Raw genomic sequence first — 108,772 nt, 5'->3', positions numbered from 1 at the left:
CTCACACACACTTTTTTTTTTTTCACTATGGCTCATGAACTCGACTGCATAGTGTTAAAATAAAAAAATCTGTATCTCCATCTTCCTAGCTATGTTTCTCAATTGCCGGGCCCTGACATCATTCATAATGGACCCGAGAGTGTGATTGCTGTTTCCTTTTCCATTGGTCATGTGTAATAAGTCACAAGTTGTAATTTTGGCATTCGTAAAAGGTGAATACGCGCGAGCTGGTCTTCCATTTGAAAAAGTCTCTCTGCAGTTTGAGCAGGAAAACCAACACAATATACACCATAAAAATTCAAACATATCTTCAAAACATGGAAGGCAGCATAACATGAACGCATTACGGCTACTCATACACTCCCATAGAACCAATTCATTAGAAATTCTATACAATGAAAATGTACGAGCATAGGTGTACGCAGAATTTTCTTGAGAGGGGTTCTCAGATTTTTTCCTTCTGAAAAGGGGAGGGGGTTCCTTTTTCTCTTGCAAAATACCACTATAATGTTGGCTCAAGGGGGAAGAGTAAAATCCCTTTGGGTACGCCAATGTGTGAGAGATACATGTGGTTTAATAGTATGTGCAACAGGAAATTCAATACCAAATTGATTTTATGATTTTAGAACTATATTGCCTAAAACTTAATAATCCGCACACACATTTTCAAAGCAAATTTTAAATTTCATTTTATTTTATATTTTCCAAAGGAAAATTCATAATACACAAGAAATTCTTTTTATACCGGAAAATTATTAAAATGGGAAAAAAATGTCATTCTCTCAACAGTGTAAATGCAGTATACGATGACAGTAAATTCTTTCAATGTTTATAAATGAAAATTTATGTACTAATGGAATGTTTAAATTGGAAGAACTATATTATTTAAAAAAACACATACACGTCACTTGCATTTTTTTTCCCAGCATACTCTTGAGCAAAATTCGCAATTCTTTACAGCTTTTGAGCAGGACAAACACATTAATGTGCTCATTAGCTTTCAAGCTCTTTGTACTGATAGCAAATATAAAAAATAAATGCTTATACATAACTTACACATATACATAAAATAACACTAAAAGGAATCGCCAGATCTTGGGTATTGAAATCAAATTCTAAAATATTTTATCACCGTTACGTTTGAGATAATTCAATTTTTCAAATTAAGCAGACTTTAATAGCCCAATAATTACTTAAAGCATTCTACGAATGCTATATATATAAAAATCGATTTCATGTTTAGAATCTTGAAATATTCTCCATATTTTGAATGCAGGACTTGACAAATTTCAGGCCCTAGATCGCTTTGGCAACTAAGATTTTACTATGGTAGAAAACAAAATTTTTAGAATTTATTTTAGCATATCTGCAAATATACAAAAGAGGTCGACAAGTCTGGGAAAAGTAGAAAATTTTGGACCTTTTTCCTGGTTTGGGGAGAATAGTTTGGCTTCCAACAAATTAGGCTAGTGCCAACATTTTTCTTCGATTTATCAAGCCCCTATTCTAATACCTATATTAACTTCATGGATTCTTACAATAAACATTTTTTATATCCTATATTATCTAGATGGAAACATATCCAAGCATGAAGGATGTTTTCAAGTGTCCAAATCTACATTGTTCAATTTCAACTGAATAAAAATATACTTGAGGAAAAACGAAGAAAATGTGATGAATCTTCCTTAATTTAAGAATTGAAACATCAATTTATAAATCATTGGATGAAGACAATGGTTTGTGTTCCATCAAAAACTGCTCACAAAATAAGTTCATAATTTTCGAAATTTCTCTTTGCTGTCGATTATTTTAATCATATTGCGCAGCAATAAAATCTTTCAGCAAAAATTTTCGATTTTAGAATAGTTTGGATATTTTATTTTGTTGCTGAGCAGCATTGATGTAAATTTCACAGGGATGCTAGTTTCCATGAACATTCTAGCATGATTGTTTCATATAAGGTTTAAAATCATGAAGTAGGCTATACACTCTGCATGACAACTTTCTCGTGTCTTGTCTGTCTCTCTATTGATTGTCATATAAAAGCTTTGTTACAGGTCTTTGATGGAGTTCCACCTTTTACATTAAAGTCATGAGTAATTGTGTGGATGAAATTTAAGTACACACAGAACAAACAAAAAAAACTAAATCTGAATCACAAAAAACGTTTCCAAATATTTACGACATTTGTTATAAACTAATTGCAAAAAAACTCATTTCTTGGAATTTTTTTGTATCAAAATCTTTAATTCCAACAAATGTTCTGTGCCAGACATTTTTTTTTAAGATGACTCCACGATTATTTCTCTGAAATTTCCCTGTACGCAACAAGGTAATCGTGAAAATCCCACTCCATGACTGACGTCCCAAGAATTCACTCCATTCTAAGATGATCCATCTTGACAAATGAATATGACTGATGATTATTTAAAAAAAAAAACTGACATTCCATTGACAAAACGAAAATTCTAATACAAATTTTAAAGAAAATAGCAAAAGTCTCGTCTACAATGCAAAGACAAATTGTGACAAGCACAGAGAACATGATTTTTTAGAAGGGCATTGAATTAGAAATATATGTGTGCAAGGAAAATAAAAAAAAATTCTTTTAATCCTATTTGGACAAAGATGAACACAAGAATAAAGAAAAACCAATTTTCTTCTAACATTACAACACAGAAATAAATATGACAGCTTGCATTCGTGTTTAGGAAATCAAGAAATACATTTTGTGATTTGAGTCTTAATTAGCAAAGGTCTGAAACATATTTATGGTCTTTAGGAGAAAAAAAAATTGCATTGCAGGGAAAGGGAACCTTTTTGCATTTTTTTAAAGGGAGAAATGAGAAATTAACTGGTCATAGAGGTACGCGAACAAACATAACAAAATAAAATCTCATTAACTACACAGCAGGTAATCGAGCATAAACAAATATATTAAAAACATTTACGCTTTGGGGGGAAAGGAAAAAATACTTACAAAAGAAACTAGCTATATGTATAATATAAACAAAAAGACCATCTGTTAAAAAATAATTTTCAAACATATATGTATATATATATAAAAAAAGCTTTACAGAAAAAGACAGAAGAAAAGAACGTGCTACAAGAGGTATATATTTACAAATCAAATTTTACAATAGTTACATAACAAAAGAAATGCTTGTAAAAAAGAGTATGAAAGTTTATTCACTGCGGGAAGAACGAAACTCGTACATTTAAAAACTTTCACAAACCACATTTTTTTTTTTCAAAGTACGACTTGCAAAACATGCACATCTCACAAATTTTGTGCTGAGCTAGGTACTGTTCATAAATTGGAAGTTTGAGTACAAAAAAAATTGGCAGCATCACACTTCATCTGGGAGAAAATGCTTCTCTCCATGACTATTACTTTGTGCCTTGTTGTGGATATTGAGGTTTCCGGTTCTTCCCTCGATCCTTTTCTCCAGCTCCCGAATTCGAGCTTCATGCTTCTGGACAGTATTTTTCAGTTTCTTAATTTCCTCGTACAGTTCTTCAACTTTATGAGTCTAATTGGAATGAAAATTAATTTTTTTCAACAAGCATATTTATTATATGTCCCTCATACATAAATCTTACTTGAAAAATAAAATAGCTAATTATGAAATTGAAATATCGAAACTAGATATTGCTCAAGATAAGCTTTAAATTTTAGGATCTCTTTAAAAATCTGAATGATCATTTACTCCTTAAATTAATAAGCTTATAATCAAATTTAGAGGAAGAAAATTTTCAGATTTGAATCTAGAAAATTACAACCAAATCAGTCCTAGCTAGAGGGGGGGGGGGGGAGCATGATAAAGGTTAGTTACAAAATAAAAAGGACAAACACACAGAAGAATGAATGCGAGCAACAAGTTCAGTGTTATACTTATGTAAAAGCCACATCTTTCACTCGAGGACTGCAAAAATTCACCCCATACATAAGACAACCCCTCACACAAACAGCCATCCTTAAACACCAGTATATAATATGGTATATTAGCTAATATACTTGACATGAAAATATATTAGCTAATAACAACTTAAAATTGAAATAAAAAGAGAATCCAAAACTCTGGCTTCTCATCCTGCCTTAAAAAAATTCAATGTAGGTCAAGGTTCCCATCCCTCTTGCCTGTCTACACTAGAGATAAGACCTTATAGAACATATATATATATATATATATATATATTGTATTGCTCCAAGTGAACTCAAAAAGGACAAGAATCTATTCGCATGATTCATTCTGTTGTAACATCTTTGAGATATCAACTCTTAAATAACAAGGAATTCAAAGAAAATTTCAAATCATAACATTTATCCCATACCAGAATTAGAATTTGCATCTGCAGATAGGAAAATAATCAGCACTGAAATCATTTTGCATATAAGCTCATGAAATACATACTACACTTTCTTTTGTGGAAATTAATAACAAAAACATTTATGGTATGCATTCATAAATACTTCAATGTATAGCAATAACTCACAGTAGGTTGAGGTGTGGTAGCAGTTTTATTGCTCAACTTATCTAATATGTTGGGTTTCCCAGTAACTTTGAACTCTTGCTTCTTTGATGACGGAACGAAACCATCTTTGAGCGACATCTGAAATAGAAGGAATAAACATATTGTAAAATCCACAAATGTTCATCTAATTAATATGTTAAACTAAGGAACACAAGCAATGCCACATCAGTTCATCTAGTCTAAAATACAAAAATTACATAGCTATTAAGACAAAGAAATTCCAATATCAAAATTGTTGATTTATCATTATCAATAAAATCTGCATAAATGATTCTTTCTCCCTCCCTTTGACATGCAAAATTTCATTCAAAACAAATCTAAATTAATTTCTAGATCATTGTTTTCCAAAAAAAAATAACCAGGACAATAACCCCTTTGGGGAAGAAGATAGTGATAATACATAGTTGTAACTCATACTTACAATATAGGTTCCTGTGAGATCACTTAAGAGGGAGATAAAAAGTGTTCTACATCTGGGTTTCCTAAAATGGGCAATAATGATCTCTGGGGGGTTGGAATGGGTTCAGAAAGGCGGAAGATGATATGGATGTGATATCGGATCTATGGATTATCTTAAGTTTGGGGGCAATGAGGAAAAAACTGAAGGGGGGGGGGGGCAGAACTGTTTTTTAAAAAAAGGACAGTTTGGGAAAGTCTGTCCCAGAAATACAGTGAAACCTAGATAGATGCGATATTCTGCGTACCTGAGGAAAATGTTGTTGTAGAGGGGATTATATTGAGAGCAAGCATTTCTTTCAGTTTTTCATAGTGAGTATCATCAAAAATGTACTCATGAGCTATTATTTTGTCCAATATTGATTGATTATTAAAAATTAATTATATGTCAGTTTGCTAAAAAGTTAAATAATTGAAGGCGGAGGGGAACCATTTTTACTACTTTCATTTAAAATTTTGGCTCAAGGGACCCCCATTGCTTCACCAGTGGTGATAATTAAAATTACTTTGAATGGAAAAAGCATTTTATATGACATAGCTGCCAACTTTTGAAAATGAAAATTCTGGAGATTTTTGCGCGAACCCATATTTTATGCTAAAACCACTCCCTAATAAATGCAAAGGGGATTTTTCCAAATAAAATAGGGATTTTACACACATGGAAGTTAAACCCTTGGGAATAAAACCCCTACGCACAAAACAAGTGAAATTAGTGGCCAAAACTTCAAAATGGAGATCTAAAAAAATAAATATTGTGTTCAATCAGAAACGCTGTGAACAAACATTCTGCGCAAACGACCCCAAAATCATCGGAAGATGAAGGGAAAAAAAGCGTAAATTTTTGAAGAACATTGACTTTTTTTGTGACAATCAATGTTTTTTTTTCCATTCACATGGGTGATGTCAGTCTTTCCACCATGGTCGATGTTTATGTCCATAACACAACTTGTACAAAAAGGAAAAGTCTGCCCTTTTCTGGAACGTTTGATGAAAAGAAATTCATCAGGAAATAAGTATCTTTAAAATTGATTAAATATGTTTTTGCTTAACAGTATTCATGTTTTGTTATATCGCACGTACGTAACTTCAACGAAAGAAATTTTGACCACATGCACGTCACCATAATCTTCAATTATTATCCAGGACTATTGGCTGCTAAGCTATTTCCCTGCACGATAAGACAAACTTTCTTATTACCATCAGAGGGTTTGTAAAACTTTCTTAAAAAGGAAATTTACCCATTTACAACGTGTGACGTCATTTCGAAAGGGAAACAAACAGAGGCAAAAGACTTCATGCCCCACAAGAAATTCCTTAGGGATGGTTTTTAAGAGGGATTTTTTTTAATGAAGTAGGGAATTTTTAAGGACAATTAGGGATTTTTTGTGATTTTTGTAAAAATTCAGGAGATTTAAGAACTTTTCGGGAGGTTGAGGGATGAAGCTAAAATTCCGGAGATTCCCGGAAAATTCTGGCAGCTATGATATGACAACAGAAATTCGAGTGATAAAAAAATTAGAGAAAATATATATCGCATCCATATTTATTTTATTTGAAAATTCTGATCGAAAAACATTTTTACTGTTGGTATATGACTTTGATTTACAATTAATCAGTATTTGAACTATTTTGACACATGAAAACATTAAAAAAAGAATTGGTAAAATGTTGAAAGCAAAAACTCTAATGATTTAACTACCTGATTATTTTCTAATGTTCATCTGAAAGGATAATGTTCGTTTGCTTTCACTATAACATTATCATCACTATAGCATAAAAAAAGAAGTTATCATACACAGTTTATTAGTTTCTTAAAATAAAAAAAAATCCTAAAGTCCCAAACTCACCAGAATGGGATCAGCATCTTTTCCTTGAATCCACTCCTCTGCATTTAGAGCTGGGATATCTCCCTGAGTATCAGGATAGAGGTCATCTTGGAAAAGTTCAGACTGAAATTTGAAACAAAACATGTTCAAAGAGTTTGAAAAAGTGATTTTCCTATGACATGGTTTCACTAGTAACTGTTACATGTAGCGTAGAACATAATTTTCCTTTCTCCACTAGCTCTCAGAAAGGGGTAATTTATTACAGATTAAGTTAGTCTAGAAACTGAATTTTTATTCATTGGGTAGAGAATAGTACTCACACAAATTTTCATTTTCGAGAAAGCAACAAGGTAGACAAATGTGATTACTAATTACTACTGTACGTAATAGCTGCCTTTAGCAAGAAAACGGAATATGAAGATACCAGGAAATTAAAAATTTATTCCACACTACTTATAAGCTATATTTTTTCACAAATATATAATTTTTATAGTTTTCTTATTAATCATTATTATTTGTATATTCTCCATTAGTGAGATGACACTAGGCGCAAGTCTTGTACATGGCTGTCTGGGTTGACTGCTTGAAATTTTATTTAAGGATTCTCCTACCTTTGAACATGGTGAAAAACTTTCTTATGTAAAATTATTTTTCCACTGATTTTTTTCAAATTTTTACCACATATTATTTGATTGTGTATGCTATCCTATTGCCAAGATACAAAATTTTACATTCCTCTGACACTTTAAAAAAAACCACATTAAAAGCAGCTTGCATGCATGATAAAGTTACATGAAATCAATTTAATTGAATAAAAAATGATCCAAAATAAAGAAAACTGTTCAGTTTATAAAATGATGGAAAAGATTGAGATTTCCTTGACTCAATCTTATTCAAAACTAAATTTTTAAAAAAAATCAATTTTTGTAACCCAAGTATTTATGAATGGATCTCAAATCTGTCATTTTATGAACTGAACAGTCCTTTATTTTGAATCAGTCTTTATTCAATTTTATTGATAGCATGTTATTTTATCATTCGTGCAAGCTGTTTTTAATGTATTTTTTTTTAAATATGTAAAACATTAAGTATTGCAGATGTATTCAATTTTGTATTGACATCGCGGATAGCATACGCAAATATAAGTAAAAAATTTGGAATAAATGAGTGGATAAATATTTTTGACAACATTTGTACATAAGTTTTATACCATGTTAAAAAAATAGGAGACCCCTTAATCGACCCCAAGGGTTTCAATGCAGCTACAAGAGCTTATTTTTGATAATTAAAAAACTAAGTATTCAAAATGGAAAACAAATTCAGTGCAGATGAAAACAAAAACCACCTTTCTTGGCACAGTGAATGCAATGACTTCACATAAACCTCGGGAATGTAGCTTGTAAAATCTGAAAGGCAAAAATAAGACACTTGAGGGCAGAAGTTTTTATTGAATACAAAACAAAAACAATATTACACAGGAATTTCATTTATATGGCTTTTTCATTCTCAGTGTTTGATGTGTGTGTGTGCGGATTGCATCTGGGTTCATCTCTAGATTTCAATAGTAATTGCGTGATAAATAAATTAAAACATGCAACTTCAGTTATACAGGGTAAACCATAAATTTAAACTAATTTAAAAAAACTGAAAAACAACAATTGATGTTAAAAATAATGAAATTTTAAGTTAAAATTTTCATTGATAGGGAAGTCTATTTAGCCATATTAAAAAATATGTGGAAAACATCCAGCAGAGAGAGTGTTCACTAAATGCATCTTTTCTACCAATGTCAACTTTGTAGTCTAAAAGAATGTAACAAATCTGTAATTTAATTTGCATTCACTATCTGAAAAAAGGTGATTCCCATCTTCTTTTTAATGGTTTAAATTTGCTGCAGGAAACAAGACTCTGCGGCATTATATATAAACAAGAATTTGAATTTTTCTTTCCTACATCAAAAAAATCTGACTCTTCGACAAGAATAAGGGTTTAAACCGCACCAAACCGCCTTACATCAATTTGTTGATTTTTTTTAAAATCTGTCCAAATTTATAGGAAACTGCACATAATTTTCACTTTGACTTCTTAGGGAATGAGAGCTAGCTGGTGGAAAAGAGGCTCATGCCCCAGCAGCAATCTTTAAAGGGAACAAAAGAAACCCCCATGGTTATAAAAAATTATCTATTTTTACAGAGGAAGGGGCAGAAAAATAGTGTCTGCCCCCCCCCCCCAAGGCAAAAATCCTAGTGTCATGACTCTGGTTCTGTGTATCATATGCAATTTACAGTAAGAGATAAGAACCACATAACTAATCTATTTCTTCTAAGAAATAGTAATAATGTTTTCATTAATAATTTGAAAGTTTAGCCTACTTCAAATGTCAAAAATGAAGAACACTTTTTTTTACAAGGAGGAATTTACAATACGAGATCCTGAACCAGTTCTGAATTACAGTAAAACAAAGTTGAGAAAAAAAACACAAAAGAATATATTACCGGCCTATTTCACACTGGCGAACATCACAACCTCGCTTCGGCATCATGCCCATACCACGCTGAGGTTCACTGGATTGAAATGTATTAATATAATGAATATACGGAGATTCATCAGTAATTTCGAAGTAACGGATGTTACTATCACCCTGGAAGGAATTTTTATTTCAATACATTTACCAAATATGAATTTTAACACAGCATACTAAATATAATTTTTGAAGAGAACTCAATACGGGCTCCCCCCATAAAACAATCATAGCCTTATGGAGAAAAAACAAAAATATTTTTATTTTTAAAAAATTTCAATTTTTTTTCATAGCATTATTTCAGTATCATATACCACTGATTCAAGCCAAAGCAAAATGACAGAAATGATTTGGTAATAAAACCAATTTTGGTTTTTCCACTGTTTCATATGATTCAGCATGATTGTTTTTCACAAATGAAGCACCTTCATTTCTAGCTCTTACAGAGCTTTGTAAACATTATTTATGACTCTGCATGTCTTAAAAATACAGAAGACAATTGAATGGCTATTGAGTAGCAGAGTCATAAAACCTAGAAAAGAACAATGTATTCAACTGCTTTATTATGGAAACAGTTGTTTCACCTACACACAAGATGTGCACCATAATTTTGAATGCTAAATTTCAGTTACTGTACAATGAATAGTCCAAGACATGTAATAAATAAAAAAAAAAATTCTATCCAGATAGAAGTTTTTATTGATTATTCAAAACAGTCACAAAATGAGTTTTTGAACCCTTAAGCTAGCAAAATAAACCACATGGACCACATACACATCCCCCCTCAAATAACCTGAAAAACTATATAATTTTTGTTTTTGCAGAATCATTAATTTCAATCTACTACATATGTATTATTTAGAAATATTTTGAGGATTCCCTTTTCATTTAAAAAGAGTTACACGAATTTTGTTGACAAGATTTGATAAAAAAATAGGACAAGTGGGAACTCTGTTAATAGTAACACCAATGTCTTTTCGAAAATTTCATCAAGATAGCAACAATATCAATCTAATTCAAATCATCAGAAAGCAATTGAGCAGGCCACTAAAGCCATCAGAAAGCAATTGAGCAGGCCACTAAAGCCATCAGAAAGCAATTGAGCAGGCCACTAAAGCCATCAGAAAGCAATTGAACAGGCCACTAAAGCCATCTAAAAGCAATGCAGACAGTTTGAGGGTTAGAACCATTGTTTGACAACTTAGTCAAAGCTTCTAGGAATAGCTTTCAGAACTTTTCCAAAACTGTTCATGTTAGCTTGTACTAAAATGGATTTTTGCTTAGTTTTTTAGCTTCAAATTAGACAAATCATTGAAAAAGAGTATTAACAAAGTAATATCTACATTAAATACGATAGGTAATTCAAGGACAATTTTTGAAAAGAAAATCAAACTAACCAAGTTGTTTCTTACACAATATACTGTAAAGGCAGAGTCATTATTTTATCTCAGAGTAGTCAAATTTAATTTGCATAGAAAAGGCAAATTCTGTAAAAAATGCTTGAATTTTATACTCAAGAGTAAAAGCGATACTCAAAGAGTAAAAGGTGACAGGACAGTGTGAGTTTAGTCTCTTTCAATCAATAAATGCTAGGTTGTCACAGTGAATTAGTGAAAGACTGAATAATGCTTGTAAATGCTAGGATTTCTTATATCCAATAAATCATTAATTTTATTGATCAGACATTAGGACAATTCAGTATTTATCTATCATTTACTATTTCGCTGTGATGGTATAATATATTATCAGTCTACTGGCAAAATATATTAAACATTACGGGTTGGCAAGATATAGGCGCAATGACTACCTGCCAAATTCAAACTATTCCACACAAGTTAAAGGGAAAATCTTGATGCGAGTTGTAATAGTAAATGAAGAAAAAAAAACTAGCAAACAGATTTCGCTGAACGAATATGTGAATAACTTACTTTGGCACACAGGTACAATAAATTCACATCGGGATCATAAAATGGATACAGAACACCATTGCTAGTGTCTAATGTTTCTAGTATTATAGGATCGGATAAGGCATTCTGCAAGAAAAGAAATAAAGGAAAAAATGTGTAAAATCTTTATCTAAAAATTTGTTTTACACTGTTTCATACAATGAAAATGTACATGATCAATGTTTAAAAAAAAATTCAATAACAATACACAGAACAATCATGTTTACAATGATCAAGATTCAAGCCCAGGCCAGATTAAATGAAATGAGCTTAAAAGAAACTTTCCACCATCACATAACTATTACTATTAGATATTCTGCAATTGATTTCACAATAAAAAAACTGATTCGTTTATTGATGACATTTTCTTACGAGTTAATTTTCTTTTTCCTGATATTTGATAGCAATATTCAATTCACTTTTACAATGAAAAATATGTAATTTATGGCATTGATACCTCCTTCCTGAGCGCATACTGCCTTTCACTCATGCGAGAAAAACCTACAGTTAATAATGTACCATTTCTTAAATAAATGGCTCTTTGTGGCTTCGCTCCCTCATGACCAGTCGATTCCTATTTCAAGAACAAATGTAAACATGAGTATAAAAATATATTTCATGCACTTGAAATACAGGGTGGGCAAAAAGTAGGTAGAAACTTTAATTCATAAAAACTGGAAAAATAACCGAAATAAAAAAACTGTTTGCAGGGTTACATTCCTAGGTCACAGAAATTTTAAGACTGAAAAAAATAAAAACAGCCAATAGGTGGCGCTGAAATACACAAGGCAAAGAAAAGATGCAAATAACGAACAGAATGCCTCCAAATCGTTTATTACAGCAGTATATGTTCCACATGACCACCACCACAGGGGATAACACATTGCAGGCGAGTCACAAATCCAGCAACGGCAAAGTGTAGCAGGTCCAGATGTATACATGACACCTCTCAGCGGATTGCATCTTTCAGTTCCAACAGATTGGATGGACCAGATCGATACACTCAGGATTTCAAATATCCCCATGACCAGAAATCTGGAGACTGAGGAGGCCATGAGAACCTGCAAAGCCTACTAATGATTGTCTTCCCCAAACATTATCAGGAATGCCTTGACCAGAGTAACAGCATGCGGCAAATGTGCCTTTCTTAAAGATGGTCGTCAGGCTCTTACATGATTCTCCAGCGTTCCAGTTTCCTTAAACCGCTAAACAAGCTTTATGAGGCCTGTCGCTGTTAAAGACCCCTTTTCACAATCCTCACATTCTTCTGAACTCTGAATTTATACAAGGCAATGGGCACCGATTCCTGGTTCATGTGAAACAACTTCACCAACAAAGCTTTATCCTTTGCACTCAGCATCCTTATTGAAATGTAACATTACCATTTAGGCCCCGGTGGAAATAGTCCTTTTCTAGTGATTTTTATTTTTTTATTACATTTACATTGATTCCAGGATCGATCGGTGAGATCATGTGCAGCCGATCGACTGCCATGTTTACGATATTTTGTACTGTCAGATGCCAAATATCATAGTTCTACAAATATTCTAAGTTCATGTATACAAATTTATTTGTCAAAGCGTTCTAGCGCCGCCGAATCTCAATACGGGTTGGTTCCGGTAATAATGTGAGGCAGGGAATTTTCCCTTATATGCCGCTAGTGTGCAGTGAGCAGACACGTTGGTTCTTGGACGTTGATCGTTATATTTCTCTCATTTCACCCCCCTTCGTTCCAGAAGCCATGAGTTGATGATTTAGTTGGGTGCCTCGGCACCGTTCTATCCATTGATCGTGCTCTTCATCTTCTAGTCAAAAGTAATTTGTTGTATCCTTAGAGACTTCCTATGTTGAAGTCTCTAAGATATCGGCTCCCATCTAAGATGGGATATTCGTCGAGTTTGTTGTATCTTTGGATGCATGATGCTGTTCCTATGAAGCTTTCCTTTCACCTGAAGATCGGACGGATCAATCAAGAAGTGACTTGTTTGTTCTTGTGACAGTGACATCCTGAAGGGTGTAATCGACAGACAGATTGGGTGAGAACGTTTTGAATCTGAGATATATTAATGCTAAAACTCTAAAGAAAATTTACCGATGCATGTTGAGCAGGATTAATTAAAATGTTTTGTTGTAAAATCTAAAGATATTAACGCTGTAATAAAAGTCTTAAGTAAATGAAATAGTTATCTCATGGTTGTCATCTGTCTGGCAAAATTATATTTGGGAAAGACAAAAATAGAATCCGGAAAGTTTTCGTTACACACATACACGGTTTACAACAGTGAACTGATTGTGGATTAGGAACACAAGTTCTTATAACCATCTTTTGCATATTTCTACTGAAGTTGCTTGTACCAGCGTCATCTATGTCTTAAAAAAATTCTTGTGCCCTAGCGATGCTAACCCTGCAAACCGTTTTTTATTTCGGTTATTTTTACAATTTTTATAAATTTTTAAAGCTCCAAAAAAGACTTTTTGCCCACCCTGTACAAAACACATTCAACAGATTAATTAAAAAAAACCAGACAAATATTTAATATCAAATTATAATTTTGCAACAGAATGAAAACCATTTGTGATCGACTCCCCCTTATGTTCTGATCAGGAAAAAGTTTAATTTTTTTTAAAATTGTGTTTCTTGGAATAAATGCTATAAAGTTCATATTTTTAAACTATAATTTTCAAGCTTACAGCAATAAAACTGATGCAATACATAGTTTTTGTCTTTAATCACATTTTTGCACATCAATTTTATTCAAGTATTTGGAGCTGATCGTTCGGCAAACTCTAGCAAATATAAGAGAAAAACATGTAGGGGTATTACATTTTGCCATGGCAAACAAAGATGCACATACACTAATGTATCATTCAACCCTTAGACACTTGAGGCTTCCACTATTTGAATGTGAAAGCAAAATGGTTAAAATTATCATTTTTTTTTCACCCTTCACTGTGGCACGAATACTAATGTGGTGCTTATTTTGTGGAAAAATTTTTTTTTTTTGATGAAATTGGCACTTTTAAATCTGATTAGAAGCCTTTTGCCAAAAGCGCTTTTAAAGAACAAATAAGAATGACAAATTTTGCTGATGATCGATCATTATATACAAATATTTTCTAACATGCTCCAACTTAATGTACTATATAAACCTAGAAATTTTTTTCGGCCTAATCACCATATTCTACATTATTTCCTTTGGCTCAAATGAGCCATTGAATGGCTTCAAAAATTTGTTGATTTTTATCAATTAATAGCAATTTTTGAGTGCAGGGCGTTAATTAAACTGACACTATTCAGTCATAGGTAGCTCGATATAACAATTAAAATAATGCCAAATTTGGTAGAGGGGACTAATGATGCAGAATAGAAATGAGGATTCCCCAAAAAAAAAATTGCTCTAAATGTTATGGATAGGGTGAACTTTAGGGAGGCACTGTGCAGTGTAAAAAAAAAATCCCGACAAGTCTGTGTGAGCACATTTGCCATCGTAAGCCCCACCATCACGCATGGCTATGCTGGCAAATGCATCGTAACAAGATGACTGGTTAAAGTCCTATACCAGGGATCAGAAACATGTCTGTTAATGGGGAGGTTTCACAGTATCTTCATGGGTAGAATCATTTGCACTGTTGTGATCTACGTATGCGTGAATTTGCATTTTGAATTGACCTTCGCTTTATACAAATTGTCAGCTATGTAGATACTTAGCACCATATTTCACCCATCAATGACATTTGGAACTATAATTATATTTTTTTTGGTAGGCGGGGGTCCTTCCCATAGTGACATTAGTCCCACTAAAAAAAGTTAGGTGTTATTCCGGTAGTTAGATCAAGCAACAGATTACTGAGTGGTGCCAGTTTAATTACACCTTGTATTTATATGAAAAAAACAAAAGAAAGTTCTTACTGCTTTGAGTTCTCCATTACGAGGATCGAAAATTCGTATCTTTTTATCCTTGCATGTAGTGACAAGGCGACTGCCATTCCAGTTGAAACAGCAATGAAATATCATATCGGGATGGTCCATCTGTGAAATCATCTCACCAGTTCCAACATTCCAAATAAATACTTTGCAGTCTGATCCTAAGTCAAGCACAAATAATGTAATTTATCAGCAAATATCTGGTCAAAAAACTGCTCTGACACAGCAAATAAATAATTTATTCACATTTTATAACAGATTTCTTGAAAAAAATTGTAAATCTTATTCAACCCAAAAAAAAACCACCAGTAGGGAAAAATTGTGAAGACTGCGACAGTAAACTTACCTGCACTAAGTAGTATGTTGTTGGCTGCGGGATGCCATAATACCGTTCCGGCTCTCCTCTGGTGCCCAAACAGCTCAACAGCAGGATCTACAAGAGGCCTAGTAAGCCCACCATCAGGAATGCACCAGACTCTGATCACGCCATCTTCACAGCCACTTGCAATCACAGTGTCATTGAAGGGACACCACGCAATGTCAAGCACAGCTCCTTTGTGACCAGCCACTAATGGGTAGTTCATGTCTAATCGACCAGTCTATAGTAATAGCAGAGGAATATGAAATACAGAAACCCATAACACAGGAGAAAGGAAGAAAAAACATTTTGCTTAAAATTTTATAGCATTGTCCAAAATTTCACACAAAAAAGTTATGAAACAATTCATTGCTTCGCTGTTGATTCAGAAAATGCTAAAAGTGACATTATTACATGAATTAGGTTGTTCTGTTCAAAATGCATTCATTTTTTTGATAAAGAGTTTAACAAAAGCTATTTAGCTGACATTTTTACATTACATGTAGTGATTATGAAAGAAATTCTCGAAATATAAGTCCCCTCCACCAAAGCAGAATATGCCAAAATCTGTGACGCACATCAAAGAACAATCAGTGCTACTGCAGAACAATATGGAAGAATTTTAAGACAATTGTAGAAAATACAATTATGAAAATTTTTACTGCAGAACATTTCCAGTCAGCCAAGGGCTTGTTGCAGAACAATGCAAAACATTCTGCTTTGGGGACAGTTTTTTTTAACCAGATCCTAATCAAGTTAAATGGACAAAATTTTAAGCTCACTTTCTGCAAAGGAACAACGAGAAATGCCCCACCGCCTGCTGCTTCGATTACAATCGCTAAGAACTTGGGGTTGACGGCACAAAAGTTTGAGTCCCATGAACTTTTTGTAATCTTTATATTATCATAACAGCTATCTCTTTTCAAGGCTTGGCCAAACACATGCCGGAATCGGCTGTTCCTCACTATACGGAAGGACATCTATAGAAAGGGGAAAAAAAACTTATATTGAGAAAAACAGACTGAAATATGCATTTAATTACAAAATAATTACATACATAGCAGTTATTCTTAAGAACTACGCAGGTAGTTGAATAGTAGAGGCCTCGAATGCAGATCAATATAATTACAGACACCCATAGGCATTGGCATACGCAAAGGTGGGGGTTTTGGGGTTCTAACCCCTTTCAAGCCGAGATTATAGTGTTATTTTGCCGGAAAAAACGTAAATCCCCTTAAGAAAAAAATTGAACCCCCCCCCCCCCCCCAAAAAAAATTCTGCATAGCCTATGCCCATAGGATCAAATGTTTTGCCCACTAATATGGGATTGATCCATTTTAATACAGTAAAACCCCTCTTTTAAGACCAAATAATTTCTTCGGATGTATTTGAACTATGCATTTCAAACCCCTGCTCAACTGTTACTCAGGGTTGGTAAAAAAGTTTTTTATAAAAAAAACAAACTGGGGTTTTTTTGGTTTAAACTGGTTTTTTTCGATAACATTTACATTAAAAACTAAAATTTCTGAAAAATCATTCAAACTTCTCATAAATAATTAAAATAAAATGTTTATTGATGTAATTAACACAATTCCCATATTAAAATTAATCTATAAATATTTCTTATATTTTTTAAAAAAAAATTTGCAATTTAGTTATTTTATAGCTTAAGGAAATATTTTGTTTGGGAATTCTCTTAATGTTAATATTAACCATATAATATAAAGATGTTTTCCCTAGTTACTCTTTCAATATGCTTAATTAGGACTATTTTGCAAAAACTATGATAACTAAGCAATTACAATGTGTTTAATGAAGCATAATTAAGCAGATTAATTAGCAATGATATATGATATGAAGGACGATTATAACTAAAGTTCTGATTTCGAACCACTGTAAAATAAGAACCACTGGTCAGAATGACTTGAAAATTTGCATGAATGTTCCTGGAGCAATGGAATTTTGTATGGCAAAGGGGAAAAGAATACTTTAAAATGTGAAATAGAACATGCTGTACTCATCCAGCACATGGGAAATTCGTTCACAGAATTGAAACGATAGCCAGTCAGGGCAAAATGATAACTTAATTAACATTGTACGATTTCATAATTCATGGAAACCACCAAATATATATATATATGAAGCTATTTAAACAAATAACTACAACTTACACAAGAAATGTTAAATATGTTGTCCACTGTGTTCTGGCTGTGAGGTGGAAGAACAAGTGCTTGTTCAACAACAGATCAGAGTAGGATCTGTCTTAATGCCATGGTAATAATGTGGATGTGCTTCCAATTCACCAAAGTTTGCAATCACACTGCACATAACATTTTGGGGTATTCCCAAAGCCAAAAACTATACTTGATTCAGCCAACAGAATATCCAGTTGTAACCATAGTGACACTCCCTTCCCCAGGTCCATTGTTTTCTCTGTGATTCCTCTGAGAATATGCATGACTTTTGCTTTTCTGTAGATGTAAACCATTTGCAACCTCATCTCATCACAGATTTAGGACATAGAAGATTCCAGAAACATGACAAGTATATTTGATGTACCAAAATGAGATGGATCCTCTCGAGCATCTGATTCATTAGTTGCCTTGTAGCTCACATCCCATCCACATTACATGGAGCTCAGCAAATTACTCAAGGACAATACATAGCCTAGTATAACACTTCACTCTCAGCTGTGAATACGAGTTGCTTTTAATACTGTCATCAATTTTATTATTCACCTATATCAGCAGATTCATTTAAAAGCAAAAGGTATAACCTACAGTGGAACCTTCACAACAGACAATCCCTGTCAGTGGTCACCTCCTATTAATGGACACTTCTGATGTCTGAAACAAGGCCTTGATGTATTTCCCTAGATGCTAAAGCTTCATTTACATGGGAAATAAAACATCCCAGGAAGTTATCGGTAAGAGGGATTTTTGTTTCAACCCGTTTGCATTGCATTTAGTTTATACCTAAATTTTTTTTGGATTTGTCAAGCACTGCCATATGCAATTTGGTAAGACTTGCTAACTTATACATTTTATAAAACAGCTATATTATAATCCCTAGTTGGCGAATTTGACAACTATTTCCTTTCTAGCCTGTTGGAGTTTTCTTCCTGGTCAGCCATTTTCTTCCATTGGCATTTTATTACTGCTAGCTATTATTTCTTTTTTTGCTATTGGTTGTTGTCTGAAGGTAGCATCACCTCTGAAAGTTTGCAGCAACTATAATCAGCAGAGTGCAGCATTTAAATTCAGTCTGTTAGTATATGCATGCAATTTTATGTTTTTTTATATGTTGTATTGTATATTCCGTTTACGGGATTACATATGGATTGTCTCAGGTTGTACACATTTGATATTTCTATTTTAAATTTTTTGCATACTGGACACTATATACCGCAATCATGTTTTTATTGAACCCAGTTTTTTTTTTTTGCCCTGACCATTAAATTTAAAAGAGTCCAGGTTTATATAAAAAATTTATAAATTATAATTACTTAAAAAGTAATTGAATTAATACTCCACAGAATATTTATATATCAGGAGGGATAGTTGTTTATATGAGACCTAGTTCTTTTTGTTTTTAATCCTGTATCTGGACTATATATAGGATTTAAAATTTTTAATCTCGATTCCCCCCCCCCTATTTAGTCCGAGAATGTTACTGTTTTTGTTATCATTTTTGTGTTTTAACAGCCATACCGTTATTTTTGGCAATTTTTTTCTTTGGCGGGAAAAGCATCTGAAAGCATGACTCCGTTTCACTTTTGGTGACGTCCTGTCAGGATTTCAGACATTTTTCTCACCAAAAGAAAAATCGTCATATAGGATTACACTATAGCTGTTCCGCTGTTTTAAATCATTCTTGGCTGAAATTTCACCGCCACCCAAATTTTTTTTTGGATTTGTCAAGCCCTGTTATATATACAACTTATACATTTTATAATACCATTTTCACATTACTATACCACTCAAACTAGCCATAGACATGAATTTTAAAAACAAATAAAGAACCTGTCCAAATTTTCTTTCACGCACACACAAGTGGCTCCACACAGAGGCACTGACATGATGAAAATATTGGGGGGGGGGGGGGGACTGAAAGTTGCTGGTCGTCCCATATATATATACAGGACTCAAACGCATATGCAGCAGAGATAAGGTACATTGCATTGTTTTTCAGAAATTATTGGGGAGGCTTAACCCCCACTTACAAAATTTATTGGGGGCTCAAAGGGCCTCAGCCACTAGGTTTCGACGCCTATAGCTCCACACAAATTAAAACATCAAATAGAATTTAAACAAGAGGTGCTTATTAATGCATCTTGTGAGACACAAAATTTAAATTGAAATACCTCATTTGACTCATCAATCCATCTTGACACTCCTCATGTTAAAGGGTGTGGTTCAAATTACAAACCTATTAGTTCATGGCTTAGTGATCATACATGTGTGACGATGACTCATAACTTCCCACCAATGTACAGAATATGTAGTAGCAACATATTTTAAAAGAATTTCTAAAAATTAGAGCGCAAACCAATCGAATATTTAGGAAACAAATATGATGTCGCCAACAAGAGGCGTTGCGGCAATCGCTTTAGCACTATCCAATGCACACACACAAAAAAACCACTTGTTAATATTTTTAATTCTTTTTCCATTGATATTAGAGCAATATTATTCCAAGAATTGTAATCTTTATCAATAAGCGAGATAACATTGAATGTCGTGGTATTAAATACAAGCCATTAAATACAACTTGGACGCGCATATGCATAAATATGTACATAAGGAATCGCAAAAATGTATAAAAAAAAATTATACAAGTATTTCCGGTTGGTAGGGAAGGAAAAAAAAAAGAATTGAGAAAAAAATACCTTTTATTCGTAGTGTTGTCTCCAATATTATAATATTGAGAATATGCGTGCGCCCATCAAATTTACAACATTAATGATAAAAAAAATATAATAATTACTATTTTTTTTTTATTGACACTATTAAAACTTAAGGGACCGGCCCAACCACTGACTTCAGCTATCTCACATAGCGTCGAGCGCACTGCGCATGCGCGGAAAATCCCAACATTAATGAATGACACGCCCCCTGGTGGATTTTTACCATTTATGGCGATTCGATCTCACAACACACACATCCCCAATCTTTTTTTTTTTCATTACTTTTCTTTTTACTTTATGATAAATGGAGCGTTTATATAAGGAAAAAATTTTGTATTGATATATATTTATTTTCTCTTTTTCCGGAAAGAAATTTACGATTTGGAACATGTGATTTTACAATCAAGTTGTATCGCCTTAAAAAAAAAGGAAAAACATTTGAACAAAGGGATCTATAAAGGACGGTTTTTCCCCCTTCAAATCAAAATTGCAAATCGCGCACAACGTGTAGAAGTAATGCTACGAAGCTATGCAATGACTGGTTCAGGAAACTGTCAGTTTTTAACAGAGCTGCCCAAAGCTGTATTAAAGACTAAAGAGAGAGAGAAATAAGGCTTTTTATTTAACTTATATTTCTTCTCAATGATTAAAGATCTCGAGCCGCTTTGGAGCATGGGCGGAGATACGGGGGGCATTGCCCCCCAGCATCAAAGGTGAAGTCGACAGATCTAATGCAATCTAAGGGAATTGTTACATTCAGAATTTATGGGGAAAAAAAAAAAAATATATATATATATATATTGCTACGGGGCCCCCTTCCCCCGCCGCAAAATTCGTTGCCCGGTGTGACTGCACCTGTCGCACACCCTCCTAAGGGCAGCTCCAAAGATTAGGCGGAGATAGACTTGGAAGTCTGGGGGGGGGGGGGCAAGATGATGATGATAACCAATTCTGGAATTGTTTCTTTTTTTCAATAAATTTTAGAATTTTCATCTTTTTGGAATTCCAAATTTCCATCAATATTGGAATTCTGAATTTTCATCATTTTCTGGAATTCTGAATTTTCATCATTTTCTGGAATTCCGAATTATTTAAATTATTTCTTTCATTTACCCTGAAATTATTTTTTTACCATTTATACTGAAATTATTATTTTTTCATAAAATTAATTAAATAAATTAAATTTTTTTTATTCCAAAATTACTTTTTTCATTTATCCTGAAATTATTTTTCCCCCATTTATTCTGAATCATTAAAATTATTTCTTTCATTTATCAAATTTTTCCATATTATTAATTTCTCAATTTTCAATCGATTCGGAAATTATTTCTTTCATGAGTTTTCGTGATTTTCATATTCTGAATTTTCGATTCTCCTAGAAGAGACCTCTCCTTGACAATATATAAAATCGGCTATAAGGGTCACCGAAATTATCAAGACACCTCCGGCCCCCTGCTATTATTTTAGCACCGGGTCCTGAGAACAGGTCCACTTTTATAGGTCGCGGGGATTGACGCAAAAAATAAGAGCGAGGCCACAGGTGCGTCTCAACAATTTCGGGGCACTAAAAATGTTTAGGACACCTTTACCCTGATTTATATTTTGTGGGGGGGGGGGGCGAGAAAATTGACATCCATCATTTCAAAATATACTGAGAAATACCTATTCAAAAAAATTTTAAACACACAATCAGATGTAAATTAACACAAAAATTTATGAAAATTCAGCACCAAAAGTAATTTTAAAGAAAAGAGAGAAAAAATTACTGAAACTAATGAAAATTTTAGACTCAAAGAACTGAAAATAATTGAAAAAACAAAGAAATAATTCCTGAACTGAACATGGGCAGAGATACGGGGGCGGGGCATTTGATGTGGGGGCACCCCCGCCCAGCGTCAAAGGTGAAGTTGACTGACTGATCTAATGTATATATGCATATATGAATTGACATCATCATCATCATCGTGCCGCCGCCCCCACCAGACTTCCAAGTCTATCTCCGCCTGTGGAACTGAAGAAAATTCAGAATTTACAGAAGAAAAAAATCACATAATTAATGAAAATTCAGAATTATGGCATTGATAATTCCAGGATTTGATAAAAATACAGAATTAATTTAGAAAAAAAATTCCAGAATAAAAAAAATAATTTCAGGCAAAAGCCTCCAATAAAATTTACCATGAGTGCAGAGCCCCTCAAAACACGCCTCAAATGGTAGCACACCTTCCTACTAGCGGTTCACTGTGGACGTACCCTAGGGTAAGACGCCTTCATATACAAGTATGTTCAGTAAGTGTATCAAGGCGTTCTTAAAATATGTTACCTTGTTTTTTTTCGTGTGCGACAGAGAGAGAGAGAGAGGTCAACACCTCCTATAACTACAGCTATAGATGGCGTTGGTTAGGTGCCGTCGCAAAGGGCCCCGTGCTTTGACGAGGGCTCCCGCACGGTGATAGAAGTAAAAATATATATATCAATTAAATTTATTTTTAGTAGTATGTTATTCTCAATGCTTTCTTAATCTCTTCTCAAATTATTTCTTTTAGTAATTCTAGTTAGGATGAAAATGTATATTTTCATTCAAAAAAAATTCTGGAATTATATCTTCCAAAATTCTAGAATTTATTCCTTTCATCATTTCTGAATTTTTGTTGACTGAAATTATTTCAAATTTTTGATTCATCAATCCTTTATTATTTTTCAGATTATTTCTTTCATTGTAATGGATTTATAAAAGATCTACTAGGATTTATAAATAATAATTTTCATTAGTTTTGGAATTATTGTTTCCATTAGTTTTGGAATTATTGTTTCCATTAGTTTTGGAATTATTGTTTCCATTAGTTTTGGAATTATTGTTTCCATTAGTTTTGGAATTATTGTTTCCATTAGTTTTGGAATTGTTGCTTTCATTAGTTTTGGAATTGTCGCTTTCATTAGTTTTGGAATTGTTGCTTTCATTAGTTTTGGAAATGTTGCTTTCATTAGTTTTGGAATTGTTGCTTTCATTAGTTTTAGAATTGTTGCTTTCATTAGTTTAAACTGTCTTCCGTTGTGAATTTGAAATTCATTAATTTTTTGTGTTAATTTACATTTAAACTGTGCGTTCACGAAAAATTTAGGAATATATTTTTCAACATTCTGATGATGTACGAATTTTTGTATGTTGACTCCCTTCCCCCCCCCCCCCCAGAAACTTACGTCCCTGGCCCCACAATCATTTTCGCAACAGGCCCCGCTACTGATAAGGGTGTGCGCAGAGGCGAATTTAATGGCGGGTTCATAGGCGAAGATTGACTTGGAAGTCTGGGGGGGGGGGCACGATGATGATGATGTCAGCTCATATATACATTAGATCAGTCGACTCCACCTGTGACGCTGGGGGGGGGGGGCTCCCCCCGTATCTCCGCTCATGGGCGGGTTCACTGGGCACTCGCCCGGAGCCCCGACTTCTAAAGGACCCCGAAAAACACAAACTTCACACTCTTTTCTAATTTTGGGGGGGGGGGGGACAATATATATATTTTTTTAATCCGCCACTGGGTGTGCGACTGAGGTTACATCAGACAGGGGCGGCTCTCTCATAACTTTGGGTCCTGAGCAAACACTTTTTGCTCAGGGTCTTTTATCATGTACAGTATATATATATATATACACCACTCGAGTGCACCCTGCTACGTCTCTGCCTGATTGATCATTGAGGCAGAGGCGTAGCAGGAGTAGGGTGGGCATGCCCCCCTCGTATTTTTTATATTCCTTTTAGTTTGCACCTGCTGAAAATCGGAAATAAGCACCCATCATTCATTCATTAAAAAAGTTATGACATTTTGAAGGAGAGTTTAGTGATTTCTAATTGCCACTTGAAGGGTTAAAACACTTCCTCGATTACAACGTTTTTTCTTGACGGTTTTTTGAAAATCGTTATGGGCGGGATCCACTGTATATAATTTATTTCTCCTTTATTCCTATCCCTTTTAAGTCTAGGAGGAGCGCCAAATGCGAGGTGGAAGGGCGAAAAAGAATTTCCATCGACTAGAAAAACATCAGGAAAAATTATCACCGTCCGCTCTAGGAGGGGCACCAATAAATACGAAGTTAAGCTGTATTACACATATGATCATGCCCCCCCCCCCCCCAAGGATGGGGCTGACGAGGCTTCAGCCAACACCTATTAGAGAATTTCAGAGAATGCTATCTAGTAGGTATTGCTCCCGCCATTACCTCTTAGATAATAGCTAGGATCTCTGCTGCAAGAGATGGGGGGGGGGGGTTACGTTACCAAAGAGCTCGGTGGACCACGCGCTGAAGATCCCTGCCTCAGGGCCTCGCGTGCAGCATTGACTGATTCAAATTTATTGATTTTCCCGTGTAGTCGTGCTTTTCCTCCTGTTTTGAGAATCGCTGCATGGTTGAGTCAATGACCTATAGTATTCTTGAATGGCAAAAAAAAAATGTAGATGGCGCCACAATTTCTTATTTAAAAGGCGGTTTTTTTATCACGTGTTTGAATGTAAACAAATGAAATTGATAACCAAAAATCTTTTGTAGATAATAGTGGATAACAAAGTGAGTTTATTAAATTTTTGAGGGAAGTTTCTAGGTAACTTTTTTCTCTTCATGAAATTAATAATTAAAAAAAAAATAGCTATGATTTTGTCTGAACTTTAATTGCTTGATTTACTTCTATTTCAGAGGAGATTTTTTTATACAATGTATTTAAAAGAAGACATTGTGCTTAAACGCCATAAAAAATTATCATTAGACAAAGGTTTGTTTACTCTTCTAAAAAGCACTTATGGCTATCATTTTTAATACCTTTTTATGCAGTAAAAGGTAATGGTGTAAATTATACACCATTGATGAAAAGCCAATTAATAAGAAATTTTTAAATGGTGCAAGTGTGGTTATTGAATAAAAACTTGAAGATTTTGGTTATATGTTTTTATACAAAGGTTTTTAACTGCTGGTTGATGTAAAGATATATTTTTGGAAAGAGTGAAAATTCAACTGACCCTGTGGGGAATCAAACCCACATCCTTTCACTTTCCGGGTGACCGCACTAGACTATAGAGGCAACAAATATTTCAATCTTTCCTTGGAGCTCTAATAGTCTAGTGGTCTCTACTCTGTAGTGGTCTAGGGCGTTCACCCAGAAAGTGAAAAAGTGAAAGGACGTGGGTTCAATTTCCCCCCCCCCCCCCCCAGGAGCAGTTGAATTTTCTCTCTCCAAAAATATATCTTTGCATCAGCCAACTGTTAAAAACCTTTGTATGGATAGCGGAGAGTGACGTCATCCTCATATGTTTTTACTTTTGTGAATATTTTAATTCCACTAAATAAATTAAGGCTTCAATTTCTCCAAATGAAATTGTTGGGCAATATTTCAAACTTTTAAAAGTTGGTGAAATAAAATAAAATACTGTTTTTCAAAAGAGATAAGCGTTTTTGCAAGAATCCTAAGCAACTTTAAACTTTTTCTTTCATTTATCAAGTTTTTCAAAATAACTGAAAGTCTTAGAAGAAGAGCAAGAATTCAAGCTAGTTTTGAAACTCATAGAAAAACAAACGAATTTCATAGATTTTATAACCAAGAATTATTTTTAATGATTCCGCATTTTTTAGTACAATTTTTCTCCTGTGTTTTTATGTTTTGAAAATTTTCTGTACATAGTCTTAAGGTATTCTTGGGAATAGAAACATTTTTTTACAATAATTGTGTTTCGACCCTTTTGAAAATATTTCTACTACTAAACTTTCATTAAAAAAACAAAAAATATATTAAAGTTGGAATACAAAAATCTCTCATTTATGCACCTTACACTTATATGTTTCTCTCAATTACAAGATTTTCTGCACTCCTGATCAAAGATGCAGCATAATAATGGTATTTACTTATACACTTCTCTCACTTATGTGCCTTTTTTTTTTTGGTTCCCTTGCACCAACACTTATATGAGAAGAGATCACTGTATGTTCCATACATACAGTATAGCCTACATTAACTTTTGACAGTAAATTTGCATAAAATTGAACATCCAAGGAATATATTGAATATTTTCTTATAGACATTAATTATCAATGACTAACTTTAGGGTATCAAGTAACCACATAATGCAGATGACATCAACTTATGGACTGTTGATACTGCTATCAGCAAGAGCTATTTCATGCCTTTATCCATATGAAACACCCACTAGAGAAGTTAAAAGACTTGATGGAATATGGAATTTCAGAATTTGTTCCCAAGATGATCAAGAAGTTGGATTCAGGGAAAAATGGTTTGAAAAATCACTCTCAGAGGTAAAATTAACGATTCTGTTTGAGTACACTTTGATTCATTTGTTACATTGTAGGGGACAATTATTTACAATTATTTACAATTATTTTTTATATTTTTGAGAGACTTGTTTGAACCAGCAATTTAGCTTTACTCTGATTTTCATTCTTTGAAACAGCACTGTGTTAATGATAATAATTTTTTTTTTCTATTATTCATAATGGTTAAATGCATATATTATACTTAGGTTTTTTCAAGTCTTTTAGATAACCATACGAATTAATTTATTGGAAATCCTTTTAGGGAATTTTGAAAATAGTCAACTGAATAAAAGTTTAAGCAAGATTTTTCTCAGTTTTATTCATTTAAATTTATGAAAAAAAACTCAAAAAAGTAGAAATGAATGAACCATATATGTATCTGGCAAATTACAGACATTTTTTGATTCCACATTTCTTTATTTTAGGCTGATGACACAATTTTGATGCCAGTACCTGCAAGTTTTAATGACATCACTCAAAATATAACTATACGAGATTATCTTGGTTGGTCATGGTATGATACAACATTTTATATTCCTCGAAGATGGTTCAAAGGCAAAACAAGAGTAATTTTGAGGTTTGGGAGTGCACACTATGTGGCTCAAGTGGTATGTGTCATATATCAATCATGAAATATATGTACTTGTTGATACACATACACACACACATGTATATATACACAAGTAGATTGCTTTAGGTGATGAGCATACATGCATATTGGGTGTCTGTAATTTAGATCACTAAATCCAGACACTCAAATTGCTGTTCTGCAGGGCTGTCTTAACAGTATCATGGGGTCCTTAGGTTTGGTATGGGCACAAGGTAGCAAGATGTCCTGATGTCCTTGGTTGGAAGGATGATCTTTCAATTCACATACTTACTCTCAAATATCATAGTACCGAATATGGTTATCCAGGATGCACCCTGGTGGTATACTGGTGGTATACTTAGGTGGACCCATGCATTAAGAAGGCCCTGCTGAGCTGACATGATTCTGGAAATATTAGCAGTGAATTTTATTTTCAGTTAATCATCTTTAAAAATATATACTTATATATTTAGATATTCACAAAAAGTAATTTTCAGTATGTTAATGGAGCTTCTGTTGTCAATCACACTGGAGGCCATCTGCCATTTGAAGCTGATGTGACTCCTATTCTGAAATTTCCAGGCCTCAACAGACTTACAGTAGCTTTAAATAATACTTTGTCTAAGGATACAGTACCTCAAGGTAGCAAGACATTTAAGCCAAAGTAAGGATTTTCACCAAAATATATATTTAAAGAAGATTTAACAATCTGATGACAAAAATTTTGCTTGAACTGTAGAAATCCAAGCTAAAAATATTACCGATGCTATTTTTTTTATTATTTAAAGATATTGATAGTTTCATCAATTTTGGGAAACAATATTCCATAGTGTGAGGAAGGCTGCAACTAGAAAAATTATTTTCATAAATAATGATAGGGAAGGGGGGGGGGGAGAAAGAATTATCACAATCATGGAAGCACAAATGTAGACATGATAATTGATTTATTTTGAAAAATTTCTATAGTAAAAAAAATTTCTGGAATAAATTTTTCATAACACAAAAAACATGATAATTTTTGATAGATTGCATTTCGAGTTATACTTGTCGATATTGAAGATAAATGAAATTTTGTGAATGATACTTCCTTTTTTCACATCCATTGGAGTGGTTCTCTATTATTGACTAAAAGAGTATAAATAAATAAATAAATTTATTCATTTATACTCTTATATATATCTTTATAATATATCTTATAAATAAAATTTTGAATTCATGCTTTTTGATTATAAAATGTGTATGCAGAAAAAAAAATTTCTCCAATAAACTTTCAAAATATGCAGTTGTGAGATGAACTCTCATCTCAATCTGTTTTTTTATAGGCCATATCCACCTGGATTTTATTCACAAGGATTAAATTTTGATTTCTTCAATTATGCTGGAATTCATCGTTCTGTAGTCCTCTATGCTGTTCCAGAAACTCGTGTAACAGATATCACTTTGGTCACTGATGTGGTAGGCACAACAGGTAAATAATTTTATTAAAGCTATTGTTTTATTTTAAGGTTTGCACTTAATATATTTTGATGTTTCACAATGTAATTATATTTTCACAGAGCAATAACTTTCACATTATTGTGTCTTCTTTGGTCTATCACTATTTTTATTCACATTTTTTAGGACACGTGATGTATGAAGTGACCAGTAACTGCATCACACAGTGCAACTGCACAGTGACAATACTTGACAAAAAAGGAAATGTACAGATTCGCAAAAACGAATGCAAAGGATCATTTGTTATGCTGAATGCTACTTTTTGGTGGCCATTCACAATGCATTCACAGCCAGGATATCAATATACAATTGAAGTAAGTGATTTGAATATATATAGAACCAGTTCTTATTTTTAAATACAGTAATCAAATAAAAATCTTATCATTAAATCTTAAACATTCTGTTTAATTTATGCTCAAAATATTTATTCCTCTGAAAACCAGGTTCCCAACTTCAAGGCGCGAATGCGAGCCGATCTCCCCGTTAAAAAGTCTCGCCACAGAGAGCAACAGTCCTACAACGGTAAATCATTCAACCATAACACTTCACTCATAGTTAGTAAAACTGGGGGCAGATGACAGCACTACACATAACAAGCATTACACAGAAACAAACTTTACGTCAGGTTGCACTACACGTACACGCACATTCCCGCATGTACCGATTCGTTGGGGGGTTCCGCGGGGGGGGGGGGTGCATGTGTGGTGTAGCAGTAGTAGGTAGGGGCTCGGGGATCCATGATGTTCTTAAGTCAGCCACCTCGTTGGGCAATTTGCCTGTTGTGGCGTTGTATTTGTATTTGTATATAAAAGTTGGTTTTCTTGATTCTTCAAGCATTTACCTTTATAGAATAAACTGACATGCAATTAATGTAATCCATGACTCATTAAAATATCATTCTGATTTGTATCATATGCGTTTCAGGCAAAACTTATTACTGGTGGTTCTGTTGTAGATGTCTACTCTCAGAAATTTGGATTACGATCTGTTGTAGTAACAAACAGCAGTTTTCTTGTCAATGGAAAACCTTTTTATTTAATGGGGTTCGGGAAACACGAGGATTCAAATGTGAGAACTTATTTTATAATATCTGTTCAGATTTATTTTTCTAAGATATATAGAGTATGTAACATAAAAATTATACCTTGTAAAGCATAATTTAAGTCTTCATCTTTTACACATAGAATGATTTATTTACACAAAATTTTTTTTTTTAATTTTTACTAAACTAACACAAACTTATAAAAACAATCAGAACTAAAACATAAAATTTGCACGTATATGAATAAGAAAATGCAAATTTATTACTAATGCACTTTGTAAAAATACCTCTAAGGAATTTCTAACAAATTAGTGCATGCCAGAAAGTGAACTTGGCATATTTATGATTTCTGAGGTATGAGTGTTTTGAATTCAAAGTGCTGTCATCTGTCTTCAAATCGGAAGTGAAAGTGGCAGATGCCAGAATTTTCATTATCAGTTTGTTTACTCTCTGCAGAGAGAATCTTTCAGTAGAGGACTAGCTTGTATCAGCATCTCAAATTCTAAAAATCACCACTGCTGCCTGTGATGAGCTTGAGCTCTCACGATGCCTGCACAATCGTTCCCCCTAACTATATAGAAAACCAGAAACCCAAATTACTTTTGCACTATACAAAAGGTTTGTTTCATAATTGTTTTAATCTGATAAATTTAAAACTTTTATTTTAGTTGTTCTTTTGATTTTTCAGTCAAATATACTCATAATGATTGATAATACTCATTATATGCTAAAATAATCATATATTTATCAAAGATTTTTATCTATCACCTATTATATTTCATGCCAATATTTTGATAAGATAAATTTTTTAAGTTTAGATAAGAGGGAAAGGCTTGGATCTCCCACTTATAATCAAAGATTTCAACCTGATTAAATGGACTGGAGCAAATTCATTCAGGACATCACACTATCCATATTCAGAAGAGCTTATGGATCTTGCAGATGATCTTGGAATAGTTGTGATTGACGAATGTCCAGCTGTTGGATTACAGTAAAAACTATTTAATGATTTATTGTAAAAAATACAAAATTTTTAATTAAATACATTAAACCTGCATCTTAATGCAATAAACTCTGTAGTCTTGAAAGCTGTCTAAAGTTATGATGAATTAATCTCAATATCTAACATTTCTTTTATTTTGTATATTTTTCAGGGACTTCACAGACACACTGCTGGCCAAGCATAAACAAGCTCTGACAGAACTCATACACAGAGACAAAAACAGGCCTTCTGTTTTTGCATGGTCTGTTGCAAATGAGCCAAGGTCCACTAAATCCCAGGCAAATAAGTACTTTCAGTATGTATATTCAAAGTTTTTTTTGCCATTTAAAAAATAGTTTGGTGGATATTTTATAATTTATTAATATCAAATCTCTGTTCAATTTTCATTGAATTACAACTCAAAAAATCTAGAATAAAAATTTTCTTACTTTAGTATTACACAGTAATATAACTTTCTCATCAGCTACCACATTGGCATTATAACTTCCCATTAAATCACATTGCTATCAGACAAACATACAACATGATATTATAAACAGATTTATCTACAGGTTGCTATATGAAGGTTTGCTAATATACAGTGGAATTTCTGTACAACGATATTACCCTCTGAGCTTTTAAAATGTTAATATATTCCATCTATAATGATATATTTCTCTGATCCCTTGACTATCAATATATAGGTATTTCACTGTACATGTTTATAAATCACAACTGAGACACTAAAGTATTGTATTTTAACAGGTATAAGGAACCCCCGACTTTTTGGGCTTAAAATTTGGAAAAAAGTCAAAAAGGTATGTCTGCAATTACTATCCAAGAACAAGAAACCCCTCCTATTTTTGGGACCTAATTTTTGGCAAAAAGAGGTTCCTTATACACCTTAAAATACAGTAATTTTCGATTGAAATTACTCCTTCCTGTGTAGGCACTGCATTCAAAATTAATTTTTTTTGCCACAAATTTTTACTTTGAAGTATATTCTCGTCTTTTATTATCACTTTATTACTGAATTTAAACTTGACTTCTCTCTTACAATATGATTACAGAGTTTCATTGTAATACTATAATTTTACAAAAAAAATTTTCTACAATAACTTTTATTTCAGACAGATTGTTGCACACACAAAACAATTAGATACTACACGGCCTATAACAGCTGCTATAAATGCTGATCCAAAAACAGATAAAGCTGTAAGTACTTTTCCGTATCATGAGTAGGCTCGTGTGAACCTTTGATTATTCATTTATTGTGCAAACATCTAATTTTACAGGGCAAGTATCTGGATTATGTAATGATGAATCATTACTATGCCTGGTATGATGAAGCAGGTTCAACTGAGGTTATTGTTCCCTTGTTAGTTGATGCGATTACAAAAGCCCACGAAATCTACAAAAAACCCATTATGATATCAGAATATGGTGCTGGATCGATTGCTGGGCTCCATACAGTAAGTTTTGAATTTTTTTAAAGTTAATTTTTATATTGATCAACATGCATTTTCCAAACAGTATCGGTAGATCATTGTTCTTCTGTGTATGTGAGTGATGTTTAAACAAATTCATTTCACTAAATTTGGTAAGTTATGTATGTTTCAAGTAGCGTTTGTATCTAACGTACAAGAATCATATGCTTTTTCCTCTAGTAATTCCATAGTCAGTCAATCAACCCTTTATAATAATCATTTGAGAGAAATTAAATTATATTTCTGAATATAAAAAGTTCTAATGTTTTGATATTTCAGAATCCTCCATTCACTTTCACGGAAGATTATCAGGCAGAACTTGTATTACAACACCACAAAGCTTTTGATATACTGCGTAAGAAAGGTTTTTTTATTGGAGAACATATATGGAATTTTGCTGACTTTTTGACACTTCAAGGTAAGAGTAGTTTTAAATGTATATATTGAGCAGTTTTCATATTCTTCAGAATTGTTAATTAATTAATCTAAAATCCAGCTAAGAAACCACTAACACATAGATATTTCATGAATAAATTTACTGAAACAAGTTATTTTTATATAATTTTTATTGCTTAACAGGAGTCAACAGGGTTGTTGGCAATAAAAAAGGAATATTCACAAGAGAGCGTCAACCAAAGGTAGCAGCAAGAATCATCAGGTGGCGATACCACTCTCTGGTCAATCAGACTACTGAAAACAACTACTGTTCATTCTTATGAGAGTGATTGCTCCATAACTCAGGCAAATGATTAATAATAGTATTTAATTGTACATTAAGAAAAGGGAGGATGAATTCTAATGAATTTTTTTCCCACTCAATCTAGAAAACTCAGCTCAACTAAAGCTAACCAAATAAATACAAATACAACGCCACAACAGGCAAATTGCCCAACGAGGTGGCTGACTTAAGATAAGACAATATAGGTAGATATCTCATTACAATATATTGCTTACATTAAAAAAAACTTGCTCAAAAAAGAATAATTATTTTGGGAAGTCTATTATATTGGAAAGAAAAAGTTTACATAATTATGTATAGATAACAGCCAAAAAAGTGTTAATCCCCCCCCACCATGAACTTTTTTTCCATTTAAAGTTTGAGCTCTTGAAGTTTTACGCTCATTATCATATTTCATTGATTCGTAATGTCTAATGACTTTTTAACAAAAGACATAGACTGAATAAATGTTTTGCTATTTTATTTTTGAAATAACAATGATGCTATATTTACAAGTATTTTATTAAAATGTTTCTTTTTCTCTATATATGTCTTATTTTTGAAGAAGAAATTGTTCCATCAACTCATTCTGTTCTGCTTCTTGTTTCCTTAATGACTCGTGTTGAACTTTCAGCCTGACAGACACAGCAAAAGATTCAAATAAATGTGTTGAAAGTAAATAAATTGCTTCAAATTTAAAAATAGTATAAAAACACTATAGTTTATGAATTCATAATGAAAAAAAAATATTTTATAATTATATCATCTAATGAAGAGTACATATGATTGATATGAGGAACAAGTCATGAAGACAATGACAATTATCACACATTCACCAATTAGAAATCAACTATCTGTTCCAATCATGTCAATACAGTATGTTCGGAAAGTCCTCACCTACGTCTTTTTCTTCTCAGGCATTATATATAGAAACATACTTTCAGTTAGAAAAAGTATCTAAATAATGTCCTACATTAGATACTTCATTTCTTTTACTAGATACTTAGATAAAATATGAGAAAACATAAGTTGTTTTATTGTCTCTTCTGAGCCTAACAGAAAATTTTTTTCTATGTTTATAAGCATAATATTAGCTGAGATATTTGCCATAATAATAGGTTGTATAGGACACACACACAACAGAGACAAACATCTCTCTCTCTCGCAGTAATCCAAAAAATGCTGTCATACGCAGCACCAGTTTGGGGAACCAAGGTCAAGAAAAAACTTGATTCCACACAGAGAGGCTTTCTCCTCTGCATCACAAGGGCCTTTATCATACAACACCGACCAATGCTCTCCAAACAATAACCGACCCCCCCACCCTAGCCTCTGGATTAAACATGAAGCAAGGGTTGGACTGTTATGCTAATAAGACTCAAACGCCCAATCAATATAGATACGGATATCATTCACCAACCCAAATCCAGCAAAAGAAAGTGGGATGGACCAATCACCTGGCTGCAGACATCCCAAGAAACCAGCTCACCCTGCAGCAGGACCACACTCCCTCACAAGTTTCAATATACACAGATGGATCTAAATGGAGTTCAAAATCATTGAAAATGAAGGGAAGAACATCATGTACTGAACCAAAACTTCAAAGAAAAAAAGAAATTAACAATCTTTTGCAGTTTATTAAATTTTTCTAAATTCTAAGATGTCCACTCAACTTTCAATCAGCAATATCTCAGTGAATATTGCACTTAGAAACATGGATTTTTATTTCTTTTTTCGGACTCGGGAGAGACAGGAAAACAATTTTGTATCTTGGTGCATATACAATCACAGGTAAAGTGACATAACGTACAAAATAGACAATCATTTAGAATATTCCATTATTTGGAATATTCTGAATGAAAGTATATAACCAATGGTTGAAAAGAAAAACAAGGGTGAGGACTTTCCAGGTAAGCTGTATAGCAATAACTATAGTAAGATGAAAAATATATCAAATATGGTCATTCTGTTTTATTCTTTTGATTTCCCATTCAACAGTTGCTTGGTCATAGCTAAAAAAAACTTCCTAAGAAAAGCTGGTATGTATTGATAAGCAGCACTTAAGCAATATTTGTTTTCAATAAAATGATTAATGAATTTCTAGGTGTGAGGTAAAGTTTTATACCTTTCCAGCTGTAATCTTTTTTCTAATATTAGAGCCTGAAGCTGTTGTTGCTGAGCTTCTCTTTCTTTAGTAACAGACTTCAATAAGTTTCTTGAACCAATAGCCTAGATTACAAAAAAATATTCAGTATATGAAAATTAGAACACACAAATCAAGTTGCAAGCGATATACAGTACAACCTTGGTCAGTAAAAAACAATGTTTATTTTCCTACATAAAAAAAACTTATGAATTCAATGATAATATTCATCATGTAATACAGCACAACATGAAATATTATACTCATATCATGCATTCATATCATTTATCCTACACATGATGAAACAATTTTTTAACCCTTTTTGGAGAAAATTACTCTAATCGCTTATATTAATGATTTTCTATGCAAAAAAATTATTTTTTTTATATGCACAGAGATGCAATTGAGGTTGAGAAGGAAAAATATTTTGTTTTATTTCATGTTGAGGAAAAAAGTCTTCTATTGCAATATACACTATGCAATTCTGTAAAAGGTGTTGAAGATGTTATTAATTTATTATCATTATTATTGTAACGAGTCGCGGAATGGCAACAGTATGGTATTCGAATGTCGGCTCAGTTGTTATGGTAACAGATGTCTCTGCTGGATGTTTATTATTAAAGTTTCAATTATGTTCTCGTTAGTAATCGATGTAGCATTGCATCACTAAACACAAGGTAGCTTGCGTACATTGAATTTTTTCTGCATGAAAAAAATACCAGAAAAAAAAGTGGAGATGGAAAAAAATGTGATGCACATGTAAGGAATATTCCTCGAGAGGCAAGAATAATTTACAAAACAATGATTTTTCTCGTACAGTTAAATCTGAAGACATCAGATTCAAAATATGTTATGTCATGTGAACAATTAAAGACCAATCTCATCTGCAAGCAGTGGTTTTTTTTTTCATTTTTATCATCTGAACAAGCATCTACTACATTACCTTTCATTGTAATTCACATTACAATATTTCATACCTCTTATTATAACTATTGTCAAAGATTTAACTTCCACCAGAGCCTAGATAAAGCAATCCATTATACCATGCTTTCGGTATATAAGACTTTTCATCTCCCAGCAATGCAATATAACAAGGGGTTACTGCAAGTCAGCAACTATAAATATAATCAGTTGGAGCAAGCATGCACGCTTGTGTAATGCTGGAATGGTTAAAGGGTGAATGGGGCACCTCGTTCTGGACCCACCTGCTACTTCCACCCCATAGTTGCAGCTCTGGATTACTGTAATGCCAGTGATGGTGAATCATTGGCCAAAATCGGGCCATGGAAATTTCCAAACATTTGTCAGAAATTTTGAGAATTCATCAGACAAAATAATTTGAATAATAATAGAATTTTTTTTTTACAAATGCAGTGCGATGATTTTCCTAGTGTTAAACACTTGACTATGCATATTTCCCACTACTGTAATAGATTGCAGCATATTTGTTTTGAATGTGAGGGAAAAATTTACGCGAAGGTGAGTGATACCACAAGTTATAGCAATCGTTTCATTCTAACAACTGATACAATAAATCCCATGTGTTTTCATATAACAATTGACGAGTAAAAGCTGTAAGTGCTAAAAAGGAAAATCATAAAAAACTGTTTTTGCGGCCCATAGGGACGTTCATAATTACGACCTCTTTACACGCTCTTTGGAACGACTTAGAAAAAGGGTTCTCAGACTTTGTTCACCTGCTGCATCCTTTCCCTAATCAATGCTTAGTGGCTTTCCAAAACAAATCTAACAAAGAATTACTTCAAAGAACCTTTGTCAGGGACACTGCGGCCCAAAATTTGAGAACCCCTGACTTAAAAAATTACCGGGCACTTTTCACTTTGACAATATTATAAAGTATTGCTCATTAAACTTTAATAAAAAAAAGCAGTGTTGAATTTTTTTTGACACTTTTTGGCAGTACATTTACCGTTTTTATCCTTCAATTATCCTATGTTTTCCTTATAACATCCACTTCTGCAAGAACAATGGGGTGTGGGGTTCATTTTAACAAGCATGGCCTGTATAACAGGAAAAGTTCTATGGAAAAAAAAAGTATATCTTCAGTGGTCTTAGAATTGTAATGCCTGTCGCTCATGTGTAACGTAAATGAAAGGGAAAAATATCTTTTACCTTCATTTTTTCTTTTTCAACTTCTGCTGCCAAAGAATCAGTGATATCAACAAAACTGTCTACAATATTTTGGAATTCAACTATTTCTGAAAAGTAAGCCAAAAAATAAAATCTTGTGAAAACAAAATACTAAGCAAAAACTTCATCATGTTGTTCAAATCAGAAAATTTTCAAATGATTGTGTGTAGAACAAATTATTTTCATTTTCATCTTGAATTTACCATATAGAATGAATCTCTCAATGTACTAAGAAGAATGAAATGAATATGCAAGAGATGAATACAGTTGTCTCCCCACACAGCAAAGTTTTTCTTGACATCAGAAAACTCATAATCTAGGCTTGAGAAAACATGTAGGCACCAGCTAAGATTTTTTGAGGAGCCAAGCATATTTTTTTTCCAACAAGGAAATGGTCAATAATGCAATTTTTTTTCAAACTTTTCTGAGACCAAATAAAAACTTTTCATATTGGTAGACAGGGGCTGCATCTTGGAAAGGATGGGGTTCCAGCACCTCCAGTGCTGGATAAGGGAGGGCGTGAGTTTACTCTTTCCCCTTTGAAATAACAAAGTAGTGCCAAAATAAATACCTACCCCGAGTGACAGTAAATTTTCTTTTCTAGTTGCACCCCTCCACCAGCATTTACATAAATTTTATGTTTTCCCTAGAGTCTAATTTAGTAACCAATGCAACCGTGATCCCCCCCCCTTTTCGCAAACAACCAAGAGGGGGAAGGCTGAGACGTTTTTTTTTTCATACTAAAATTTTAATACAGGATAGTTACCATTAAATTTGCACTACTCAGACCTATGTAGCAATTGTTCTAATGGACGTACTTGATTGAAACTGGATACATAGGTTAAATAAACCATGGTGGGAAAAAACTCCAATAAAAAATTTCGATTTTTGACAACCAGGCGAAAAAGTGACACTTTTTATTGAAGTTTTCTTTTGCCCTATGTTCCATATAACGAATCTACCAAGATTCAATGAAATACATCCACCAGAATGGGTGTTACATAGATCTGAGTTTGTATATCAGTTTAATGACACTATTCAGAACAGTCATACTTCTACTCAGACTATGTAGTGTCCTTTCTGGTGGACGTACTTCATTTAAACTTGGTACATACATTATATGAACCATGGGGGGAAATAACTTTTTCAACCAGTGGTCAAAAATTGAACTATTCTTGCAATTTTCTTCCCTCCATGATCCATACAACCTACATACCTCGTTTCAATGAAATATTTCAGCAGAACAGGTGCTGCATGGGAGATGGGAGCCTCTCAAGAGCTAGGTAATATAATTCTATACATCCTGTAAAATACGATCCTGCAAATACACACATAGCTCTGAATTCACCCATATCCGAGTAGTGTCAGATTAGTAGTTTAATTACAACTACCCTGTAAACGGCGCCTGTGAAAGTTCTAGCTGCCCCCCCCCCCCAGGATGTGGGCCATGTAAAGGGCTCCAAAGTTTGAACAGTATAAATTTACTGATTAAAGCAGGGTTTTTCAAGGACCAGGTCTCCTGTGCCGCATGAATCGCCAGGAGCGACATGCCGTCAACTCACCAATATGAAAAGCAGTATGACTGGTTTCCTGCAGAGCGCAATATGCCTGACGATAGCACTTTAAGTCGGGCGTGATTGGCCGACTGCTTCTATATGAATCAAATGCATCATGTGCTGCACGCTTCGCCAATCTTTCCTACAAACCGGAACATGTAGACAACAGAATAGGTGATGCCAGATATAGCATATAGCCGCCCTGAGCTGATGTGCCAAACTATGAAAACACGAACGCATAACATGATTAAGTTACATGTTTCTGCCAAAGAAAAATGGTTCGGTTCACATGACACAAAAAGCCTACTCCTAAGAAAACCTTGCTTAACTAAAGATCTTAGAACCCCAGTTGCATGCCCCTTCCCCAATATCTTTGATATACTAATTGCTTATGATGGTCTTGATAACATCTTAATTCTTATGGGTCTTGATAACTATTATAACTGATTATGATAACGGAACATTGTTTTTATGAAACAAACAATATTACATATGGTGACGGAATATTTTATTTTTGAAAAAAAAAAAATTCTAAAACTTAAATTACTGATCCGTATTCCAGGGAAATGATCGATATCTATTCATAAATAATTGATCTATATTCAATAAAATGAAATAAATTACTTCCAACGAAATCTTTGCATTCATTTCTTAATTCTGTAGTTTTTTCATTGACTTCAGGATCCAATACACGAACCTTATTCAGTTCATCGAAATAAAGCCCACTTTTCGACAGAGATTGGGCAGCCATTTGTAAACAAAAAGTGTCTTTTTATGTTGCCATTCAGTTAAACTGAAGCTGTGATCTCAATTGAAATTGAGAATGAAATAAAATAAAAAAAAACTGTCTTCATCTGCAATCGGCTAGAAACTCTTCAGAAATTAGTTTCTGAAAAAGAGAAAATTTAAAAAATAACTGACAAAAAAAATAACAAATTCTTCAAAATAGACCAGGGGGGGGGGGAATACACATTTTGTTGGTCAGTATTGTCACGTGATGAAATTCGACCAATCAGATGATTCTAATTTGTTTATATTTTGGTTTTCCAGCTGGTGACGTTGAAATAGACGTCACACTGCTGATTGCGGTAGAGACGCTACAGCAGCAGTGTTTGTGCATTTGTACTGGTTAGAATATTAGCGTTCAATTGAAAGTATGGAAATGTCCAAAGAATAAGCGGTATCTATCTCAACGCCACATTTTGTGGACATCGAGCAAGAGGCGACCAGCAGCTGTCTTAAAAAAATAGGACATCCGGTAGGTGCGACACCCACACTTCTTTTTCCTACTGTCATTAGCCTAGTCATGACCACAAAGGTGTTGGCTTGCAATTTTATTTATGTAGATGAGATTTTATTCAGCCTTTTCTCCAGGTATGTATTGATTTTAAATTAATGCACTTTATGAGTTTATTCGAGGATTTCCGCTGTAATTTTCCGACTTGGACCTGATTTTTTTTATTGAATGTGATGTCACTGATGGTGGGGGAGGGGCTCTTTCATGACCTCCACACCCAGTTTACATACATAAGTACCCTTGAAAATTAATGTGTCAGATCTCATAAGGGTGGGGGGTCTCTCTTCCTTTCTTTTTTCTTTCAAACCAAACACAATTTGGGTCTAGGGTCTCTCTCCCTGCAGTACCTGAGCACTTAGGCAGACCTTCCACATGGTATATGTATAACATGAAACAGCAGGAATCTGCCACTTTTGCTTCTAATATGGAAGACAGATGGCAGCACTTCATTGCCACAATGAAGATGGTTTTCTGTGGCTTCCAATTTCAGGGCTTGAATGTTAGCCAATCTCCCCGTTGAGAAGTCTTGCCACAGAGAGCAACGGGCAGACAACTGTACAAATATTTAACTGTTACACTTCTCTTGTAATTTGAGAACAGCTATAGTATTATCCCTTTTTTGGTGATGTGTTGGAGATTTTTTTTAGCGAAAGAAATGTCTAAAAGCCTGATAAGTCGCCAAGAGTGAAACAGAGTCATGCTGCTTTCTGACTTCTTTTTTGCCAAAAAAATAAATTGCCAAATATGGTAATACTATAGCTGAAACAAAAAATGATAAAAAACAAAGGACAAAAGCAATAACAAACAAAACAACAATCTTAGACCAATAAGGGGATCAAGATTAAAAATATAGCATCCTAAGCCAGATACAAGATTGGAAGTAATAATAACCTGGACTCCCTTTCAGATAATACCAGTGCCATCTCAATGCTTGGGGGGGGGGGACCCGGGCCTCGTGAAAATAAGAATGAGATCTGGTTAAAATTTTTGAAAGTAAATGTGTCTTGCCGGAAGAGAACCTCGGGAAAAACCACAGCTCAAGGACCCAAAAAGTCCTGGACAGCCCCCAACAATCAGGGCTCCAAAAAAGCTCTGTTTTGGTCAAAAACGGTCTTTGGATTCGATTCAGCATAATTGTGGGATTAAAATTATATAGGCATGGGGCCTCAACAATCACTTTCGGAACATTTACTTTGGTTACCGTGGTTCCCAACAATGCGTTTCAGACCTTTATATGTCTTCACAATGATTTGTCACATCTTTAATGTTGCCATTATAACAATTTATTCCTTTATAATGGTTTGTCACTTTTCCAATCCTCCCAATAATGGAAGAAAACTCGGGAAGCGCCAGGTATTTTGCTAGCCTATATACAGGGTGTTCTGTAAGTGCCTAACGCAGCCTTTATCTCATCAACCGCCCATCGTAGAGGTATAGTTTCAATTTAAGTGACGTCATTAACAACAGAGAATAACAACTACGACGACAAAACTGAGAATAAAACTGTTCAACGCCAGCTGATGAAATCAATGCTTGCCTCAAATCATCAACACTCTGACACGAAGTTGAAAAAATATTATCCACCAACATGCGAGTTTCAACTGAAAAATTACTCTGCACTGCTATCATTTTCCCATCCAACTTGACAATGGAAGAATTCCCACAGATCCAAGCATTAGACTGATTGCGTTCCGAAATGGATTTTGCTAGTTTTTAAACTCAGTTCAAGAACTTGCAGACAAAGTTATCCCAAACATTCAACAAAATCGCCGAAACCATGAGTGGCTTTGTGAGAGATCGATTCTGGCACTGAAAAATGACAGTGTGAACAAGATCAACGAAAAAATCCTAAAAATTATTCCTGGAGACTCCACATCTTACAAATCGGTTGACACTGTCACGGACACAGCACAGACAGTTCTGTATCCTGCAGAATTGCTGAACTCTTCGGATATTCCGGGTGTGCCACAGCACAACATGACCCTCAAAGTCGGAGCACCTATAATACTTTTAAGAAATTTGGAGACAGAGACTCTGAAATGACAACAGACTCTGCATGAAGAAATTGCACAATTACATCATAGAAGCAACGATTCTAAATGGATGTGCTGAAGAGATGATGTCTTCATTCCACGTATTCCAATTATCACTGAAGAAACGCCATTCATTTTCAAGCGATTGCAGTTCCTGATTTGTTTAGCTTTTGCCATGGCAATCAACAAAGCGCAAGGCCACTCGTTAGCGTTGGCAGGTATCAAGCTACTTGGGCTCCGTTTTTCACACGGGCAGCTTTTCGTCGTGTGTTGGTAATCCCAAAAATTTGTGCATCTACACACCAGATAGAAAAACAAAAAAATATTGTGTATCCACAAGTGATTGCCTGAAGTTTTTAATTAAAATATTTAAAAATAAAAGTAATTTTTTCTTACTTTATGCAGAAATTTTTTTGATTAAGAAATAATAAGCTATACATAATATAAATTTTTTACGAGGCGGGCAACTTCGCCGGGTATCAGCTAGTAATAAAAATGGAAATATAAAATGTACAACGTAAGGTATAAATATTTATTCCAACAATATTAATTGCATGTAACATATATATTGAGAAAAATTTTTTTCGGATACAATGTACAAAGAAAAGTAGGCTCCAAAATGCTAACAGACGTGATTAATTCAAATGCACTCTTTCAAGCCTATTATTACTAGTGACCTGTAGGGGTGACATCAATTTCATACGATAATCAACATTGGAAAATCCTCCTGCCTTCCAATTCAGTTCGCAGTATTAGAGCTGTTGGTGAGCAAACAATTGTATTAAAATCAGGGTTGGCAAGGTTTTGGACAGTACGGTAAAAACCACGGTTTTTACCGTACTGTCCAAAACCTCCTATTTGTAACTATATAAGTGAAAAACTTTGTGATTTGATTATATTATATAAATTATATTATTAATTACATTAAATATAATAAAATTTTGAAATTCAAAACAGTATGTGCAAAGGGTTATATGACTGATATCAGGTTATCAAACAATTGAAACTAAACTTTCTTGAGGTTAGATATTAGATTCATGAAAACATAAAAGATACAAGAATGGGATAAAAATTTGTCGCATGAAAATGAGAAAAAAGCAATAGATATGACTACAGAACGAAAATTAAACTTACATAATAATTGAGCACTAATAATCAAGCGCAGCTGCGTCTTTTAACATTCGATAACACATAACTAATTTAGCTGCCTTATTTGTGCCAAGATGATTTCTAAGATAACGAAATTTGAAAATATTCTTTCAATTGATGCATAACTTGGGGGACATGAAAATAAAAAAACAATGTGTTAAAGACAGTCTTTTGATAAGCCTTATTCCAGTGTTTTTCATATTGCTGTCCCCCATGTGATAGAATTGTAAATATAGCTTGAATTTATTCGGTGAAATATTAGCTCCTAGCTTCATAAGAGCAGAAATTTAAATTTAACAAAAACTTTGGGTCTTGAAGTCTTTTATCATCATATAGGCGTAATTAGTGTTTGTGAAACTGTGTTCTGTTAGTCATGAGTAGGTGCTACATAGTGGTCTCATTTTCTTCAGATATTTTCCTTTATTTATAATTAGTTTTTAAAAAAGGAGAACTTTTGCGGGCTTCAGACCAAACTTTCACGGGTCCTTCTACAGGTAATTTATACCATAAAAAAACAAAAAATTATGAGAATTGTCAGCCCCCACCTTCGTGGGGGTGGGGGCATGCTCAAAAGTCATGAATTGTGATTATTTTTTTAGCTTAAATAAACATTTACTTGCTGGTGCTGATATTTATTGTTCATTCGGTTTAATGGAATTTAATTATTTTGCAGAAATATACGTTGACGGTCACCGTCTTCTTGATTTCAAAGAAGCCTGTTATGTCTGGCGATCATAGGACTGTTATCAAAGGTGCACCCAGTCAATATGTGAAGCTGAATGTTGGTGGTTCGCTGCACTATACAACTATTGGCACACTTACCAAACATGATAGCATGTTAAGGGCTATGTTTAGTGGTCGACTCGAAGTCCTTACAGATTCTGAAGGTAAATTTGATTTAATTAGTGTATTTTTTTTCTACCCGATAAGAGTTCAATTCAATTTTGTGCCATTAATCTGTAGATTAAGCTATACATTTAAAAAATTTGAATTTTTAGCACAGATTATAGGCCACTGTGTTTATTATGTAAAGCTTCTTTCCATGAGGTTGGAATAAATGTAATCTACAAAATGCAGTCATTATTCGTTATAATGATACCCATTGTTGAAAACAATGCTTTTGAAAACAAACATATCGAAAGAAAAATATAGGATAGTTGTAGAATGAAAATATTTGGGACTCATCGTACCGGTCATTAAAACAGAATGATTGCTTTAACATGAGGGCCTAAAGCAGCATGTTTTGAACGAGCCCTCGGCTCACTAGAAATGTTCTGCAGTAAAAATTCCTATATTGTGTTTTTTACGTTTGTCTTAAAATTCTTCCAGATTGTTCTGTGACATGTCGTAGAATCGGGCATATTCTGCTTTGGGAACATGGGGGGTTCCCTATAACAAGCATTGATTTTATATCTTTTAAGTCCCATTTACATGTGAAATATTGAGGTTGCATGGGGAGGGGATATAGCAGTCGATTGACTAATTTTTTCACAATAAGAAAATGGAGAGCAGGAATTGCCTCTTCTTTGTTGGAGATTCTTGGGGAGTGTAACCTCTTTTTTACCCTATAATCTTTTGTGCGACATATCGAACTGGCCGACCCATGTGACATCTGAAAAGCTGGGTTAAAGAGCTGGTCCATGTAAACGGGTTTTGGTGTTTTCCATGTGGCTATTTCCCATGTGAACAAGGCTTTAAAGATATGTTTTGTGGATTACAGAGAATGACTAAGGAGTATGTAGAAGGATTAATATTTTTTTCTCTAGAAAATTTGAAAAACCGTTTTCATTTCTTAAGATAAGTTAGGCTGCAGAATGTCAATCCCAAGCAGGGACGTCATTTCAACTTTTTCCGGGGGGGGGGGGAGGAAGCACATGTATTCAATGTATCTGTATGTATATATACGGGGTGATTATAAAAAAAACTATCCCGACATATAAGCCTCTAACTATCATACCATTCACAGAAACTGAATGAAATTTTGGCATAAGGTATTTTGATGTATGCGCTCAAGAATGATATGGAAAACAACAGTGTCACTCTAACAGTTACGGTTACAGTGAGAAAATTTTGAAAATATCAAATGGCAACACCAAGTTTTTTTGTATTGGAATGTGATCTCCATTGTGAAAAACCCTAGATAGCGTTTCGAACGGCAACTGTAGCATGAAAATCACCGGCAGTAGATAGGCTAAAAGTGAGGACAACCAATAAGGACAGAGAAGCAGCATAAAATAAAGCATTTTATTGTTTCATAAATTTTCCACATGACCTCCTTCACACACGATGACACTTTGCATGCGGCAGATGGTGGATAGCACTGCAGCACGTACCATGGCAATAGGAATCTCTTGAATCGCAGTTCTGATGGCATCTTTCAAATCAGATGCAGTTTGCGGACGAAACTGATACACTTTGGATTTCAGATATCCCCACAGCCAGAAATCCATTGGTGTGAGATCAGGAGACCTTGGTGGCCACGGAAACGGGAAATGACGGGAGATAACTCTGTCACCAAACTGTTGACTTAAGACACGTTTGACTGAAGACCCTACATGTGAAGGAGCGCCATCTTGCATCCACACAACTTCAGATAGAGCATTTTGCCATTGCAATGCGGGAATCGTGTAACGAGTTAACATGTCCATATAGCGAGCACTCGTTACTGTACGTGTTTGCAGATCACCGGCAGTAACCTCTTAAAAAATATAAGGGCCAAGGATGAACGTACTCGTCATACCACACCACACAGTCACTTTTTCCTCGTGTAATGGATGTGCCAGCACATCATGTTGATTATTGTCTGCCCAGTGCACACAATTTTTCGAATTCACGTTACCAGTTAACGAGAAATGCGCCTCATCTGTCCACAGAATGCATAAAGGCCAGCTGCTATCTTCATCGTACCGGATAAGGAATTGATTCGCAAAATCCAGCCGTAATTGATAGTCTCCCGCTTCCAACATCTGGACATGCTGGAATCGATACAGAAACATGTTTAGAACAGAGTGCAGAATCTTGCGGACAGTTGAATTCGGCAGATTCAGAACACGTGAAACACTGCGTGCACTTGCGGGACAAACTGTGCTTATCGTCTGATGAACTTCTGCAACAGCTTCCATGGGAACGGAAGGTCGTCCAGACCGAGGTCGATCACATGGCCAACCAGTTTCTTCAAATTTATGAATCAAGTCACGTACAGCTTTGACAGTGCACGGGCCTCGCCGTAATCCATGGTTTTTGCGGTAAACACGCAATGTCTCTGCGGCTTTTTGTCCATTCAGGTAATAAATATTTACGATTTCCCCACGTTCTTTCCCTGAAAGCGGCATCTTGTTCGGAATGGCAGAAAGCAACATACGTGGCTCGCATTTCGCAGTGCCTTTTCTTTCACCTAGCGTCAGTCATGACTGTGTCTTACATAGAACCCGAAATTTGCATTTCTTGGTTTCTTCTTCTCATTGTGTGGAGGACTAATCAGGCTGGGATCTCAGCCGAAGAAACGGTGTGACGAATGAAACAAACATTAATGCTCTGGTGCACGGCAAAGTCCTTTTTACTTTTTCCTTGCCTAGCTCCGGGGATTTTCGTGCTACAGGTGCCATTCCAATGCTATTTAGTGTTTTTCAGTATGGAGATCGCATTCCAATACAAAAAACTTGGTGTTGTCATTTGATATTTTTGAAATTTTCTCACTGTAACCGTAACTGTTAGAGTGACACTGTTGTTTTCCATATCATTCTTGAGCTCATACCTCAAAATACCTTATGCCAAAATTTCATTCAGTTTCTCTGAATGGTATGATAGTTAGGGGCCCATATGTCGGGATAGTTTTTTTATAATCACCCTGTATATATAGGCCTATACCATTTTTAGTGTATTTTCAAAAGCCAGGGGGGAGCAACTGCCCCCCCCCCAAATGATGGGCCTGATCCCAAGATGATCTTAATTTGTTTTGTGTTAATTTTAAAATTGGTACCATTTTTATTTTGCACATTATGCTCACAAAATGAATTGGAGCTCACTTATACCATTACTACTTAACCATACATGCACCTGATACACATTCCTCTGTACGCTTATTAAATTTCACTTATACCACTGCAAAATCTTTTTTCATACAATGAATATAAGCTATGGAGCCCTATGAATATAAGCTCAAATTAAATATTTACTCATTTGCCAAAGATATAAACTATGAAGAAATTATGCAATAAATACAGATAATTGATAACAGTAACAAAATGCTTAACAAATAATGAATTACAATAACATTGTGCAATACCAACTACACAAATAGGATGGAAATTGGATGTACACATAATTTAATATTAAATTAGTGCTACTTTACATTTGAAGATAGATTATTTTAAAAATAAAAATTGAAAAATGAATGACCATTGCCATGTGCCAACAGACAATAGATTATTTTTGTAGACCTACTGGAAGGACACCTTAGTCCCTTGGGATCACAGAGTGAATGTTCCTAATCTATGTATTTATGTGTTTTTTGTACCAGTATTTTCTGTTTTTGTATCAAATTGTACTTGTAGTATTATTGTCAAATAAAAAGAAAATTTATATAAGAGGACCTTTCCCCCCCCCCCTCCCCCCAAGATTAAAATTTTTACATTTGGATTATATGCAGGAAATTATAGTACATCGTTTTCATGCAATTGTGATGCATACAGGGTGATTTTTAAATTCATGGTACAAACTTTAAGAGGCGATTTAGGACTTTCTGAACAAGCATTTTTGGTCGTAGAATGTGCAGTCAAATCACAATAGCAAAGACGCTAGAGGGTGTTTTTAGAGAGAGTGCATTTTACCAAAAGCAAATATCATATTTTCTGATGGATTTGTCGCAATAAGCTCAATCAACCATTTGAGGGTTGCAGGGTATTGTAATGTGGTTTGTCTTCTCATGTGGTTTTCAACTTTGAGGCTCAAATGCGAGCTGATCTCCCCTTTCAAAAGTCTCGTCACAGAAAGCAACAGGCCTACAATGGTACAACTACTCAATCATTAAATTTTATTCATAGTTAGAAAAATTGATAGCAGCACTACACATAAAAAACACTAGACATTAACAAACTTCATGTTAGGTTCACAATGGGTACACATGCATTCCAACATTTGCCAATTCGTCAGAAATTCCACAGAGTAATGTGGACAAGGTACATGTGTGGTGTAAGAGTGGTAGGTCTTTTCATGGTGCAACCTGAATAATGCAAATTCTACCACAAGTCATTATACCGCTTGATCATAGTTTGGCAGCAGCATAACCTTGATGATCTTTGCACTAATAAAAAAACCAACTCCTATCTAATCTGAAGGTTCATATGCATCCCCGATTGATTTATAGCACATATCGCAGCAAATCCATCAGAAAAATATGTTATTTGTTTTTGGTGAAGTGGTATTGACCACCCTCTACTGCCTTTGCTGTTGTGATTGGACCTCATATTCTGTAATCGAAAATGTTTGTTTAAGTTCAAAGGCTTCGTTGTTAAGCGAGAAAATGTTGAACGAGTTGAAATTACTTCCCTCAGTTGATTTTTCTTTTTTATACATTTTTTGAAGACCACATCCTAATGAAAGATATTTCTATCAATTTTCTGATTGAATTGGAGATTATTATTCAGTAAGTTCAGTTCAATATGTCTTTTTTTTCCTATGCATCTGTTTTGAATAATTTTTTCCCCCCCTCAGGTTGGATATTGATCGATCGCTGTGGGAAACATTTTGGAACAATACTTAACTTTCTTCGGGATGGATCTGTGCCATTGCCAGAGTCCACACGTGATATAGCTGAACTTCTTGCGGAAGCCAAATATTACTTGATCCAGGAATTGGCTGAAAGTTGTGAGTCTGCACTGAGGAAACGAGAAATGGAGTTGGAACCTATTTGCAGAGTTCCGTTGATCACATCCTCAAAGGAAGAGCAACTTCTCATCAATAACTCTACCAAGGTATTTTATTTATTTTAACTTTTTGCTACCCAAGTGCCTTATTTTATTGATAGTTAACTGAAATTTAAGTTATAAATTATATTTATTTGTTTAAGGAACTGTTAAAAGTACCCAGATTGTTTTGGTTCCTTTTCTTTTACAATTGAGTCAACTAAGCTTTCTTAACTTGTGTGATTTATAGCCCTTTCTTTTATAAGATTGCAACCAACCAGTAATGATAAATTATATATATCAACAGACGTGCCAACTTTTGGAATCCAGAAATCCGGAGATTCTCCCGAGGGGGTACCCCCCCCCCCCCAGCACTCATAGACTCGATCAAAAAATTTCACAACAAAAAAATTTTTTGAAAAAATTTAATCAATTAAGAAAAAGTTCCACATCCCCCCCCCCCCCCAAGCAGGGCCATCTTAAGAGCATCATGGGCACCAGGCCAATTGGTTTTTCTGAGGCCCTACCTGGAAAATTCTCGAAAACTTCAATTAGTTCTCATTTTTGTGAGGCCCCTCTTTTCTTGAGGCCACCCGTGCCTGGGTGGACCCATGCGTTAAGACGGCACTGCTCCCAAGGTAGGTTCAGCATTGCTCCTGAGCCATGCTGAATGTAATGCCATTCAGCCATACTTGGAGCCATGGAATATAATTCCATGTTGGTCTTTCCTTTTAGAATAGAGAAATCTACAAACTGTTGATAAAACATAAGTGTTTCCTTTCGTGGATGCTGTCAGTGATTGATAATCTTGGGTATATGAACTCTTAAAAGCTTTATATAGCTTAGTTTTATATTTTCTTTCTGAAGACATTTAATCAGAGAAAACAATTAAAAAACTTCAAAATACAAAGCTGCTGAAGAAAAAACTTGTGTTTACTGCACGGCTGTTAATAGAATACAATAACGATTATTCAGGAATTTCGGCAACCAAGGTCATGCCCCTGATAAATGATTGCAGATAAACGCTACGAAAACGAAGTCGCGTCTTTGCCAGTTGCTTAAATGCGGTCAGAGACTTTTTTAAGGCTGCTCGATGGAAATGACTGCAGCTGCCCTCTATGAGTGTTTTCCCTAACGATGACAGTAATCATTGATGCCCCGACAACATGAAAGCTCGAGTAAAATCTAATTTTCTGCTAAAATCCGGAGAGCGGGAGGAAGGATGAAAAATCCAGAGTCTCCCGCCTAAATTGGGAGAGTTGGCAGGTCTGAACTAGGCATATTTAGACCAGTTTTAGGAGTAGGTGATCAGGAAGTTTAGAATGGAAGAAGGGTGGCAAAAAAAAACATAATTCTATACTGTCACAGATTTATTTTCTTGGTGACTGAAAATTTCTAGAACTCTGAATATATATTGCATTTTTATCATAAAAATTCATCAGAGAAGGAAGCTTGAAATTTTGATTCATTTTCTTTGAGTAAAAGAAATACTTGGTACAATATAATATTTTTTTTTGAACTTGCAGCTATGGCCTTACTCATAACTATGACTTTTATAATGATATGAATATCATTATAAAAATAACATTTAAATTCCACAGCATGTGCATTGTCTTTGTGAATGTAACAAATATGTGAATTACAGAAATCAGCTATTGTAAATGTTTATGAAATACTTGCTATTATAACTACATAATTACTTTTTTTTTAATCATTACTACCTGTTATGTAAATCTTGCATCTCTGTTTATTGAGTAAATGTTTTTCCTTTTTTTTTCACAGCCAGTAGTGAAATTGCTTATCAATCGTCACAATAACAAGTACTCATACACTAGGTATGTTACATTGATTTTTTTCTTTAATTCATTTTAATATTTGTCATTTTTGTCTAATTCTATATACATACAATAGAGTAGCAGTTCTCAACATTTTTTGACTCTCAGAGCTTTTTTTTCACTGTATTATTTCTATGACAGAGCCCCATCTGAATATTTTTATTTATAAAATCTACTGGCTTATTTTCCTCAAGCAGCCACAGAGCCCTTGGGATGTGAACAGCTGCAATAGAGAGCATCTCAACAACCCCGTAATTAATCAGGACCGCGATCAACTTTGATTTCGTAAAACCCTGAAATGAGCTGACTTTCCTCTGCCGGAAGGAACACGTCAAGCTATATAATAAAATCCATTTTGAAGACCTAGAAACAACTTTTTATTTTTTACTTAGAAATAGTCATATTACAGTCGATGATCAATTTTCTGAATCTGCAGTTTACAAACAGCATGTATTTATGAACTAATCTCCTGGTTCTAAACAATTCCTTTAAATGCCTTTCCAATTTACGAACTAGTTTTTTACGTCTGTAAAGGTTTTTGAAAACAAGCATCAACTGTATTTCCTTTCACTACTAGTTTTTCCTGACACAAAAATATATCTTTGAGTTTGTAAAATGTATTTGCAGTTTTTCCTTTGTACACAAGCAATTATTTTTTCAATCTGTGGGACATTAATGCAGGCAAGGGCCGCTTCATCACCCCTTCCTTTATATCAGAGGTGTAGTCCAGGGTGAGGAGACATGGGTGCTCTTTTTTCCTTCTAAGACAATCTAAAATGTGAAATATTTTTGTAAAAAAAATGTATAGAGAAAGTGTAGTATCTCACCAGGGTTTAAGCTGGATAAAAAATTCCTTTCGCAAAAAAGCGAAAATGGGGGGGAAAAGCTTTAGCAAAATGCTGCAATGCTAATGTAATGATTGATGGTTGGATGTCTACTCCTTGCGTACCTCCTGTACGCATTTTTGCGAAAGTGGCTGCTACTTTTTTCGCATTCTGCGAAAAATGCGACCGTAGCTTAAACCCTGTATCTCACTCAATAATAGATTAAAATTGCCTTTTGTGATCGGTTAATATCTCAATTTCTCTGGAAGAGAATCCTTGTGCCTCCTTCATAGGTGTATATCCTGCATACACCTGGTTACAACATTAAAATGTACTGCTTTATACAGAGATTCTTAACCTTTTGTATAATTAAGACAAAGGCCATGAACACCTTTACAGGACAGTATTTAAAACAAGTTTTTTCATCTACACTGGTGAAATAAATTAAGAGAATTTGCATATTTTATCGAATTTCATGAAAAGAACTGAACTGAATGTGAAACCACTGCTTCTAGACAAAAATGCAAATCTTGTACGTCAAATACGTAAGTTTACACGTGTGTGTAGGCGGAGCAAGTAGAGAAACAGGCTTTATAAACACACGTAAGTTAAGACGCATTTCGTTCGCTAGCACACCTCTGCGAATTTCTTGGTGTTATTTTGCAGCAATCGGTTAATTTCAAATTGTAACAGTAAAAATGAGTAACCACCAAGGTTTAGATGATGGAATGAGGTGGCGAATTGGGGGGAGGCTAGAAGCAGGCCAATCTCAAGTCCAGATTTGTAGAGAGTTCAATTTAATGCCCAGCGTCGTGTGTAACTTATGGAAACAGTTCCAGGATACCGGATCCATCGAGAAAAAGCCTGGGCAAGGTTGTCCAAGAGCCACGATGGCCAGAGAAGATCGCCATTTGTCGATTATAGTGAGGCGTAACAGGAGTGCTACAACTTTTCAGCTCTCTCGTGACTTGTATGCAAGGGTGACTGTTTTCAAAAGACTTCATGAGAGAGGGTTGTTTGCAAGAAGACCTGCTGTTTGCGTCCCGCTCACTTCTACGGACAGGAGAATCTGTTTATCATGGTGCAGTTCTCTTCACTGATGAGTCCCGGTTCAGCCTAAGCACCAAACCTCTAGGGATGAGGTCTTGGAGCCCTATGTTCACCTTTTCAGGGGTGCAGTTGGCCCTGAGTTCATTTTAATGGACGATAACACGAGGCCACATAGAACTCTTCTGCTCGACGATTTTCTAGAGAGTGAGGATATTCGCCGGATGGATTGGCCAGCCAGATCTCCAGACCGTAACCCTATAGAGCATGTCTGGGACACTCTGGGAAGGGCAATTGCAACTTGCAACCCCCCCTCCGGGAACCATCCAGGGAATGAAAACAGCGTTGCTGTACGAGTGGGACCAATTGCTACAGGAAATGATAAACTGCTTTATTTCAAATATGAAATCACGCTGCGTGACCTGTATATCTGTAAGAGGGGACCATGCCCCCCATTAACCCATTTTGTTGTTAATTCTGCAACCGCTGTTTCATACCTTCCGACTCCAACGAGTATTACGCATGATCATGCGTGTGTATTGCAATTATTGAATGGTTATTTGTTTTTTATTGTATCAATGTATGTACATATCAAATTTCATTAAAATCGGTACAGTAGTTCTAGAGGTAATCGACCAAGTCTGCAAATTCTCTTAATTTCTTACACCAGTGTAGGTTCACAGAACCCCTTAAGGCTGGTCGCCCACTAGACAGTCTTGCACATACACACAACTTGTCACTTAAAGTAGCTTCCAGTGGATGGCCATCCCAAGAACATTTAGTGCCAAACTGGCATTGCCTGGAGGCTCTGTAGTAGTTATTACTAACTGTATGAATGCCTAAAACTTTGTTTATACCAAAAAAAAATATATTATCTTAATCAGATACTTTTTATTTGCAGCACTTCAGATGATAATTTATTGAAAAATGTTGAGTTGTTTGACAAATTATCACTACGCTTTAGTGGCAGAGTGTTGTTCATCAAGGATGTCATTGGAAGCAGTGAAATCTGCTGTTGGTCATTTTTTGGCCATGGTAGAAAAGTTGCGGAAGTCTGTTGTACTTCTATTGTGTATGCTACAGACAAAAAACATACCAAGGTAATTAAAATTGAATATCTTATAATTGAATTCTAAATTAGTCTTTTTTTTAAATTTTATTCCATGATTGACAAGATTTTCAGAATGAAAAACTGTCGCATATTTCTTCATGAGTCTATGGGCATCACAAGTAAAAACCAGAGGGAGACAAAATCTATCAAGTTAATATTGTGTGATAATTTGGAAACTAATGGACTCATTGAAAAAGTGATATTGTTTCCTCTCTCCTCATTAGTCAGCATGTCAAGAAAGAGTGAGGGGCACCGGAAATTCTTAGATATCTAGACTCTAATAATCGATTGAATTGGTTGATTTGTGTGTGTGAGAACTTTGTTTTTCTCTACTTGGGGATCTTTTCTGTTTTACTAAATGTATTTAAATAGTTTGCTTTTGGTACCGTGTAGATTGGATGAGTTCAGTGGAAACATATGTAAACTGCAAAGTTAATTAAATTAGAGCAATCGGTAAATGCTCGGTTTGAAGTATTGTTAAATTTCCGGACATTTGCTTCAATGAAGAACTTTAATATTTTACTCTTGTTATTTATTCAGTTCCTAATGTAAATTAATATTGGCCTTCTGAATTAATTCTGTGAATCTTATTGAACCTCGATTTTTGCCAGCTAATGGGAGATAATATAGTATTAAATTGAGGGAGGGGGAAGTGAAACCAAAAGAGTCTAATGAAATAAAATCAAAAGCTATATAATAATGGGATAGAATTAACTACATTTTAGTTTAAATCATATCCACTTTTTACAAAGTACTTTTCACTAAGTATCCGTTTTATAATGGAATATTAAATCCAACAGGATTTTTCTGAAATTATTAATTATTGTTATAACTAATTGTAGCAAAATAATAACTAACAATTATACTAAATCAAATGGAGTTTTTGCAATGATTATCCTCATTTCTAATCATTGTTTAATTACACTGGTGAAATAATAGAATTTGCATATTTTATCGAATTTCATGAAAAGAACTGAACTGAATGTGAAACCACTGCTTCTAGACAAAAATGCAAATCTTGTACGTCAAATACGTAAGCGTACACGTGTGTGTAGGCAGAGCCAGTAGAGAAACAGGCTTTATAAGCACGCGTAAGTTAAGACGCATTTCGTTTGCTAGCACACCTCTGGGAATTTCTTGGTGTTATTTTGCAGCAATCAGTTAATTTTAAATTGTAACAGTAAAAATGAGTAACCACCAAGGTTTAGATGATGGAATGAGGTGGCGAATTGTGGGGAGGCTAGAAGCAGACCAATCTCAAGTCCAGATTTGTAGAGAGTTCAATTTAACACCCAGCGTCGTTTGTAACTTATGGAAACAGTTCCAGGATACCGGATCCATCGAGAGAAAGCCTGGGCAAGGTCGCCCAAGAGCCACGATGTCCAGAGAAGATCGCCATTTGTCGATTATAGCGAGGCGTAACAGGAGTGCTACAGCTTCTCAGCTCTCTCGTGACTTGTATGCAGCCACAGGAACCTGTGTATCAAGGGTGACTGTTTCCAAAAGACTTCTTGAGAGAGGGTTGTTTGCATCCCGCTCACTTCTATGGACAGGAGAATCTGTTTATCATGGTGCAGTTCTCTTCACTGATGAGTCCCGGTTGAGCCTAAGCACCGATTCTCGCCGTATGTTCATATGGAGAGAACCAGGGACCCGCTACCTACCCTCCAATGTCCGCGAAATCGACCATTATGGTGGAGAAAGTTTAATGGTCTGGGCAGGCATCATGTTGGATGGCCGCACACCTCTCCACGTCCTTGAAAGAGGCGCTCTGGGGAGTTCAATTGTAACTCGCAACCACCTGCCTCAGGGAATGAAAACAGCGTTGCTGAACGAGTGGGACCAATTGCCACAGGAAATGATAAACTGCCTTATTTCAAATATGAAATCACACTGCGAGACCTGTATATCTGTAAGAGGGGACCATGCCCCCATTAACCCATTTTGTTGTTTATTCTGCAACCTCTGTTTCATACCTTCCGACTCCAATGAGTGTTATGCACAATCATGCGTGTGTATTACAATTATTGAATGATTATTTGTTTTGTATTGTATCAATGTATGTACATATCAAATTTCATTAATATCGGTACAGTAGTTCTAGAGATAATCTACCAAGTCTGCAAATCCTCTTAATTTCTTACACCAGTGTATGACATAAGTGTAATCACTAATTAACTATTTTACTTTTATGTTGCCATGACTGCTTGTGTATTGCGTGAGTCAATATAAAGATAGTCCCTGTGGTGAAAGCTTTGGCCACTCTCTATGCTCTGCTCTTCCCCCCATTTCCTGTCTTGCTATGTTCGTGGTTGGGGGGGGGGGGGGGTATGATTCTTCAAACCTTTTCGAGTAGTAGTCCAATAGTAAACATCTTGAAGAACCCAAAAAAATTGATATTAAAACAGAATACACAATCAGTTAATTACTAATGAATAGTTATTAATTGAGTGTCGGGAACTAAGTTTATAATGCTTAATCATTTCTTTAACCCTTGCAGTGGCAATCCTGTGATACCTTGATCTTTATTTGTCACCCTGAAACATTTCAGGTTCTTAAATGTACACTGCTCAAAACAATTAGGGGAGCACATGGTTTTAACAAAATTATGCAAAGATGTATACCGATAAGTAACATAAAATTAATCATCCATAATTTAAAGCCTAGCAGGAAACGGAAGAAGAAAACTTCATATGCAAATCAAAGTTCATGACGTCAAAAACCAGAAAAAGGAGATAGGGGCAGAAATCGGGATGTTGCAGAAACGTCTGTTTTACTGCCGTAACTGTGAAATTCGATTGCGCAGTATTTTTTTTTGAGACAAGGTGACTTGAGGATGTCTCAACAACGTGATTTACCGGAATCCATGGCATGGCGTGTTATAGGCAGACTGGAATCCGGCCAAACACAACGTAGTGTCGCGGACGCTGTTGGAGTCGCCAGAAGTGTTGTTGCAAGGCTGTGGAATTGATTCCAAGAAACAGGAAATGTTAGACGTCGACCAGGGCAAGGTCGGCCACGCGCCAATACAGCAACTGATGACCGGTATATACGGTTAACAGCCCGTCGAAACAGAACAAAGAATGCTGCGAAGACGGTTGCTCTCGGCAACAGGACGAAGGGTGTCCAGCCAAACAGTACGTAATCGGCTTCATGAGGGAGGGCTCTATGCACGTAGGCCAATGGTCTGCATTCCGTTGACCCCACGCCACCGTGCGGCCTGAAGAAGATGGGCTGCTGAACATCGAGATTGGGAGCAACATGATTGGAGCCAAGTGCTGTTTACAGACGAGTCCCGATTCAGTCTGGAGTGTGACACCCGACGTGTTCTGGTATGGAGGGACAGGGGCACTCGAAATAACCCTGCATTCGTTCGTGAAAGGTCACAATACAGACGAGCTGGTTGGATGGTATGGGGTGGAATCAGCATAGGCGGACGTACGGACCTGCATATCATTCGGAATGGCACTTTGACGGCCCGAAGGTATGCAGACGAGATACTGCGACCTCATGTCATCCCTTACGCTGGAGCCATTGGAGATTCCTTTGTTTTCCAGGATGATAATGCCCGACCGCATAGAGCTCGTCTGGTGGAGAACATGCTTGAAGCTGAAACAATACAGCGTATGGAATGGCCAGCGTGCTCTCCTGACCTGAATCGACGCATTGCTGCGCGACCAAGGCCACCTGTTACTGTCCGAGACTTGCAGATTGCACTTCTTGAGGAGTGGAACAGTATTCCCCAATGTCTGATCGATAACCTCATTGCATCCATGGCAAACAAGTGTGCAGCAGTCTTAGCTGTTCGAGGAGACCACACGCCCTATTAAAACTCATGCATCATGTCTAAACAGTACTTTTTTTTATCGTTTACATGTAACCAAATTGTTGCCCTAAATCATCTTTTCATGTTTTTTCCATATTTTCAAAGAATTAAAGCTTAATTCCAAATTTTTTTAAGTCTTTTTTCTGTATTGCACATTGATACGCATGTACTATCCATTGTATGCCAATACGTGGCTGTCTCGCATGGTTTTCTTCACTTTTTTGCTTGCTCCCCTAATTGTTTTGAGCAGTGTATTTCAGCATACACAAGCCTAAATAGGCATTGAAGTTGTTTTTACAGTCAAACGTGTTTTCTATTCCCTCCAATCCATCAACTGCCAGTGGGCAGAGTCAGCTTTTGCTCAAAGCTAGATAACAGGAGAGAGAAAGAAACTGTTCCCCCCCCCCCTTTCTTTCAGCACAGTAAAGAAATATACTCAGTATAAATAATACAAAGATATTTTTATCCCAAACAAAAAAAGCATTTCTCTTCCTAGGAAGCCACACACTTCGTGGCAGGTGGTTTTTGTATCACAGCGGAGAAATAAAAACTATGTGTAGAGTAAATTTTCTGGACTTCTTGTTGGGGGAAGGGGCATTTATCATCTTGTAATCGGGAAGAACAAATTCTTGAAAACAGGTGGCACTTTGTAGAAAGTTTAGTGATTTCCAATGCGACAGTTTTGATTTGGATCAAGAAAATTTAAACAGCTTAAGAAGTTAAAAACTGGCTTTTACTGTTCAGAGTGAATTAATCATAGTAGAGAGTACATTAGTGAATTATGAAATAGTGAAACTCAATATAGCTATACTCTGCAGAAAAAAAAAGAAAACATTGTAGAGGGATTGTTTTATCCAGAAGTATTAGTTTAACATTAGAATATAGACATTACCAAGCAATATTTGAAAAACATTGTTGTAGAGAGATTATCGTTATAGTGTTGTAGCGAGATTTCACTGTAATTATATATATAAATTTAAAACATTTTATTTTATCAAATTATTAGTGCAAAATATTCAAATTAAAATGCACTTGTATGTTTCTCTATGATAACTGGATGTTGGTAAATTTTGGACATAAGAATTTCTCCCAGTGCACATAATTTGCAACGGCATGCAACATCGAAATATTTCCCGTTACATTTGTCTTGGTATAATTTCAGTGAAATAATAAATTTTGCCTCCAATAATTTAAAGTTTTTGAATGAAAATTTCACGATTTCAACTGAAAATTGATATTTGTAGGTTGAATTTCCAGAAGCCAGAATATATGAAGAAACTTTGAATATTTTATTGTACGAGAATCGGAACGGGCCAGATATGGACTTGATGCAGGCAACCAATACTCGAGGAGCAGTAGCAATGGGAACTACATACACTAGCGATGATGAAGAGGATCGAAGAACTCCTGGCACATCTGCTGCTCGGGAGAACAGAGACAATTGTCATCTGAACCGTATTCGAAGTACCAAGCAAACAAGTTAGAAAAAAAAAACTGTTTCAACGTTTTTTTCTTCCAGCATTCATTTACGTGGAATAATCACTGTTTGCTTTTCGAATGTTTTGTAAAATGTCTGAATAGAAACCATGATGTTGAGATTTAACATGTTTATAAAGAATAAGTTTTCTAAAAAAATGTGTGCAAGAGAAAAAAATTATTGTTATACATTTCAATAGGCATCCATTCTTAGAATAAGACAACCATAAGTATTCTTTATGGGCATTGTATAATATTTTATCATATGTATATATTGTTTATAATTTGTGTTAATTGCATTTTTAATGGGGTTGCTGTATTTTTGAAAAACATGACATCCATATTTTTATGGGCATCTTTTTATCAGCCACCTCGTTGGGCATTTTGCCTGTTGTGGCGTTGTGTTTGTATTTGTATATATTTGTATTTAATATGTCTTCCCCACTTCCAAAGAATATTAGTGGTCTTGAAAATAAGCTACCCATTTTATAACTTCATGGACAGTTCACTTTTTCTTTATGCTTATTAGATTGATGCATATCATTATCTCAAATATCTTCATGTGATTGCTACAAAACACATATCCTTCCTCTCGTGCTAGAAGCATGAATGTGCAAATATTTTTTTTTTTTATAAGCAAATGTTTGAATAATGCTTACTCTCTTACGTCATCAACCACCCTTTACGAAAATATGCGATATTCTTAATGGCATCTTACTCGGTGCGTCAAAATCGAGAAAAACCTATTGATAATTTGTGGGGGCACACACCTGAAGTAACATTCCCCTTACTGATAAGTCCCCTGCAGAACCACTTTTAGTGATCTCTAAATGTTTCACGGTTCCTTCAGGTGCTCTGGAAATGTGACTATGCCACGTATCACTCAAGTGATCTGTAATTACACCATGGATCACTTAAGTAATCTGGGAATGGGCAGCAGGTAACTTGAGTGATGTAGAACTGCACTGGGTGCCGCTTAAGTTCTCTAAAACTGTGCCACATGTCACCTTAAGTAATCTGTGAATGTGCCACAGGCCTACTTGAGTAATCTGAAAACATGTCACTGGCTGCTTAATTGCTCTGAAATTGTGCCATGGGTCACTTAAAGTTTCACTACTCTTTTGACTTGAAAAAGTCTAATTTAAAAAAAATATTTTTCATTTGAACGCAAATAAAATACAAGTTACATGTCAATCAGTTAATTTGTTCTTTCATAATTAAGAAAATACTGGATTATAGTGTAAACGTATACTAGAAAAAGCTATGAGATTGTAGAATTTTTAAAGGCTCAAAAACTGCAAACACATATTGACTAAACTTCCCTGCAAAAATTCAAAATTTTTTGGGGCAGTAGTTTTCTTTAAATCTTACGGATGAGCTCAAAAATTTTGATCTGAGAAAATCGCGTTCAAAGTGTTTTTTCTAGTTTACGTTATAATCCAGTATTTATTTCTTTAATTATGAAAGACAGGAAATTTTTAATATTTTATTTGCAATTAAATAAAATATCTTTAAAGTCATTTTTGAAAATTCGACTTTTTCAAGTCGAAAAAACAGTGAGACTCCTTAAGTGATCTGTAAATGTGCTACTTAATTCACTTTTACAAAATTAGGTTTGAGGGGGCAAGCTACATCATATAACCTCCAGGGACATATTTGGTCATGGGGGGCCCAAGGGTTTACCATATGTAACTTAGAAATCCATTGCGACCTACCTTAAAGAGAAATTTTGCATTCTTAGCCTTCAAGTAGTATTTAAATTAACAGAAATATAAATATATTATAACATTTAAAAGAATTTGGAAATACTTTTATAAGTATTTTTTGCATTAAAAAAATTTTGACCAGGGATGCATGAGCCCCCCCCCCCCCCATACACCTGATTCCACCAGTATGCATTAGGATTTGGAGGCAGAGCCAATGACTAAAATTTGCTGATGGGGGGGGGGGGTTGTCAAGTGTCAAGAGAATTTGCTAATGTAATATTTGAATGGCCCTTTAGACATTTAAATGATATTCAAGAACTGCGCGAAAAAGACGGTGAAGGGCCTATAATTTTTAGGCACATTTAAACCCCCATATATTTAATGGCAACTAACCAAACATCTTAAACCCAAAAGTAAAGAGGGATGTTTGACTTGTATGTTACCTTTGAAGAAACATAAACCACTTTAAAATTTCTTTTAAAGATTACATTACCTGATAATTCAATGTTAAAAAATTAACCTAAACTCAAAATTCTGTAGAAACATGAATATATGCCAAGTGTTTAATAAATTCTAAATTTTGACTAGCATTGAAAGATTCTGCAAAAAAAAATTTTTTTTGAAAGATGTAAATAGAAATTAAGGTCTTAAGGAGTCACGGCGAACTTATGGAAGTTTTGCAACAAAAAAAAAAAAGGCACACATGCAAATATATTTTAAATCTTTTACACAAATTTTCACTCTTCAAAAAAATACAGAACAGTTTAGAAATTATACAGCATTTATTCCATATAACATTACCAATGTTTTACATGTAAACGATATCCTTTTAAGAGTATGAAAATTCTGACAAATATACGACCCATCTTTCATACTTAACATGAATGAAGTCTGCACTTGTATAAAAAGGGGAAAAAAATCATTTAAAGTTCAGTTTCAAAAATTAATGAAAATTTTACATTAATAATTGATTTAAGATGTTATCATATGTGTCACACCACCACATACACCAGAAACTATAATATGAAACCACATGATTAGCCTAACTTTTATGTTCCTGGGAGATAAGTACTTATATTTAGTTAACAGGAAAATGTTCTCAAAAAATTATAAAAAAAATTAAATACACGCACTCAGATAGAAACTTACAAAAACACAAAAATTAACAGCGGAATGAATTATTACTAAAATAACAAGAAATGGCTACTCATCACCTCGTGCTTCTTGGCAATACATATAAAAAAATTTCACTCTATTTTTAACATACAAAATTCTACACTACATAATTACCAACAAATGTAGAATGAACTCACATCTTCACTCTGAAAAAGAAAAAAAAAATTGACACACAATTAAAAATTTTTGAGATACATGTGAAATACATCTTCATGCAATCTTTTACTGTGCTATATGCAATAAATTAGAATTAAAAGTCAATTACAAAATGCAAAATAACTTTAGATTGCAAATCCAATACAATCTATGTGCATGCTGAATCATAAGGTTGCCTTAAATAAACTGGACTCTAAAGCAAGGTTAGCGAATGCAGGGCTTCCACTCAAATATTTAGAGAAAAAATAGGAGGAAAAGGTATGCTCCCATCCTCAGACAACATAATCATAGCCAGAATTGGTCTGATTTTTCCTAAATGCGTGCTTTTCCCGCTGATCAAGCATCTGGTAGCGGACCGATATCGTATCTCTGTCAACAATTATTCAATTAGTCTATCATCAATGTTTAGGGCTTTTGAAGTGACAATATTCAATGAAAAACTAAACTGAAGAGCCAAAACAAACTGGTAAAGGCATACATATACAAAAAAAGAGATATGGAACCAATCAGAGTACGTCGCTGCAGTCCGCAACGCCTATATAACACAACAAGTGTCTGGCATAGTTGTTAGATCGGTTACTGCTGCTACAATGGCAGGTTATCGAGATTTAAGTGAGTTTGAACGTGGTGTTATAGTCGGCGCACAAGAGATGGGACATAGCATCTCTGAGGTAGCGATGAAATTTGGATTTTCACGAGTATACCGTGAATATTGGGAATCCGGTAAAAAATTAAATCTACGACATCGCTGCGGCCGGAAAAAGATCCTGCAAGAACGGGACCAACGACGACTAATGAGAATCATTAAACGTGACAGACGTGCAACCCTTCCGCAAATTGCTGCAGATTTCAATGCTGGGCCATCAACAAGTGTCAGCGTGCGAACCATTCAACGAAACATCATCGATATGGGCTTTCGGAGCTGAAGGCCCACTCGTGTACACTTGATGACTGCACGACACAAAGCTTTATGCCTCGCCTGGGCCCGACGACACCGACATAGGACTGTTGAGGACTGGAAACACGTTGCCTGGTCTGACGAGTCTCGGTTCCAATTGCTTCGAGCTGATGGACGGAGACAACCTCATGAATCCATGGACCCTACATGTCAACAGGGGACTGTTCAAGCTTGTGGAGGCTCTGTGATGGTATGGGGCGTGTGCAGTTGGCGTGATATGGGACCCCTGATACGTCTAGATACGACTCTGACAGGTACGTAAGCATCCTGTCTGATCACCTGCACCCATTCACGTGCATTCCGACGGACTTGGACAACTTCAGCAGGACAATGCGACACCCCACACGTCCAGAATTGCTACAAAGTGGCTCCAGGAACACTCTTCTGACTTTAGACATTTCCGCTGGCCACCAAAATCTCCAGACATGAACATTATTGAACATATCTGAGATGCCTTGCAACGTGCTGTTTAGAAGAGATCTCCACCCCCTCTTACTCCTACGGATTTATGGACAGCCCTGCAGGATTCATGGTGTCAATTACCTCCAGCACTACTTCAGACACTAGTCGAACCCATGCCACGTCGTGTTGCAGCACTTCTGCGGGCTCGCGGGGGCCCTACACGATATTAGGCAGGTGTACCAGTTTTTTTGGCTCTTCAGTGTATTATAGCAACACATTTTTGTGATCCACAATAATTACATCGATTCAATATACAGAAAGGATAATTTTCCAAACATTTGGCGTTTGAGTCAAAGTGAAAACGTTGAGTAGCCTAATTGAAGTTTTTGCAACTTATAAATGTCCTGTTGTCACATTTTTTGCTCTCAACCTCTTCTGAGAGGGACTCCAGTCATGAGCCACATGAAAGGGAAGATCTCTGTCAATCCTTCTTGGAAGGAGGTCTTGAAGAAAAGCATTGATGTTCAACTGCTTTCTTTTTCTTCTAATTATTTTTTGTTTAACTTTGAAAGAAAAATGTAAGGTGAATTTCCCAGGAGTGACCATCATTGTATGTGAGTGAGCTCACAGAAAACTTCAAGATTCTCATCCCCAGTAACACATAATCGCTCTCAATGTCCAATCAGTGCTGGTCATGTAACACAGACAAGTGAAAATGTAACATGTTCCAGGAAAAAAAAAACCCCTACTCGGTCAATTGCTAAAAACTGACAGTTTCATGTTCACGTTGGAATTTTTTAGCTCCCCTGATACCACGATATCAGAGTTTGTGCCCTCTTTCATCAGAGGATAAGCGATCCAGTGATTTGGCTATAGTTTTCGCTGTATTTGATATTAACTCATCTTGTTCAACTCTGCAGAAGCATCAGAATTAATAGTGTTTGTTCGTATTCACGGTAGCTACTGCTGGTTTGGCACATTGGACTAGAGGGGCCGGGAGAATTCATTCTTTCTCTTCCTTTGACCACTTGTTCATTTCGGATGGCAATGGTGTATGCCAAAATTTACTCTCAACTCATTACCAAATACAGTGAGTTGTAATTTTTTCTCTTGTTCCGTATTTTGTCATTAATATTATTTATTTATTGTTAACGACCATTTCATCCAGGGTCGTAACTACGATTTTTGTGAGGAGGGACAAACATGATTTTGCTGCCCTCTCCACTTCAAATTTTATAACGGTACTTCGTGTTCTTTCCTGATATTTGCCCACCCCCTAAAATTCAGCACCCGGGGCAGTTGCCCCCTAGTTCTGGCTCTGATTTCATCAAACATTTGTTTTCACTTTTTCTGGTTCTTTTGACAACTTCTTGCATTTCGTGAATTTTAATGTAAATTAAACGAGATCAGTGATACTGCATACCAGTTGTCATGATTAAAAAAACTTGGGTATTTGTGGAATACTAATTACATAGCAGTGGAATATGGTAGCCTTGGTTGATAAGATACTCACGAACTGTGCCACAAGATGCTCAGCGATTTCGTGTGTTCAATACCCTTTTTTGTCCTTGTCAGTGCCTCTTCTAATACAAGCAATAATTGCAAAAACAGCGCCATAACGATCAAACAGCATGTTATTGAAGAAAAAGTCTGCACAACAAACGTTATGCATTTGAACCTCACAGTGAGAAAAAAAAAATTTTGGTCGGAATCGGCAGTGAGCTATATCAGTAACGGTCTAATTAATCATATTGTGCAGAAAATGAAGGAGTGGAGAAAAAAAAAATTTTAAATGAGAATTTTTTTCGTTATCCTGAAACTGTGTGTATTGGATGACGAATGAAGAGAAAGAAAGAAAATATTTCATCACACATTTTCATCTATGCATAGCTTGTAGTAAAGTAACGAATTTAAGATTTAAAAATTTCAAAGTGAGCTTTTTCCAGCAAGCTTGGCAAAATTAACATTCTTGTTAAAACGAAGTAGCCAAATGTTATGAAAAAACGAATATTGCACCGTAAAATATGGATTATGTGGTAATACTATGTGTAACTCACGAACATATAGGGCGTTTCAAAAAGAATCACTCGATTAGAAATGCGTATATTACGAAAAATATTGAACATAGACACTTAAGATTTATTTTATATCACATGGCTAATCAAAGCTTTTTACAAACCAAATTAAAGGTGATCAATATGTCTATACAGTAGTCAAATTCATCCCAAACTTTTGCGAGCATGTTTGCATCCACTATGAGTGATTTCTGCGGACTACGTGTGAAACTGTCGGATGTGGTCTACATTCTCGTCTGACATGCAGGAGCGACCAGGAAATTTCCTTTTGCAGACACCCTGTGTCTCGCAATTGTTTATACCATCCCCTAATGCTCTGAGTAATAGGAAGTTCAACACTAGGGTATTGTCGACGCATGATGAACAGTTGTTACGGACTCGTGAAGCTTATAACACAAAATGATTTCTGCTGTGAAACTCTTCCCTCTTTTTACCTACACATTATTCAATCAAAATGGATTAAAAGCTGAATAGTTATGATTTTTTAAATCGGATGGTTATTTTTGAAACACCTTGTACATATTTTTTTAACACTTATCTATTACAAGTGAAGATTCTTGTTCCGCAGAGCGAATACAGACTACTGGGATACCCTGTGTATTGAAAAAATATTCAAAATTTGTTAAGGGTTCCGCACAAGCTTTCAAGTTAGAAAACCCTGATCTAGTGCATTATTTTCACACAAAAAATTAAATGAAACAGTAATAAAAAGTCTAATAAAATCTGAATGAGACAGTAATTTATATACGCAGGATTTTCTCAGGGTCAGGGATAGATTCTTTTTCTTCCTACGAGAGGCAATACATCATATTGAACCAGGGTTTAAGCTACGGTCACATTTTTTGCAAAATGTGAGGCAAAATCTTAAAATACGAAAAAAGTAGTAGCCAATTTTGCAAAATGTGTACAGGAGGTAAGAAACGGGAAAACATCAACCATAAATCATTAGTATTGCAGCATTTTGTTAAAGCTTTTCCCCCCATTTTCGCTTTTTTCCTAAAGGAATTTTTTATCTAGCTTAAACCCTGTATTGAACCGGAAAAAAAAAGAAAAAACCATTTTATAATACAAGAATGTGAGCATGTAGAGAAGCTGTACTTCTCTACATGTGTCACTAAATACGGTGAGAAGAACATACAAGTCGAATGAATACGAAAGACCGAATTAAACGTGATATAAAGTCGAATAAATACAAAAAAAATACAATTAAACGTGATACATAGTCGAATAGATACGAAAGATACAATTGAACATGATATATATGATAAGTCGAATAAATACATAAGATAAAAAAGAATTACGTGCCTGGTTTATCTCGAATTAGCGCCCATCGATCGGTCTTCATCCTGCGACCATAGATCGAAGTCTCATCGGTCTACATATCTGCGACCCGGGACCGAAGTCTCATCGGTCTACATATCTGCGACCCGGGACCGAAGTCCCATCGGTCTACACCAACACCAAACATGGCCCCCGCTCTGTCCCTTGCGGGATATAAGCAGATTATCTTGCGGCTGGGCCATGTTGGAAAAAAGATCTTCAGGTCCGGCGGGCATTCCGACTCGAGAGCCGCAGGATCCCAAACCGCCAGGATGCCGCCCCCACCCCAGCAACCATACCCCGGAAGCCCACGGCAGTGAACAAGGAGCACAGGCAAACCTCCCGCCGTCATACGGTCGCTGGACCTCCGATACATGTTATTATCATGAAGATATAGATTACAAAATTAGAATAAATGTGATTATAAAAATAACTAAATGTGATAGCATTAAGATATATAAATATACAGAACATTTGCGCAATAGGAATAGAACAACATCATTGTTCTGCAAACGAAATATACCAGACATTCAAGCTAGAATACCAAAATATACCCAGACATTCAGGCTAGAATACCAAAATATACCCAGACATTCAGGCTAGAATACCAAAATATACCCAGACATTCAGGCTAGAATACCAAAATATACCCAGACATTCAGGCTAAAATACCAAAATATTCACTGTTCGTAGAATAAATAATTCACTGTCCTTATAGAGATGTCCTATTGGGCAGGAAAACCGAAACATTATGGTTCATAGTCAGAGTCTGCGAGTCTTGTAACGCTTTGGATCATCTTGCAGCAATGCTGGTTTGGGAATGATAAGTTACTGGTTATCTTCAATAAAATTCATCAATTTTTTTTTTCTTTCCGGGATTTTGAAGAGTAGACAATTTCCACTGCTGTACGTCTGTTGGAGGACTGCTGAAATGAGGGTGACTTGTGACAGGGCACGCTGTGGCATAATGCGAAACCGTGCCCTCCGCCCCACATTTGTCTGTCCGTTAGTGAAACCTTGCAAGGTACGTGGGAAATGTACGTGGACCATGTTCGGTATAGGAGGGAATCATTTCTATGGTCCATTTCCTTAACCCACTTCTAACAGTGGGTAATACCCGTTTTCCTCTCATTCGTCCATCTATATTGCCATTTCTCGTGCATTTCGTTGAGAAGAATTTTTACGGCCCATGATTTATATATATATAGGTAAGAACAACGAAAAATCAGACGAGGCTCTCTCTCTCTCTCTGTGGCAGATTTTGCAAGGAGATTTGCCTGTTCGTTACCATAGATGCCCACACGTGCCTTGATACATGCTAATTTCATCTGTGGGTTAGAGCATAAGACGGATCGGACCTGTCGTGCTACAATATTCCTGTAGAGTGGATCCTTGATGGTATGCAGGGATGAGAGAGAGTCTGAAAAGATTATTGTAGCCTCACCAAGTTTTTCACCTTTCCCGAAGAGCGAGACTTTTACTTATTCAATTTTTCCTTAAATTTACAGAGAACAAAATTTTTTAAAATAAGTTGTTTATCGGACATCTGTTGGCTCCTAAGGAAATGGCTGCGGCTTCAAATCAAAGTATTCCGGGATTTTACTAACGATTTCAAAAAACAGACTTTATTCGAATTTAGAACATTTACAAGCGTAGCCTAAATACGCCTACTTTCCTCTACCATCCATTAATTCCATCTTTCCAATACTACTGCACTCATACTTTTTTTTTTTTAAGCTTCACGTTCTTACAAATCGCTCGTTCGCTCGAGCACAAAGTCACGTTACATTTCTTCCTTTTCAGCGGCTGTTCAACAGCTTCCTACACATCTAGGGAGCAACAGGACCGCAACGGTACAAGTATTCAATCATTGCGCTTCACTCATAGTTACAAAAATTGATGGAGCACTGAAAAACGAGCATTACACAGAAAAAAAATTTCACGTTAGGTTATAAACACGTCCTAGGATGACGTCACTCTCTGCTATTCATGCAAAGGTCATTAACAGCTGGCTGATGCGAAGATATACTTTTTTGGAAAGAGAGAAAAATTCAATTGCTCCTGTGGGGAATCGAACCCACGTCCTTTGACTTTCCGGGTGAACGTCCTAGACCAGTGGTTCTCAACCGGGGGCCATATGGCCCCAGGGGTCCCTAAGATATTCCAGGGGGATTCATCGACATTCTTTTGAGTGCCGGTTATAGTGATGACAGTAAGTTTAATGCTAGTAGAGAGGTGAAAAATTAGTTTTTGTTTCAACATCGTTTTCAAGCAATTACAGACAGGGCCGTCTTAAGAGCATCATGGGCCCGGGCCAAGTGATTTTTCTGACGCCCTACCAGGCAAATTCTCGAAAAATTCAACCAGATCTCATTTTTGTGAGGCCCCCCCATGCCGTGCCCGGGTGGGCCCATGCCTTAAGACGGCACTGATTACAGATAGACAGCCATATAGCGTAGCACAAATCTATGGACACTGTGGTTTGTCGGGGATCAGAAAATTGAATAAAGAATGTTTGCTTTGGGGTATTTTTTATGACTTTTGAGAGGGATGCAAATCCATTGCCTCTGCTGAAAAGAAATAGTACTGTTGTGCATTACTGCTGGAAAAATAAAAGGAAGAATGGCACCACACCTGTTTTTTAGAGATATTTGTTAACCTTCCCACCACTTCGTTCTGGGGGGCGGCTACCCAATATGGTCCTTAAGGCAGGTTCATAAATACAAATCTAGGAGAAAAAAAATAGCTTAGACCTTTGGTTGGCAAGATATTTGAACCCCTACCCTTAGGATCTGAGCAGTTTAAAGATGAAATTTAGCACTTGAAGTATCAGAAATTTTAAGAGTTTCACGAAAACAAGCGTATAATGATTTTATTGTGTATTTTTCAATCCAATTGTCATAAGTAGAGTCCGGAAGTTCAGACAAAATGCCATAAATGCCTATTTTAACATATTTTTAAGTTTGTTAGTGAATTTCAGAGGCCATAATCTATAAAACTTGAATATTTCGAGCATTGAAAACAAAAGAATTGCTCTTTTTAAAATTTTCACCTCTCTCGGTACTAATTATTTATCGTCAAAAAGACACACCCCTTCCAGCTCCTTATTAAATGCGAATAAGTGATCTGAGAGACAGAGAACTTGGTGCTGCAGTGCATAAACTTTGCTTTGACCGGATGGTGTTGGAAGTGAATGTTTTTATTTCAGATGAACGCAGCCCATGCTAGAAAAGCAGAGGAAAACTGAAAATTTTTGTTTCTCCTCATGCTTCACATGAACATTTTTTGCTCAGGCATTGGAGTAGATTGTATATTTATAACTGACCAATGATAAGACGCCTTCATATTGTATTAAGGAGTTCTACCCTGACACAGTGCAGGATACAGCCAAAGACGATAATAAGGATTTAATCGATAATTCAGGAATATCACGGGAAAATATCGAAAATGCAAAAATAATCGATAGAAATGGGGAAGAAAATAATTTTCACACCATAAAGAACGCATTCTGATTTAGAAATTTAAAATTAAATATAGATTAAACTAAACTCTGTTCGCTCTAACTTGGGTCCAGATGTAAATAAACCGCTGCACCAATTTTTGATATCACTCCGCATGCTTTATCTCTATTCGTTGTAATTTTATCCGCCCCTTCATTACGTGTTCCGAACACGAGCGTTTTTTCCTCAAACGCGAGATTGTAAATCATGATTCTAACTTATGAAGAATTTTCCTGGAAATTTTTGTTCACTGTTCTCCAAATTTTTTTGAAATAAAAACTGTTGATAACACCAATTATAATAGAAAGAGGTATATATATATCTCCCAAAAAAAAATTCGATAACGTATTCTGTCATTATCATGGCACACTCCTCAAGAGTTGGGATGACAGGGCTCCAGCCCAGACACAGCCTGGGGGGGGGGGGGGGGTGTGTCTTGCGGCAGGATGTGGGGCCATGGTCGTTACAAAAGTTTGTGCGAGTTTTTTTTTTCTCACTATCTGCCGTAAAATAATATCATTTTTTTTTCCTTCAGAATTTTACAATTTTATTTCCGAGCTAATTTACGCCGTATGATTTTCCTGGGCCGGATATGATACCAATTATAACGTGAAACAAATTATGAGCAACTTACCGTTGTGTTGCCGCTTTTTTATCTTTCTTGCGGGTCTGTATAATTAAATATTTCATAATAATCCACGGGCTGTAGAAGTTCCAATTTGATGAGAGAGTCATCAACATTTACTTCAACCTGTTGTTGATATCCTGTTTTTTGTCGACAATTTCCGTTTTTTATCCGTGCGTAGGTTGTGAGCCATGACCCCAACATCCAGCAGCAGGAGCCCCTGGACTGGAATCTTTAACGGGTCCCCCAGGCCAGGCTTTCTCACCGGATCTATAATGTCTGTCATAATGAGGCTAACTGAATCAAAAATGAGCTCTTTCGAACCAGAGTTTGAAAACGTTACCTTCACGTCTACGTGATAATCCTGACTTCGGCTCCCCGCCTTCGACGAAACCAATATTACTTCCTCCCAACAAGCTGCTCAAGCAGGAGTGAGAATTCTTTTGAAATGCGTACATTCACCACGAACGATAAGTGACCCCCCCCCCCCCCGTTCAGTGTACGTCAAAGCGCGTGGGTGAGAAAAAAAATCTTGACAGAAACTTTGTTTATAGGAGTACAGAGCAGCTGCAAAGAAATGCATTTTCAAATGGCTCTGCCAAACAAGATAGACACGCATATTTCATTTATGTCATCAAAGATAAAGAAAACTCTCTTTCTTGCAAGACCTCTTGAAGAAGCGTATACAAGTGTATATCAAATCTGTTTGCGAATAGGAATAATAATGAAATGAAACTTCCGTTTAAGAAGGGTACCGTAATGTTTGAGTTGGAAAGGCGTATCCTGTCAACACCCACCCTGAAGACACAGCAGCAAAAACGCTTTGATCGATCTTTAAAAAATATTTTTCCCGTCTTCCAGATAACTTTCAAATAATATGGAATAAATATTTAAAAAAAAATAAAAATTTTTAGTTATTTTATGGTATGAGGGGCAAACGACAAAGGACTATATTTTTGTCGGTGTTGCGCAGTAAGAAAAAGTGAAATGTTCTTCAACCAATCATTTTGGGTATCGCACACGTGCTTTTATTTACATCAGGACCATAAATGTTATTTGATTTTGGCATCCTAAAATATCAGTGTGACAGATGGCTGTAACTCCGATTGCACGTGCAGTTGTGAATAGAGTAGACACCTTCAAGTATTTAGGGATTTTTTAGATTCAAAACTATCCTGGAAAACAGTATAGAATTAAATCGCAACATTAGGAAATTTTATCAGGAATAAATGTTCCCAATCCATTTTAAAACTGCTTTATTTTGCGTTGGTATGGCATGAGGGGGGGGGGGAAGAACATACTTCAGCAATTTTTTTCAACGCTTTTCGTCACACACAAGTACTTCATCCGTATCATTTTTGAATAAAAATACTTATGCATACATTTTTCCATCATTAAAACTACTCCCTCTACAACATTTGTACGTTTATAAAAAATGTTTTATAAAAGAAGTGGCCACCTCAATCTGAAATTACATAAATCTGGAATACAATTTAGACGTCATACTATACAGGCACCAAGGCCAAATAAAACTTGTTTCCAAAAATTTTTCCTTTATTTTTTTTTCAGCTCCCAAAATATTTTACTTCCTCAGTTAATAAGCATGTACATCTTTTTTTCAGTTTAAAATCTTGGTTAACTCAAGAAAATTTAAATTATCTATTTGATGTTGTAATGCTCTTTTATCTTGCGCACGCTGCTAAACGTCTGCATCTTTAGTGCTAGTGTGAAAGGGCATGCTTTAAAGGGTACATGCACTCAATGTATTTTCAACAGGAATATTTATATTGAAAAGCAATATTTCAGGTTTATGAGGTGACAGTTTAAACCAGTGATTCCCAACGTGGGTGATGGAATGTTCAAAATTTCTGAAAGGGCAATGGGAAATAATGGTTTAAACTGTCAAAAACCTGCTAACAGCATATTTCTCCTCTTTAGTCTCCAAAGCAGAATTGCCAAAATCTGTGATGTACGTCACAGAACACATCTAGAAAAATTTAAGAAAAACGTAGAAATATCATGAAAATTTTTATACCAGAACATTTCCAGTTAGCCGAGGACTCATTCCAAAACATTCTGCTTTGGGGCTCTGTAGTATTGGATAAAATTTCAATGTGAATACAATATTACAAAAAAAAAACCAATTACTGAGACACCTTACAACATTCATGAAAAAAAAAAAATCACTTTCTAACAGCATTTATTCAATATTACATTACAACCATGTATGTGGCTATAAAAAAATGTCCTTTTAAAAATATGAAAATTAAAAATTCACAAAAAAAAAAAGATGAAAAAGATGCTCCATCCAGCTTCTCAACCTGTAAAAAGGGGGAGAAAAATTATTCAAAGTTTTTAGTTTCAAAAATGAAAATTTTTAAGATAATTTTTTTTTTATTTTGATACATATAAATACAACAAACTAAGAAAATTCGAGATTTTTTTTGTGTGATGAAATGGTTTTTTTTACTCCCTTTAACAGGCAGAATTATATTAGATGCAGTGAAAATCAGTGCTTTACAAATCTTGGGCATCAGGTTGCCAGGGTGACTAAAAAAATTTGTATTGTCATCTTAACATCTATATATGTGATTACTAGTTTGGGTAAAAGAAATATGCTTGGCTCCTAAAATATTTGGATGGTGTCTAGATTTTTTCTCGATTTGTCAACCCCTGATGAAAATTATATATACAGTCAAACCTCATTACTGCACCACCTGGGTAAAGCGTCAATGTTTACCGGTTAACTTTTTGGAAATCTCAATTGTCAATATTGGTGCTATCACTACTACTAAACCACACATGTACCTCATTCACATTCCTTGGCAAAACACATGCGAGTAAAGAAAAATGTAATAGTGTAGCACACACTTCCTTCTTTACACACCGGTTTTTTAAAGGAATCAATGAAGATATAAAACTAGTTATTATCCATCAAAACTAATTATGTATAAGACCAAGATTACATTAATATCTGATCAACAATTATCATTTGCATAACCCCACCAAATTTTACATGTGCTAAAAACCAATATAAAGCAAAATTGAATGAATTGCCCAACTTTCATGTCGAGGGAGATCAAATTCAGGTATGCCAAATAATAGATAAGTACACTTATACATACTTCCCTAAGAACAAGAGATAGAAAAATGACTAAAGTATATTACACAAAATTCTATACAACATACTCATCTAAAAATGTAGCAATTGACTCACTTCTTCAATCTGAAAAAGAAAAAAAAAAAAAAAAAATCACAATTCAATTTTTTTTTTATTGAAAATACTTTTAATCTTCATATGATCATTTACTTGCTATGTTCAATAAATTAGAAGTCAATAATAAAATGTTGAGAAAAATGGAATACAGGTATCTCTCGGAATTAAGGCTCTCGAAGGCCAAGGTGCACGAATATGAGGCAAGATTAGATGATTGTGGCACAGGCCCCAAACATCTCCAAAGACATAATTATTCGCTATCTAATGTGCAACAGCCTCTGCAGAGATGACGCTGTACTCTAATTTACCTGGGCCCCAGGACTCAGGTTATTCGAAAAATCTGGATCCTTTTGAATGGAAGTTTGGGTCCCTCTCAAAAAAAAAAATTTAACTTGAAAGAGATTATGCCCCCCCCCCATTATTCACTGGTATCTCTATGATTTTTTCTTCCAGCATGACTCAGGTCTTTAATTACCTGCTTATATTTCTTCGTTGAGACAGAAGTGAGTCATGTTCTGGGTACGAGAAGAAGGTATGTGTGAGAGAATCAAAGAATCAATATAATTCATTTCTAAAAACATATGTTCTATCCAAAAAAAGAAAAAAAAAAGGTTCATTTACTTTCATTGTCTACTAGTAGGAAAAGCTTGCAAAGAAGCGCATTAGCACTGAGAATTTAATGTATGGAATTGCGCACATGTAATAAATCTAAAACAAATATACAGTTGATGCTGCTTCTAACATTTCTCCCATTTAGAATGTTTTTCCACTTGGTACAACTTATTTTCGTGGTCCTAACAGTAAGTATAATTGTCATTAAGATATCCTGTTTAAAGTGTTTTCCTATTTACACATTAAATAGGAAATAATCTCAACATTTTTTATGACGGTTTTTTAAAAAATGTTATAAGCAGGATCTACTTTAATTAACAGTTGGGGGCACACATTTATATATTTACTAATAAATGATTCTATAAATTCCTTTGATTGATTTTACATTTCGTTAAAAAAATTTAACACTTTAAATATCTTCTGATCAAATTTAAAGCAAATTAGATTCTTTCTTTCAGACACTTATCTTCTGATTCCCTATTCATACTTTGGTTTTCCTGGTAAAATGGACCATCACTCTAATATGTCACCATTTAACTGTCACATATTTTCACACCTGAATATGGGAGCTATGTGAGATTTGTGGTGGAGAAACTTAACAGTGTGCCCCCAGCATTTGGCATATTTTGTGTTCAGTAAGTGGTGCCATCTATCTAGTGCGCAGCAACTAGATACTTTCTGAAATGGGCAAGCACACATTTTGACACACTCATGTAAGGTAGAAGAAACAGTTATAAAGGGTGAATTTAGTGCCCTCTAGTCCAGAGCCTGGAATACAAGATCAGCCTGTCCCTTCCCCCCTCCCAGTTGCACCCTGCATTCATCCTCCAAACTGGTAATCCATGCAGTTGAAGTTTAATGTACATATATTCATGTTGTAGGTCTGTGTGATCGCCGTGGCAACCAGAAGTTTTTTCAAAGGAATAACCAACTCAAAATTTAGAAACTTAGAAAATCACATTTTTAGCCAATTACCATTGCGCAATCGCGGGTTCCAAACCTGGATTTTCACCAAAAGCAAAATTTGGGAGCGGAGGGTATAAGTGGTCCCCCCCCCCCCCCGGGAAGATCAAAAATTAAAAATATTTTTGTAAAGAATAAAAATATCGGAATAAAATAATTTCTTTAATACTATCCGTAATTTAAAATTGCTGGAGTGTAAGTGACCCAAACATTCTGTGAAGAATAGTGCCCATCCAAAAAGCTGATTCTGCGTACAGATCCATGATTTTCGAGATGCAAAACGATGACTACCACATAGCAGCTAGATGACAAAACTGGGGATATTCAAGGTTGAGTTTTTACAGATTTGGTTGTTTTTCCATGATCTCAGGAAAGTTTTACAATTCCAACGGGCGTTCCAATCCTTTAAGATTAAAAATAAAAAATGCACCTTCACAATATTATAGGTACAGGGCAAATTTACGCCGTATTAGACGCTGTCTTTGAATGCCGGCAAATAGCCACGAAAGTACCATAATTTCCGGTATGTAACCAGAAGGAAGAAAATCAGCAGGGGAATAAAAATGCCAAAATTTGACGATTACACTGCCCTTCATTCAGGGAAGCAACTATATAGAGAGATATCTCTCATCTTATTCTTCAACAACACGTGAGTATATCAATACAGTACAGTGTACAAAGTAGTAAAACCACTTTTCAAGGTTGAGCAATCATGATAAATGGTAAAGAGAGAAAGTTAAGGAGGTTTTTCTATTTTTTCTTCTTTCATAGGAAAGAAAAACAAAATTTTTAAGCGTCCTTTTCTGAAATTCCGGGTATTTGACGCGTTATGGCATCCCTGCATAAGTATTTCAGATTTCAAAAATGTGGAAATGAGTTTTTAGTTTTACCTTGTAAACTTGGTAATCACTAATTTAAAAAAAAAAAAAAAAACCATCACTATAGGAAAGACTTGAAACACTCATTAGAAAGGCAATTATTTCACTGGTTTTTGCCACTGATGCAAGTCCAAGTAGTGCTTTTGTTCTCTTCAGTTTCAAACATTTTTGAACGTTTGATCCTGCCTCTTTTACTACAATTTATCCATTTCATAATTAAAATAAGTTTCTTTTCAAAATCGCTCTTGATCATTACCTCAGCTTGATTCAACATACTTTGTGATAACTTCTTTTGCTGAGTATTCTTAGAATATTTATTAGAAGTTTTAAGAAATTTGATAGTGTGATTACAACTCTATAGACTTAAATTATTTTAAACCCCCTTAAAATAGATATGTCATTGCTATTTTTCCCAGTGCTATAATACGTTCTTTCACAAACTTCTCCATACTGTTAAGTTAAAGGATACACAAATATTTTGTCAAATACAGCCAGTCAGGGAAAATCGATGCAATTTAAAAAATAATTAAAGCCAGGAATACATAAGAATCGACTTTGAAAGCATAATGTTCCCAATTTTATTTATCTCCTTCCACTCCACATATCATTTTATAAGATGAGAGGTACACTTCCTTTTTGGCCATTTGACATTAATCATAACCTATTCCTACTCCAAATCAACTCCTGAAATCCTTACCACAACTTACAACATAACTGCATCAGTAAAATAGTCTGTAGCTTACAAAATGTTTATATATATACACACACGTGCACTGTTTCGGAATCACTACACATTTATCAATCATCATTATCTAAATTTTTACATTTCCACAACTAGTGATGACCAATAGAAGCAAATGGTAAAATTTTTGGCTTTTGTATCAATTGTATATCAAATAATTATGAAAGGGAAACACTTACGACGCTGGAACAGTGTACGAGAACGTCCTCGGCCCCTTGCAGCTATAAAAAGAAAAAGACTCAGAATATATTTATCAAACTTACTGTCGTATTGTATAAACAAAATGCAATTAAAAAAAATTAAATTTATATACAGTGAAATGCTCTTATAACTACAGAAGTCTTCGTTCGAGGTTGCGGGTAATCAGAGGTGCTGGAATTTTGAAAAATTCTCAAACCCTTTTTTTCTTTTTTGCACCAAGAGCACATTTCATATAATTATTTTTTAAATTATTTTAACGAATGCTAGTAATTTCCATTTTTGAGGTGTCTAGATTAGACCCTATACTAGGGCCTTTAGTAACCCCCACACACACACTTTCTCACAGGCATATAATGAACACGCAGTGCAAAAAGAAAAACACTAAAATAACATTCATATATCAGATATGAGGGATATACTAAGCCATTGTGAATTAAGAACGGAACAGGTTAATAAAATATATAAAAATATAAAGGGTTAAGGCCTAACTAGTTTTCATTCAAATTATTTTTTTTGGATTTGGGTTTTCTGTAATTTTGGTGGCAGGGGTCACATTCACCTCTAAGAACCAACTATAGTATGATTTCTTTTTTTTTGGAAATTTCCTTCCTAGCCTGTTGGGGCTTTTTTTCCCTAAAGTTTTCTTTTTTTGCTGGCAGTATGCACCAGAATTCTATGCCAATTTACTTTTTTTAGTCAGAATACTTCCTTCTCAGGTTATACCTTCATTTTTAACTTTTTTCAGGGTTATTTGATTTAAACCACATTGGTTTCAACCAAGTGATTTCTTTCAAAAAATCACATAAAAGTGACCTAAATATAATTTTTCCCTTAAAAAAAAATTCTACAGCAAAGAAAATAATGTACACCAAAAAAGCATAATAATAGTGATGAAAAATATCACTCTCTGGACAATCACATCAAAACATGAGATACTAAGATTATAAATGAAACATTTTAAACTAAATAAAAAAAAACACCATGACTTATTAAATAAACAATGGTCAGAACAGTTCTTCCTGTTACATAAATAACAAACATTATTGTTAAAAAAAAACTGGACTACTTAAAATGATAAACCATTGGACATAAAAGTTTCCCATAATAATAAAAATTAAAGGTACAATCTGAAAACAACCTCAGAGATGATTCCAATAACTAATCCAATCCGCACACTCCAGTGTGCAAACCAAACTGTATATATTGCATAAGCAGAACAAAGAAAAAAAAAAAAAGATCTCATCTCAATGGTTTTTGAATCATTCAAAACACAGCAAAAAACGAAAGCAAAGTAGCTAGCGACATTTATGGGGCGACATCATTTGGAAGGAAAAAATGCTCAATGAACATTCTGGAAGAATGGTCGACAACCCAGCATCATTATGTCGGCCCTGGTGACGTTTCATCAGAAAAAGTTGCCAAGATTGACGGCAGATTACACTATAGCTGCTTCTCTGATTAAGCTGGTTCACCCAGAGATGCAAGCCCCTCTCATCTATTTTGGAGCAGAAATTTTGAAAATAGAGCAGAACTAAAAACTAACTATATCTGCAATATAAGGAGTAATTTTTCTGTGAAATGCCAATAGTTTCGCCAGAAATGGTTGGAAAAATAATTCGAAATAAATTTCTTTCACACAAATCGAAGTCCATTTAAATTTTTCTGAAGTATCTGAAATTACGAATAAAAATTATTAGACTCTCTTCAAATTAAACACCATGCATACGGAAAACCTAGGTATCAAGAATTTCTGCTGCTTGAACACCAAAATCTTATTCATCCTGATATAGCAAAAAAGTGTGTGCAGAATAGGGGGAATTCAAGTATTACGTCAGCATTGATGGGGGATTTCCAATTTGCTGACTTTTGATGACAATGGGAGGAGAGGGGTTTGGATGATGCTAACATCATCAACCACCCTTTATGAAAATATGAAATATTCTTGATGGCATTTTACTCGGTGTGCCAAATACGAAAAAACTCTTTCGCTAGTTTGTGGGAACCTGAACTAACATTCTCCCTAATGATAAATCCCTTACAGGGCCACTTCAGCGATCTCTGAATGTTTGATGAATCCTTCAAGTGCCCTCGAAATGTTTCCAGGCAGCTCAAGTGCTTTGGAACTGTGCAACGCATCATTCAATTGATCCATAATTATGCTGGGGATCACTAAAGTATAATCTGGGATTGTTCCGCGGGTAACTTCAGTGATACAGAACTGCACCAGGGGACCGCTTAAATGCTCTGAAATTGTGCCACATGTCTCTCAAGATGTCTAAATATGCCACGGATCGTTTAAGTGTTCTGGAACTGTGTCGCAGGTTACTTAAGTGATCTTTGAATGTGCCACGGGCCTACTTCGGTGATCTGAAAATGTGCCATGGGCCACTTAAATGCTCTGGAATTGTGCCATGGGTCATTTAAGAAATCTGTAAAAATGTGCCGCTTATTTCATTTTTACAAAATTGGGTTTGAGGGGGGGCAAGCCACATCACATAACATTCAGGGCCACATTTGGTCCACAGGTCTAGGGTTTACCATATATGACTTACAGGGCAACTGTAATGACGTATAAAGATATTTTCTTTTGAAATTTTAATTGTTTTAAATGTTTTTTACATTAAAATTGTTTTTCCCCGTCTGAGCAGGGGGGGGGGGGGAGAGACAGACGAGCCCCTCATGCCCCCTCCAGCATGTGTTTCTGATCCCACCAATTTGTTAGGAGATAGGGGGCAGTGCTTACCTAATACTTGAACGGCCCCATATAAGAAGGTTTTAAGTGAAAAAAAGTTAGCTTCTCACAGAATTTAAAGAAATGATTAAATTCAAAAGTGAAATGCAAAAAACGAGAAAAATATAAATACCCCTTATTTACTTAAATAATTTCTAAACATAACAGCATGTTAATAGATTAAAATTGTTTTTTTTCCCGCTGTTTTCTCAGCCTGAAGCTGTTACAATATTTTCTATACAAATCACGAGTCGCTTTCAGAAGAATTTAGCATTTCAATGATAATTTTTTTTAAATTTTTCATGCCCTTGAACATAAGATTTTGTTTATCTTGTTCCATTAAAACATCAGATAGACAGATTTTTCACTGTTCAAACAGACTTTTGTTAACACTGAACTCTTTCACTGTCTGCGTTACCATGTGCTAAAGATAAAAAAAACTGGGAAAATCTTGAACTTTGGGCTGCTTTTAAGGTTACAAAGTTTGAATAAGTCTGCCCAATATCTATTCCCTGAACTGATATCACTTTTTGTAATTCTTTGCATTGTTGTGCAACCCATTCATCACACATAATTGATAGTTCTGTTGGTGATACAATGCTAATCAACATCCCAGCAATACGTGAGGGAGTAATATACCATTCCAGAAATGCACGAGAGCGAGTGCGAAAAACAGATAGGGTGCAAACATTTCATTCTCTCCAATAAAAATATTTTGGAAAGGTATTACATTTATATATAATTGGTATCTCACAGAAGTTATGTAAAATCAGCATGCTCCTATTACAAACACCTTCCTTTGACATTGTTAAGAGCATGCCCCCCCCCCGCCACCAATACTGGGCCGACCGTGGGATTATATCAGGCGCCACTCTAAGAGAGGTGCCAAATGGAGTTGAAAGGATCAAAAACATTTTGTCTACCGCAGAAAAAACAGGTTAGTATAGTGTCAAAAATAGGCTCCGCATGGGTAGAGATTTTTTTCCCTCTGGCCACCTCGTTCCCAAATCTAGATTTTCATGCTGTGAAATTGTCACAATCTGCAACTGCCAATGATAACCACACAACCGCATAGTGGCTAGATGGAAAAACTATGGATATTTTAGCTGGAACTTTAAGAGATCTCATTTTTTTCCCAATGATCTCTGAAAAATTTTGGAAATTTAAACGAGTCAACCAATCCCCTTTTCAATTCCTTGCAAAGGCACGTGTGCAATCTTTCGGGAAATAAAACTAATTCACACAGTAGATATGCTGTCTTTGAAAGCAGGTTGGTAACCGTTAAAGTACAGTTATTTTCTGTATACAACCCGCAGGAGAAAAAACTCTCAGAAATCAAAAAATTTGGCAATCATCCAGGGACTTTGATAGCCCGTGGGTTATACCAATAGCAGTACAGGACTTTGTATTTCAAGGTAGTAGAGCTACTTGGGTCACAAGATAATGCGATAGTGGTAGATGATGGGAAATGAAAAAAATAGGAAGTTTCCCTTTCCGTATATTTTTCCTAGTCTTGGAAAGAATGCGTCCTGTGAACGAAATTTTCGGGCTTTTCCAGATATCTGATCACTACAGTGCATTGGCGGTACTTCCATGAACCATAAACAAGAATTGGCACAAATGCACGGGGATTCAGTGCCGAGGCACACCATGTAGCAAGAAAACCATTTCGGCACAGCTCTTGCATCCCTGTACAACCCCCTGGTTTAAATCGAACCTCTTAACTCAAAAGAAACCCAGAGTTTATATTCTGGAATCACTTTTATTTATAAATCCATTGTTCTATAACATATCACTTCATCTTCAATCCTGATCAAGTATCTGGTCTACAAAGTTTAATGTCAACTCTTGACCCCTTTTATTTAGGCAAAAAATTTTTTTATTTCATCTTTTTTCATCTCAAAAATTTGTGTCTTTGTTGGAAATTTCTTTGGTTTCGCCCGTTTCGATGTTGACGAGTTATCGTCCCTCACAACAAAGAAAATCATACTAGAGCTCTTCCCGCATTGTTTTCCGTTGGCAAGAAAGACCACTAAAAACACGACTCTGTTTAACTCCTATTCTCTAGAATATAAACCTGGACTTTGTTTAACCCAGGAGCATGCGCGTTACAGTACAACTCTTATGACACACACCGATACGACTCATTTAATGATTTTTCATCTGTAGAAACATCTTCAAAAACCTTTGTAAGCATTTGATCTCATCTTCGTACCAGTAAAGTAACACCAGGACACGCAAGGTGGTACGCGTGCTCGCAGGTTAAATACAACTCATGGGAAAAAAAAGATCTATGGGTTCAATAAAAACTTGATTATTTAACAGCTAGTATGCAAAAATAGTTTTAGAGAACATTTTGAATGATCGGTGGTTTGAATGGGAAAATCGAAGCTGCACACAGCATAAACACCTCATCATAAAATTCCTAGCTAAACACAGAAGGCATAGAAGATAGTAAAAAAAAAATGGTACAACCTGACAACGATGGAGGATACAGCATCTAGATATATACCTGGTGCTAAAAATGAAGAAATAGGCCATTTTCAAACAACATGCGGAAAACAAGGGAGGGTCAAGGTTAGCGCCCCCCTCTAGTCTGCTTGAACAGAACTTGATGACAAAGTAAAACCAGTTAAAAAAAAACTCCACGGTTATGGAAGAATTAAATTTAACGTCACTTGCATCACAAAAAGTTCTAGAAGGAATAAGAAAAAACTGCAACCCAGCACCAACAGAGGACCAAAAGGGAAAAAAAATACCCGCCTTCAGATAAGGAACTCGCCATGAGAAATGAAAGATTATATATAGCCATTCCATTTGCCAGAGGACCTCAGAAAAATTATTTGGCCTGTGATGCTCTTAAGACAGCATTGAGGCCAGTGCCACTAATAAAAAAGGCAGCCAATTTAGGGGACCTGGACACACTACCCCATGGGAGAAATAACCCCAAAGCAGAATATGCTGAAATTTGCGACGTACGTTGCAGAACAATCCGGAAGAATTTTAATAAAGTGTAGGAAACACACTATTATGATGATTTTTGACTCGGCTGACAACGCAAAACATTCTACTATGGGTGAAAAAACTGAAACATGAACATCAATAACTACTCGTCATATGAAAGCACCGCTTATGATCTACTTGCATGTTCTGAATCAAACTAGACAGAGTAATAAATTTTACAAGAATTATAACATATAACCAAATGGTGATTAGGATTACAATGCAATTTACAATTCAATGCAAGGATTACACCAAAACCCATTAAAACATAAAATTACGAGGTTTCATTTCCCCCCATTGGCACCTCCTAATAACAACAAAACCATTTCATTGCTATGCATTTATGACTTGACATTACGTGTTTCGAATCGAAATCTACGAAACGGAATGTAATTGGTACCTTGAGCACGCAAAATGGCAGATTTTCCCCTTCCAGTGCTTCCTCCGCCCCCACGTGGGCCGGTACGCTTGAACATGGGAGCATTCTTGAGCATGTCCGGCAAGATCAGGAAACGGATCTTGCTTCCACGGATGTACACATTCTCCAACTTGCCGGTACGGCCATCTCGGTAGGTCACGGTGATGCTTGACATCTGGCAGTTCATATTGTCTTCGGCCTCGACCAATTTTCCGCGGTACACTTCGCCGGTATTGGTCTCCAAAGTGACTGTGTGGCCCTCAGCTTCGTGCAGAACTTTGACTGGTACACCCAAAGACATTGTTTCTGTACAGAAACAAAAATACTTCTCTTGAGAAACTCGATATACTCAAATAAAAAAACTAAACTAATTTAACAGTTTCAATGTCCGTACGTCAAGAACAACACACAAATGCTACTATTCTGAAGAAAATGCGCTCTTCACATTTAACATGAGAAGTAAGAAAAAAGTGTGTAGTTTTAATTCCTTCTTTCCGTTAGAAAAATTGTAAAATATCTAAGATGACAGAAACTATTTCAGATCAAATTTTTTGTCTTATATTACAAATAATTTTTGAATAATATGTATTAAAAATATACAAATCTGTACAATTCAAAATTTGATTAAGCGCTTCTGACAATGTGACCATATTTTTGAAAAAAAAACCCCTCTAAATTTCATCATTTTTGAAAAACGATGAAATAAATACCAAACTTTCCTTTTCTAAAAAATTTAACGAATAGAAGATTTTTAAAATATGACGAAAACAGCCTGATAATATGAAAAATAGTTTTTTTTAATTCCATAAAAAACACTATTTCCACGTAGGTTCCACACAGTCGGTCATGAGCGACATCTGCAGGAGAATTGAATGGAAGTTGTCTTCATGGTGAGTCATGGGTCTTGTCATGCCATAATTACATGTTAAAGGGGTCAGCAGCAATCAGCTGGTGAGAAAGTCTCATTGTTTACAAAAAAAAAATTTTTTTTGTTCATTATTTCTGTGTTGGCAATCAAATTGACGATTATCGTATCAAGATATTTACCCTTTATAGCCAATTATCCGAGCATGGAAATAAAATTTAAATTTTAATGTATTTGTTTGGCTTTATTGGGGTTGACATGATCCCACTGTGAAATTTCACATTTTAATTTTCGTGGGATCTTACTTTGAAGCGAAGGGCCCCTGCGATGAAGATCAGAGGTTGATTTGATTAGTCAAAGAGCAGTACAACCACGTGCATATCCAAAGGAAGGCGATCCCTCGAAGTAGAGCTCATCCCTCCCAAGAGCTAAAAAAATGAGGGGAAAAATTTATCTGTCTCACGTACCTTATTGTTTTCGCCTCCACTTGTAGTGGAGAGCTGTGGTTTGCAGAGCTGATGGTGCCTGCCTGAGCTTTATTCACTGCTTCGAAGCTGAATATGTCTGTATCAGCTCCATTCGCAGCTGGATGGTTCTGCCTCGGCTTTGTTCACAGCTGATGCTGTCTGTCTTCGCTTCATTTGTAGCTGGATATATCTCAGCTTTATTTGCTGCCTGTGCTCCACTCATAGTTGAAAAAATATCTGTCCAGGCTTTATTCGTACCTGAAGATGCCTTGGCTTCATTCACAGCTGGTGATGTCAACTCAATTCGATGCAGAATATGTCTGCCTCAGCTCTATTTGGAGCTGAAGGTATTTGCCTAGGGTTTATTCGCAGCTGAAGATGTCTGCCTCAACTCGTGGATCCAGAGATGGGGGGGGGGGGGGCAATAGGGTTAATCGTCTTTTCCAAAGCCCAGAATGAGGGGGAACTTTATCTGTATCATAAAATATTCAACAAACTTACATAATAAATCACCTCCCCCAACACATCACCCTAGCTCCGCACCTGTGTACAACTACACCTTTGAAGAAAAAAGGGGTGTATTTGACTAAATCTAATATAATGTAATAAAATTATTGCAAAATAATGACAATAAAAACTGTATAGAAAAGATTATACATTGTTTGATTCCCTGCTGGAATAACTACTGAACTATATATGCATTTTATAAACATTTCTATATTTTAAAATGTATTTTTTTAGTTTTTGTGTGTCTTAAAATATCAAATTTTATCAAAACCACTACATTAACTACTCATTATACATTTATGTTCAAAGACAACTTTATGTTCAGATGAGAGAAAAACTTAATATTTTAATGCATGTTATGATATGCTACATTTGCTTTATTCTAAAGAGTTTTAAGGCTACTGAACCATACTGAGTTCACTAGTTTACATAAATCATAATTACCTGATTATTGTATCATATTTTATTGAATTTGATTTCTCCTCATTCTGTTTCAAATTTTGCAGCGTTATTAACAGACAGTTGGGGAAACCCTAGCGGGCATTATAACAAGACTTAGAAATGGGTGGTGGAGCACGAGAAATTTCATCAATAGAAATTCCTTTGGTTCATGTACAACAACATCTCACATGGGATTGTGGTGTATCTGCTGTGATGATGGTTTTGAAGTAGGTGATTTTTGGTTTAAAATTTTAGAATGCTGTACTAGCGTACACACTATTCACATATTTACACTGTTAATAAAGTTTGTTGCCACAGAAGCATGACCCTTTGAATTTGTGTTCTCATCTTACATGTATTCTTTTATATATGTATTAACTACATATATAAAATGTATGGTTTTATAAAGGGTGGGTTTTATAAAGTTCGACTGCAGTTCTAAACTTTTATTATGGCTTTTCGCACCTCTTGGTGGTATATCAGTCATATAAATCATAATATATTTAGGAGAATGAATTATTATTCAGAATAAATTTTGTTTAACAGACCAGTCATGATGTCTATGACCCAGTAGGTTCTCATATCCAGTAGGTTTTTTTAAATTAAAGAAAATCCAGATTTCAGTTACTAGTTTCAATATAATATCATGCTAATTCTAAAGTCTGCTAATTTTCTTGGTCACAGTGATAAAGACAGAGAATATCTGAAGAAAAATCTAGATGTGATATCAAAGGAGGAGGGTTTCAACAAAAGGTAAGTGGAAAAAAAAAATTTCATGAAAAGTATAGTAAAAAAAACATTAAAAAATTATATCATTCATTTTGTAAATATGTAAACAATTGCAGTGAAAATACATCAGATTAGAAAATAATAATAGCTAATTTCATGCAAAGACCTAACCTATTTATCAAATTCTCCAATATCAAGGTCAAACAATTTTGGCAAAGGAGAAACACAAATTTTGTACATTTTGTTCCAAAAAAAAACGTTAAAGTAGAACTGAGTTTGGACATTGTATTAGATCAAATGGTCTGTTTAGGTTGTCATAAGTCTATAGGATGAAAAACAGCTTGGGAAGAATGAGAAAAAATTTGGGATTTATCGTACCTGTTATAATGGAAGGGTTCAATAATACACGGTTGTTATAATGAGCATTCATTGTATTTCTAAAAATAATACTATAAGGATACTAATAACATTCAAAGATTGTTAGTTTGAGATTAGAAAAAAACAGTGTAATTTTGTTTTGCCCTCTTCTAAAGTATAGATGTTTATTTAGAAAAACTAGAGCATTCTAATTTTTTGAAACAAGCACATGCATACAGGATTACTGATCATTAAATCCGTTAACTGCCTTATTGGATGAAAACTTATCATATTTATATTTGCTATATCTAACCAGGATATATTTGATGTGCAGTTGACATTACAATACCTTAATTTATTGAAGATATGAATTGTAAGTATACATATGCTCATTAAATAAGCGTATTCTTGTTTTCATAGCACATGGACTATAGATCTGGCCTATTTATTACACAAATTTGCTGTTCGTCATTTGTATGCAACTGTCACGATTGGAGTAAACTCAGGATACACAGAAGAGGTATATTAGGTCATTTAAAGAAAAAAAAATTACTCTTTTTCAGTGTCAAGAAAACACTTCGTTTTGGCTGTGAATTTTAGAGAGATTTATATTTATTCGACAGTCAAGTACTTTTACAGATTACATGCAAGTCCAGCTCTTAATGAATTATAATAGTCTTAATGTATGAGATGTAAATATTTCAATTTTTTTTTTCAAAACATTTTTTTGCTTTTAAATTTGCGGTGAAAACACTTTAATGAATTAGAACTTTAAGGGGTTTTTTATGCATAATCATTTTTTTTCTTCTTTTCTTTTGCTACTTACATTTATATAGGGTTACCAGGTTCTGAAATGTCAAAAGGGGGATGCCTGAAAGCGCACTCTGAATGCCACTTTCCCCAATTCTTACTGGCACCACTGTAACAAAAAAAGACTAGAGAACTTTCAACCACTAATTTCTATATTTCTCAATGGAAGAGGTAACACTTCCCTCCTCAAGAGTGTCTTAATAGCATCGAAGACCCCACGCAAAGCAATTTTTCTGAGGCCTCTACCTGACCAGAAATACCTGCTACCCTTTATTTACATGCTAAATGACAAAAATTTTACTAGATCTCATTTTCATGAAAATCCTTTCTGCTTTTGAAGCACTCCCAGTTGGGCCATACGATAAGATGGGACTGCCCTCCATACCCAATTCAGTATATGGCTTTAGCTGTTGGTGAGCAAACAATGGTACTTTCAAAATAGATGTAGTAGTTTTATTCTTTCAGAAACTGTTTTCAGATTGCGTTTTTATATTATCCTGGAGCAAGCTGGACCGAGGTTAGAATAGCATCTGCTCTGCTTGGAGGCAACTTGGGTTTTCATGTTTCGAGACGGTAGGAGTGGTGAAAGTGTATGAATATGTGTGAAAAAAACCAACCACACACATACGCATGAAGAGAGATGTTTCAGAGTGGGGGGAAAATAATTCCAGAAACCTGAGAAAACTGACAAAAAAGGGCAAATTTTCTAAAATGTAGGAGGACGCTTGAAATGACATCAAAATAAAGGGCGCCTGGTAGCTGTACATTTATGGCATGATGTCGCTCTCCACTTGTTTATGTAAGATACACAGAAAACTGGATTTTGTGTGAAGGTGCTTATTTTTTGGAAACATTATGTTTTTAGGGAAGGAAAAATTCATCTCTTTCTGGTAGAGGCAGAGACAATTTTTTTTTCTCTAAAAACATCAATATCTTTTCAAAAAATAAGCACCTTCATACAACATCCAGTTTTCTGTACATCTTGCATACTTATATTTAGTTTGGAGTACATTAAAAAAAAAATTGATATTTAACACAATAAAGAAGAACCAATGAGATAAGAGGTAAATATCCAAGATAAACCATGAATCCTAATGTCTTTCAGAGGATATATATCCACTATCACAAACACTGACCAGGGATCTCATTTGGGTTGGTTACCAAGTCTAACTCCTGGTTCACTCAGCAGGAAAAAAATTATGTCGGTATGAGTCCCAGAAGACCATAACATCTTATCTTTGATTCACTTTTATCATTGGTTCTTTTTTATTGTGTTAGCATCCGGCAAAGAATTCCAATCTTCAAAATAATGCTTGAATAAAAATATGAACTATTTTTTACAGAACTGAGAAATAGGTTTTATTTCAATTCTCTTCATCAAAATCATTAAAAAAAAAAGCGCTTTTATTATGTATAACAATTGAGTCATCCTTTTTTTGTTTTTTAAACCCTATCGAATCTGAACTAGGACATATGAGTTTATTAGTCATTCATAATCTCTAAAACTTGAGGCTTCTAGTTTGAACAGATATGATTTATATTATGTTAATTTAGAAAAACAATTTTATTTTATGAATCTAGGACTTTTATCAGCAAGTACTGAAAAAAGATTCACAAAGAATCAATGACAAATTTGAATCTGCAGGATCTAAGGGTGTCAGTGTAGTTCAAAGGTACAATATTATTTCATCTAAAGTATTGATAATTTTAGTATTCCAAAAAATTCTAATAGTAACAAAATTTATTCACCAATGATTACTATAATTTTTTCGAAGAATCACTTTGCGGGTTTTTCAGCCAGTGAAAATTCTTACGGTTTTTTTTAATGTTCTTTCATATCTTTAATTACATGTACTAAAGGTCTGTTGACATGAATGAAATCATTGATCATCTCAGTTCTGGAAATCCAGCCATAGTATTGGTTAATGCTAATCTCCTATTTTGTGACACTTGCCATTCAAATAAGGTAATTGATTATATATGCACCATGCATTTTATGGATGTATGAATTATTAGATTAAGTGTCCGTTTTAGAAAAAAATTTCATTGATAAATGAAACGCAAACTCACTCTGAACATTATGCGTAAATAATACTATTGCAATAATACATGTATAAATAATGCTGTTGAACCCTGATTTAATGAATCAGATAACAATGAATTTTCTTCAATTTAACGAATAAGACAAGTTATATCAGGGTTAAGATTAACTCAAATATGTGCACAGGAACTTCTAAAAAAATTTGTTAAATCAAGGAATTTGTTGAATTAGTTGTTTGTTATGTTGGGGTTCAACTATATTATGATTTTTTATCATAATGTGTATAACCTTAGTTTGAAGAATTTTGAATTTCTTTCTTGTATTAAAGTTTTCAGCTATAATTTTTACTAAAACTCTTCTTAATCGTTCATATAAAAATGTTTAATTATTTTGCAGTGCCTGATGCAGATTTTGAGTTGCTTCCAAGTGGCTCCACCATACCAAGGTACATACATTAATTTTTTGAGATAGGTACTGTAATTAAATTTTCCTCGTGCATGTATATCAATGCTTTTTTTGTTATATTTTATGTGCACAATTGTTTTAGTGCATATAATAATTTAAAAAAATGACTGAATCAATATCTTGAAGAGAAAATTACCTTAAGATCATTTGAAGCATGGTGAAAATTTTGAAGAAAAATGTCACCAATGCTGTTTTCTATTCCAAAACAAATTGTAGTTATTATATGATCTGCTATATTTTTCCTATATTGGAATTCCAGAATGAAAGTAGTGTTTTCTTTGGCGAGTTTGCGATGATTTCTCTTCTATTTTTTTCAAAAATGCACTAATCTTTCCTAAAAACGATGTTAATTTTTACTCTTTTAGGACATTACATTGTGCTCTGCGGCTTTGACAAAAATGAAAAGAAAGTGTTATACAGGAATCCAACATTCATGGATCGTAAGTAGTTTTTCTAGTCTTCCAAACCTTTTGTTTGGAGTTCCCATACCAAACTAAACCGTGGAAAGGACCATTATTGTTCCATATCTTTTTAAGCCCCCCTCCCCCGTTCCATTATTTCCAATGGGCGATGTTGGCCAGTTTTGAAATAATGATTTATGTTGTTATAGTGGTATTATTATCAGTAATAAATGCTAGCCATGTAGAATATTTTAATGATTTTATAAATGAATAATTTGTGAATTTAATTTCCACAGCAACGTTATGATTATAATTGTTATTGTGAAAGAGTTTGTATCAGCTATATTAAGTAAATACAATGAAAAGCCTGTATGACAATACTCAGGGCTAGACAAGCATATCATTACACATGGAACCCCCAAAGGCATGCACTGTTCTGCAACAAGTCCTAGGCTCACTAGAAATATTCTGTGGTGAAAATTCCCATATAATAGTATTTTCTACACTTTTCTTAAAATTCTTCCAGATTTTAAAATTTTTCCAAAAATTACAGCCCATCTTTGCCTCTTCAGATTGTCACAAATTTAGTTTCTTCCCAAGAAATATTATCGACTGGAACAACCTACCATCAAATATTGTAGATTGTACTATGATTTCTGAATTTTCATGTACCATCAATCGTCATTTTCACCATACATAATTTCCGCATCCTCTTGTATAGGCCTCGGCCAAACAATATTGAATAAATAAATAAATTATGCTTGGGGGGATGGAACAAATTAACATTATGTATACGGAACTTTTATTGTACTTTTTTCCAATTTTATATTCTTCAAGATGTGACCAAGATTTCCCCCCAACGTCATTAGGAATTTGATAATGCAAGCACTTTGCCTAGTGTTATGTTTCCTGTGAACAAAGTAAAATATTTTTCCTATGTCGAAATGAAATTGTATCTTAGTAATTCCTGTAATGTCTTTTAATTAAACTAATTTAATTATATAATTCTGACTTACATCATACCCTCATTTGCAACAGCTTGTTCTAAAAGTTTTTCCCAATAGGACACATATTGAGCAAAGCTTGAATGCTTTTGACGTGTTTTTAGAATAGTCTTCTCTTTCTTGATGGGGAAAGGCATTATTAATGAAAAAATTTACCTCAACCTAAATTCAGATATCAATGTATTTTGAATGGAACAAAAATAACTTGATACAGTGGAACCTCTGATAAAGTTCACCTGTCTTTCAAACCGAATATGGCCCTAGCTAAATAAAAACACTGCCTGATAATGAGCCCCTCCTGCTAATTACACGCTGTTGAATCATGTCAACAGGCTTTAATTTATTTCACTACCTATTAAAGAACACCCCATTAGTAGACAAAAGTTTTGGTCCTAAGAGGTGTCCGTTATGAATAGGCTCTACTGTAGCAATTTTTAATAATAGACAGACACACATTAAAAAATAGTGATACATGTAATTACGAGTAATTTACTATAAAATTTTTTGCAGGTGTTTGTGCCATTCCATATGATGCATTTGAGAAAGCAAGAAAGAGTTTTGGGACAGATGAAGATGTGCTTTTCGTTTATATGAGCACATGATCAGTTTACAAATTGCTATTTACACTTTTTGTAATAATGTGATTCCACATTATGTTTTCCTTGTCTTATAGTAAGACATTATCAGTCACATGCAGTATTTAAAAAAAGAAATGCCATATGTTGTTTTTGATTTATATTGTTTCATTAGAACCAGGGGAATATAATTAAATTTTATTTGATATTCCCATGTATATGAATGAATATCTATGTTACGGCCAAAGTCAGAAGTCCAGCCATTCAACATATTGGCCAGTTTATGAAGTGCCTAGACTTCAGATGTTGACCGTAGCATACATGTACATAATTTTATAATTCAATATCGTGCACATATAAATTTTCTGTATGTTTACTGCTGGTACATCATGTGTTGCTTAAATATATAAAACCTGAGAAAAAAAACATCTTCTGCTTGAATTAGGACAACGTTAATTGATGCTAATAATATAAAAATTAAAAAGCTAGGCAGGCACATTGTTACTGTGAAATAAATAAGACTGAGCTTCAAAAGCTTCCCTTTAAGAAGACTTGCTTTCTACGTCATTTGACTTGCTCTGACAAGCAAGATCAGAATTATTTAAGAGAATTATCGTACAGTTAGTTCGTGGAAGAATGCAGTGAGAATTATCTTTTTCTCCCTACTACTCTACTTGGAAGGCATGTGTATTGCATTGGAAAACCTGTTTCAATTTTAATTGATAATAAGTATTACAGTAGAGGCTGAAAATTTGAAAACGAATGATGCCAGGCTGAAGCACATCTTTCATGATTTTAAGCACCTAGTACCACTAGGTCTATTTAAGGCTGCAGTTAGAAACCTGTCAATATTTTTTTCAGTCTATCACAAAACTACCCTTGATGATTTTTTTTAAATAATCCTTACAATAAAAATTTATGAAAACATGAACTATGAAGATATTTGCAGCTGTATCCAAAAGGTATTTATACTCCAATGCATTAAGTCATATTCATGAAAATTCGAACATAAAATAGTTGGTGGGGGGAATCCTCACATCAGAGTTGATCTTTGCAGGCAAGTAAGTCATTCAAAAGCTTGTCAGTTGTTTGCCGACTCCAGGTTTGAGAGGTACTTAGAGAGATACTTGATGCAGAAAGTTTTTGAAATGATTGAAAATGGGATCTTTAGTGTATTAAGAAAAACGAACGACACAAAATTACTGGGTTAAATACGTATTCCCAAAAATCTATTATTTTGTGACAGTAAATTAAGACTTCTTAGGAATAACTTAAACTAGAATCGGCTCTTTTTTTTGAACGTATAGAATATTGTTTATTGCAAGTTAATGATATTCACCATCTTTTTGAACCTGGACAGAATATTAAGACATAAAAGATGAACACTAATTTTATTATTTAAATACTGATTAGTTTTCCTATATATTGTTCGAAGGACAAATGATATGACAGATTCGTTTTTAAATTCTTGTATAATTATTTAATTTAAATCTGACAGATTTCCTGATTTTTATTCTCTTTGATATGAAACCAAGGATTTTCTATTGCTATTTTCCAACCAATAAGGCCCGAGATGCACATGTTACTTAGCAGCATGAAAGTACGCTACTTTTGAGCAGATAAAACCAATAAGCTTGTTGGTAACATTTCCTCGAATACTACCAATAAGCTTATTGTGGTTGCATTTGCTCAAACGTAGCATGCTACTAAGTAGCATGTGTATCTCAGACCGAACTCTGCATAATGGATCTCAGTAAAACCACTATAGCTTTCTCATTTTACTACTTTACAAATGAGAACCTGGATCTATTAATTCTCACTAGATCAGGACTGTAACAATGGATTGTCTTTCATATAACTAGCAGTGATATTCTATGATTTACCTGCTATGAAAACTATACCAAAAAAAAATATTTACACCTTGTTATACATGAATTTATCATGCGTGATGTTTTTTTTTAAATACTTGATGTTCACTGAACATGAAAAATTAAAGTATTCAATCAAATTTTATAAATATGATGCATTTAACATTCATTATGAGTGGCTTGCCATAAAATCAAAATAGTGTATAATGGGGTATGCAATGCGTGTAAAAAAAAAGTTAAAATTTGTTTCAGAGGAATCTTTTTATTGGTGTGATTTACAAGAAAATTTTGCACTATCTAGTCAACTGTTGTTTTTTTTTTATCTTTGATCTCCATGCCAAATTCTTGTTTTTATATAGATGTTCCATGATATTTTTTACATTTTTGATGTAATTTGTAGTTTTTTCAATGCTTTTTAGCAAAGCTTCTGTCAGATTTTTTTTGTGCATGTGATAAATGATAGGTGTAATCATGCTTAAATATGATGTATGACTTTGATATCAGTAATCAATAAATTGTGGATTTGCCAGATTTTATAAAGGATTAAGTGTGAATATTTTATGTTAAATACAGGTCTCTCCAGTTATTTTATAAAAACCACTTATATGCCCAGTTGAAAAGGTCTAATTTATATAGGGTTAATATTAACGGGTAATTTATAGTTCTGCCAGCTGCACTATAACCTAGATTTTACCATACTATGTTTTCAAGTAACGTTAACGGAAGAGTCATAAGACTGTTTTGAGGAATAAAAACGTTTGAATATTCATTTTAACATAAGTATGATAAGTGAATTGGACTGAAAAATAAAGAGTACTGTAATTACTTTTAGCCACACTTTTATGTGACCACCATATTAAATTTCAGAGTGAATCTTGAATTCCACCAATCTGTTATGAGTTACAGCCAATGTTCATTATGATTACCATTTTCCATGAAGTCCCAAATATTTCCATTTAATAATTTGGAAAGTCCATTCTTGAAACGAGGTCATAAGTATACTCCTCTACACATTGAGTGATGACCATATTTTCTTTATACTAAAGTAACAGAATCACTGTAGATGAGTTAAAGTGTACTGTTTCTTACCTATCTAAAACATAAAATTGTCAATGGCCATAGCTCTTAAGTTTCAAACACTTAATATGCCAAAGACACTACCAAACATTGCAGGTCTAAGAGGAATGTTTAGTCCCAGCCTATTTATGTCAGTGTTATGGTATGTTTCATATTAAAAATACAGAAGCCATTTTAATGAATTTTCAAGTCTGTATTGCTTTGAAAGAGCCAACATTGCATATGAACATGAATTCAAAATGTTCCAAACAAATAAACATTTAAACAGTAGTACTAAGATACTGATGGTAATTATGTATATTTGAGATGTAATATATTTGTATTGATAGTTAACAGTAACTCATTTAAAATCATGATTACTGTTAGCCACTCAACAATGGATAGTGTTTATGTGATAAACAAGAGTTCAAATGTGTTTTACGATTGTGTTAAGCATATATCTTCATCACCATGGGAAAACACTGCTGATTAAACTCGTGATGAATTGAAGCAGGACAAACTGTTTTGTTAAAATGGGGTTAGAATGATTATATTATACAGAGTTTTAAACAAATTCATCAAAATTGAAGAAACCAAAAATCAGGATTATTTAGTATATAGAAGAAACGAACCACACAAATGCTTAGTATATAAACATCTAAATATATATTTCAAAAAATACAAGACATCTTTAACATATTTTTGTTCACAATCAACCATTTTTTCTCAACATTGAATAAATTTTCATAGCAAAAAAAAAAAAAAAATTGATAAGCTGTAATTAAAATGCACAGCTGCCACGGCTCTCTTATTATGAACAAAGTTCAATCCTCTTGCACACCGTATTCATGATGAACTTGAGGTTGAAAATCTGCTTGGCTGGCCCAATAGAAGGTATCTGCATATATATCTAGTCGTTGAGTCATCTTCATTTAAACAAATTGAAAAAAAAAGATTTAAAATTGGAATTCACATTATTGTTGAAGTTCACAGATATTCTTACATTCACGTGATATCCATGTCAACTCGTGTAGAAAAATTTAATGAATTTTTCACACAGTTACAGTTTACATAGTTTGTTACAACCCTGTTATAACAAACTTCTATAGACTGAAAATTTGATTCTCTGTAGACTATCTAATTCAATAAAAAAATACCATGGGATAGGGCTAAAAATTTCTTTCATTATATCTGAAGGTTCATCATAAAACTTCATAGCTTTAATGAGGTTTGACCGTATTTAATTTTTACCAACAGTAAAAATTTGGTGAAACTGAACTAATTAATTTAATTAAAAATTAGCCTTACAGGTTGAAGAATTTTTATGAAATTGGAACCTTGTGAACATAACTGCTGATGTCTTAAATTTTTTTCTTCTTATATTAAGTTATTCTGCTGGCATTTGATTCCCATCAATCATGAAACGTTTTTCTCGAAAGCTTGTGATTTTAAAATGTCCTTCAAAAAAAATTATAACAATCAAACCTCACCAATATCAATCACACATGGATCACAACATCTCGCAAAAGAAAAAAATGTATTGCAAGCAGTGCCAGATTTCAAAAAGTTTATTTTTTGGAGAAATTGTTCGATCAAATTTTAACACATTACACTAGAAAGTTTAGAATTTTACCTCACATTACAAATTTTTATAATGCTTTAGATACATATCAACAGTGAAATTTATTGTTGACAGCTGGAGTTTGTGGAGACATATAACGGGCCCATTAAACTTAATCTTCCTTGCAATGAGTGCCGGATTTTTATCTCATTACAAAACCATAAAAATATAATGGAGATGAGCTAAATAACTCACCCTGAAGCCCCATTTATCTTTCATCTGACGACATAAGTTCAAATCAACCTCAGCTATCAACAGTCCATCTTTGACTCTAGATAAGCCCTAAAATAAAAAATGTTAAAAAAAATTATTGAAGTACATTTGAGAACATAACAATTATAGTTGCCTAACAAATGCAAAATGTTCACAATTCTGTATTTTAATACAACATTGACTTACTGGTGTTCTGCATCCATCAGGTGCAGCAATGTAACTGGAACCTGCATGAAAAAATAGAAATATTTAAAGACAAAAAATCAAAAATAGAAAGTTGCTCAACAGAAAAAAAATTAAAGGGTTTTTTACGTTATATTTGTTACAAACACAAAAATTTAATTTTTTATTGAAGTGTATGTTTGCTTTCATGTCATGAAGAATTACATATAGATAAGTAATTTTGTTCAACAACATTGAAACAAACGGGGAATCTCAACCAGTTTAATAAACAGTTAAGTCGTGTGATGAGTCGAATATCTGTTCAAGTCAAAGATTTCCTGAGGCCCCAGAACCTTCAATATATTATCTTAGTGTTATACAAATACAACGCCACAACAGGCAAATTGCCCAACGAGGTGGCTGACTTAAGAACATCATGGATCCCCGAGCCCCTACCTACTACTGCTACACCACACATGCACCCCCCCCCCCGCGGAACCCCCCAACGAATCGGTACATGCGGGAATGTGCGTGTACGTGTAGTGCAACCTGACGTAAAGTTTGTTTCTGTGTAATGCTTATTATGTGTAGTGCTGTCATCTGCCCCCAGTTTTACTAACTATGAGTGAAGTGTTATGGTTGAATGATTTACCGTTGTAGGACTGTTGCTCTCTGTGGCGAGACTTTTTAAGGGGAGATCGGCTCGCATTTGCGCCTTGAAGTTGGGAACCACAGAAAACCAACTTCAGCCGACCACCACTGTGGGGTTCGAACCCGGATTCTCGCATCACGAGTCCGGCACTATAACCACTCGACCACCACAGCGGCAAACTTAATAATAAGTACACCACATAATACACCACATAATTTTCTCTAACTCAAAGTTTCTTTCCTTTAATTCAAAGCTTTTAGGTAAGAGATTAATTTAAAATACAGTATAAATTCCCAGTGAGCAATTAAAGGTGTGGTATACTTTATTTTCAAGTTATTTCTTTCTCCCTCCACCCTTTTCCAGTTCTCTAGAACCTAAAATGATTTTTTTGATAATTTCTGAGCGAATGCAATGTTCAACCATCAATATAAATCCTGTGCACATATTTTTCAGAAATGTCTAAGGCCAGGATTACATAATAAAAGTTTTATAAAAATTATTTTATAAAACTTGACAAATGCAACCAATAAGATCATCAGTTAAATTTGAGCAGATGCAAGTGATAAGGTTATTGGTTGCGTTTTTCAAGTTTAAAAAAAACCTTTCATAGTGTAATGCTGGCCCAAGCGGAAGTTGAAAGTTATAGATTTTAAGAAAAATTGAACAATACATTGATGAAATGGAAGGAAATCAAAATCTCAAGAAAACATTTGCAGTTGCAAAGAGTAAAGGATCTCTTTGAACACTTTATCAAAGACTAAAAAGATTCTCTTCAAACATTTAAGTACGTACTTATTCATACATGCATATCACAAACACTGTATATACTCTCTGTACTTGTATATTATTTTTTTATGTTTGTATTCTCATTCAATAATTAAATATGATTGCACTTAATAAAATATGCTGACATCAGAATAATTCACCCATGCCAAATCCTTCATGTTCAGTTGTTTGATCATTTTTACCCTATACAATATTTGTAAACAGCACTCTTATTTTAATACATCTTTTTTTTTTCTTCCCCCAAAATTTGAATTTCCGATAAATTAAACCAACGATAACTCTTACTAACGTAAGTTTTTCATAAGCTACTGCATTTAGTAATTGCTAAGATTAGACTGCTATTCCTTGGGAGCACATAATGTGTGCACTCAATGTTTTTGTTCTTTCATTGTTTGATTTATTGTCTTGTTTTGTGTGTTTGATTAAAAAAAAGAGCATAGATATAAATAAACAGAGAAGTTCTTGACTTCCCTTCTTAATGATGCTAATCCCCTAATGTTGAGGAAACAGTTAAAAAGTCTCACAACAGAGAATAACAGGCCTACAAAAGTACAATTATCCAAGCGTCACACTTCACTCAGTTAGAAAAATTGATGGTAGCAATACACAAACATTATGCAGAAACAAAATTCACATTAGGTTCACAACACATACACGCACATTCCGGCATGTGCCAATTAGTTAGAAATTCCATAGATGAATGTGTATGAGATGCATGTATGGTTAAGTAGTAGTACTAATGTTGAGGAAACAGTGAAAAGACAATGCACTCATACCAACTATGGGCCTTTGCTCCAAGAGCCTCTCTTCCAAGTAAAAAAAAAGACCAAGAAAAATCTCATCCCAGTCATTAATCTCACTAAACTTCAAATGCATAAAGTCTGAGCAATTTGAATTTCATTTAATATATCTCAAACATAAAAAAAAAGCTATTCATGCATTCAGCTGTCAAGCTGTATTCTTCAATGCATTGAAAACTTACCATAAAAATAACCAAAGTCTTTATGAGCTGAAAGAAAATAGAGACTTACATTAGCGAAAAAAAATTCAAAAATCGGAAATAAAGATATCACCAAAACAAAAATGGTAGACATTAACTTAATAAAATATGCCAACCATTTGAAATTCATTGTGTAAACATGTTTTTGTTCCTTAAAAAAGACGAGATTCTATAAAATCAGAGAAAAGTACGAAAACATACTGTTCTCTGCAAACTTTGTCGTTAATGACATTGATTACAAACATCGAAAAATGATTCCATCTTCAGCTAGTTAAGAAATTTATGGAAAAATTCCAAAGTGAATGGCATAAGGTATACTTTTTATAAAGCTGAAGATTCAATGCCATATAATGGCAACTTTTTATCATGATAAATTTTTGACAGCTAACAATATTTGAACACATTTTTGAATTTTAAATGACCAAATATATTTCAATGACCATAAAGTAATATATATATTAGTTGGATACTTTAGAAACCATGTATGCATGCTCATAAGCATCTAGCATGATTTTTAATGTAATGTGTGTGATAATTATAAGTTCAGTAAACCATACAAAATTCCGAGATTCGAAACTTACCAGCTTGCCCATCTCCAGAAGTAAACTGATTGGGAAAAACCTCCTAGAAAAATAATTCAAATGTCATGAAAAAACAAAAAATACATTAAAATATGCATCTGGTCAGAATTTTAAATAAAAAAGTTATTTCAAATTTTTTTTATACGCAGTCAATACTGAAAAGTAATTCAGAGCAATTATTGGCAGCTGATTATGAATGGGGTCGGACACAGACCCAATAAAGTTTGTGGAACAAAGGGCTGGGAAAAGTGCTTCACATCGAGTGCTTATAGGTTTAAGCATAACTGTGTAACAAAAATTACTACAAGTATTACAAAACTTATAGTACTTACTACTATAAGTTTTTCAGAGACAAAAAATATTTGATAATATTTTGATTTCTAGTAGAAATCATTGACCAGAACTGAAATACTTCAGTTTCACATCCCCACTTTTCTCTTACTAACATCTCTGATTTTTTTTCAATAATTTTAGACTTATCTTTGTCTTTTACTTATGCTCAAAGCTGATAGTCAACATCTCTGGGGGGGGGGGGGGGGAGAATAGCATGTGATGATGTGCTTGCTCCATGGGCTGGCAGATCAGCAGGCACAGTGAGCCGTCATGACAAAATCCATTGAAGTGAACATACTTTTTTGTTTCTGTTGAGCAATCAAGAGTTAAGATTTGGTGACCAACCCAAGTCGGATCCTTGGTCAGCATGATTAGTGGTTATGTATTTTTCCTCTGAAGATGGCATCCACTGTGTGTCAAAATTTATTTAATTTTGTTTTTTCCCCAGTGTATTTGTCTTATTCATTTGTGATTTCTGAGTATTACTGGATACATAGCATTTTAACAAAAAAACATTCTCACATTAAATATTGCCACAATGACATTATTTCTGTACTTTATACCATAAATTAGCATGTATAGGAATGAAGTTAGAAATCCCAGGGGATTACTCTTAATTTACATTATTGTTGCAACCACTATTGGTGCTTTATCTCCTGGCAGGAATGATTCATTAAAAACCAGCAAGAATAGTGCTATCCTGTATGAGAATTTTTGAGGAGAGTGAAATTCAAAAACAACTAAAATGATTGTAATTTGAATGATGCTGCTTTAGAAGTAGTCACTATAAGTAATGAAACCAGATATTTTGAAATTTTCCGAAGTGATATCGTAAAAGATGAAGAAGGGGGGAAAAATCAAAAACATCAATGTCATATAAATAGAAAATTGAGAAACCAGCCATTACCCCTGATCATAAATACAGTTGTAAAGATCACGGCAGCTAACTATAAAAATTATTAATTTAAAACAAGTTATAGTTTAATTTTATGCAACAAAAAAAGCACCATCAGATATCTCAAATGTGAGATGCCATGGCTGATCAATTCTTTGTAAAATCTTGTCATTTTAAAAATTCTATTTAAATGAAATCACATACTTACAGTGCCCACACGATTTATAGCACAGGTGAAACAACTGTTAGCTATTGCCGCACATCTGGCTTCGATTGGCCAAAGTGGTTCACTGATGAAAAGAAAAGAATAGACATATTATTAAAATAAATACTTATATTTTAAACGAACAAAAATTCACAGATATCAAATCTCATGTACATTATCACAGCTAAAACCAAAGCTCTTGCAAATACACTACCTTAAGGAACCAACAGTAGCTGAAGGATTGAAAATTATTTCAGCTCCATTTACTGCATATGCCATCCAGTTTTGAGGATGATGACGACCATAACAGATGTTAACAGCTATTTTTCCTGTAAAACCGAAGTGAAAATGCAAATTGAAAGCAATATGAAATTAACAGATTTTACAGGCTGAAAAACGAAACAATCTACATAACACTTACACACGCATTGCCTAATGTACAATGACATTTTGAACAATCATGAAACACAGCGGACACAATAAAGCTTTCACTTGTAGGTTTCAACTAGGTAACTAGACATTTAGCCAATCCTCATCAAATATTGTCTATTTAAAACTGTTTAATCCAACTTAAAAAAAAAAAAAAAAAAAAAAAAAATCGCTTTTGTAGTATCATCAAATTATGTGACAATTCTTCTGGTACAACGTGAAAATTAACTAGGAAACCAGAATAGGACTTTCAAACAGGGATTGCTTCAGTCAAACTGTGATGTCTGCTCACCTTTATCTATTGCGATAATTATAAGAGAAGAATTCTGTAATGTTACTATTATTTTTTAAATAAGGCAGACGGATTAAATTTAACATAAAGCAGGGGGAAGGAAGACTATACTGTCATACTTTGCAAATCAATACCCAAATCGCTCAAAACTATGAAAGAGGGGGAATTGTTCTATGGAAATATATGGATAATACTGTTAATCTCAGTTTGGCAACATATTAGTATTCAATTAAGAGGCACCATTATACCAAATTAAATAATTAGATGAGAAATTTCTACATGCAAATAAAACATGCAATCAGATTTAAATGAAAGGAATATTCAAGCTTAGATATATAATGGGAATACACTAAAACTAGAAGTTTGTAATCAAATTTACGGTATGGTAGAACCTCACTATAATGAACTATAAGGTTGTTTGTTCTAATGAAAGTCAAGTTTATAACAAAAAAATTCTTATGGGGTGTAATGGAACAAGGTGTACATCTATGAAAATACAGTAGTCAGTTATAAAAATTTTTTTATTATATATCAAATAAGAAACATCCTTTAACACAGTTTGGATTGGAAAAGATGTGTATGTATACGCTGCATTAATATCAATTTTTCTGGAGGGGAAGGTGGTACATACAATTTATGCAGCTCATCAGTGTTTATGCAAAACAACATAATGATCTATGTTTAATCGCTTGTTTGGAAATGTAAAACTTTTCAGATAAAAAAAAAGCATCATTTACTACGATTATAATTTTTTAACTGGCCGTTATAACAGAATCTATTGTAATGAGATTCTATTGTACTGCAAACTTATATTTAATTTCAGTGATTTGAATACAAACTCAACAAACCATATTGGGTCTGGAATATAGGATGACCAAGTGTACTCTCGGTATAATACGTCGACTGTAATAAGCAAAATAAAAAAAATTTTATTAACAAACTAGAGAGGAAAAAACAAAAAAAGGTTGAGCTTATCATTATTGTTTTTACTTTGGCACCAATTAAGCAGTTTGGTAAGTTATATAGTGAACAGTCATTGACCATAACATACAAACCTCATTAAAGTCACCAACCCTAGGAATATGGTTCTTCCTAGTTTTACCAAGAATCTGACCAGTGTTGGACACAATGACAGCAGTATTCCACAAAACATCACCATGAGCTTGATCCCTCTCAAGAATCGATGATATAATGACCATGTTGTGTTTCTTAGCCAACTTCAATCGAAATCAGAGAAAAAAGCATAAGCAAACAAGTTATTTTTAATAACATTTAAATCTTTTTGACAATAAGTAACTAAAAAAATGGTATTAACTAAAATGTGGTAAATAACTAAAAACAGATTGATCTGATTTGAAAAAGTGTCATAGAAAAAAAATAATTAAATTTTAACAAGTTAACCTTCCAAGCTGGTAACACATGTACATTTATTACTTAATTCAGGAATTACAGTTCCTGTAAATCTGAAATATAAGATTTTTTAAATGAAACATTTCTATGATGGACAGAAGTTTTGTGAGAAAAGCATCCAAGGAATTCAACAAAACCACTCTTTCAAAAACAAGATTTAAAATATTAAAAAAAATTGAGAAGTGAAAATGCCATTTTACCCCTTGACAAAAAACAGTAGTGGGTCCGAATTCAGCAGATTCTGCAAATTCTGTCCATGGCAGCCTTTCCCTCGTACAAAATGCAAATGGCATGGCTACATTGGGGAAAAAAATTAGAGTAAAAAACTCAAATTTAGTGCTCACAGATACTGAAATAGAAGAAAAAAGATTAATCAGTTTATATATTTACACCATTATTCCATCAATTGATGATTCCTTTGCTATACAGTCAGCCCCCCCCCCCCCCCATATTCGTGGTTTCCGTATTCATGTTTTTTCTTTATTGGGAAATTTTTTTGGCAACACTCAGCAATCGTCATTCATGTGTTTTGTTTACAAAATTTGAGTTATATGTGTTTAGGATGGCTCATTTTTCTGATAATGACAAAAAAAGACGAAACGACAAAAAAAAAAAAAAAAAAAAGTGAAAAGTTTACAAAAAAAAAAAAAAAAAAAAAAAAAAAAAAGATATAATGACTGCTTGGCGAAAGTAAGTGAATTGCTGCTGTGACCCTCCATTACGAAATCAACGAATCTATGGTGAGATGTATCAAGAAAAAGGAATCTGAAATTCGTTCAGCCGCGACAACAAAAACTTAGCATCGCCTACAGGATTCATGTGTTTCTCGTACAGAAAATGCTGTTTTTTTTGTGGGTATAAAACTGCTACAAAAAAGGCATTCCAATTGATTGTAATATTATAACTGAAAAAGAAAAAAAAGATTACTCTTCTATAAAGGAAGAGCCGGTGAAACATCTATTCATAAGAATTTTAAGCTAGTAAAGGTTGATTTCATAAGTTTAAGAAACGATTCGGATTATGCAGTGTGAAAATCACTGGCGATCAAGCCTCTGCCGACCAAGAGGCAGCTAGAAAATTTCCCATTTATCACCCAAGAATAAAAGCGAGCCCCTGGTTTTAAGATAAGTAAAGATAGACTTACTATGTTTTTTTGTGCAAATGCGTATAGGTACATGATAAAGCCCACTGTTATTTTCGAATTTGCGAATCCGTGAGCATTGAAGGCAAAGGATAAGTCAAAGCTCCAAGTATTTTGGATGAACAATAAAAAGGCTTAGATAATGGAAACTTTTCCTGGATTAGTTTAAACAGTGTTTAGTTCCGGAAGTCTGGAGGTACCTTGAGAGTGAAGACATGCTATTCAAAGTTCTTTTGATACTGGATAATGCTCCAGGACACCCAGATGTCAAGGAGTTCAAAGCTGATGGTGTGTAAGTCCTTTATATGCCTTATTTATTATGGTTATTTACAGATTTCAGTATTCGTGGTCACCCCCGGAATGTAACCCCCCCCAAATACGGGGGGGGGGGGCGACTGTATATACTAGGGGGTGGACAAGCTGTGGTGCATCATGTTATCACGAGCGGCACGAGAATAGAGATTGAGGCTGGTTTGCTGGATGTACCATATCTACAGGATTAAAGATCACTCTCACTTTTTGAAAGCGAAACCCATGATAGCACATGAATAAAACCGGTTAAATTTTTCTCATTTCGCATCGTAAGTGCTATTTTGGCATCACGCCAATTGGCACCAATGTAGTAAAGCATCGAGGGAGAATGGCATGGCAAACTGATTTTGGCTAACACAGTTTATCATAGTGTCATGTTAGGTGCAAGAACTATCCGAGCTATAGAGACTGAAGAAATTTGACACCCTTCCAGGACTTTATTATGGGGGGAGTACATTTTGGTTCGGGGGGGGGGGGGGGAAGAGGCACAGCGAAAGAAAAAAAATATGTAGGTGATGCTTGAGGTAACAAAGAGAGATTGTATGCATGTTTGAGAGAAAAAATGTCATTGTTTTGCACTTGTCTTGTTCTAATAATGTCACACATAATTTTTTAAAAAACGCTGACAATATTCAAAATGATCAGTGATATTGTTAGAAGACAAACACAAAGAAATTACATTTCTTCCCTCAAACATGTACAGTCGAATCCAGTTTTAATAAATATCATTATAGTGAAAATTTCATTTTAACGAATACCTCTATATAAGCTTACATAAGGACAATGCAAAGCATGGAATTCCTTTGTAACAAAATTTTGTCATAACAAAGTGATTTCTCAGGTCTCTTAGAGTTCGTTAAAAAGAGATTCGACTGAATATGAACTCTTTCTTCCATGGTCACCTCAAGCATCCAGTAGATACATCTTCTTTTTTTCTTTCTCTGCCCCTCCACCCAAAATGCACTCCCCCACAATAGAGCCCTGGAAGGGTGTCAAATTTCTTCAGTCTTTCTTTTCCGCGACCAGATCTTACTCCTCGCATGATCCATAGTTTAAGAGGTGGCACTTCAGCTACCCTAAAGAGCTTTCTGTTTTGCCTCATAACAAAGCAAATTCTATTTCCAATCATCACCACCAACCATTTTCAATCCACTGCTGAATAAAGGTCTCCTCTAAATTTTTCCATTGTTCTCTGATGCTTTTGCCATCCAATTGACTCCAGCCACTTTTCGGATCCTGTCAATCCATCTTGCACGGAGGATGCCTTTTTACATACAATAGCAAAGATCTATTACACAAAAAAGAAAACAATGAAAAAATTTCTGATCGCTGCACTTACTCCAAGCTTCTTGAAAGCAGATAATGTTGACTCGACAGAGAGCAGCTACTTCCACTATCTCTTGTATCCGCTTGTGCAGTGCATCACGTTGCTTCCCAATAGTTTCTGTTGTAGGTGCTTGTATTGCATTCTGTATGCAAGCAATCCTCACAATCCTTGGTTGTCTCAGCTCTTCTTGTTCTGCGGATATAACATAACCTTTCAATTCAAATTTCTTTTCGGCAGCTAGACTCACTGCATCCTTAGGAACATCGAGTAACCTAAAAATTACGCAACCACTATAAGCATGGCTAAAACAAGAGTTAAAATGAACAATCTGCATAAATTGAGATGACGTTTTGCAATATTTGCATAAAAGTATGGTTGGAGATGTGCATATAATGTGACATACAACCAAACATCACTGGAAAATATACATTCATGTTCATGCCAAGTAGATACAATAGAGGAACAGCTGTCGTATGGTCCACCACTTGGCGATTTTTGACGCCGAACATACTACGGACGCCGAAAAAAAAAATCATCGTTTAGCGACGAAAAAACGTCGCCAAAAATCGCCAAGCTGCCCCTTATACCGAAGCTATTCCTAAATTTAAAAGGGAAAAGAAACAAAAAAAAAATCATCTTTCACATTTTAGTGGGGCGGCACAATCGTGTTTGCCACCTCCCAAACAAAAAAAAAAAGACCTCGACCCCGTTCCCCAAACTTGTTTGAGTAGTTTTCACAATATGGTTATCTTTCATGAAAATAATCCCTACTCACGGCAGAGTCCGCCCATACAGATGGTTTTTAACAACGGCGAGTTCTTCTTCGGGAATATTTTTCTCCAAAATGCTATCGATACTCTCCAATTTCTCGGCCATTGCTGTACGTCTGTTTCAACGTCACTGAGCAATAAGTTAACCTTCCTTATAGCTCAGTGTTCAACGTTGATGCACCTCTGACCCAGTCCAATGCAATGTAAACAAATCCTGTTATACGGTTACAGTTGAATTAAGCAGGGCTATCCTGTTATTTATTACAAAAGCGCCTCCATCCTTGTCCGACTCTGTTCTAGTGTCGAATTTGATTGGACGTGCGTGATCATAGACGTAAAATCAGGATTTTCTTCCTTGTAACCTTTTGCATGTGTCTTTGGCGCAATTTTTTTTTTCAAGCAACTGTGACGTCATAGAAACGTCACAGTAGACCGCGAGGCTACCGTAACTTTTGATCCATTTGGCGCCACCATATTTCCTAGCGACATTTAATAATGGATATTTTAAATTTAACTTCAGTTCGGCAACCACAGGATTGATGTAGTGGGAAGTTCACGGGACGCTCAAAACGAAGGTTATGAGTTCGAGTCCCTTCATAAAAATCCAAATTTTTTTTTTTTTCTAGCATCTCCGTTTGAAAAGTTTAATTTCTTATCACATTTAATTTTTTTCTTTTAACCGTTGCACGGGATAAACATGATTTATTATATTAATTCACCACAAATTGTCAGATGCACGGGAATGGGGGGGGGGGTCTCCCAAACAGCGAACTTGGCGATACAGGGGGAATGGGGGGGCCACCCCCGTATAATAAGTTATCGTTTATTGAATCACTAAAAAATGTTTTTTTTTTTTTTCTGATTTAATCAAAATGTGGTTCAGTTGCATCAAGTTGACAATAGTAACGGCTCGCGAAGC

General features: G+C 34.7%; 7 protein-coding genes across 10 annotated transcripts; 3 read left to right on the top strand and 4 right to left on the bottom strand.

Moving 5' to 3' along the window:
- Positions 1-663: 663 nt before the first annotated feature.
- Positions 664-20,645, bottom strand: LOC149076318 (coronin-6-like). 2 transcript variants are annotated; one of them, XM_089243879.1, is made up of 11 exons: positions 20,457-20,645; positions 16,351-16,548; positions 15,557-15,809; positions 15,196-15,371; positions 11,743-11,859; positions 11,268-11,372; positions 9,314-9,459; positions 8,164-8,224; positions 6,840-6,941; positions 4,498-4,614; positions 664-3,533 (listed from the first exon to the last, which is right to left on the bottom strand). In XM_089243879.1, exons 2-11 carry the CDS (start codon positions 16,546-16,548, stop codon positions 3,351-3,353), a joined length of 1,458 nt encoding a protein of 485 aa, XP_089100005.1. In that variant the 5' UTR covers positions 20,457-20,645; the 3' UTR covers positions 664-3,350. The 2 variants fall into 2 exon arrangements, with proteins under 2 accessions (XP_089100005.1, XP_089100006.1); XM_089243880.1 differs by lacking the exon at positions 20,457-20,645 and adding an exon at positions 19,932-20,263.
- A 4,341-nt stretch (positions 20,646-24,986) lies between these two features.
- Positions 24,987-33,105, top strand: LOC149076317 (beta-glucuronidase). 2 transcript variants are annotated; one of them, XM_089243877.1, is made up of 13 exons: positions 24,987-25,040; positions 26,567-26,774; positions 27,218-27,400; positions 27,879-28,045; positions 28,704-28,849; positions 29,002-29,189; positions 29,800-29,943; positions 30,736-30,908; positions 31,072-31,215; positions 32,030-32,114; positions 32,195-32,371; positions 32,666-32,804; positions 32,966-33,105. In XM_089243877.1, the coding sequence occupies exons 2-13, from the start codon at positions 26,586-26,588 to the stop codon at positions 33,103-33,105; spliced, it is 1,875 nt and encodes a 624-aa protein (XP_089100003.1). In that variant the 5' UTR covers positions 24,987-25,040; positions 26,567-26,585. The 2 variants fall into 2 exon arrangements, with proteins under 2 accessions (XP_089100003.1, XP_089100001.1); XM_089243875.1 differs by having other exon boundaries at positions 25,000-25,074.
- Positions 33,106-33,568: 463 nt separating this feature from the next.
- IFT20 (intraflagellar transport 20) lies at positions 33,569-39,730 on the bottom strand. The gene is made up of 4 exons (XM_089243878.1): positions 39,579-39,730; positions 37,381-37,466; positions 35,230-35,333; positions 33,569-33,739 (listed from the first exon to the last, which is right to left on the bottom strand). The coding sequence occupies exons 1-4, from the start codon at positions 39,703-39,705 to the stop codon at positions 33,658-33,660; spliced, it is 399 nt and encodes a 132-aa protein (XP_089100004.1). The 5' UTR covers positions 39,706-39,730; the 3' UTR covers positions 33,569-33,657.
- Positions 39,731-40,015: 285 nt separating this feature from the next.
- Positions 40,016-59,951, top strand: LOC149076315 (BTB/POZ domain-containing adapter for CUL3-mediated RhoA degradation protein 3). Of its 2 annotated transcripts, none has more exons than XM_089243873.1 (6): positions 40,016-40,212; positions 44,107-44,320; positions 49,146-49,405; positions 51,119-51,171; positions 53,944-54,142; positions 59,224-59,951. In XM_089243873.1, the coding sequence occupies exons 2-6, from the start codon at positions 44,155-44,157 to the stop codon at positions 59,461-59,463; spliced, it is 918 nt and encodes a 305-aa protein (XP_089099999.1). In that variant the 5' UTR covers positions 40,016-40,212; positions 44,107-44,154; the 3' UTR covers positions 59,464-59,951. The 2 variants fall into 2 exon arrangements, with proteins under 2 accessions (XP_089099999.1, XP_089100000.1); XM_089243874.1 differs by having other exon boundaries at positions 40,017-40,328.
- A 13,605-nt stretch (positions 59,952-73,556) lies between these two features.
- On the bottom strand, positions 73,557-84,584 carry SmD3 (small ribonucleoprotein particle protein SmD3). The gene is made up of 4 exons (XM_089243872.1): positions 84,121-84,584; positions 77,965-78,006; positions 74,563-74,599; positions 73,557-73,694 (listed from the first exon to the last, which is right to left on the bottom strand). Exons 1-3 carry the CDS (start codon positions 84,437-84,439, stop codon positions 74,595-74,597), a joined length of 366 nt encoding a protein of 121 aa, XP_089099998.1. The 5' UTR covers positions 84,440-84,584; the 3' UTR covers positions 73,557-73,694; positions 74,563-74,594.
- Positions 84,585-85,000: 416 nt separating this feature from the next.
- On the top strand, positions 85,001-95,203 carry LOC149076313 (protein GUCD1). The gene is made up of 9 exons (XM_089243871.1): positions 85,001-85,089; positions 86,484-86,645; positions 87,103-87,171; positions 87,925-88,024; positions 89,896-89,987; positions 90,175-90,280; positions 90,752-90,800; positions 91,186-91,260; positions 92,736-95,203. Exons 2-9 carry the CDS (start codon positions 86,539-86,541, stop codon positions 92,825-92,827), a joined length of 690 nt encoding a protein of 229 aa, XP_089099997.1. The 5' UTR covers positions 85,001-85,089; positions 86,484-86,538; the 3' UTR covers positions 92,828-95,203.
- Positions 95,204-96,367: 1,164 nt separating this feature from the next.
- On the bottom strand, positions 96,368-108,334 carry pyd3 (beta-ureidopropionase pyd3). The gene is made up of 12 exons (XM_089243870.1): positions 107,859-108,334; positions 107,096-107,355; positions 104,504-104,598; positions 103,949-104,110; positions 103,742-103,796; positions 102,387-102,501; positions 102,176-102,257; positions 100,740-100,782; positions 100,141-100,167; positions 97,745-97,785; positions 97,541-97,627; positions 96,368-96,650 (listed from the first exon to the last, which is right to left on the bottom strand). Exons 1-12 carry the CDS (start codon positions 107,957-107,959, stop codon positions 96,549-96,551), a joined length of 1,170 nt encoding a protein of 389 aa, XP_089099996.1. The 5' UTR covers positions 107,960-108,334; the 3' UTR covers positions 96,368-96,548.
- Positions 108,335-108,772: the final 438 nt, after the last annotated feature.

Source organism: Pholcus phalangioides, unplaced genomic scaffold, assembly GCF_987345545.1.
Source record: "Pholcus phalangioides strain wild (caught in Gottingen) unplaced genomic scaffold, Ppha-v1.0 ptg000015l_1, whole genome shotgun sequence".
Classification (NCBI taxonomy): domain Eukaryota; kingdom Metazoa; phylum Arthropoda; class Arachnida; order Araneae; family Pholcidae; genus Pholcus; species Pholcus phalangioides.
Note: the sequence above shows the minus strand (reverse complement) of the source record. Positions and strands in the feature narration are given on the sequence as shown.

Excerpts from the sequence above, each read along its gene's own strand:
- LOC149076318 (XM_089243879.1), bottom strand. The coding sequence starts at position 16,548 with ATGTCCTTCCGTATAGTGAGGAACAGCCGATTCCGGCATGTGTTTGGC. Across the intron at positions 15,372-15,556 it reads CAACATACTACTTAGTGCAG|GATCAGACTGCAAAGTATTT; the intron begins GTAAGTTTACTG and ends TGCTTGACTTAG. Across the intron at positions 6,942-8,163 it reads CATTCACTGTGCCAAGAAAG|TCTGAACTTTTCCAAGATGA; the intron begins GTGGTTTTTGTT and ends TTCAAATTTCAG.
- LOC149076317 (XM_089243877.1), top strand. The coding sequence starts at position 26,586 with ATGCAGATGACATCAACTTATGGACTGTTGATACTGCTATCAGCAAGA. Across the intron at positions 29,190-29,799 it reads GATATCAATATACAATTGAA|GCAAAACTTATTACTGGTGG; the intron begins GTAAGTGATTTG and ends TATGCGTTTCAG. Across the intron at positions 32,805-32,965 it reads TGACTTTTTGACACTTCAAG|GAGTCAACAGGGTTGTTGGC; the intron begins GTAAGAGTAGTT and ends ATTGCTTAACAG.
- IFT20 (XM_089243878.1), bottom strand. The coding sequence starts at position 39,705 with ATGGCTGCCCAATCTCTGTCGAAAAGTGGGCTTTATTTCGATGAACTG. Across the intron at positions 37,467-39,578 it reads ATGCAAAGATTTCGTTGGAA|AAATAGTTGAATTCCAAAAT; the intron begins GTAATTTATTTC and ends CTTACTTTTCAG. Across the intron at positions 35,334-37,380 it reads TTGAAAAAGAAAAAATGAAG|GCTATTGGTTCAAGAAACTT; the intron begins GTAAAAGATATT and ends TTTGTAATCTAG.
- LOC149076315 (XM_089243873.1), top strand. The coding sequence starts at position 44,155 with ATGTCTGGCGATCATAGGACTGTTATCAAAGGTGCACCCAGTCAATAT. Across the intron at positions 49,406-51,118 it reads TCATCAATAACTCTACCAAG|CCAGTAGTGAAATTGCTTAT; the intron begins GTATTTTATTTA and ends TTTTTTTCACAG. Across the intron at positions 51,172-53,943 it reads AACAAGTACTCATACACTAG|CACTTCAGATGATAATTTAT; the intron begins GTATGTTACATT and ends TTTTATTTGCAG.
- SmD3 (XM_089243872.1), bottom strand. The coding sequence starts at position 84,439 with ATGTCTTTGGGTGTACCAGTCAAAGTTCTGCACGAAGCTGAGGGCCAC. Across the intron at positions 78,007-84,120 it reads TGCCATTTTGCGTGCTCAAG|CTGCAAGGGGCCGAGGACGT; the intron begins GTACCAATTACA and ends TTCTTTTTATAG.
- LOC149076313 (XM_089243871.1), top strand. The coding sequence starts at position 86,539 with ATGGGTGGTGGAGCACGAGAAATTTCATCAATAGAAATTCCTTTGGTT. Across the intron at positions 89,988-90,174 it reads GGTGTCAGTGTAGTTCAAAG|GTCTGTTGACATGAATGAAA; the intron begins GTACAATATTAT and ends CATGTACTAAAG. Across the intron at positions 90,281-90,751 it reads ACACTTGCCATTCAAATAAG|TGCCTGATGCAGATTTTGAG; the intron begins GTAATTGATTAT and ends ATTATTTTGCAG.
- pyd3 (XM_089243870.1), bottom strand. The coding sequence starts at position 107,959 with ATGGCCGAGAAATTGGAGAGTATCGATAGCATTTTGGAGAAAAATATT. Across the intron at positions 103,797-103,948 it reads GGGTTGGTGACTTTAATGAG|TCGACGTATTATACCGAGAG; the intron begins GTTTGTATGTTA and ends TGCTTATTACAG. Across the intron at positions 100,783-102,175 it reads CTATAAATCGTGTGGGCACT|GAGGTTTTTCCCAATCAGTT; the intron begins GTAAGTATGTGA and ends TTATTTTTCTAG.